This window comes from Erinaceus europaeus, chromosome 16, assembly GCF_950295315.1.
Source record: "Erinaceus europaeus chromosome 16, mEriEur2.1, whole genome shotgun sequence".
Classification (NCBI taxonomy): Eukaryota; Metazoa; Chordata; class Mammalia; order Eulipotyphla; family Erinaceidae; genus Erinaceus; species Erinaceus europaeus.
The window spans coordinates 12930467-13045973 of NC_080177.1; the positions used below are offsets into that span (position 1 = coordinate 12930467).

The 115507-nt window shown below is 42.1% G+C and overlaps 1 protein-coding gene across 3 annotated transcripts; it reads left to right on the forward strand.

Moving 5' to 3' along the window:
* The first annotated feature begins 15499 nt into the window (after positions 1 to 15499).
* GOLM2 (golgi membrane protein 2) lies at positions 15500 to 92746 on the forward strand. 3 transcript variants are annotated; one of them, XM_060174547.1, is made up of 10 exons: positions 15500 to 16126; positions 48384 to 48438; positions 49611 to 49713; positions 53066 to 53156; positions 57886 to 58030; positions 58776 to 58856; positions 62028 to 62126; positions 65076 to 65234; positions 78210 to 78377; positions 90479 to 92746. In XM_060174547.1, the coding sequence occupies exons 1-10, from the start codon at positions 15800 to 15802 to the stop codon at positions 90547 to 90549; spliced, it is 1299 nt and encodes a 432-aa protein (XP_060030530.1). In that variant the 5' UTR covers positions 15500 to 15799; the 3' UTR covers positions 90550 to 92746. The 3 variants fall into 3 exon arrangements, with proteins under 3 accessions (XP_060030530.1, XP_060030532.1, XP_060030531.1); XM_060174549.1 differs by lacking the exon at positions 78210 to 78377 and having other exon boundaries at positions 15501 to 16126; XM_060174548.1 differs by lacking the exon at positions 62028 to 62126 and having other exon boundaries at positions 15501 to 16126.
* The last annotated feature ends 22761 nt before the right edge of the window (positions 92747 to 115507 follow it).

Genomic DNA, 115507 nt, shown 5'->3' on the forward strand with positions numbered 1-115507 from the left:
TCTTTTTAATATATAGGCTGTGTAATTGATATGTGGACTCTCTCAAAAGCCTAGACCAAGTAGATCAGAAGCAACCAATAGCACAGCTATATATAAGATACTGGGTACTGTACAGCAAACCCTAACAAAAGGACTTTTCAAAGTTAACCCAATTACCAAATAATGTGATGATAACATTAACTATCCATTGTCTTTTTGAACCCTAAGACAGCAGGAACCTCACATCTCCACTATAGAGCCTCTACTTCCCCCCGTCCTGGAACCCTTGGATAGGGCCCACTTTCCCGTATGCCTCTCCCAATCCATATCAAATAATATTGCATCAGCAACCTAATCAATGCAACGATTGCCACCTCAACATGCTTCACTTCAGACTGTGTCCAGAGACTTCACGTGTGGAATGACAACCCTTCAGCTTCATTACTTGGGTGAGACCTTTCCTTTCATAGTATACTATAATTCCATCTCAGGTGGTTCACTTTCTAGCAAAGTCCCAAAACCTAGATATACACCAGTTTCTGTGAGAGAGAGCTTATGTTCACACGTATCCATAAACTACTGCAAAATATATACCTGAAAGCAGAAGTACACTAGAGTTTGCAGTGAGTACCCCCCTAACACTTCCTCTCCACTATTCCAAGCTTTGGGTCCATGATTGCTCAACAATTTGTTTGGCTTTGTATGTTAACTCTCTTTTCAGTCACCAGGTTCCAGATGCCATCAGGATGCCGGCCAGGCTTCCCTGGATTGAAGACCCCACCAATGTGCCCTGGAGCTCCGCTTCCCCAGAGACCCACCCTACTAGGGAAAGAGAGAGGCAGACTGGGAGTATGGACCAACCAGTCAACGCCCATGTTCAGCGGGGAAGCAATTACAGAAGCCAGACCTTCTACCTTCTGCAACCCTCAATGACCCTGGGTCCATGCTCCCAGAGGGATAGAGAATAGGAATGCTATCAGGGGAGGGGATGGGATATGGAGATTGGGCGGTGGGAATTGTGTGGAGTTGTACCCCTCCTACCCTATGGTTTTGTTAATTAATCCTTTCTTAAATAAAAAAGAAAAAAAAAGACTAAGAGTAAAAAAAAAATAAAATAAAAAATAAACACACAAATATGGGTGTTAAACTATATTTCTGAAGTTTATTATTATTATTGTAATAATTATTGTAGTAGTAGTAATAACTATTATTATTATTATTATTATTATTATTAGGCACTGCTCAGCTTTGGCTTTTGGCGCTGCTGGGTTAAGCCAGGGACATCTGGTACCTCAGGCATGAACATCTTTCAGAACCATTATGCTATTTCCTCATCCCCAAACCTTTCAATTTTTATAGGCCAATGTTAAATTGCTAATTAATTTAAAAAAGAGGAAGGGGCTCATGAGAAGTTCACCTGGTAGGGAGCTTGTCTTGCCACATGAACATTCCAAATTCAAGTCCCTGGCACAGTCCAATGGAGTACTTTGGCACTGCATGTGCATGTGGCATCTCTCCCCCTTTCTGTCTTTCTCTGTTTGAAAAAGTTAGCCCAGAGAAGTGAAAATGCATGTGTGTGAGGCACTGGGAGCAACAACAACAAAAATCAAACAAATTGACAGCATCTGATGATAATACATTATTCACTGAATAATGTATTCATGGAATTCACAAGCACAATTTGACATATTCAAGTTAAAGATGTACAGTCGTCTGGGAAGTGGCTCAGTGGATAAAGCATTGGACTCTTAAGCATGAGGTCCCAAGTTCAATCCCTGGAAGAACCAGAGTGATGTCTGGTCCTTTCTCTCTCTGCTTATCTTCTTCATGAGTAAATAATTTTTAAAATTTATATTATTTTTATTTTTTATATTTATTTATTTCCCCTTTTGTTGCCCTTGTTTTTTATTGTTGTAGTAGTTATTATTGTTGTCGTTATTGATGTCATCATTGTTGGATAGGACAGAGAGAAATGGAGAGAGGAGGGGAAGACAGAGAGGGAGAAAGAAAGACACCTGCAGACCTGCCTGTGAAGCGACTCCCCTGCAGGTGGGGAGCCAGGGGCTTGAACTGGGATCCTCATGCCGGTCCTTGTGTTTTGCGCCACCTGTGCTTAACCGGCTGCGCCACCACCCAATGCCCTTTTATTTTTATTAGTGACTTAATAATGATCAACAAGATAACAAGATTATGGCATAAGAGAGGTACAATTTCCTCCACCAGAGATCCATATCCCCTCCCCTCCATTGGAAGTGTCCCTATTCTTTATCCCTCTGGGAGTATGAGCCAAAGATCTTCATAGGGTACAGAAGGTGGGAGGTCTGGCTTCTGTAATTGCTTCACTGCTGGACATGGGCATTGATAGGTTGAAAATCTTTTTTTAAGTTAAAGATGCACATACCCTAACTACTGTATTTTCTGTTTTTACTACTGCAAACCATTAATCCCCCAATAAAAAATTTAAAAAGATATATGTTAGTTATAAGGTATAATTAAGTAATCAGCACATAAAGATACCATCCTGCTATTTGCACTAATTAATTTCTTACAAAATGTTCTATTACCTTAAAATTTCACCATGAATATGTAACTGTCTCAATGGGAAGAACTGAGATAAAACAAAAAGAAATAGACAATGAGGAGGTGTTCAGTGGTAGAGCCCAAGATTGGCATGTAGAGGTCCTTGGTTCAATTTCAGGCCCTTGATATGCCAAAGGTAGCCCCCCACACACACACTCTCTCATTCACATTATAACTCGCTAAATAACACTGGGTTTCTTCTTGTTGTTCACTTTTTGCAACCACGACTATCGCCAGGGCTCTGTGCCTACACGATGTCACTATCCCTGGTGACCATTTTTATTTTCTTTCTTCTTTCTTTTCCTCTTTTCTTTCTTTCTTCTTCTTTTTTTTTTTTTTTTTTTACCAGAGCACTGCTCAGCTCTAGCTTCAGGTGTATCTATCTACCTCTTTCCTCTTTCTTTCCTCCTCTCTCTCTTTTAGTTTTTTAATTTTTTTATATTGATTTTCCCTTTTGTTGCCCTTGTTATTTTTCATTGTTGTAGTTATTGTTGTTGCTCATGTCGTCGTTGTTGGATAGGACAGAGAGAAATGGGGGGACGGTGTCTACAGGCGTTCGCAATGGTGCAGCGTCTGACCTACCGGTGTAGGCTGTCCTACAACACCGCCTCCAACAAAACCAGGACAGAGAGAAATGGAGAGAGGAGGGGAAGACAGAGAGGGGGAAAGAAAGACAGACCTGCAGACCTGCTTCACTGCCTGTGAAGCGACTCCCCTACAGGTGGGGAGTCGGGGGCTCGAACCACAATCGTTACTCCGGTCCTTGCACTTTGCGCCAAGTGCGCTTAACCCACTGCGCTACAGCCCGACTACTACCCTCTCTCTCTTTTTTTCTTTCTCCCTCTTCTGTTTCTTTCCTTGTTTATTTCTGATAGTGGGTGAGAGACAGAAAAGGATAGGGACAGAGAAAAAAGAGGAGGGACACCTGCAACAGTGCTGTACTGCTAGTGAAATTTCACCTTTGCTGGGGGGTGGGGTGGGAGGACGCGGAGGGAGTGACACATGGGGTGTCCTGGAGACTCATGCAGGTCCTCATACAAGGAAAGATGTGCACTCTACCCAGTGTGCCACCAGGTGGCCTCTTCTAAATAATCCCTGTTGAGAAAAAAATAAGTAGCTATTTTTCTCAGTGATTTCAGCAATAAAGATGTTTCTGTTGGACTTGGAAGATAGCATTATGGTTATGTTAAAATATCTGTATGCCTGAGGCTCAGAGGTCCCAGACTCAATCTCTAGGACCACCATAAACCAGGGCTGAGCAATGCTCTGGTCTCACTCAATCTGTATCTTTCTCCCAATATCTTTCTCTTCTTAAAATAAATAGAATATATATTTTTTAAAAAGATGTTTTTGTTATTGTGGCCTAAAATTAACAGACTGGTTAATCAAAACAGACAAAAGCAAATCTGAATTCTTCTCATGATTGTTTAACTCAATACACTGAATCATTTCCATTTCTGTTACCATCTTTGCATTTCCTGGAAGCTAGTTTCCAAAGCCTTTTAAAATAATGTAAATGTATCTCTATCTCATTGTGTAGAACTAGTGAATCTTACTTCTTGAGAAAACGTCATTCCTTAGACACATCAATGCCATAATTACAGCACAGTTTCATTCTTTAATCTGCATTATTTTCTTTCCTCTGGACATGGTCCCCCTTTATACAAATGACTGGGTCTCATAAAAAGTATGGCAGCATCTGACAAAAATGTACGTCCATAGTTGGGACTTCAGTGGATTGACAGCATGAACCCTGTCCAAGTCCTGGCATATCTTTCAAGGATGTCTGTGGGTCTACAAATCACTCAGTCTGTTTTGACCTCAATTCTTATTTGTGAAACAAGATGGTTTCTAGGCTCTTTTCTATTAAAATGTTCCTTTCAGCTGGTGGATCTTAAACCTTGATATCCTATCTGCCTCAGAGATTTGCCTCAATTTTTTTTTTAAATTTCATTATCTTTACTTACTTATTGGATAGAGACAGCCAGAAATCAAGATGGAAGCGGGTGATAGAGAGGGAGAGACAGAGTGACACGGGCAGCCCTCCTTCAACTCTTGCAAAACTTTCCCCCTGAAGGTGGGGACCGGAGGCTTGAACCCAGGTCCTTGCACACAACCCAGGTAACATATGCACTAATAAGGTACGCCACCACCCAGCCCCCCCCACCTCAAATGTTTGGCACAAAACAAATTAAAATGTCTACTTCCCAAGACAAGAGTTCTCAGGTAACATGCCTAGACAGCATAAATCGCAATCTAGATACATGCTAAACTATTCTGATAGCACTTACTTGTCATTAAAGCATAGCCAAGTTAGATTCAGAAATCTGTATATTTAACCAATGATATAGTTGAGTCGGGCAGTAGCGCAGGGGGTTTAGCGCACGTGGCGCAAAGCGCAAGGATGGGCGTAAGAATCCCAGTTGGAGCCCCCAGCTCTCCACCTGCAGGGGGGTCGCTTCACAAGCGGTGAAGCAGGTCTGCAGGTGTCTTTCTCTCCCCCCCTCTGTCTTTCCCTCCTCTCTCCATTTCTCTCTCTCCTATCCAACAACAATGACAACAACAATAACTACAACAATAAAACAACAAGGGCAACAAAAGGGAATAAATTATAACAATTTAAAAATCTTTTTAAAATTATAGTAAGATACTTAACATGCAGCCTACCTTTCTAAACACTTAAAATGCAGATATTGTATATTTATTTTTAAAGATTATATTTGTTTATTTATTTATTTATGAGAAAGACAGGAGGAGAGAGAGAAAGAATCAGATATCACTCTGGTACATGTGGAGCCCGGGATTGAATTCAGGACCTCATCCTTGAGAGTCCAATGCTTTATCCACTGCACCTTCCAGACCACTAATAGTGTATATTTATTATGTTGCAAACCATTATCACTATTCATTATTCTAGTTCCCTTGGGAAGCATTGTTTTAAGCACATTTTCTCCAGCTGGATTAAAAGGAAAAAGTTCTTTTTCCTGCTTCAAGGACAGTGGTTTTTAAATTGAGGGGTCATTTCCCCCCTCTGGGGGCATTTGGCATTACCTGGAGATTATTTTTTGGTTGTCACAATGAGACAAGGGAATGATACTGACATCTAGTGGATACAGCTAGAAATACTGCTTAACAGAAAACTCCCCATAACAAATCATTAGCTGGCCCATGGATGGTGGAGATAGCATAATGGTTATGCAAAAGACTTTCATGTCTGAGGCATGAAAAATCCCACATTCAACCGCCATTAGCCAAGCTTCTCTGGCTCTAGCAAAAGAAATAAAAGGAATTGACTGGCTCAAAATGTCATTAGTGTCACTTTTGAGAATCCTTGCAGGTTGGTGAATAGCTCACTTTGATGGTACGTTGCTTTGCCATGTGCATGATCCAAGTTCAAGCATGGCCCCCACCACATGGAAGCGAGCCTTTGTGTTGTGGTCTCTCATTCTCTCTGCTTCTATCTTAAAAAAAAAGTGGCTAGTGGCCAGGGAGGCAGCATATTGGTTCAGTCTCTGGCATCACTGTAAACCCCAGCTGATTAGTGCTCTGGTCTCTCTATGTATCTCTCTCTCTCTCCCTCTCTCTCAAATGAAATAAAATATTTATATATATAAAAAGACTATTTGCAATTTCAGAATCTATATGGGGTTCTCAGCCTTAGCAAAAGAGAAGTGTGGTAGGTCAAGATTGGGAAAGTTCTGAAACCTAATGAAACAAAGCAAACTTTGGGCAGGTAAAGAAGAGAAATTTAATCAGAATAGTTGTGAAAATTCTCTTTCCTCCCAGTGATCTCTCACTGTCCTGCTCAACAATTTGTGATAGTGCTGATATTACAACCCTTCAGGGACTGGGAGATTTATCAATGGTACACAGATATTCTTTCAAAGACTGGGTCAGAGGCCAGGAGATAAGCTCAGTTGGTAAAGCATACACATTGCTATGTGCAAGACCCAAAGTTTGAACACCAGACAGGGGAACAACATGGAAAGCACTGGAGGAGTTTCTCAAAAGAATAAAAAATTTAAAAAACAAGCCAGAGAGGTCACATAATAGTATCATACGTGCAAGACCCTGGGTTCCCACCCTTGGGGGGACACATAAAACAATCACTATAAAGAAAAGGCCAGTCCAAAATGCAAGAGGCCTAAGCTGAAAAAGCCGGTGTTTAATTATTTCTTCCTTTGGGGTGAGTTCTTTCTATCAGGAAACCTCTCCTTGAAATTGGGTGGTAGTGCAGCAGGTATAAGTGTCTATGTTGGAGCCCCTGGCTCCCCACCTCCAGGAGGGGAGGCTGCTTCTCAAGCGGTGAAGCACGTGCAGGTGTCTTGTCTTTCTCTCTCCTTCTTTGTCTTCCCCTCCCCTCTCAATTTCTCTCTGTCCTATCCAACAACAACAGCAGTAGCAACAACAATGGAAAAAAGATGGCCTCCAGGAGCAGTGGATTTGTAGGGCAAGCACTGAACACCAGCTATAACCCTGGAGGAAAAAAAAAAAAATGAATTCACCTAACATACTAAGTGCCCTTGTATAAGGGTTGGTTAAATAAAGTGTTTTTATGTGTTTACCAAAAGTTAATATGGAGTGCTAAAATGTATTGACGTAGAATGTCGCCTGTTGTTGAGTGAATAAGACATAAAATGGTGTGAGTGATATCTCTTTTTGGTTTTCTATTGTACGCGTATATGTGAAGATTGATAAAAACCTGGAAAGGTCTATATTAAAATGTTAACAATGTTCATCTCAATGAAGAGAATTAGGGGGCAGTTTTTGCCTTTTTTCATGCTGATTATCTGCCTTTATTGTTGTTCTTAGTATATGTGACAGCATCAGCTGCCCTGTGTCCGTATTTGTCACTTACATAAGCATGCAGGTAAACTGTTCAATTCTTTCCACTTTTTTTTTATTGTCATCAGGGTTATTGTTGAGGCTCAGTGCCAGCACTATGAATCTATGAATCCACTGCTCCCAGAGGACATTTTTTTCCAGGTTTTTTTTTTCTTTCTGTTGTGTTGGGTAAGTCAGAGAGAAATTGAGAGAGGAGGGAGAGAGAGATACACGCCTACAGGCCTCCTTCATTCCTAATTCCCCCTCCTGCAGGTGGGGAGCTGGGCCTCAAACCCAGGTCCTTGCACATAGTAATATGTGTGCTTAGCCGGGTACACTACTTCCTAACCCTCATTTCCATTTCTTTTTTTTTTTTAAGATTTTATTTGTTTAGGGGAGTCGGGCGGTAGCGCAGTGGGCTAAGCACACGTGGCGCAAAGCACAAGGACCAGCAAAAGGATCCCAGTTCAAGCCCCTGGCTCCCCATCTGCAGAGGAGTCGCTTCACAGTCAGTGAAGCAGGTCTGCAGGTGTCTGTCTTTCTCTCCCCATCTTCCCCTCCTCTCTCCATTTCACTCTGTCCTATCCAACAAATGATGACATCAATTACAACAACAATAATAGTTACAATAAAACAACAAGGGCAACAAAAGGGAATTAATTAATTAATTAAAATTTATTTGTTTACTTATTAATTAGAAAGAGGGTGGGGGTAGATAGTATAATGGTTATGCAAATGGTTTCTCACACCTCAGGCTCTAAAGTCTCAGGTTCAATCCCTTACTACCACAAGCCAGAGTTGAGCAAAGCTCTGGGAAAAAAGAAAGAAAGAAAGAAAGAAAGAAAGAAAGAAAGAAAGAAAGAGAGAAAGAGAGAAAGATAGGAGTAGAAAGAGGGAACCAGACATCACTCTAGTACATGTGCTACCAGGGACTGAACTCAGGACCTCATGTTTGCGAGCCTAATCCTTTATCCACTGCACCCATCTCTGGGACCACTTCATTTCCATTTCTTCATTAAAAAGTTCAGACTTTTGAGACTGTGTGTATAGAAAGCAGGTAGAGCAAGGATGAATTAGCTACAGCTAGAAGGAATAAATCCCTTTCACTCATTCCTGAAACATAATGTATTCCAGTCATAGCACTAGATGATGGGGAAAGAGCATAATGGTTATGCAAGCAGACTTTCATGCCTGAGGCTCCAAGGCCCTAGGTTCAGTCTCCAGTAAAACCATAAGCCGGAGCCTCAGGATCTTGTTGATGACTCTTCCCCCAAACTTCCTTTATAATAGCAATGATTTCAATATTGAGTCTTACAATTCTAACAATTTCTAGATGTCACAAGAAAGAAAACTGTATACAGCAATATAGTATCGATAAGGCAGTGCTCACCAACATATTTAAAAATGCATTTGCATTTCAAAGTTGGTATCATAATGTGTTTCATAACGTGGTCTTTTGCACACTCTGGCTTCTGTCCTGTCTCCAAAACACATCAAAACAGAGTACCTGAACAGGAGCAGTAAAATAAGTCTAATCCATCATCATTAATATAGATTAGTTTGTGACACTGTTGAGAAGAAAAACAACACGCTGAAAAAGCATGTAGGTTAAACAAAAGCCTTTAATATAGAGCTCAGACACTTCACAAACAGAGATCTATAAAGGGCACTATATGATATATCACTGGATCTGCCCATAGCTGTGTCTTCTGCTTGAGTGTCAGAACAGGAGGATTTATCGTGATACCAGTAACAATATCAGCTGCACTGTATCAGGGAACCAAAATAAATAAATGCTTGGAAAATTACAGGGTGATCATTTGAAACTAGTCCTACATAAAGTCCCACTACATTAAATGGGGCCACATTTAATCGGGTCACTCTACAGAACAATGTCTAGCAGAGAAAGCCATCAAGAGCTAGATTAGATGAACTGCAGTACAGAAAATGGAAAATAGGGCAGAAATCTTGGATTTTCTGCCAACTCTGGAAAAAAAAATGCATTGCAGCAGACTGTACAGAAGCAAGACCATGTTTTTACTAGCTGCCAAGATTCTAAGTTTGGTTTTTTAAAATTCAAGAGACATAGAAGCTAAATGTTAAAGAACAAAAACTCCTATGTTTTGGAAAGATACATGAGAAGTGGTGATTAGTCAGTCAAAATTATTTATTGAATCCCTATGGTATTTCCACTGGTTCACTTAATATCTACTAGGCACTGTGGTATCAGCTAATAAAAGAGAAAATAAAAGTGATACTATCTGTCTTTCTGGGCAATCAAGACATGACAATCCGAGAGAGTTGCATAACAACATAAGACAGTCTTATACTCTATGATCATTGCCCAAATGGTCGACTTGAAGACAATATATGCACAATTCAGAAGAGAAAGAGGCAAGCTGAGTTGGAAATTAGAGGGATATCACAATGAAGATCTTGAAGAAAGCTTGGATTTGGATCCAAAGTCTACCTCTGACCACTAGAACAGAAGATACACTTAAAACAGGTGTGGCACCACCCGGTCCCAGATTAGGCAATCTTGAAATTCCCTCCCTATTCTGTAATTCATAATTCCTAGTGTATTAAAAAGTACAACTGGGTAACAGTATCCAAAAGGTGTTTCAGACAAATCAAAGAAGCAAGACAAACCAAAGAAACAAGTGAGCAGTCATTGTAGAAGGGGAGAAAGCCTAATGATGTGGAATCAAAACAAAGTGGCAGCCTATTCCGTATGCTCTGTTAATATGGTTCCACAGCAAAACGTCTACTCCAAGTACAGTAGGAGATGGCGTGTCATAGCAAAACTAGATCATATGAGATTTATGCCTGTATCATATATTGAGGACATAATGGAGACACAAGAAGACAGTGATCAGTTCTGTTCGGGAGCAGCAGTAGGGGTGAAGTGTCAGAAATTAATAAAAGCAAGCGGGGGGTGGGGGGCAGGCAGGCAGCAGTGGCATACCTGGTAGATCACACACAATTACCAGGCACAAAGCTCAAACCCCTGCCTCACCTGAAGGGGGGAAGCCTCACAAGTCAAGTAAGTCTCTAGGTGCCAGTCTATCTAGCTCTTCTTTTTGTATTATCTTTATTTATTTATCTGATAGCCATAAATCGAGAAGGAAGGGGGTGATAAAAAGGAAGAGAGACAGAAAGACCCCTACAACACTGGTTTACCACTCACAAAGCTTTCCCCCTACAGGTGAAGACTGGGGGGCTTGAACCCAGGTCCTTGCACATTGTAACATGGACATACAACCAGATGGGCCACCTCCTGACTCCTCTATCTCTATTTATTTATAATTTTTTTAAAATTTATTTTATTTTATTTATTCCCTTTTGTTGCCCTTGTTTTTATTGTTGTAGTTATTATTGTTGTTGTCATCATTGTTGGATAGGACAGAGAGAAATGGAGAGAGGAGGGGAAGAGAGAGAGGAGGAGAGAAAGACAGACACCTGCAGACCTGTTTCACCGCCTGTGAAGCGACTCCCCTGCAGGTGGGGAGCCGGGGCTCGAACCGGGATCCTTATGCCGGTCCTTGGGCTTTGCGCCACGTGCGCTTAACCCGCTGCGCTACAGCCCGACTCCCCTATTTATTTTTTTTATATTTATTTATTTACTCCCTTTTGTTGCCCTTGGTTTTTTTTTTTTTTTTCACTTTATTTTTTATTTATTTATTTTTTACATGCATAACATTCCCCAGATTCCCATTTAGCAATACAACCCCCACTATTTCATTCATCATTTTTCATGGACCTGTATTCTCCCCACCCACCCACCCACCCCAGAGTCTTTTACTTTGGTGTAATACTCCAATTCCATTTCAGGTTCGACTTGTGTTTTCTTTTCTAATCTTGTTTTTCAACTTCGGCCTGAGAGTGAGACCATCCCATATTCATCCTTCTGTTTCTGACTTATTTCACTCAACATGATTTTTTCAAGGTCCATCCAAGATCGGCTGAAAACGGTGAAGTCACCATTTTTTACAGCTGAGTAGTATTCCATTGTGTATATATACCACAACTTGCTCTGAATGACTCTGAAAATGTCCAATAGTTCTAGGTTATCTATCTCTTCATTTAGCTCCGTTATGTCTTTACTGATTTTCTTCCTGGATGATCTGTCAAGTTGAGATAGTGGGGTGTTGAAGTCCCCTACTATGATTGTGTTACTGTTAATATATTGCTGTAGCTCTTTCAGTAGAAGTTTGATGTATTTAGATGGCTTCTCATTGGGTGCATAGATATTAATAATTGTTAAGTCCTCTTGATTGACTGATCCTCTGAGCATTAAGTAGTGTCCATTCCTATCTTTTTTAATCTTATGTATTTTAAAGTCTATCATGTCAGATATGAGAATAGCTGTTCCTGCCCTTTTTTGTGGGCCATTGGCTTGAATGATAGTTTTCCATCCTTTCACTTTAAGTCTGTGTTTGTCTTGTTACGTTAGGTGAGTTTCCTGTAGACAACATATTGTTGGGTTGTGTTTTCTGATCCATCTTCCTACTCTGTGTCTTTTAATAGGTGAATTCAGGCCATTCACATTTATTGATATCAAAGATTGAAGATATTTTAACGCCATTCTTGTAGAGTTTTAGAGTGTTTTGATATATGTTCTATTTGTGGTGGTCTGGTTGTTTATAGGAAACCTTTCAGAACTTCTTTCAAGGCAGGCTTGGTGATGGTTGCTTCCTTCAACTGTTGCTTGTCTGAGAAGGTTTTGATGCTTCCATCTAGTCTGAATGACAGTCTAGCAGGATATAGTATTCTTGGCTGAAAGCCTTTCTCATTGAGCACTCGATAGATATCTTGCCATTCTCTTCTGGCCTGTAGTGTTTGTATGGAGAAGTCTGCTGCTAATCTTATGGGTTTTCCTTTGTAGGTGACTCTTTGTTTTTCTCTTGCAGCCTTGAGGATCCTTTCTTTATCCTTATTCCTTTCCAATCTAAGTATGACATGTCTTGGTGTCTTTAGGTCTGGGTTAATTCTGTTTGGGACCCTCTGGGCTTCTTGAATCTTTATGTCTTTGGTGTTGTCTAGACTAGAGAAATTTTCAGCTATTATGGCCTGGAGAACGCTTTCTTCCTCCCCTTCTCTTTCTTCCTCTGGTAAGCCAATAATGCGTATATTGTTTCTTTTGAAGTCATCCCATAGGACTCTGTTGTTGTTTTCAGCATCTCTTAATCTCTTTTTGAGATCTCTTACTTCTTCTTTAGTTGTCTCTAATTCATCCTCAATCTTGCTAATTCTGTCTTCAGCCTCATTGATTCTATTCTCTCTGCCCTCTACTGCTTTCTGGAGTTCATCTATTTTGTTGCCCTGCTCTGATACTGTTTTAGCTTGTTCAGCTAGTTGCCTTCTTAGCTCAGCAATTTCAGCTTTCAGCTCTCTAATAACCATGAGATAATTAGAATTTTCTTCCATATTCTCATTTGTTGTTCCTGCATTTCTGATTACAATTTTTTCAAATTCTTTACTCACTCCTGTTATTATTTCCTTAGCTAATGTTTGGATGTTGAACTCGTTGTTTTGTGCTTTGCCCTCTGGAGGACTTTTAGCTGGACTCTTGTCCTGGTTCGAGTTTCCATTATTTTTTCTTGTTGTTTTAACCATTTTATATAAGTTAAGAGGTTTTTCAATCCCTGAGTTGGAGTTCAGTGGTGTAAAAGCCTTTTTTTTTCCCCCTGTAGGCTATGGTAGCCTGAGGGCTTTTAAACTATCAATAGGCTTCTTGGCTTAATCAATGACTCCTGACCAAGAGATAAAGCAGGGTGTGGCAGAGGTAATCCAGTGGTTATGCAAAGAGACTTTCACAGCCCTTCAGCTATGCCACCGAGGTATAGGTCTTCTCCTGAGTTTCCCGGTTAGATCTCTGTGCCCTGGTGTCCCTCCCTGTTGCTGCTCCAGATTCTGAGGGTAGTAGCAATGGGGACTCAGAGTTGTACTTGGTGAGTCTCTGGGGACTCCTTTCCTCCCTTCAGCTGTCCCCTTGTTGGTGGAGCAGACTGGAGGTGGTGTCTCCACTGACAAACTGTCGAACTGTTAGCAGTCACTTAATCTCTCCTTAGGCCCCTCTCTCCTCTCTGTCACCAGCCACGCGTGTTTGTACTCACGGGTGATTTACTGGGTTTCTGTGGTCATTCTAGTCCTGTCTTGTTTCGGTCCGGGTGGTCTCCTTTGGTATTCCTAGTTGATCCGGGAGAGGAGAGGAGAGGAGAGAAAGCGATCTGCTGCTCGTAGCTCCGCCCTTGGTTTTTTTATTGATATTAATGTCGTTGTTGTTGGATAGGACAGAGCGAAATCGAGAGAGGAGGGGATGGGAGAGAGGGGGAGAGAAAGACAGACACCTGCAGACCTGTGGCGCCTCTGCAGGTGGGGAGCCGGGGTTCGAACCGGGATCCTTATGCCGGTCCTTGTGCTTTGCGCCACGTGCGCTTAACCCGCTGCGCTACAGCCCGACTCCCTCTATCTCTATTTCTCTTTTCCTTCTCAATTTCTCTCTGCCCTATCTTCTGAAAGAAGAGAGTGAGGAAAGGAGGGAAGGAGGAAGAAAAGAACAAAAGAGGAAAGGAAGAAAGAGAAAGAGAAAAAAAAAAAAAAAAAGCAAGGAAGGAAGGCAGGCAGGCAGGCAGGCCGGCCAGGTGGTGGCATTCCCGGCTAACTGCACACACGATAATGTGCTCCATTCAAGCCCCAGACTCCACTTGCAGAGGGAAAGCTTCAGAAGCAGTGAAGCAGGTCTGTAGGTGTCTGTCTCTCTCCCTCCCTGTCTCTCTCTTCCCTCTAAATTTCTGTCTTATCAAATAAAATAAATAAAATTGAAAATAAAATAAATTTTTAAAAAGAGAGAGAGAAATGGCCAAGAGGGGCTGATGGATTTGTAGTGCTGGCATGAACCCCCACCAATGGGGGGGGGATTTACTTCATAATTATTTACTTCATAATAACTTTTTTAATTAAGGTGTTTTTTGTTTTTTGTTTTTTTTTCAGTACAGCCCAGGAGGTGATACAGTGGATGAGGCATAGGACTCTCAAGCATGGGGTCCTGAGTTCTGTCCCTGGCATCTCAGTGCCAGAGCAGTGCTATCTATCTATATCCCTCTGTCCTCATCTCTCCCTAAGTAAAAACAAAAAACTCTAGGCTAGACCAGAATATCTATGGAGACCTGGGGTTCAAGACCCTGGTCCCCACGTGCAAGGGGGAAGCTTCATGAGCAGTGGAGGAGTGCTGCAGGTGCCTTTTTCTCCCTTTCCCACTCTCCCTCTCTATTTCTTTCTAGCACTATTAGAATTTTTTTAAATAAAAATTTTAGAAAAGTAAAAATTGACTTTCAGGAGTAGTGGAGTCACTGAACCCCAACAATAACCCGGATATATATATATATATATATATATATATATATATATATAATTTATTTATTTTAACCCCCGTGCACTGCTCAGCTCTGGTTTATGATGGTGCAAGGGATTGAACCTGGGACTTTGAAGCCTCAGGCACGAGTCTCTTTGCATAACCATTATGCTACTATCCCCACCCTATATGCATTTTTTTAAATAAAAACTCTCAGAGGTCTCAGAGTTTTACTCAGGGGTCACTGAGAAGAGAAAATTCTTAGTTGTTTATTTTTTTTATTTAATTTTATTTATTTTCCCTGGTCCTTTTGTTGTTGTCGTAGTAGTTATTATTGTTATTGATGTCCTTGTTAGATAGGGCTTTTCTCTATGTTTGGGGCACTACTGTTTGATGGAGAAAATCTACTCAAGCAAATACGAAACCTTTCTAGACGCCCCTTCTTCCCGCAGTCCCCGTTTTCCCTGCGTGGCTGTCGACGCCCCTGAAGTCCTCAAAGACAAACACTCTCACGAGCCCTTGCACCTCCGGGTCTGTACAAGCAGGTGTATGACAAGTGGACTCCGACCCAGTCCGGGAACTAAGCCCAGGTCGCCAAAACTGAGATAACCATCGCGAGACATGACTGCAAAGGGCGAGAGAAGCCCACTTTCTCGCGAGATGTGAGGGGCGACAGCGGAAACAGCGGAAACTAAGAAAGGGCCCCCAAGCGACCGGGACCCAGTGAGTGGGCGTGGTCAGGGTTAAACCCGCCCCCTTCCGGCTTCTTTTCCCCGCCCCCCTCCTGTGGTCCTGGGCCGTGGATTCCAGCCGCCGGCTTCTCCAGGTGCTGCCAGACTTGGGCGTGTCGGTGTGCAAAGCCTCGGGAACAAGCTTTGACCGGATTTGAGGAGGGGGGCGGGGAGGGAGTGCGACCCCGCCCCCTTCTCCAGTGGCCCGCGGGCGAACAGGCCGACCTCTCTCTCGGGCCGGCGGTGGGGCGGCGTAGCCGGGGCTGCTCGGCGGCGGAGGCCCGAGCCCGCAGGTGTCGGCGGCGAGGCCCCGTCCGCACAGGGTGGCTAGATGGTGGGCTTCGGGGCCAATCGGCGGGCCGGCCGCCTGCCGTCCTTCGTGCTGGTGGTGCTGCTGGTGGTGATCGTCGCCCTCGCCTTCAACTACTGGAGCATCTCCTCCCGCCACGTCCTGCTGCAGGAGGAGGTGGCCGAGCTGCAGGGCCAGGTCCAGCGCACCGAGGTGGCTCGCGGGCGCCTGGAGAAGCGCAACTCCGACCTCCTGCTCTTGGTGGACTCGCACAAGAAGCAGATCGACCAGAAGGAGGCCGACTACGACCGCCTGAGCAGCCGCCTGCAGGCCCGGGAGAGCCTGGGCAAGAGATGCGAGGATGACAAGGTAAGGACAAGCCCTCCCCTGCTCTCCCTTGCACACATCCTGGGGTAGGGATTGGGGGCGGGGGGACGGTATCTGCCCGCCAGCGGCTGCTTTGCACCTTCTGGATTGCACCCCTGCCGCCAACGACCCTGATGCTGTTAAGACTTTGATAAGTTTTGTCACTGTCGCTTCCCCCAGTCCTGGCCAAACGGAGCGGAATGTAAGTTCTGATTGTGTAGAGTGGCCTGTGTGTGGATGCCGCCTTGTCTCCAGGCTCCAGTGCTGAGCTGGCAGTAGTGATGTTACCGCTGGCCTGTGCCGCCGCCTCGCCGCGGCTGACAGATCTGGCAACTGCCAGGATGGACGTGGGTATTGTTGCCTCGTCCTTATCCCATGTACAGTGATCGACGTTAATCTATTTAAGGAATAGGACCTCCTCGGACTCCTTCCTCTAGTCATCTCACACACACACAGACACACACACTCAGTATGACTTGCCTTCACTCGAAATAAGGTGCTTGTGTTCAAGTATTGGGCCTTGGAGCCATATGTGAGCCTCATTTGTAAAGTGGGCATAGGTAATCCAAAACTCTATGCTCAATTTGAATTGTTGATGGAATTAGTCAAAAGGGTAGAACCTAAAAACATGATCTAAGCAACAAACTCTCATGTCAGTGTGCTCACAGCTCTTGCAAGGAAATAAAAATAAAACATATGAGGGGGCCGGGCGGTAGCTCAGCAGGTTAAGCGCATATGGCGCAAAGCACTAGGACTGGCTGAAGGATCCCGATTCGAGCCCCCGGCTCCTCACCTGCAGGGGCGTCGGCTCCTCATCCGCAGGGGCGTCGCTTCACAGGCAACGAAGCAGGTCTGCAGGTGTCTATTTTTCTCCCCCTCTGCCTTCCCCTCCTATCTCGATTTCTCTCTGTTATCCAACAACAAGAGCAGTAACAACAACAACGATAAACAAGGACAACAAAATAGGGAAAAAATAGCCTCCAGGAGCAGTGAATTTGTAGTGCAGGCACCGAGCCCCAGCAATAACATTGGAGGAAATAAATAAATAAATAAATAAAATGGGTTTGTTTGTTTGTTTGCTTTCAGGATTATTGCTGGAGCTCGGTGCCTGCACTATGAATTCACTGATCCTGGAGGCCATTTTTCAAATTTTATTGCCCTTGTAGTTGAATAGGACGGAGACAAACGTACGTTAAAGAGATTGGATGGTGGCAGACCTGGTTGAGCGCACATGTTAGAATGCTCAAGAACTCGGGTGCAAGCCCCCAGTCCCTAGGCAGGGGGAAAGCTTTGCCAGTGGTGAAGCAGTGTTGCAGGTGTCTCTCTGTCTCCCTCTCCATCACACCGCCCCTCTCAATTTCTGGATATCTCTACCCAATAATAAAGATAATAAAATTTTTAGAAAATTGTTTTATATGTATAAGTGTTTTAAATGTATAAGTGTTTAAGTAGCTCTTAAGGTTGGTGTTTCATGCAAGTAGAAATCAACTTTTTTTTTAGTTTTTATTATCTTTATTTGTTTGTTGGATAGAGATTCAGAAATCGCGAGGGAAGGGAGGGGTAGAGAGGGTGAGAGACAGACACCTACAGCACTGCTTCACCACTTGTGAAGCTTTCCCCCTGCAGGTGGGGACTGAGGGCTCGAACCTGGGTCCTTGTGCACTGTAACATGTGCACTCAACCAGGTGCACCGCCACCTAGCCCCAAAAATCGACTATTAAGTAGTCTTTGTTCTCACCAGCATATTGAGAACTGTGTTATCGATTTATGATTTATGTAACTTCTGTTGGTATAGGTGAGCTGTGAAACTTTCTGCGTGAGATCAAGTAGGTGTCATTCTTTTTAGACTCCTTAGATGGGAATCTTCACATTTGTGTGTGTTTATTCCTTTTTGTTGCTCTTGTTTTCTTGTTGTAGTTACTGTTGTTGTTATTGATGTCATCGTTGTTGGATAAGACAGAGAGAAATGGAGAGAGAAGGGGAAGACAGAGAGGGGGAGAGAAAGATAGACACCTGCAGACCTGCTTCACCTCCTGTGAAGCGACTCCCCTGCAGGTGGGGAGCTGGGTGTTTTCTTATTATAATAGCAAATTTTTGTTTTGTATATCAAGCCCATTTACAACATATAATTATATATTGAAATCTCCGTGAATTTTTAGCTTCTTTGCTGCCTTTAGTTTTTATCTTATTTCATGAAGATTGAGGCACTCAGGCAAATGCTCTTCACCACAACATAGGTAACCTCCAAGAAGACCAGGAGGTCAGCACACCTGGGTAGAGTAGGCAGAAATCCATGAAATTAAAATATTAAAATAAGGTCTTCAGACTCGGAATAGTTAGGCACTACCATTCATTCAGATTCTTCTCTTCAATCTGAAAGGTAATGCTTCTAGTAATTTGTACTCTGAATTCTAGTTTCTCAATCTACTCACTTGTTATATCTTTCTCAGTAGGCTTTCGCTATTACCTTCAATCAGGTGTGATGTTCCCTCTTCTGAATATTTTTATTCCATTTATGGCCATACCACCCTTAACACACCCGATCTCTTCTGAATGTTTTTATTCCTCTATATACTCCCTTTTCCTAATAAAACTTTATTTTTATTTTTTACTTTCACTGACATTGTGGTCTGTAAATGCTTTTTCTGCTTCCTCTCCCCCTACATCCTAATATTTCCTGAATATTTTATCATCCCTCACACATCCGTTTTCTAAAACTACTCTCCTGAAGGGCACAAGTGACAGTTTTCTTTCTCTTCTTTTTTTTTTTTTTTTAATATTTATTCCCTTTTGTTGCCCTTGTTGTAGTTATTGCTGTTGTTGGATAGGACAGAGAGAAATGGAGAGAAGAGGGGAAGGTAGAGGAGGGAGAGAAAGACAAACACCTGCAGACCTGCTTCACCGCCTGTGAAGGGACTCCCCTGCAAGTGGGGAGCCGGGGGCTCAAACCCGGATCTTTAAACCGGTCCTTGAGCTTTGCACCACCTGCGCTTAACCCGCTGCGCTACCACCTGACTCCCAAGTGACAGTTTTCTTAGCCGAACACCTCCATACTTATTTTTTTATCTGACCTCCTAATAATGGACTCTACTCTTAGATCTCTGCTTTTTCCTTAGTAGTTTTTCCTTTCTCTCTCTTTGTAAAATTTTTTTATGTTTATTTTCCCTTTTGTTGCCCTTTCTTTTATTATTGTTGTTATTGTTACTATTGTTGTTGTTATTGATGTCGTCGTTGTTAGATAGGACAGAGAGAAATGGGGGGGGGAGAGATGCCTGCAGACCTGCTTCACCGCCTATGAAGTGACGCCCCTGCAGGTGAGGAGCCGGGGGCTCAAACCGGGATCCTTACGCGCTTAAACTGTTGCGCTACCGCCCGACTCCCTCTCTTTTTTTAAGGAGTAGTTTTGTTTTTTTTTAATTTAATTTATTTATTTATTTATTCCCCTTTTGTTGCCCTTGTTGTTTTATTGTTGTAGTTATTATCGATGTCATCGTTGTTGGATAGGACAGAGAGAAATGGAGAGAGGAGGGGAAGACAGAGAAGGGGAGAGAAAGACAGACACCTGCAGACCTGCTTCACCGCCTGTGAAGCGACTCCCCTGCGGGTGGGGAGCCGGGGGCTCAAGCCTGGATCCTTTTGCCGGTCCTTGAGTTTGGCGCCACCTGCGCTTAACCCCGACTTTGTTTTGTTTTTTAATGAACACAGTACTGTCCTAAGAATTGTTTGTTGGTAGTCAGGAGCAAAGAGGAAAACCTCTAATGGAAGAAAATGTTAAATAGTATGATTATATATTCTTGACGTTCATAGTACTTAATGGCATATTAAGACTCTGAAAAGACCTATTAATAAGTTTATTTAATTTTGTTTAATCTTTTTCAGTTAATTTGATCATAGACTATTACTATATTCATGCCATACTTGTTATGGTGGTTGAGAAAAAAGCAAAGGGAGTGAGTGGTACGGGAGGTGGCGCAGTGGATAAAGCACTGGACTCTCAAGCATGAGGTCCTGAGTTCAATCCCCAGCAACACATGTAGCAGAATGATGTCTGGTTCTTTCTCTCTGTCTCTCCTATCTTTCTCATTAATAAATAAATATAAGGAAAAAAAAAAAAAGCAAAGGGAGTCAGGCGGTAGCACATCTGGTTAAGCGCACGTGGCAAAGCGCAAGGATGAGCGTAAGGATCCCAGTTGGAGCCCCCGGCTCCCCACCTGCAGCGGAGTCGCTTCACAGGCGGTGAAGCAGGTCTGCAGGTGTCTGTCTTTCTCTCCCCCTTTCTGTCTTCCCCTCCTCCATTTCTCTCTGTCCTATCCAACGACGACATCAACAACAACAATAATAACTACAACAATAAAACAAGAGCAACAAAAGGGAAAATAAATAAATATTAAAAAGAAAAGCACACTAGTTCAGGAAATGTCTTCGGTGCTTTTTCAGTTGAGTACAATTTATTTACATCACTGTATGTTTCAATAGTGTGTTTTTTTTTTTCCACACTTTAAAAAGGTTGTCAGAGCACACCCTCCAGCACAGCCCTGAAATCCCACCACTACAATCTGTTGGCCCCATCTACTCCTTGTGCCCCTTCCTCTTCCACTTTGTTCTGGTTATTGTGACTGTTTCTGATTTACTAGTATTCAATGCAGTGGACCCACAAATCTCTTGTCGCTTACTTGTATATCAGTTCCAGAGTTGGAGCTAGCTATTGCATTTTTTTTTTTGGAATTTTCTTATAAATATTTGTTCTTAAAGTTAATTAAAGCTCTGAACTGCTAATACAGAGGGTAGACTTGGTCTACATAGGTCTGTCTTTCAGAAATAGTTTCCTTTTACTGTTGATACTCCAGTGAAGGACATGTTAGATCAATAAACATTTTAAGCTTTGAAGGCTGCAGATAAAGGTTAGAAGTTGAACTCCAGTTCTAGATATGTGATTTTGGGGACAAGTAATTTAATGACCTCGAGCACATTTCCTCACCTGTAAAATAGAGATAACGGTGCCTACCTAGGTATTATACAGATCTGAGATCATATATACAACACAGAAGAATCAGACTTGACAAATAAATAAACAAGTAAAATTACAAAGCCTAAAGTTATATTTTCTCTTTTTTAATATATTTACTTATTACTGCGTAGAGACAGAGAAATTTGCATGGTTGGGAGGGAGACAGAGATACCTGGAGCACAGCTTCACCACTTAGAAAGCTTTCCCCCTGCAGATGGGACCAGGGGCTTGAACCTGGGTCCTTGTGCACTGTAATGTATGCACTTAACCAGAATGTGTGCATTTAACCAGGTGCCCCACGAACTGGCCCCCAAACTGTATTTACATTAGCTGATCTAAAATTTCTTTGGTTGGTGATCATGTTGGAGGAAGAAGTTGTAAGTCTGACAACTTAATGTATTTTCCGGGCCTGGGTGGTGCCACAGTGGATAAAGCATTGAACTTTCAAGCCTGAGGCCCTGAGTTCAATCTCTGGCATCTATGTACCCCCTCTTTCTCACCAAATAAACTTTTTAAAAATAATAAAATAAATAAAGTGTCTCTTCCACTTTATTTTTCTTTTTGTGGAGCTGGGGTCTTGCACGTGACTCCACACTACTTTTTTTTTCCCCCACTGAGAGGGGAAGATAGACAGAGGAAGAGACATAACAGTACCAGAGCATCCTCGGGTACCATAGCGTTTCCACATGGTGCTGCGGTTCATATCTGGGCACGCACAACTATCTCTGGAGATAAAGATACCAAATCAAGTTTGCATGGTTATCTCTGGAAATAAAGATAGCCTTTCCCCCATGCCACCATAAACCAGAGATAAGCAGTGCTCTGGTTTTATATGTATATGTATGTGTGTGTATATACATATATGTGTGTGTGTGTGTGTATATATATATATATATATATATATATATATATACTTCCATTTTACAACAAATTTGACCATGTTAATGTAATCTCTCTCTCTCTCTCTTTTTTTTTTTTTTTTTTACCAGAGCACTGTTCAGCTCTGGCTTATGGAGGTGCAGGGGATTGAACCTGGGACTTTGGAGCGTCAGGCATGAGAGTCTCTTGGCATAACCATTATGCTATCTACCCCTGCCCAATGTAATCTCTTTTAAGTAAACTATCGTTCAGATTTTTTTTTTTTTTACTATTTTTTGCCTGTCTTTGCCCTTTGACTCAGGTCTGAATACTACATTCTGTAAACTTATTATGGTAATTTTTTACTATCCTTCTCAGTAATTAGTTGAGAAAAGGAACTTGTAACCATAGTGGTGATTAATGGGGAAATTTTCCTCACTCTTGAAAGGAGTTTTACTTGTGGGGGCCAGGTGTAGCGCAGCGGGTTAAGCTCACATGGTGCAAGTGCAAGAACTGGCATAGGGATCCGGGTTTGAGCCCCGGCTCCCCACCTGCAAGGGGGTCACGTCACAAACTATGAAGCAGGTCTGCAAGTGTCTATTTTTCTCTCCCTCTCTCTGTCTTCCCCCTCTCCCGATTTCTCTCTGTCCTACCCAACAATAGCAATGGTAACAATAACAACAAGGGCAACAAAATGGGAAGTGGCCTCCAGGAGCAGTGGATTTGTGGTGCAGGCATCAAGCCCCAGCAATAACCCTGGGGGCAAAAAATGAGTCTTGTGCCATGTGGTAGTCTAGAAACCCCCAATCTAATTATGAGAAGGCATCAGAGAAAATCATATTCAGACATAGTCTACAAAACAGCTGTCCAGTATTCAAAAGACTCACACATGAAAAAATGGTATCTTCTGGGGGCTGGGCGGTAGGTAGCACAGCCAGTTAAACGCACGTTGTAAAGATCCCACCCAGTTCAAGCACCCCTGCTCCCTATCTGGGGGGGTGGGGGTGGGGCTGGGGTGGTAAAGGAAGTCTGCAGGCGTCTTTCACTCCCCTTCTGTCTTTCTGTCCTCTGTCGATTTCTCTCTGTCCTATCCAATAACAACAATAATAGTAACAGCAACGATAAACAACAAGGGCAGCAAAAGGGAAAAATTAGCCTCCAGGAGCAGTGAGTTCCTAGTGTAGGCACCGAACCCCAGCAATAACCCTGGAGACATCAAAAAAATGGTATCTCCTGCCAGATGTTGTTGCTTCTGAATGTAATATTTCAGGGCAACCAGAGTGCTAGAAGAGTTAGCTAAAGGCACTAAGAATCCTTGTTGTTGAAGTAAATCAAGTTGAGGTTTCCTTAGTTATAGTTCAACTTTTCTGTTAATGTTCGCATGCTAAGATGGCATCTGGTATGTAGGTTAAATCTTGTTTCTAAGGCAATGTGGAGAGTCACTTCTAACGTGCCTGTAGTTTTAGGAGTCCTCAAGGAACTTGATCTGAGTGTCAGCAGTAGTACATCACTCCCCTTCATGCCTCCACTCCCCACACACCCACACACATTATTCCACACTGACCCTCTTTCTGGGACCCTAGGAGGTGGTACAGTGGATAAAGCACGGTACTCTTAAAGCACTGAGTTTGAACCCTGGCATTGTGTGTGTTCTCTCTCCCTCTCTCTCTCTCTCTCTCTCTCTCTCTCTTTTTCTTTCTCCCTCCCTCTCTCCCTACTCCTTTCTCTTGTAAATAAATTAATGAATAAATAAATAATTTTTTAAGACTTTTGTCCTTGTTGAACTGTCTTAGGTAGGACATAAGTGTATAGTGTGTTGGCACGCTTCCTCAGGCTATCTTCTCATTTATGTCTTAGAAAAGATTTACAAAAATCTATGGAATGCCTGTTTCTGTAGTGTAGTGGTTATCACGCTCACCTCACAAAAATCACAGCGGGTTAAGCGCACATGGTGCAAAGCGCAAGGACCGGGGGAAGGATCCTCACCTGCAGGGGAGTCGCTTCACAAGCGGTGAAGCAGGTCTGCAGGTGTGTTTCTCTCCCCCTCTCCGTCTCCCCTCCTCTCTCCATTTCTCTCTGTCCTATCCAACAACGACATCAACAACAATAATAATAACCACAAGGCTGAAACAACAAGGACAACAGAAGGGGAAAAAAAATAGCCTCCAGGAGCAGTGGATTCAGGGTGCAGGCACTGAGCCCCAGCAATAACCCTGGAGGCAAAAGTAAATATAATAAAAAATAAAATCCTTAAAGTAATAAAATCCTTAAAGTAAATCCTTAAAGTAAAGGAAAGGAGAAAGAAAAATGCTTAATAAATGCTGTGTTAGTCATTACTTCACAGCTGCTTCCTTATTTTTATTCTTATCTCTGAGGAGGGATATTGTGTTCCTGCCTAATCTGGTCGCAGCTCCACCTTACCTGCCTCATCCTTTGCTTCTGGTCTCTCACTCCCTCACTCCCCATTCACTGGTTCATTTCTCCTTAGGTTTAGTTGACTTCTCCCATGTTTGCCTTAGTCCATGGAGCTTGCTTGCTCCTCTGTAATTTGAGGATCTCGTGGTAATCCCTACCTTTGCCTCTGCCTCACCAGTCAATCTTGCCTGCCAAGTTCTACCTGTGATTAAATTGCTAGCTCAAATTACTCATTAACCATATAGAATTTAGGCTGCCTTCCCAAACTGTACCTCTTGTTCACTATAAATAATGCTTATGCAACCATTACTAAGACTGGTCAGAAATTTTACAGTCATCGGTGTTTCTGATTCAGTGATTCAACATGCAGGAAAGTTAATCAAATTGAATTAAAACATCCCTGGGAGGGGGTCAGTAGCATAATGGTGATGCAAAGAGACTCATGTCTGAGGCTCCCAAATCCCATGTTCAATCCCCAGCACCACTATAAAACTGAGCTGAGCAGTGCACTAGTTTAAGAAAGAAAAAAAAAGAAATCACTCTGGTTGCAGAGTAGCAAACTGATTAAAGAGGAAGCAGTAACTTCCTAACTAATCTCCTTGCCCTTGTCTCTATTTCTTTCAGTCAGTTCTCCCACTTATTTAAACAAACCTGATCCGTAAACCTTACTTTCAGAGTTGGCAGCATCACTATGTTGAGTTAGAATTCTGCTCTACAATTTTTTAAAATATTTTTTAAATTATCTTTATTTATTTATTTGGATAGAGACAGCCAGAAATCAAGTGGGAAGGGGGTGATAGAGAGGGAGAGAGACACCTCAGCACTGCTTTACCACTCGTGAAGCTTTCCCCCTGCAGGTGGGGGCCAGGGATTCAAACCCAGGTCCTTGTACACTGTAACATATGTGCTCAACCAAGTGCGCCACCACCCGGCCCCATGCTCTACAGTTTTTAAGGGACTCCAGGGAGCAGCTCCAACTCCCTTTGCCTCTCACCACCTCCAAACCCAAATGGTGTTCCAGACTGGCTGTCTTGATGACTTCTTGCTCCTCCCACCTCCCTTGCTGCATTACGTTGATTTCTTTTTGCACCTGTGGTCCTGCTTCTTGTCTTTTTCCTATGGATTTGTCCTATCAGTCTTTTATTCAGCTATGTTCACCATGAAGCTCTTCCCGACTGGAGTGTTCTTTGCCTTCTTTGTACACAGTTTACACTTATTGTTTGAACCACACTCGTTCAATTTGTTCTTCATTTTTCACTACTAACTTCTTATCTTAGTCTTGTCTTCTCAGCAGAATTTTTAATTCCTTGAGGAAGGATAATATGAAATTTTCTTTCTATCTTCCTTTCTTTCTGTCTTCCTTTTTTTCCCCTCTCTTTAAAGATATATGAACCCACCATATGAAAGGACCTGGGTTCAAGTCCCTGGCCTCCTCCACCTGAGCAGTGAAGCAGTGTTGCTGGTATCTCTCCTTCTTTCTCCCTCTCTATCTCCTCCTTCCCTCTCGATTTTTCTCTTTCTTTACCAAAAAAGGAAAGAAAAGGGGGAATAGCTAGCTACAGGGAGCAATGGATTCACTGTGTAGGCACAGAACCCCAACGATAAGCCTGGTCGCAAAACAACAACGAGTATATTTATTTATAAGACAGACAGAGTGCGAGAACACCAGAGCATTATCGAATATTTCTTTCTAGGTCAGTCCATAGCGGTGATACAAAGTATTATTGTCTTTGTATGAAGAATACATTTGGATGTTGCTAAGGAAAGACAGGGAAGAGGGCCACAAGAAGATGGGAGTATTTTCAGCAAATACCGGAAACTCAGAAAGCAGAGGGTTCCGCTAGAACCTTTTTTTTTTTAATGGCATCTCTTTTTTTAAAAAAAATTATCTTTATCTATTGGATCGAGAGAGCCAGAAGTCGAGAGGGAAGGAGGTGATAGGGAGAGAGGCACCTGCAGCCCTCTTTAATCATTCACAAAGCTTTCCCCCTGCAGGTGTGGACCGGGGACTTGAACAGAATCTTTGTGCACTCAACCAGCTGCGGCACCGCCTGGCCCCCAGTTAGAGCCTTGAAGTAGAGAATGAGCCTAGAGGAAACTTTCTTTTTTAATTTGTAGCTGCTAGAATTATGAGATAATACGTTTTAGCTTGAAGACACTGAGTTTGTAGTACTTAGTTATGCTAGCCTTAGGAAACGTAATGTAAGATTCAATAGAAACTTCAGCAGATTTGTAAAATATACATAGAAATTGATAGACTAGAGGCCATGTGGTGGTACACCTGGCAGAATGCACATATGACAGTGTGCCAGGACCTGGGTTTAAGCCCTCAGCCCCCAGTCCCCATCTGCAGAGGAAAAGCTGTACAAACGGTGAAGCAAAGCGCTGGTGCCCCATCCCCTACTTCTTTCTGTCTTTATATCCAATAAATAAATAAATTGACTGGTTTTGTTTTGTTTTGTTTTGTTTTGAACTAGAGCACTCCTCAGCTCTGGCTTATGGTGGTGCTAAGGTTTAAACCTGGGGCTGCAGAGTTTCAAGGGTAAAAAGTCTTTGCATAACTACCACATTATCTCCCCAGCTCTAGGCTGATCCTAAAAATGTATATGGAAATGCAGATAATCTAGAATAGCCAAAGTGATTTATAAAAAGAATAACAAACTTTCAAGTTATATACCTTAATTTCAAGACATCAACATATTATGGGATTATTTTAAAAATCTGATATACCTGGGGGTCGGGCGGTAGCGCAGTGGGTTAAGCACACGTGGCGCAAAGCGCAAGGACCGGCATAAGGATCCCGGTTCAAGCCCCCAGCTCCCTACCTGCAGGGGAGTCGCTTCACGGGCGGTGAAGAAGGTCTGCAGGTGTCTATCTTTCTCTCCTCCTCTCTGTCTTCCCCTCCTCTCTCCATTTCTCTCTGTCCTATCCAACAACGAACAACATCAACAATGGTAGTTAATAGTAAACACAACGAGGCTACAACAACAAGGGCAACAAAAGCGGGGAGAAATGGCCTCCAAGAGCGGTGGATTCATGGTGCAGGCACTGAGCCCAGCAATAACCCTGGAGGAAAAAAAAAATCTGATATACCAGGCCCACCAACCAAGTAGCTCACTGCAGGATATCTCACTGCCCACAATTCCTGAGGGTGATGTCACTATCATCGTAAGCAATCTCCTGAAAGCAATAACAAGAGTAGGTCAGACATAGGTGTCAAACCCACATTGATCCATACAGACATGTTATGTAAATACCCCTGGACTATTTACCAACACATGATTTCTTTGTATTCTCTGCTCCTTTGCAAGCTCCATGATAGTGTAAACTGTTTCTGTCTCATCCACTTCTATTTTATGATCTCTGTGGAAGGAGGGGAGGGGAGGGAAGGGAAGGGGAGGGAGGGGAGGGGAGGGGAGGGAAGGGAAGGGAAGGGAAGGGAAGGAATACTATTTTTTATAAGAACAAGAGAAAGTGAGACAAAAGAGAAAGGTGGGTATATCCAATTAAAAAAAAAAAAGATAAACATTTTTCTTTTTTAATTTTTTATGTATTTATTTATTTATTTATTTATTTTACCAGAGCACTGCTCAGCTCTGGTTTATGGTGGTGTGGGATTGAGGGACTTTGGAGCCTCTGGCATGGATGTCTCTTTGCATAACCATTATGCTGTCTACCCCCATCCAGGATAAGCCTTTGTTAAAAAATATTTCTTAACCATATATAATGATGTAAATCTATGTTATGTCAATAAAATTATTAAGATATCATTTGAATAAAAATACAATAAAATTTAATATATTTTTCTCAATTTAATTAGTATATTGGTTATTTATAAGTGAACAACACAGAGGCCAGGCAGTTACAGACCTGGTACAGTGCACACATTATTAAAATTAATAGAAAAGCTTATTTTCCAGGCCATGTGTTTTATTTGTGATTAATAATGGTTTACAAGATTATAAATTTTTTTATAATTTATTTCTTTATTGGGGAATTAATATTTTACATTCAACAGTAAAGATTATAAAATTTTAGGTTTTGGTTCCACACCAAACCTACCACCAAGGTTTGGCATACCTTGCCAACCATAGTTCTCACAAAGTCTTAGAGATAGTTTATTTAATTCCAGTTTTTGTTTGTTTTGGCAAATTCATGAGTTTTAGTTCTCTGGATTCCACATGAGTGAAACCATTGATAGTTGTCTTTCAGCTCTTATATAATCACCTCCAGTTCCATCTGTCCCAAAGGACACAATATCCTCTTTTTGATTGCAGAGTAGTATTCTATGGAGTATCTTTCGCATAACTTCTTCAGTCATCTGTTGATGGGCTGTTTCTACTCTTTAGCTATTATGAATAGATCAGCTTTAAACATAGGGTTGCATATATCCCTAGAAAAGTCTTTTTGTTATGGGCTGGGCAGTGGCATGCATGCCCAGTTAAGCACACATAGTACTGTGTGCAAAGACCTGAGTTTGAGCCCCTGATCCCCACATTTAGTGGGGACACTTCATAAGTGGTAAAGGGAGTCTGCAGGTGTCTTTCTCTCCCCCTCTCTGTCCCCTACCCCATTCTTTCTCAATTTCTCTGTGTCCTATCAAATAGAATAGAAAAAAAGGAAAAGTGGCCACTGGGGACAATGGATTCATAGTGCTGGCACCAAGCCCCAGAAATAACCCTGGAGACAAAAAAAAAAAAAGTCTTTTTGTTTCAGTGACAGAGCTTCGTGCTTGCACAATTCTGCCACTCCCTACATTTTTATTCTTATTTTAGAAGTTAAAGAGAGGAAACAGAGAGGAGGATAAATAATTACAACACCTTTCTCCCATTCTTGGAGATGCCCCTGGTGCCAAGTTACTCCCATGTGGTGCCAGGGTTCAGACCTGGGATTTTGTACATGGTACATGCTTCTAGTCAACTATCTCGTAGCCCCTGGAAACATCTGAAAGAGAAAAAGGGGGGTCTGGCGGTAGCACAGTCGGTTAAGTGCACGTGGCGAAGTGCAAGGCTTAAGGATCCAGGTTGGAGCCCTGACTCCCCACCTGCAGGGGGAGTCGCTTCACAAGCGGTTAAGCATGTCTGTGGGTGTCTCTGTCTTCCCCTCCTCTCTCCATTTCACTCTGTCTTATCTAACAATGATGACATCAACTACAACAATAATAAAACAACAAGGGCAACAAAAGGGAAAATAAATTTAGAAAAAAAAAAGAGGAAAAAGAAGGAAGAAAGGGAGAGAAACTAATATTAAATGTAAAAATCTGTAGAACGTCTGGGAGGTGTGACTATGGAATAACTTGGACCAAATCACCTCCCCTCCCAAAACAACAAATAAATAAATACAGGAGACCCAACCAAAGTCGCAATCTACAGCTGGAAGTTCTGCAGCCTCAGGTGGGTCTCGCCTGCATTGGAGTGAAAAGGGGCGCAGGCGCAGGCCAGGTTGAGGAACAGCAAAGTCAAATCAGAGCTCTGGGCGGTGCGGGGGCTGAGCTAAACCATTTTGGCAATTTCACTAAGCTTAGCAAGCAAGTAACATTGTTCCTACTGCCCGAAGAAAAGAGACAGGGGCTTAAAACCTCTCAGTCTTTAACTGGGGGTGGGGGTGGGTTTAGCCTTCTAAATTTAAGGCAAGGATACAACATAAAACAGAACAGCATTTGTGACCACAAGACAGCCCAAAGCAACCAGTTGCCACAGATCATACAAACAAGAGAAACCTAGAGCTCACAACAGCACCACCTGCTGGCCATAACTTACCAGCACAAAAAAAGGCACATGCAGAGAAAGAAGAGCCAACTATGCCGTATTGGCCAGACAGAAACGAAACAGAGGAAATCCAAGAAATTACAGATTTAAAGACACTCTCAGAGACAGACTACACAGAACTCATTATGAGGATTCTCTAAGAATTTAAGCAAGAATTAAAATAGCATGTTACTATGGAATTAAAACACACAAGAGAGGAACTTGTAACAGAGTTCATTAAGACTTCAATTCTTGAAAGAAGAACTTCATTCAGAACTCCAAGGAGTAACAGTCACTCTAATTGCAATCCATGCCCAGGTAAAAGGCTTAGGAAGTAGATCCACACATTCAGAAGAATTAATCTCCAATCTAGAAGATATGACCAGCCCACTCTTTCAATTCAAGATGAGGGAGAGGAATGGTTCAGAAAGACTGAGGCAACTCTCCGTGAAATTGTAGACTCTATCAAAAGGTCGAATATAAAGAGTCATAGTTATATCTAAAAAAGAGAACAAGGCCAAAGGCCCAGAGTCCATTTTCAGAGCAATCTTAGCTGAGAACTTCCCTCGCTTAGGAAACCATCAGAAAGAACGTTCTCATTCAAGAGGCAGAATAATCACCCAGATTTATAAATACTAAAAGACCAACACCATCAATAACAACAATAATAACTACAAGAATAAAACAGCGAAGGCAACAAAAGGTAATAAATAAATATTTAAAAACAAAAAGAATAGGAAAGCTTCCTATGAAAGGGATGGGATATGGAACTCTGGTGGTGGGAAATGTGTGGAATTTTACCTCCTATTCTATGGTTTTGTCGATATTTTCTATTATTTTATAAATAAATTTTTAAAAAAGAAAAGAAAGGACTAGAGACAGAACCATAGAAAAAATTGCCACATATATGTAACTAGAGATAGACAGCTATAGAAGTAATAGTCAACCTGTCTCTGTAACCTTAGGAGAACTGCTGTAGTTTCCAGTGGAGGGGATGGTGACACAAAGTTTTGGTGGTGGGAATGGTGTATTATCTCATAATTTTGTAAGTCAATAATAAATCACTAATAACATTGAAAATAAAATAATAAAAATCTGCACTGGTCATGTCCTTTCTTTTGCCTCCAGGGTTATTGCTGAGGCTCGGTGACACCACTAGAGATCCACTGCTTCTAGTGCCCACCTTACTTTCTCTCTCTCTGTCTTTCAGAAGCTTTATTTTGAATATTGTTCAGCATTTAAGGATAGAGGTAATCCTACAAAGTTTTTTTTTTTTTTGCTCCTGGAGGCCATTTTTCCCTTTTTGTTGCCATCGCTATTGGATAGGACAGAGAGAAGTGGAGAGGGGAGGGGAAGACAGACAGACACCTGCAGACCTGCTTTACCACTTTTGAAGTGATGCCCCTGCAGGTCGGGTGCTAGGGGCGCAAACCAGGATCTTCAGGTCGGTCCTTGCGCGTTGCACCTATGCGCTTAACCCGCTGCGCAGCCGCCCAACCCACCCCATCTTCCTTCCTTCCTTATTGGGCAGGACAGAGAAATTGAAAGAGGAGGGAGAGGGAAAGAGTCAGACACCTGCAAACCTTCTTCACCACTTGTGAGGTGATCCCCCTGCGGGTGGAGAGCCTTTGGCTTGAACTAGGATCCTTGAGTGGGTCCTAGCGTCTTGTACTATATGCACTTAACCCAGTGCACAACACCCGGCCTCCTTCCCTTCCCTTCCCCCTTCCTTCCCTTCCCCCTCCCCTTCCCTTCCCCCTTCCCCTCCCTTCCCTTCCCCCTTCCTTCCCTTCCCCCTCCCTTCCCCCTCCCCTCCCCTTCCCTTCCCCCTTCCCTTCCCCCTCCCTTCCCCTTCCCCCTTCCCCTTCCCCCTTCCCTTCCCCCTCCCTTCCCCTTCCCCTCCCCTCCCCTTCCCTTCCATTCCCCCTCCCCTTCCCTTCCCCCTCCCTTCCCCTTCCCTTCCCCTTCCCTTCCCCCTCCCTTCCCCCTCCCTTCCCCTTCTCTTCCCCTCCCCTTCTCTTCCCTTCCCCCTCCCTTCCCCTCCCCTTCTCTTCCCTTCCCCCTCCCTTCCCCTCCCCTTCTCTTCCCTTCCCCCTCCCTTCCCCCTCCCCTCCCCTTCCCTTCCCCCTCCCTTCCCCTCCCCTTCTCTTCCCTTCCCCCTCCCTTCCCCCTCCCCTCCCCTCCCCTTCCCTTCCCCCTCCCTTCCCCCTCCCCTTCCCTTCCCCCTTCCCCCTTCCCCCTTCCCCCTTCCCCTCCCTTCGCTTCCCTTCCCTTCCCCCTTCCCTTCCCTTCCCTACCCTTCCCTCCCTTCCCCTCCCCTCCCCTTCCCTCCTCTTCTCTTCTTTTCATGGTTTGATTCCTCAGCACTACATCTGCCAGAGCGGTGTTCTGGTTCCCCCCCCTTCCTTAATAAATACAGAAATAGCAGCCTGGGAGTTTCTCAGTGGTTAGAGCTTTAGGTGGAAAAAAGAAAGGGAGAGGGAAAAAAAGGAATTCTAGTCTGTGGCATCCTTTGGTTTATGGCAACCTAAGTCCAAGTCACCCTCCTCAGTCTTACATGACTGTCTTCCCATGACTGTTTAGAAGATGCATTCTGGGGGTCGGGCGGTGGCACAGCGGGTTAAGCGCACAAAGCGCAGGGACCGGCGTAAGGATCCCGGTTCGAGCCCCGGCTCCCCACCTGCAGGGGAGTCGCTTCACAGGCGGTGAAGCAGGTCTGCAGGTGTCTGTCTTTCTCTCCCCCTCTCTGTCTTCCCCTCCTCTCTCCATTTCTCTTTGTCCTATCCAACAACGAACAACATCAACAATGGTAATAATAGTAACCACAACGAGGCTACAACAAGGGCAACAAAAGGGGGGAGAAATGGCCTCCAGGAGCGGTGGATTCATGGTGCAGGCACTGAGCCCAGCAATAACCCTGGAGGGAAAGAAAAAAAACAAAAGAAGATGCATTCTCTTCTCTTCCCTAATTTTGTTTTCATTTTAAGGATATCAGATCACCCAAATCCAGCGTGACTTTATTTTAACTTGATTACATCTGCAGTGACCCCATTTCTAAGTAAGAAAGTGGATAGGGGCATTAGAATTTCAGTGTATTTTTTATTTATTTAATTGATTTGTGAGCGGGTCATTGCTGGGACTTCACTGACTTCTTTATATGGAGAGAGATACAGAGACACCACAGCACTGAAATTTCCCCCAGTGCAACAGGGTTCAAACCATCCAGGGTTCAAACCTGGATAGTGCACACTGCAAACTATCGTACTGGCCCCAGTGGTTTTTGTTTTGTGGAGGCCATGAGGTAGAGAAAGAGTGAAATAGACCACAGCATACAAATTCCCTTCAGTGTATCAGAGAACAGGCTTGAATTTGCTTTGTTCACATGGCAAAGCAGCACACTAAGTGAGCTATTTTGCCTCCCCATCCTTGTATTTTTTTAGTGCCACAATTTAACTTTTAATACATGTCTTTTTTTCTTCTTCTTGTCTTTCGTTCTTTTTTTTCTAACCAGAGCACTGCTCAGCTCTGGTTTGTAGTGATGCAAAGGATTGAACCTGGGACTTTGGAGCCTCAGGCATTAGAGTCTCTTTGTATAACCATTATGCTATCTACTCCGCCCACTTTTAACAAATGTCTAGTAAACTGAATCTTAATAATATTGAATATTCCCATGAAGATAATGTATCCCATTTTTAGTTGTTCTTTCATTTTGTGCAATAATATTTTATAATTTTCAGTTCGTTGAGTCCTGCACAGATCTTATTACATTTATCCCAAGTATTTCATGCTAGAAAAATGGAATTTTATCTTTTTTTTTCATTTTTCACTTGCTAAATGCAGGTATGCTTTATAAGTCCAGTGCTTTATCCACTGCGCCACTTCCCAGACCACTCAAGTGTTTTGTTTTTCTAGAAATATTTCCAAGTTCACCATTTTCTATGTAAAGTTATATCAGAGGCTGCAAGTCTGTATAATAAGGTAATAAAAGATAATATGAAACAGTATTCTGCTGGAAAGGAAGAAAAAAAGTTTTGTTTTTTTTTTTTTATTTTCAGATAAGATGATTGTATATAGAGACAATATTAAGAACTCTATAAATAAAATAAAAGGGCAACTACTAATGTGTCCTGGTAGCCTATCTTTTGTAGATTCCATAGAAATAGCTAGATTTCATTGAGTCTGGAGGTAGCGCAGCGGGTTAAGCGCACGTGGCGCAAAGCGCAAGGAGCAGCCTAAGCATCCGGGTTAGAGCCTTGGATCCCCACCTGTGGGGGAGACGCTTCACAAGCTTTTTGCTTTTTATTCAATAGGACAGAGAGAGAAATTGAGAGGGTAGAGTAAATAAAAAGAGGAAGAGAAAGACACCCGCAGACCCGCTTCACTTAACCCAGTGCACCACCACCTGACCCCCCCCAGAACAGACTCTTAAATGGAGAGAATCAAAAGTAGATGTAAGGAAAATAAGTATAAGGCATTAACTAAGTAATTATTTTAATAGTGCAGATGGAAGATAGTGGAGTCTTCTGCTAACCTCAGTGTAATTCTTAGCCTGGGCAATGCCAGCCTTGGAACATGTTTGTTATACTAATGACTGGGAAATGTTAAGGACAGTTAGGCAGGAAGCCAGGATTGCTGGAATTTTTTTTTCACATTGCTGAAGAGAGTCTCAACAGTGCAGAAATGTCCTGCTCCTAATGTCAATAGCACACTCATGGAGAAACACTGGGTTTTCCAGGTACAGATATGGGGAGAAATAGAGTTAACAAACTTTTCACATTTATTTGATATGTGCTAGAAAGTCAAAGATGAATTATTTGATAATGGTTTGGGCTACCTAGCTGATGATACTTTGACCTGACAGAAAAATTTCAATTAGAATTTAGTTTTAGGGGGGTACTTTACCTTGAGTTTAGCTTAGCTCGTCTTAGATTGTGCTGAGTCCTGCATGAATAAAGAGATACTGCCTACAGCTCAAAAAAAAAAAAAAAAAAAAAAAGAATTTAGTTTTAGGGGCCAGGTGGTGGCACGCTTGGTTAAGCACACATGTGCCAGTGCTCAGGAATCTGGGTTCAATGCCTGGTTCCCCAGATGGGAAGCTTGCAAATGGGAAGCTTCACAAGTGGTGAGGCAGTGCTGTAGGTGTCTCTCTTTGCCTCTCCCCTCTCCTCTCTCAATTTCTCTATAGCTTAGCAAATATAAGAAAAATAAAATAAATTTAAAAAATATTAAAAAATCAATTTAGGGAGTCAGGCGGTAGCGCAGCGGATTAAGAGCAAAGCGCAAGGGCCGGCGGCATAAGGATCCCGGTTGGAGCCCTGGGCTCCCCACCTGCAGGGGAGTCGCTTCACAGGCGGTGAAGCAGGTCTGCAGGTGTCTGTCTTTCTCTCCCTCTCTCTGTCTTCCCCATCTCTCTCCATTTCTCTCTGTCCCTAACAACGACAACAACAATAATAACTACAACAATAAAACAAGGGCAACAAAAGGGGATAAATATTTTTTTTAAATCAGTTTAGTTTTAGGAGTGTATGGTATGTTGTTTTTGGACAAGTAGTTAGCTGGAAATATATTTTTGGAACTTTGTAGAAAGGACAGACTAGGGGGTCGGGCGGTAGCGCAGCAGGTTAAGCGCACATGGTGCAAAGTGCTAGGACCAGCATAAGGACCCCAGTTCGAGCCCCCGGGTCCCCACCTACAGGGGAGTCTCTTCACAGGCGGTGAAGCAGGTCTGCAGGTGTCTTTCTCTCCCCCTCTCTGTCTTCCCTACTCTCTGTCCTATTCAACAACAACGACATCAATAACACAATAATAATAACTACAACAACAAAACAGCAAGGGCAACAAAAGGGAAAAAAATTAAAAAGAAAAAAAAAAGGAAGGACAGACTAGACACAGATTTAAGTCTGTGATTTTTGTAGAAATTATAGGAATGGCATAGGTAGTGGATAAGCCGAGGAGTAAATACATAAGACGCATTCTTTAGCATTTAGGTCATAGCGGAAGAGGAGGAGTTTGGGAGATACTCAACTGGAAGAGCTCAGGACTTCTGTGCCTCAGGCTCCTGGTTGGTTCCCCAGTATTTCACTCTCATGTGAAATTCTTTCTCTCATGAAATTTTTTAAAGTTTTTTTTTTTTTTTAAGAGGAGAAATTTTAAATCACTGAGAAGGAATAGAGAAAGAAGAAAAAGCTAGATACTGTGATGTTATATATGTGGAAGGAAAAGAATTTTGAGGAAGAGTCAGCTTTGTTAATTACGGTAAGTATTCATTTATAATTGGCTCCCTGTAATAAGATTGTGAAACAGGGCTATATGTTATATTCTTTTTTTTTTTTTTTAGCCTCCGGGGTTATTGCTGTTGCTCAGTGCCTGCGTTATAAATCCACTGCTTCTGGCAGCCATTTAAAATTTAAAAAGATTTTTTTTTTTATATAGGACAGATAGAAATTGAGAGGAGGGGAAGATAGAGAAGGAGAAAGAAAGATTGACACCTGCACACTTGCTTTACAGCTTGTGAAGGGACCCCCCCTCCTGCAGGTGGGAAGCTGAATGAGCTGGATCCCAGATCCTTGGGCAGGTTCTTGTGCTTGGTACTACGTGCGCTTAACCCAGTGCGCCGCCACCCAGCCCCTGTCATATTCATTTTTGTATCTTTACTATTCCTGGCATAACACTACTTATTAAATGGTTTAGAATTTTTTGAGGGTAGAATCCATGTCTCTAAATCTTCATGTTTTGAGCACTGAGTTTGCACCTAGTTAAAAAATCAGTGTATGAGTGTATGGCTGTATCTAGCCATTTATATTGGATCTATTTCCACAATATAATTGCTTTCTAATTTTACATTGTGAATTACTGGACTATAGAAATCTAATCTAAAGTAAGGGTCACAGCATAATGTTTATGCAAAAGAGTCTGTGGACCCAAGGTCCCAGGTTCAATCCTTAGCACCACCGAAAGGCAGAACAGAACAGTTCTCTGATTTGAAAAAAAAAAAAAAATCTATTCTAAACTTCATAGGTACTTGGTACTATGCCATGTGGACTGAGTAAATATTTGATGATTGATTCAACAATTTGTATTGGCTCTTGAATCACAGCATGCATAATTATGTGTTAGGGCTACCCCAGATAATCTACATATCTGATTACACAGCTTTTCTGCAAGGCCTAATCAAATTATGCTGATGTAAAATGACCCAGTATAAACTTTAGCAATTTATCTTTCTGGCACACATTGGATGGATGTATCTTTTCTTTGAAGCATATGATAATACATCTAGATTTAATAATTTGTTAATTTAGAAACTCAAACTTTTTTTTTTTTTTTTTTTCACCAGAGCACTGTTCACCTCTGGCTTATGGTGGTATAGGGGATTGAACCTGGGACTCTGGAGCCTCAGGCATGAGAGTCTGCTTGCATAACCATTATGCTATCTACCATCCACCCTGAAACTCATTTTTTTTTTCTGGTTCCATTTAGCATTTAGTTGAAGAGAAGATGACTTTGAAATTAACTTAATTTATAATTGGAGTATTATAAAAAAAACTGAATTCATGGGAGTCAGGTGGTAGCACAGCGGGTTAAGCGCAGGTGGCCCAAAGCTCAAGGACCGGTGTAAGGATCCCTGTTCGAGCCCCCGGCTCCCCACCTGGAGGGGAGTCACTTTACAAGCGGTGAAGCAGGTCTGCAGGTGTCTATCTTTCTCTCCGCCTCTCTGTCTTCCCCTCTTCTCTCCATTTCTCTCTGTCCTATCCAACAACAATGACAACAATAATAATAATAATAATAACTACAACAATAAAACAACAAGGGCAACAAAAAGGAATAAATAAATATTTTTTAAAAACTGAATTCATTTATATTGTATTTCACCAAAGGCTTACTGGATGAGTAGTATTCATACTAGCTTTTGCAAAAGGGACAAGCTTTGTGGCCTGGATAGGGAGGTAGTATCATTCAGATCTGTAAATCTGCCTGCCTTGGAGCAGTGAAATAAATTTCTTTTCTTTCTTTCTTTTTTTCTTTTTTTACCAGAGCATTGTTCAGCTCTGGCTTATGGTGGTGCGGGGATTGAACCTAGGACTTTGGAGCCTCAGCCATGAGAGTCTGCTTGCATAATCATTAGGCTATCTACCCTCCGCCCTGAAGTCAATTTCTCTCCCCTGAAATAAACACTCTTTTTGAGCACTACTTAGCTCTGGCTTATGGTGGTTCTGAGGACTGAACCTGAGGCCTTCAGTACTTCAAGCCTGAAAATCTTTTTTGCATAATCATTATGCTACCTCCACAGCCCATAAATCTTTATTATTTTTTTTTCAGTCCCTTTTGCAAAAGCCTGTCTTTGACTTTTTTTACTCATTGAACATCAAGCACCCTGTTTGCAATAAGACTTCCAGCTTCATAGAATGGAAACTAACTTGAAAAAAGTTCACGAACGTAAGATGAGGACTTCTACTGATAAAGGGTTGTATTAGCTTCTGAGGAATGCCATTTCTTAATATTTGGGAGAGTTGAGTAATCACCATGTGCCAGGGCTACAAAGATAAGATTCAGTACGAGTTCTCAAGGAACTCTAAAGGGGGTGGGGGATGCCTGTAGATAAGTAGTCATTAATGTGTGGTTAACACAACTATTTACAAAGTGATGTGAGAGCACAAAGAATGATTCATTACTGCATCAGGAAGTCAGGAAAGAAAAACTTGAAAGAAATCAGTAAAGAAAAAAGTGACGTTGTCTTAATGACTGAGGAGTATTTCCCCAAACTTAGGAGAAGTATGGAAGGACCCTAATAAATAAATGAAGGCAGAGGAGCTTAAAAGTTATGTTGTTGCCGGGGCTCTGTTCTGTCACTACAAATCCACTGCTCCCTGCGACCTTTTTTTTTTTTTATTATTATTCCTATTTTATTTGGTAGGACAAAGAAATTGAGAAGGGGAAGACCTGCTTCATCGCTTATGAGGTAACTCCCCTGCAGATCAAACTCTTGGCATAACAGTGTGTGCGCTCTACCTGGTGCACTAAGGCCCAGTCCCCACACAGTTAAATAAGGAAGTGTAATGTAAGGTTCTGTTGTGGTGAGAACAAAGAGATTCGTAGCTGCAGTTACTTCTGGAAAAATCAGGAGACTACGGACTGACTACCATCAAGTTGTTTGTTTTTTTGGTGCTACCAGAGCTATACCACTCTGGGTTAACTTTTTCATATAGAAGGAGAAAGACATCCCACAAACACCTGAAACTTCCCACAGTGCCCTGAGAGCAGGGAGCACTGGGTAACCTGCAGAGGACAAAGCAAGAGTACTCACAGGTGAGCTTCTGTCACAGGGTGGACCAGGCAAGGTTCTTGTTTCTTCACTGGGCTTCATTGCTCCAAGCAGACTTTTTGTTAGATAGAAAGAGATGGAAGGAGAAGGGAAAAGATACTACAGCATGAAAGCTTCCAGTGTGATAGTATAACAAAGCAAAAGAGGATTTTAAAAAATTGTTAGGGAGAACATCAAAACAGAAAATGCTAAGTGGCCCCCACACCTATGGACATCTAATCTTTGACAAAGGGGCTCAGACTATTCAATGCGGAAAGCAGAGTCTCTTCAACACATGGTGTTGGAAACAATGAGTTGAAACATGCAGAAGAATGAAACTGAACCACTGTATTTCACCAAATACAAAAGTAAATTCCAAGTGGATCATGGACTTGGATGTTAGACCACAAACTATCAGATACTTAGAAGAAAATATTGGCAGAACTCTTTTCCACATAAATTATAAAGACATCCTCAATGAAACGAATCCAATTACAAAGAAGACTAAGGCAAGTATAAACCTATGGGACTACATCAAATTAAAAAGCTTCTTCACAGCAAAAGAAACCACTACCCAAACCAAGAGACCCCTCACAGAATGAGAGAAGATCTTTACATGCCATACATCAGACAAGAGTTTAGTAATCAACATATATAAAGAGCTTGCCAGACTCAACAACAAGACAACAAATAACCCCATCCAAAAGTGGGGGGAGGACATGAACAGAATATTCACCACAGAAGAGATCCAAAAGGCTGAGAAACACATGAAAAAATGCTCCAAGTCTCTGATTGTCAGAGAAATGCAAATAAAGACAACAATGAGATACCACTTCACTCCTGTGAGAATGCCATACATCAGAAAAGGTAACAGCAGCAAATGCTGGAGAGGGTGTGGGGTCAAAGGAACCCTCCTACACTGCTGGTGGGAATGTAAATTGGTCCGACCTCTGTGGAGAACAGTCTGGAGAACTCTCAGAAGGCTAGAAATGGACCTACCCTATGATCCTGCAATTCCTCTCCTGGGGATATATCCTAAGGAACCCAACACATCCATCCAAAAAGATCTGTGTACACATATGTTCTTGGCAACACAATTTGTAATAGCCAAAACCTGGAAGCAACCCAGGTGTCCAACAACAGATGAGTGGCTGAGCAAATTGTGGTATATATACACAGTGGAATACTACTCAGCTGTAAAAAATGGTGACTTCACCGTTTTCAGCCGATCTTGGATGGACCTTGAAAAAATCATGTTGAGTGAAATAAGTCAGAAACAGAAGGATGAATACGGGATGATCTCACTCTCAGGCCGAAGTTGAAAAACAAGATTAGAAAAGAAAACACAAGTCGAACCTGAAATGGAATTGGAGTATTACACCAAAGTAAAAGACTCTGGGGTGGGTGGGTGGGTGGGGAGAATACAGGTCCATGAAAAATGATGAATTAAGTAGTGGGGGTTGTATTGTTAAATGGGAATCTGGGGAATGTTATGCATGTAAAAAAAAAAAAAAGTAGAAACGCAAAGCAGAAAAAAAAAAAAGAAACAGAAGGATGAATATGGGATGATCTCACTCTCAGGCAGAAGCTGAAAAACAAGATCAGAAAAAAAAAAACACAAGTAGAACCTGAAATGGAGTTGGCGATACGCACCAAAGTAAAAGACTCTGGGGTGGGTGGTGGGGAGAATACAGGTCCAAGAAGGATTCAGAGGACCTAGTGGGGGTTGTATTGTTATATGGGAAACTGGGGAATGTTATGCATGTACAAAATTGTATTTACTGTTGAATGTAAAACATTAATTCCCCAATAAAAAAAAAGAGAGAGAAAAAAAGAAAATGCTAAGTGTTGACGAGGATGTGGAGAATCGGGAGTCCCAACGGTGGGACTGCAGACTAGTGCAGCTATAATGGAAAACATAAAAAGTCCATAAATAAAAATGGAAATACATTATGATCCAGTGAAGTGATTGGTGAGGAGGGAAAAACGACACCTAGCAGATGATCTCACTCATTTGTGGAGTCTATAAAGAGTTGAAACACATGAATATGAAGGAAAAAAGTTGCCAAATTGTCTCTAAGACTTAGTGAGCACTATGGTGGTTATAATTTGTTGGAAGGGTGAGGGAAGAAACAGAACTCTGGTGGTGGGTGTGGTGTGGCACTATACAGAGAAGGTGCATGGCTGAGAAAGATGTGGTACATAGACATAGTGGAATACTACTTAGCTGTTAAAAATTATGAATTCACCTTCTTCACCTCATCTTGAATGGAGCTTAAAGTAATGGTAAGTGAGATAAGCAAAAAGAGAAGAGTGAATACAGGTTGATCTCACACATAGGCACAAGGAGAAACAAGAACAGAAAGGGGAAACACAGTACAACTTGGACTGGGGTTGGTGTATTGTAACAAAGCAAAGGACACTGGGAAAGGATGGGAGGGTGGGGGTGGGGGTGGGGCTGGGGTTCGTTGTGGTTCTAGTACATGGTGGTGGTGGAAAAGAACCTAAGTTGGGGGGTGAGAGTGTTTTGCAGATACCTATCATGGTGAGATGATTTGGGGTATGGCGTCCCCACATCACATTTCAAGACCCTGGCCCCACCCGCAGTGGGTAAGCTTCACAAGTAGTGGAGCAGCGCTGCAAGTGTCTCCCTCTCCCGCTCTCTCTGTATCTTTGTCTGTGACCTCTATAAAAGTAGGTAAATGGCCACTGGGAGCAGTAGAGTCATGCAAGTACTAAGCCCCTGCAATAACCCTGGTAGCAAAAATAAAATAGTATAATCGGGGGTCTGGCGGTAGCGCAGTGGGTTGAGCGCACATGGCGCAAAGTGCAAGGACCTGCGTGAGAATCCCAGTTAGAGCCCCCGGCTCCCCACCTGCAGGGGGGTCTCTTCACAGGCAGTGAAGCAGGTCTGCAGGTGTCTGGCTTTCTCTTCCCCTTTGTCTCCCCTCCTCTCTCGAATTCTCTCTGACCTACCCAACAGCAATAACAACAATAATAATAATGATAACAATAAGGGTTAACAACAAGGGCAACAAAAAAATGGGAAAGGTGGCTTCCAAAAGCAGTGGATTTGTAGTGCAGGCACTGAGGCCCAGCGATAACCCTGAAGGCAAATAATAAATTAAAAAAAAAAAAAAGAAAGAAAATAGTATAATCAACTGAAGTAACTTAAATAGGAAGTAAGCTGAATTCTATCTAGGTTTTATGTTAGAAGAGTTTTTTATTAAAAGGAAATTGGTCTGGTAGCCTAAGCTGGGAACAAATTAATTATATTCTCTTAAACCCACTCTAATCAGGCTTTTGCCTCTACCACACACCACATGTCCTCTGTCAAGGTACCAGTGATTTCAGGGTTGCTAAATTCAGTGGTTAATTCTCAATAATTATTTCACTTCATCTGTGAACAGCATGCAACACTGCTGATTGCTCCTTCTTCCTCCTTGAAATACTTTCTTCATTTTGACTTTCAGGAAATCTAATTTTCTCTCTGTATTACTAATTATGCCTTCTCATTCTTCCCACCTCTTCTGTTACACTTCTCAGAACATCTTTTTTTTTATTTTGTTTTTTTATTTCTTTATTGGGGAATTAATGTTTTACATTCAACAGTAAGTACAATAGTTTGTACATGCATAACATTCCCCAGTTTCCCATATAACAATACAACCCCCACTAGGTCCTCTGAATCCTTCTTGGACCTGTATTCTCCCCACCCACCCACCCCCAGAGTCTTTTACTTTGGTGCGTATGATACGCCAATTCCATTTCTGGTTCTACTTGTTTTTTGTTTTTTTTTTCTGATCTTGTTTTTCAACTTCGGCCTGAGAGTGAGATCATCCCATATTCATCCTTCCATTTCTGACTTATTTCACTTAACATGAAAGACAGAGCGTCTGATCATGTCGGAATTATGGGAGACAGTGAATTTAAGGAAAATTCTATCTATAAAATTAGTAGTAGGGGCCAGGAGATGACTTGCCCAGTAAGCAAACACTCTACCATGCACAAGGCCCTAGGGCCAAGCCGCCAGCACACACACCTGTACGGGGCAGGCTCATGAGCAGTGGACCGGTAGTACGGTGCTTGTTGTCTCTCTATGTCTCTTTCTCTCTCCCCCTCTATCTTTCTTTAATATATATATATATTTACTAGTGAAGTGAGAGAAAGAGAACTAGAGCATCTCTCTGGTATGTGTATTCCTGGGAATTGAACTCAGGACTTCATGCTCGAAGAGCCAATGCTTTATCTACTGCCCCACTCTCCCCTTCTATCTAAAGAAAAGAGAAAGAAAAAGTCAGCCAGGAGCAGAGGAATTGTGCACGCACTGAGCCCCAGCTGTAACCCTGGAGGCAAAAAAAAAAAAAGTGGCAGGAAAATAAAGCTTAATTTTTAAGTATTGGAGAAAAAAGGGTTAAAGGCGAGGACGAATAACTAGGGATGAATAAAGGAAGGAGCTACAGGCAGACATCAGAAGATATACTTTGTGGTCCGTGAGGTGGCGCAGTGGATAAAGCATCGGACTCTCAAGCATGAGGTCCTGGGTTCAACCCCCAGCAGCACATGTACCAGAGTGATGTCTGGTTCCTTCTCTCCTCCTATCTTTATCATGAATAAATAAATAAAATCTTTAAAAAATAAAAAAAAGAAGATATACTTTACAGAAGAAAAACAAAGATATGCCTCAGAGGGGGAAAAAAGGTCTCAGGAAAGTTAGTAAACACATTTTAAGAGACTAACATTGAGAAGGCAGGGTTAGGCAGTGGCACACCTGTTAAGCTCATATATCACCTTACCAAGGACTTAGGTTCGAGCCCCTACTCCCCACCTGCAGCAGGGGACACTTCACCAGTGGTGAAGCAGACCTGCAGGTGCCTCTCCTCTCTCCATTTCTATCTCCCCTTCACCTCTCAGTTTATCTCTGTCCTGTCAAATAAGATAAAAAGGTTTGCAGGTGTGTCTCTCTCTGCCTTCCCCTTCCCTCTCAACTTCAGTCTCTATCCAAAATTAATTACTTAAAAAAAAAGAAAGAAAGAAAAGAAATGGAAGAAGGTGACACTTTTATATTTTCTTCAGTACTAGAGATGAACTCAGGGTCTCTTTTTTAATCTTTTATTTATTTATTCCCTTTTGTTGCCCTTGTTGTTTTTTATTGTTGTGGTAGTTATTATGATGTCATTGTTGTTGGATAGGACAGAGAGAAATGGAGAGAGGAGGGGAAGACAGAGAGAGAGGGGGAGAGAAAGATAGATACCTGCAGACCTGCATCACAGCCTGTGAAACGACTCCCCTGCAGGTGGGGAGCAGGGGGCTGGAACTGGGATCCTTACACTGGTCCTTGCACCTCATGCCAGGTGAGCTGCTTAACCAGCTGCACTACCGCCCGACTCCACATGCATCACCACTGAGTCACCTCCTTGTCCCAGATTTTTTCCTATTTTTTCAAAATGAGAGCAACAGGGATGGGGAGTGGCACACCTAGTTGAGCACACATGTTATGGGAAGCAAGTGTCTCAAATCCTGGAAAGTGTTAGCAGTAATTGGAAGATAAATTAATTCTTATTAGAACATAAGGAAATTAAAACAACGAGGAGGAATAATCAGAAGGTTAGCCAACTTTTATTTTCATGGTGTTGAGTTCGTCGTACTAAAACATAAAGAATCTCCAAGGAAGGGTTAAAGCCAGAGGAATCAAAGCACTAAAGACTTCTGTATGCAGAAAGAAAAGAAAAGAAAAACATAAAAGGAAAGAAAAACAAAAATAAATGGGAGTAAATATTAAAAATCAGAAACCAAATGGGAGAGATCTTTATAAGCAGACTCAAGATAGTAGAATATATAAGAATTACTTTATTTTTTAAAACTTTTTATTTTATTTTATTTTATTTACTTTATTTTTGAGAGAGATGCAGAGAGAGACATACACAGAGAAACGCCAGAGCACTGCTCAGCTCTGGCTTATGGTGGTGCGGGGGATTGAACCTGGGACTTAGGAGCCTCAGGCATGAGAATCTGTTTGCATAACCATTATGCTATCTTCCCTGCCCTTAAGAATTGTTTTACATCCTTACATTTTACAAAGACACAAGGGATTGTCTTGATAAAAGCGTGTTCAGATTTCCCCAAAAGGACAACATTAATTTTTTTTTTAATTCTTTATCCAGTTGTTTTAGGAGTTAGCTAAGACATTTGATGGTGGGTATGTGTGAGGAGAGAAGAGAGATATGATGCCTGTAATATTTCAGTGTCAGAGAAGATGAGCATGTGACCTAAGAAGTGGTTCAGTGGCTAGAGTAAATGATTTGAGATCCAAAGAGTTTGATCTCTAGCATTACATGTGCCTGAGTGATGCTCTGTTGTTAGTAAATAAATAAATCTTTTAAAAAATTAAACAAGCAATATGAGCAGTTAATTTAGTAGCAGAAATCTAAATTCTACAAGTGAGCAATGCACAAATTGCTGTAGAGGAAAGAGAACTTTTGGGTTTAATGGTTTGCTAGATAGGCTTTGTGACATCTTTAAGCAAATCCTTGGCACCTTTGTTCAAAGACATGGAAGGTGAGATAACTAGCACAATGAAACCAGTGTTAATAAATAGGAAGTGAGAGAAACTGAAAACTGGCTGATAATATTAAACACAGTATGATTTTTGTGAGAATGCTGCTGGAAAGACTGACCGAAATAATAGCGAACAGGAGATGCCAGAGGAACAACATACTGTGAAAGGAGATATGAGACGCTTACTGAAAATCCTTACACGGCAAAGAAATGATGTGGAAAATAAATGCATTATACTTGGATTAAGAAAAGGCTTATGTAAGGATCCTGGTTCGAGCCCCCAACTCCCCACCTGCAGGGGAGTCACTTCACAGGCGGTGAAGCAGGTCTGCAGGTGTCTCTCTCTCCCCCTCTCTGTCTTTCCCTCCTTTCTCCATTCCTCTCTGTCCTATCTAACAACAAAGACATCAACAACAACAATAATAACTACAACAACAATGAAAAACATCAAGGGCAACAAAAAGGGAAAATAAATAAATATAAGTAAAAAAGGCTTATGGGGGAAGTGAGAGGTAGTCCTGTGGGTTAAGCATACATGGTGCAAAGCGCAAGGACTGACACAAGGATGCCAGTTCGAGCTCCCAGCTCCCCACCTGTAGGGGGTGGCTTCACAAGCAGTGAAGCAGGCATGCAGGGGTCTATCCTTCTCTTCCCTTCTCTGTATCCAGGAGCAGTGGATTCATGGCACAGAGACCGAGCCCCAATGATAACCCTGGAAGCAGAAAAAAAAAAAAAAAAAAAAAAAAGCTCTATGATTTCTCTTTTTTATGCCCTGTAAAATAGATTTTTCCAGAGCGGCCTTTGAAATTTGACTTTACATATGAGCCATCAGGACCAATGTCTATGATTCTCCAAGATTTGGGTAGAAAATTAAAATTATAAGAATAAAGCAGTACAGGGGCTGGGTAGTGGCGCACCTGGTTCAGTGCATGTTACAGTGCCCAAGGACACAGGTTCAAGCCCCTGGTCCCTTCCTGCTGGGAGAAAGCTTCACAAGTGGTGAAGCAGGCCTGCAGGTGTCTTTCTCTGTCTCTCTCTATGTCTGTCACCCCCTTCCCTCTCAATTTCTGGCTGTCTCTATCCAATAAATAAATAATAAAAAACAATTTATTATTATTTTTTAATATTTATTCCCTTTTGTTGCCCTTGTTTTATTGTTGTAGTTATTGTTGTTATTGATGTCGTTGTTGGAGAGGACAGAGAGAAATAGAGAGAGGAGGGGAAGACAGAGAGGAGGAAAGAAAGATAAGACACCTGCAGACCTGCTTCACCACCTGTGAAGCGACTCCCCTGCAGGTGGGGAGCTGGGGACTCGAACCGGCATTCTTCCTCCAGTCCTTGCACTTTGCGCCACCTGCGCTTAACCCGCTGCGCTACCACCTGACTCCCAGTGGTATGGTTTCCATGACTTTAATTACCATTCGTATGCTGAGGACCCAAGAAATGACCAACTACCTGTGAAAATATCTTCTTGGAAATAAACATCTTAAATTAAGAGCATAATGCTTATACAAGGAGACTCGTGCCTGAGGCTCCAAAGTCCCAGGTTCAATCCCCTGCACCACCATAAGGGAAAGATGGGGTGTGGGGGGGTGTACCTGCAAACCTGTTGCTTCGCCGCTTGTGATGCGACCCCCTGCAGTGAGGAACCAGGGTCTGGAACCGGGATTCTTACGCTTGGTACTTACTATGTGTGCTTAACCCAGTGCGCTCCCACCCGGCCCCCTCCATATTATTTTCCTTTAGAGACTGGACATCATATACATCCTTGCCAGCACTTGCCGTTTGAAGTATGATATTCTCATAGGTATGAGGTAATATCTCATCTGGATTTGTATTTCTTTACTATTACTATTACTACTAGATAGGACAGCTAGAAGGAAAGGGGAGATAGAGGAAGAGATAGACACCTGCAGACCTGCCTTACCATTTGTGAAGTGTCCCCCTGCAGTTGGGGAGTAGGGGCTCAAACCCAGATCCTTGTGCTTGGTGATATGTACAGTCAGCCAGGTGCACACTACCCAGTCCCTTAGATTTGCGTTTCTTTGATCTAAGGTGCATTGACCATTTTTGTTGTATTATAGTTATGCGTCACATACGTGCCAGCACATCTTGTCTGCCAAAGAATTATTTCCTAATATAGAATCAGAAGTTCATTATCATAAAAACATTTTCTTTTGAAAAATGTTATTAAGCAAGTTTAACTCAAATTTTTAAAATATATTTTATTGGAGGATTAATGGTTTACAGTAGATAGAGTTTTGATACATATATATGTACTTTTGGATTCATTTTTACAGTATTGTCAAAATAATAAAGTAAGTATGAGTGAAACTAATTTTTTAGTAAAATGAAAACTTAATGTTTTTTCAGATTAAACTGCAGAACAATATATCATATCAGATGGCAAATATCCATCATTTGAAAGGTAAGAAATTGGGGGTGGAGTACAAGGGTAGATAGCATAATGTTTATGCAAAGAGACTCTCATGCCTGAGGCTCCAAAGTCCCAGGTTCAATCCCCTACACCACCATAAGCCAAACCTGAGCAGTGCTCTAGTAAAATATAAACAAATAAATATATAAACTTGCACACACACACAAACACGAAGGATAAAGGGAGAAAACCAGAAAATCCTCAGATAAAACGGCTTTGATTTGAACTTTTTTTTAAAAGCTTTTTTTTCTCCCCCTTTTGCTACCCTTATTGTTTTTATTGTTTTGTTGTTATAGATGTTGTCGTTGTTGGATAGGACAGAGAGAAATGGAGAGAGGAGGGGAAGACAGAGAGGGAGAGAGAAAGATAGACACCTGCAGACCTGCTTCACCGCCTATGAAGTGACTCCCCTGCAGGTGGGGAGCCGGGGGCTCGAACCGTGGTCCTTACAGTGGTTCTTGTGCTTCCCGCCATATGTGCTTAACCCACTGTGCTACAGCCCAACCCCCTGATTTGAACTTTTAACTGTATAACTTTAAGTCTTAGTGAATTTACTGAAGTTTAGACTAAACATTGAAAGTCCTCAGTGCAACTTTTGTGCCATGGGAACCACTTCTACTGAAACAAACACCTTCAGATTTGTAGAAAATTCAGATTTTAGTATTGTCATTGAAGCTAATAGCATACACAATGGATTTAATACATATTCGGCCTTTAAATAACTTTATAGTAGTTAATGTTTTCTTTCTTCCTTTCATTTTATGTATTTATTTTTTTATTTACTCATTATTGGTTAGAGGCCGAGAGAAATTGAGAGGGAAGGGGGGAGACAGAGAGGGAGAGAGACAGAGAGACACCTGCAGCCCTGCGTCACTACTTGTGAAGCTCTCCCCCTGCAGGTGGGGACCAGGGGCTTAAACCTGGGTTCTTATGCACTGTAATGTGAGTGCTTAACCAGGTCTGCCACCGCCTTGTCCCCTGTTCATTTGTTTTGTTTTGTTTTTAAGAGAGAGAGGGTAAAAGCAGAGGACAAAGAGCCATGAGCGCTTAACCCTCTGTGCTACTGCTGGACCCCCATAAATAGTTTTGTAAGGTTCTCTACCTTCTTAATAGTAAGCACTAAAGTCAACTTTATTCTTCTGATTCTTGTCTTGTGTGCACAGAACAGCTTGCTGAGCTTCGTCAGGAGTTCCTTCGACAAGAAGACCAGCTTCAGGACTCTAGGAAGAACAACACTTACCTTGTGAAGAGATTAGAATATGAGAGGTGGGTGAGATGCTACATATAGCAAATATTTACGAATCTAGAATAGTTTTCAACATTTGGACAATTCATTTTGCTCATTCTGGTCCCTGTTTTTCTTTCATTTTCTTGAGTCTCTTAAATTCCCATTCTATGGTAGTTATTTTATATCTTTTTAAAATCTATATTCTTGTTTATACGTGTTAAACATCATGAAACTATTGCACCAAAGTAAAAGTCTCTGGAGTAGGTGGCAGGGAGAGTACAGGCCCTGGAAAAGGATGACAGAAGACCTAGTGGGGGTTGTACTGATATGTGGAAAACTGAGAAATGTTATGCATGTATAAACTATCATATTCACAGTCAAATGTAAAACATTAATCCCCCAATAAAGGAAAAAATAAATTAGAAATAAACATCATGAAAGTCTTAAAGCATATGTTGAATCTGCCCGCAAGCTGAACTCATTATGAGACAGAAGATCTCATTGAGATTTCATTGAATTAGGTTTGGCAAATACTGAAAATAGATCATGTGGTTCATTCTCTCTCTCTGTCTCCCTCCCTCCCTTCTTCCCTTCTTCTCTCCCTCTCCCACTCCCCCTCTCTCTTCTTCTTTCCCTCTCTCTGTTTCTCGCCATAATTTTTATTTTTGGGGAGGCCAGGGACACAGAACTTTGGTGGTGGAACTATACCCTGTAACCCTACAGCCTTGTTTGTACTGTTTTACTGATTTGTATTGCTCCTATCACACATATGAAAGATTTTTTTTCTAAATTAATTGTGTCAATTTATATGTTAAGTGTCTCAATAGCCTTACCAACATTTACTTTTATAACTTTTAACTTAGTTTAGGATTGAGTTAATAATATATGTACATATAGGAAGTTTAATTTGAATTTTAAATGGTAAAAGGTAACATTTCTTTTCTTTTTTTTTTTTTTTTTGCCTCCAGGGTTATTACTGAGGCTCAGCGCCTACACCATGAATCCATTGCTCCTGGAGGCCATTTTTTTTCCCTTTTTGTTGCCCTTATTGTTGTAGCCTTGTGGTTATTATTATTGTTGATGATGCTGTTCGTTGTTGGATAGAACAGAGAGAAATGGAGAAAGGAGGGGGTAACTGAGAGGGGGAGAGAAAGACAGACACCTGCAGACCTGCTTCACCGCCTGTGAAGTGACTCCCCTGCAGGTGGGGAGCCGGGGCCTCAAACTGGGATCCTTCGGCTGGTCCTTGCAAAAGGTAACATTTCTAAACTCTTTTCCATGAAGGGTCTGTTTGTATCCTTTGGCTACTTGCCCAGTGGAGAACCACAATCTTACCTATTTTTTGTTCCTTTACATTTTTCTTCTGATGACTTCTGTTTCCCCCCCCCCCTTAATTTTACTGGGTGGTTAAATCATTTACATAGCACAGCCTCTCATTTCCCCTTGACTGGTATCTAGAAGACAGCAGTGTCTCTTCATCCTGTCCTTTTCTCTCCTCCAGAGTCCTTTGCTTTGGTGTAATATGCCACACCCAGTGCAAATTTCACCTTATGTCCTCCCTTATTGTCCTTTATTCTTTTTTTTTTAATATTTATTTTATTTATTTATTCCCTTTTGTTGCCCTTGTTGTTTTATTGTTGTAGTTATTATTGTTGTTGTCATTGTTGGATAGGACAGAGAGAAATGGAGAGAGGAGGGGAAGACAGAGAGGAGGAGAGAAAGATAGACACCTGCAGACCTGCTTCACCGCCTGTGAAGCGACTCCCCTGCAGGTGGGGAGCCGGGGTTCGAACCGGGATCCTTATGCCGGTCCTTGTGCTTTGTGCCACCTGCGCTTAACCCGCCGCTACAGCCCGACTCCCTGTCCTTTATTCTTAAATTCCACCTCTAAGTGAGGTCATTCAGTATTGGTCTTTCTCTTTCTTTCTGGCTTGTCTACAGCATAATATTCCAGTGTGTGTGTGTGTGTGTGTGTGTGTGTGTGTGTGTGTGTGTGTGTGTGTGTGTGTGTGTGTATACCACAACTTTCTTAGCCATCTGTTGTTTGGCATCTGGGTTGCTTTCAAGTTTGGGCTGTTACAAACTCTGCTACTATGAACACTAGTATTCTGCCTTCTTTATAATTTTCTTCTATTCCATGTGGTTTTGTCTTTTTACTATAGAAATTACTATTGGGTGAATTATTTGCTGCCACTCCTTATTAACTAAAATTGTGGCATATTCATGTATCACATATATTAATAGTTCTTTTCTGCTGTTTTTCTTTTCTGTGACTTAAGTTGGCTTTGACAATTTTTTCTTCATAAATGTAGTTTATAAAAATAATAGGAGGGAGTTGGACGATAGCACAACGGGTTATGTGCAGGTGGCACGAAACACAAGGACCGGTGTAACGGTCTCAGTTCAAGCCCCCAGCTCCCCACCAGCGGGGGGAGTCGCTTCACAGGTGGTGAAGCAGGTCTGCAGGTGTCTGTCTTTCTCTCCCCCTCCCTGACTTCCCCTCCTCTCTCCATTTCTGTCTGTCCTATCCAACAACGACATCAGTGACAACGATGGTGATAACCATAACAACAATAAAACAACAAGGGCAACAAAAGGGGGGAAATAGCCTCTAAGAGCAGTGGACTCATGGTGTAGGCAGTGAGCCCTAGCAATAACCCTGGAGGCAGTAATAATAATAATAGGAAAGTTGGGGGGGAGCACAACCAGAAGATAACTCGCTGGGTAGAATTCATGCCTTGCAATATGTGAAGTTCTGAGTTTGAACCCAGATACCACATGAGAGTACCATGGACATGATTCATGGGTCGTAGGATGGTGCTGTGGTCTCTCTCCCCCACAGACCCAATCTCTTTTTTTCCCTTTCTTCTCTTCCTCTGCCCACCCACTCCTCTCTAAGTAGCAGAAGGGGATGGGGCTAGGAGACTGGGCCTGGGAGGCTCTAAGTTTCCATGGCACCATATAAAACAAAACAAAACAAAACAAAACACAGGTGGGAGGTGGTGTAGTGGGTAAAGCATTGGACTCTGAAGCATGAAGTCACAAGTTCAATCCCCAGCAGCACATGTACCAGACTGCTGTCTGGTTCTTTCTCTCCTCCTATCTTTCCCATAAATAAGTAGAATATTTTTTCAAAATTAAACAAACAAACAAAAAACAAGGAAAAAGTGTTTTCGTCTTTCTAATTTTTATTAGCTTTATCTTCCATTCAGTGTTCAAATATCTTAAGGATTTGACTGTAGCCGATTTTTATACCTGCTCTTTGTCCTTCTCTGCCCACTCTCCTGCTAACGGAATGCTTTATCCTTTATAAATATATGTCAACTTCTAAACAGCTTTGACAATCCAATTCAAGATAATATAACCTAAAAGAATAATTTTGTAATTTAGCTTTCAGTGTGGACAACAGATCAAGGAATTAAGAACCCAGCATGAAGAAAATATTAAAAAGTTAGCAGATCAGTTTTTGCAAGAACAAAAGGTAAATTTTTAAACTCGTTTAAATCAAAATATTTTCTTGTTATACATCTTGTAATTTGGAAATTAAAAATGTATTTTTCTCATAAAAGTTTATATTTTTAGTATCTTAGACTGTCTAATTGTACACATTACTTGTAGTGACTTCATTGTGGAGTAAATTTGGCTTTGGATAAATTGTAACTTCAACTAAAACTAATTTTGTCGCCAGGAATATAATACAATGTTTACACAATAGACTTTCATGCTTGAGGCTCCAAGGTCCCAGGTTCAGTTCTCAGCACCATCATGAACCAGAGCTGAGCGATGCTCTTCAAAATTTTAAGAACTAATTTTGAACTAAATATTTTTTTATATACTATAAAGATAATTTTTGCTGTCATTTTATTTCTTAGATTTTAAAGTGAATAGTATTTTCCTGAAAAACAGCTATTTTATGCTTTTAAGAATTAGAAGAAAATGTGAATTTTTTAAAAATTCTTTTTATTCTTTCTTTATTTTTTGGATGGAAACAGCCTGAAATCAAGAAGGAAGGGAGAGATAAAGAGGGAGAGAGACAGAGAGACACCTGCAGCACTGCTTCACCACTTGTGAAGCTTTCCCCCTGCAGGTGAGGACCGGAGGCTTGAACCTGGGTCCTTGCGCACTGTAACGTACGCTCAGCCAGATGTGCCACAATGCAGACCTGAAAACTGCGAAGTTTTTCTTTAATTATTAGTCTTTATTATCTTGAATTCCTTTATTTTCTAATTTTTTTTATATTTATTCCCTTTGTTACCCTTGTTGTTTTACTGTAGTTATTATTGTTGTTGTTGATGTTGTCGTTGCTGGATAGGACAGAGAGAAATGGAGAGAGGCGGGGAAGACAGAGAGGGGGAGAGAAAGATAGACACCTGCAGACCTGCTTCACCGCCTGTGAAGCGACTCCCCTGCAGGTGGGGAGCCGGGGGCTCGAACCGGGATCGTTACGCCGGTCCTTTCACTTTGTGCCACATGCGCTTAACCCACTGCGCTACCGCCCGACTCCCCTTGAATTCCTTTCTTAAGGAAAAAAAAATAAATTAAGGAACCACTCATCACCATAACTAATTTTGATTAAATATAAATTGGTGGCAAGTTCATTTATTAATTTGTCCAGTTTTCACTGACATGTTATACAGTTCCTGTTAGAAATGAAGGGATTTAGTTTAAAGATTGTCGTTAGGAGGTGATCCATTTTCTATATCCTGTAATCTCATCAGATTAGTTGTGCTTTGTATAAAGTCTTGTGATTTAAGGTAATTACAGATTGAAAGTGAAAAGTGTGTATTTGGTTTTTCGTACCTATCCCCTTAAAAGAACTAAAAGTTAACTGACTTTATTTCTCTAGCAGTTACACTGTTTGACAACATGACATATTTTTTCCTTTTCTTCTTTCTTTTCTTTTTTTTAAATTTATTTTTCCTTTTGTTGCCCTTGTTTTTTATTGTTGTTGTAGTTATTATTGTTGATGTCATCGTTGTTGGATAGGACAGAGAGAAATGGGAGAGAGGAGGGGAAGACAGAGAGGGGAGAGAAAGATAGACACCTGCAGACCTGCTTCACCGCCTGTGAAGCGACTTCCCTGCAGGTGGGGAGTCTGGGGCTCAAACCGGGATCCTTAGTCCTTGCGCTTCGCACTACACGCGCTTAACATGCTGCGCTACCGCCCGACTCCCTCTTTTTCTTTCTTTCTTTCTTTCTTTTTTTTTTTTTTAATCTACAAAGTGGAACAGCTACTGCCTGCCTGCAGTCTACTTTAAAGTAAGGATAGATTGCTTAAAGAAGGCAGGCCTGAATAAACCACCACAGTGGCAAACTGGCATTGAGTACCTCCAGAAGGCATTTCTGAGACAAAGAGCAATTAGTAGAGAAACAGAATAGAACACAGAAGAAAGAGGGAAAGATGGTAGTTGTGTTATTCCAAGCCCAGTATATAAATAACAGGATTAATTTGCTATTTTAGGTTCTTTCAAGGTCCACTGATGTTAAGTATTTTCCCCTTTTCCAAGCAAGCTTAGTTCTTAGTCCTTTCTCTCAGGCTATATTTGTATTGTTAATTAGCTAATGTCCTCCTGAATTTTTCTTTGCCCTTATCTGACCCAAAGTGGAATAGGACCAGAGATGCTTACTGACCTTTGCCTTTCTAGGATAATACACTGACACTTCACCTCATATTACCATGATCCCTATAACAGTCTGGTCATGTGAAATTTGAGTTGTTTTTCATAGGAACAAATCCAATATTAGTTATATTAAATAAGCATGATTTGTATTTAGAGCATTTTTTAAAAGTAATAAATCTTAGAAATTATCTTATGTTAAGTGAAATAAGTCAGAAACAGAAAGATGAATGTGGGACGATCTCACTCTCAGGCAGAAGTTGAAAAACAAGATCAGAAAAGAAAACACAAGTAGAACCTGAAATGGAATTGGCATATCGCACCGAAGTAAAAGACTCTGGGGTGGGTGGGTGGGGAGAATACAGGTCCATGAAGGATGATAGAGGACATAGTGGGGGTTGTATTGTTATATGGGAAACTGGGGAATGTTATGCATTTACAAACTATTGTATTTACCTTTGAATGTAAAACATTAATTCCCCAATAAAGAAATAAAAAAAAGAAATTATCTTAAAGGATCATAAAATTAGTCCAACCTACTACTGCCTGTTTCCATACTGTTCATGAGAAAAAACTTTTCTCCATTTTTTTCTCCATTCTCAAATATTGCAGATTCTCTTTCTCTCCCTCTCTAGCTCCACCTTCCCTCTCTATTTCTCTCTGATATCAAATTTAAAAAAATTAAAAAAAAAAAAAAAGAAAGAAAACATGACTGCCAGGAACCATCATGTAGGCACTGAGTCCCAGCAATAACTCTGGTGGCAATAAAATAAAATTTAAAAAAACAGTGCATCAAAGCAACAGCCTCTTTTAAGGACAAACTATTCTAAATGAGCATTTTCAACAGTAGCTTATTGAATTTTAATGTTATTTCATCTTGGCTTTTGTGTCATCTATAAAATAGTAGAGTAGTATAGAAGTAGTCTTACAATGCAGCACTATAGTGAAAATGCGCAGTGATTCAGGATGAATACCCAAGGATGGAAATCCTCATGGATTTTCTTACCATTGGCCTTCATATTAGCATGTTTAAAATTTTCATTTTATTATTTCCTTCATCCATAGTTATGCTCTCAGAATTAGTTATAGTTTACCAAGTTTCCAGAAAATGTGGGAGTAAGGTAGTGAGTTTGATTCCCTTTTCTCCAGTTCTCCAGCTTATTGACTTGGTCATGCTAATAATAATAATTGTTGTTGTTGTTGTTGTTGTTATTATTATTACCACCACCAGGGCTATCACTAGGGTTCAGTGCCTGCACAATGAATCCACCACTCCTAGCAGGCATTTTTTCCCCTTTATCTTATAGAGCAGAAAGAATTTGAGAGGGTGTGGAGAGACAGGAAGGGAAAGAAACAGAGACCCATGCAGTACTTGCTTCAACACTTCTGAGGCATCCACCCCCCCTAGGTGACTTTTTTTTTTTTCCCTCCAGGGTTATCACTGGGGCTTGGTGTCTGTACAACGAATCCACTACTCCTGGAGGCTATTTTTTCCCCTTTGTTGCCCTTATATCATTGTTGTTGTTAGTACTGTCATTGTTGTTGGATAGGACAGAGAGAAATCTGAGAGGAGGGGAAGACAGATACCAGCAGACCTGCTTCACCGCTTGTGAAGTTACCCCTCCTGCAGCTGGGGAGCTGGGGGCTCAAACCCGGATCCTTACGTGCGTCCTTGCACTTTGCATCATGTGCGTTTAACCCGCTGGGGTACTTCCCAGACCCCCCACCTAATTTCTAGTGAACTCAACAATGTATGCCACCATCTAACCTCAAGCTATTACACCTCCATTATATTTTATGTTTTCCCAAACTCTTTGTTTATCTCTATAGAATATAGATAGAAAGCAATTCATAAACTATGAAGCATGGCACAATCGTTTCTTATTGATTTTATCTGCCAGATACACTGGAATACCAACACCCAGATTGTCAAAGCACTCTCTTATTGTGACAAATTCTTAAGATTTGGATCTTGATTTATATTCCTTGTAGATTATTTTAGTATTGTTGTTTCTATTAACATTACCATTAAGTATATAGCATAGTACTTTAAGGTTGACAAAGCATTTGAATTTTTTAAAATCTTTATCTATTGGATAGAAACAGAAATCAAGAGGGAAGGGGAGATAAAAAGGAAAAGAGAGAAAAAAAAACAAAAACAAGGAAAAGAGACAGACACCTGCAACACTGCTTCACCACTTGCAAAGCTTTCCCCTAGCAGGTGGGGACCAGGAGCTCAAACCCAGGTCTTTGAACTGAAAAATGTTTACTGTTTTTGTTTTTTTAATTTATTCCCTTTTGTTGTCCTTGTTTTATTGTTGTAGTTATTATTGTTGTTACTGATGTCATTGTTGTTAGATAGGACAGAGAGAAATGGAGAGAGGAGGGGAAGTCAGAGAAGAGGAGAGAAGACAGACACCTGCAGACCTGCTTCACCACCTGTGATGGGACACCCCTGCAGGTGGGGAGCCCGGGGCTGGAACCAGGATCCTTACTCGGGTCCTTGCGCTTCACACCACGTTCGCTTAACCCGCTGCACTACCGCCCAACTCCCAAAAAATATTTACTGTTTACCAAATCTTTCTCTAACAGCTAATGATCCAAAAAGTCCAGTCCAAAAGTGAAAATGAACTGGGTATAAATAATAATGCAATACCGAAAAATACTCCACATGCCGCTGAGAAGGCTGCAGCTGAGAACGAAGAGCCCTCGAGCAATCGTGTTCCACTTGGGAAAGGTATCACTATTGTTTTGTTATGTTTAAATAAGATATGGCATTTTCTTCTCATGTTAAGCAAATATTACCAATCATTAGGTGTTGGTATGCATGAGACCCCTTCTGTTTCATTTGGTTTAAATCCCCCCTGCTTAACACTATTCTATTTACATAACCACTTCATTCTATTTATATAACCGCTGTTAACAAGCACTTCCCTCCAGGGCATTGGTTCAATCCCCACTGTTTCATGATATGTTTTTGCTCCACCCCCCCTCCTTGTCACACTCTGATTGTCACCAGTCACTTTTCTCTCCACCCTCTCTATGTCACACCCTGTTTGCACCCTACTTGGCAAGTATATATAAAGACAGCATTGTGAGTTTTAGAGTACTTTACTTTGAGTTTAACTTAGCTTATCTTAGATTGTGCTGTGTCCTGCATGAATAAAGAGATACTGCCTACAGCTCAACTATGAGTCCCTGGTCGTCTGTTACCCGCCCGTGAAGCTAGCCCGGCGAAAACAACCTAACCCGTCGAAAACGACAATTAGGAACATTGTTTGATTTCAATTCAGCATGATTAGGTGTCTGTGTTGCTTCAAATACGAGTTTTTTGATAAAAGAGAAAAAAAATAATTTGTCTTAGACCAAGGCAAGATATAATATAGTGTGTAATCATAGCCTATCAGTTTAGAAACTCGTTCCTTCCAGTTATTCTCAGCTTAAGAAAAAATATGGAATGTTATCTTTTGTTACTTGGGCAGACCAAACCAAACGAGATGGCGATGCAGGAATGCCTGGAATAGAAGAAAATGACCTTGCAAAAGCGGAAGACCTTCCCGCGGGTAAGTAAAGAATACTATAGACTTGGGGCTGGGTGGTGGCGCACCTGGCTGAGCACACATGTTGCAACGAGCAAGGACCCAGGTTCGGGCCCCCAGTCCCCACCTGCATGGGGAAAGTTTTGCAAGTGGTGAAGCAGGGCTGCAGGTGTCTCTCTGTCTCTCATCGTCTCGTTCACCCCCTTTCCTCTCAATTCCTGGCTGTCTCTATCCAATTAATAAAGAAAAGAAAAGGATACTATTGGCTTTATGTGAAGTTATCACATTATTTTCCATGTGACCACATGTCTTTTGAGTAATATTTGGGAAAAGTCACAGATAACTGAATAATTGTTATTTCCTAATAATTAAATACCTGCTAACTACCATAATTTGTGTCTTTTTTTTTTTTTTTATCACCACCAGGGTTGTTGCTGGGGCTTGGTACCTTCACAATGGGTACCCGGCTCTTGGAGGCCAAATTTTTTTCTTTTTCTTTACTTTCTTTAAATCATTTTTTAAAAATAGGCCAGTGAGAGACTGAGAAGGGAACATGAGTGGTAGTGGGGAATGTGCAGCTCTGCTTTACCACTCCAGAAGCTTCCTGCCTTGCAGGTGGGGAGTGGGGGCTCAAACCCAGGTCCTATGTATGATAACATGTGCTTTCAACTGGGTGCGCCACCACCCAGCCCCTTCACAATGTATTTTAGATAACCTTTTATGAAAAATTTTGTTAGAATGTATATAGTGAGATGGGGGACTTACATAATGGTTATGCAAGTAGACTCACGCTTGATTCACTACCTGACTAATCCACTGCTTTTCCTTTTTTTTTTTTTTTCTCCTGGTTTTCCTTTTCTTTCTTTCTTTCTTTTTTTTTTCCTGGCCACTATATTCATTGTATATCTTTATCTTTCCTTTCTTTCTTCCTTTTTTTGACTCTAGGGTTATTGCTGGGGCTCCGTGCCTGCTTTAGGACGAATCCACTGCTCCTGGAGGCTATTTTTCCCATTTTGTTGTCCTTGTTATTGCCCTTGTAGTTGTTATAGCTATTGTTGTTGGATAGGACAGAGAGAAATCGAGAGAAGGGAAGACAGAGAGGAGGAGAGACATATAGACACCTGCAGAGCTGCTTCACCGCTTGGAAGCACTCAAACCGGAATCCTTACTCAGGTCCTTGCACTTTGTGCCATGTGTGCTTAACACGCTGCCCACCCCCCCCTTTTTTTTTTTTTTTTTTGCTTCCATGCACGCACTATGAATCCAATGCTCCTGGAGGCCATTTTTCCCATTTTATTGCCCTTGTTGTAATTATTGCTGTTATTATTATTACTGTTGTTGGATAGGACGGAGAGAAAACAAGAGAGGAAGACAGAGACCTGCTTCACCGCTTTAATGGTGAGCCGGGGGCTCGAACTGCATCCTTAAGCCAGTCCTTGCACTTTGTGCCATGTGTACTTAACCCACTGCGCTTGCCTTTTTTTTTTTTTTTGGTGTTTATATTTCTTAGTTATTAAATATACCACTTCCTAAGGATTCCAATTTATTGTGTATAGAGACAGAGTGAAGTTGAGAAGGAAAGTCAGGAGGAGAGACGCCTGCAGCCAGCACTGCTTCACCACTTGCAAAGTTTTCCTCCTGCAGGCTGGGGGGCCAGAGGTTCAAACCCCGAGTCCTTGTGCATTTTGACACGTGTGCTCAGCCAGGTGTGCCACCACCTGACCCTCCTTATTTACTTTTTTTTAAATACTGATTTATTCCCTTTTGTTGCCCTTGTTTTTTATTGTTGTAGTTGTTATTGTTGTCGTTGTTGGATAGGACAGAGAGAAATTGAGAGAGGAGGAGAGAAAGACCCCTGCAGACCTTCTTCACCGCTTGTGAAGCGACGCCCCTGTAGGTGGGGAGCCGGGGGCTTGAACTGGGATTCTTATGCTGGCCGTTGGCGCTTTGCACCTCGTGCACTTAACTCGCTGCACTACTGCCCAACGTCCCCTTATTTACTTTTTAAGCGACACCAAAGTTTTTCAATAATAAACTAAGATTTCTGGTGTATAGAAACATCCTATTCAGGAGATTGGAAGTTGGCGCACTGGATTAAGCGTACATAGTAGGAAGCGCAAGGACCAGCTGAAGGATCCCAGTTTTTTGTTTTTTTTAATATTTAATATTTATTTTATTTATTTATTCCCTTTTGTTGCCCTTGTTGTTTTATTGATGTAGTTATTATTGTTGTTGTCATTGTTGGATAGGACAGAGAGAAATGGAGAGAGGAGGGGAAGACAGAGAGGGAGAGAGAAAGATAGACACCTGCAGACCTGCTTCACCACCTGTGAAACGACTCCCCTGCAGGTGGGGAGCCGGGGGTTCGAACCGGGATCCTTATGCCGGTCCTTATGCTTTGCGCCACCTGCGCTTAACCCGCTGCGCTACAGCCCGACTCCCCAAAGGATCCCAGTTTTAACCTCCAGCTCCCCACCTGCAGGGGGACAGATTCACAAGTGGTGAAGCAGGTCTGCAGGTGTCTGTCTTATCATTACTACTCTAAATGTGTAGAGTCTCATTTTAATTTCTCATTGATCCATTATCATAATTTATTTCTTGGATACCAGGAAATTCCAGAGTTAGAGTGAATGCAAAAGAGCTTAGAAATACTATGTATACTGTGGGAATAGATAGAACAATGATTATGCAAAGAGAGTCTCATGCCTGAGGCTACAAAGTCCTAGATTCAATCCCCTGCACTACCATAAGCCAGAGCTGTTTACTCTTTAAAAGTAAAATCTCAATTTGTTGCATGTCATATTTATTCTTAATTTTAAATGTGACCAATTTAGATTAGCATAGTGTCATTGCTTCTCTTAATCTATAAACGTTAATTTTTATGTATACTGTCTCTATAGAAAGGTCTCACTGTTGAAATGATCTTATACATTGAATGTTTGTAGAGTTCCAGTTATGTGCCAGGCATGACTTTAGGTGTTGGGGATATAGTGGTAAACAAGACAGAGGCCCAGCTATTCTAGAAACCATGTTCTGCTCAGATTTATTGATCATCAAAATAGACTCATTAAAAACATTAATTAAATAATATAGCCACCAATAAGGATTACAATTTAGAATAGACATCGTAGAATTAGAGCAATGTCCATAACAGTAGAAATAATAATCTGGATTTTTTTTTTTTTTTTTTTTTAGTTTTAAAGAAACCACCTATTTCTGTTTCTCAGTATGAAAGTCTTCAAGCAATTTCCCATCTTCCAACTGGACAACTTCTCCCCTTAAATTTGGTTCCAGGTATAAAGTATTATTCTTAAAGTTTAATTTGGGAGTTGGTTGGTAGTGCAGCTGATTAAGCGCACATGACGCAAAACGCAAGAACCGCCTTAAGGATACCGGTTCAAGCCCCCAGCTCCCCACCTGTAGGGGAGTCGCTTCACAGGCGGTGAAGCACTGCAGGTGTCTTTCTCTCCCCCCTCTGTCTTCCCCTCCTCTCTCTATTTCTCTCTTTCCTATCCAACAACGACGACATCAATAACAACAATAATAACTACAACAAAAAAAAAACAAAGGCAATAAAAGGGAAAAATAAAATATGAAAATTTTTTTTAAGTCTAATTTAAAAACTACTTAATTGGGGGGTCAGGCAGTATCACAGCATGTTAAGCGCAAGTGGTGCAAAGCACGAGGACCGGCAGAAGGATCCCGGTTCGAGCCCCCGGCTTCCCACCTAAAGGGGAGTTGCTTCATGGGCGGTGAAGCAGGTCTGTAGGTATCATTCTCTCCCCCTCTCTGTCTTCCCCTCTTCTCTCTATTTCTCTCTGGCCTATCCAACAACAAACAACACCAACAATAACAATAATAACTATAACAAGGCTACAACAACAAGGGCAACAAAAGGGGGGAGGAATGGCCTCCAGGAGCAGTGGATTCATGGTGCAGGCAATAACCAGCAATAACCCTGGAAGCAAAAAAAAACTTAATTATGTGTTCTTATATGGTGAATAGAGTATTATTTAGCAGCATAGTAAAGTTCATTCTTCCAGTTAATTTTACATAGTTTTCAATGACTGAATAGAAATAGGGAGACATGATCATTTAAAACTGCACCCTGGGGCTAAGTGGTGACTCACCCTGTAGTCAAGGACCAGGGCTCAGTCCCCTGGTCTATACCTGCGGGGCAGGGAGGGGTAAATGGATCTTCATGAGTGTTGGAACAGTGCTGCAGGTGTCTCAACTTCTCTCTCCCTTTCTATCTCTGCCTCTCACCCTCTATCAAAGAAAAAAGGGAAGGAAAATGACTGCAGGAAATGGTGGAACCGTGCAGGCACTGCACCCCAGTGATAACCCTGGGGGCAAAAAAATAAAATAAATATTTCTAAATGTTTCAACATTTTATTATTGATTTAACACTGGTGCGCAAAATTGTAAGACTTCCTCGGTAGTCTCTGCAAAATTTCCTCACTTTAATAATGTACTACTTTGCCAAGTTCACAATTTGGATTTGAACCCAACCTCATTTAAGGCATCTTTACTGCTGTGATTTCTTTCCCCTCTCTGCCTCTCTGTCTCCATATGGAAAAGTCAGCCTGGAGCAGCGAAACCACAAAGACAACCAAAAATTTTTTTTAAAACATGGATATAATTTCACTGCTATATTTGTGTATATAACTCACTGGACCTCCCACCAAAGGTCTTGTGCTCCCCTACCTTTCCCTCTGATAGTTACCAGTGTTGTTTACAAAGTCTTGGAAACCGGAAGTCGGGTGGTGGCGCAGTGGGTTAAGCGCAAATGTCGCAAAGCGCAAGGACCGGTATAAGAATCCCAGTTCAAACCCCCCCCCCCACAGGGGAGTCACTTCACTAGCGGTGAAGCAGGTCTGCAGGTGTCTGTCTTTCTCTCCCCCTCTCTGTCTTCTCCTCCTTTCTCCATTTCTCTCGGTCCTGTCCAACAACAACAACGAAACAAGGGCAACAAAAGGGAATAAATAAATAAATATTTTTAAAAAACAAAGTCTGAAAGACCTTTCAATGTACATGAAGTTATGATTTCATTTTTTGATAGCATATAATTTTTTGTAGAAGAACCTTTTGTAAATTATTAAATCCACCTATGTTAAACTCCCTACTTCATACTTATGCACATATCTGTTTTCAGTGAAGTATTACTATATTTTACAGAAATGTTATCCTAAAATAAGAACTAATTTGATTAAAATTAATCATAATAAGAATCTAAAGCAAGGCTTTGATGAAGAGAAAAAGGGGTAGAAAAAAGAAAGTTAAATTCAGGAGCTATGACTTAAAAATTAAGTAGTGGGACCAGGTGGTAGTGCACCCAGTTGAGTGCAAGTATTACAATGAGCAAGAAACCAGGTTCAAGCCCCCAGTCCCCACCTGCATTAGGAAAGCTTTGCAATTAGTGAAGCACTACTGCAGGTGTCTCTCTCCTTCTCTGCCTCTTCTTTCCCTCTCAATTTCTCTCTGTCTCTACCAAATAAATAAAAAACAAATAAAATTTTCATTAAGTATAGTGAAAGTCATTGTGTTAGCAAAAATTATTTAGAGATCAGTAATTCTAAAAAGCTTTACTGAAGAGAGAGACAGGATAGGAGTTTGGATCAACCTGCCAATGCCCATGTTCAGTGCGGAAGCAGTTACAGAAGCCAGACCTCCCACCTTCTACACCCCATAACTATCCTGGCTTCATACTCCCAGAGGGATAAAGAATAGGAAAGCTTTCAAGGGAGGGAATGGGATATGGAATCCTGGTGGTAGGAATTGTATCCCTCTTATCATATGGTCTTGTCAATATTAGCATTTTATAAATTTATATATATATATATATATATATATGAGTCAGGCAGTAGCACAGTGCGTTAAGCGCACTTGGCACGAAGCACAAGGACCGGCATAAGGATCCCGGTTCGAGCCCCTGGCTCACCACCTGCAAGGGAGTCACTTCACAAGTAGTGAAGCAGGTCTGCAGGTGTCTTTCTCTCCCCTGTATGTCTTCCCCTCCTCTCCCCATTTCTCTCTGTGTCCTATCCAACAACGATGACAACAACAACAGCAATAATAACTGCAACAATAAAAAACAACAAGGGCAACAAAAGGGAAAATAAATAAATATTTTAAAAAATTAATTTAAAAAATATATGTATATGCATGCTTTATTCGAGTTTGCAGACTCCTAGCAGCAATTTAGGATTTGGAGGGCCTTAACTTGATGTTTTTATGCCATAGACTCTCATGGAAACCCTGGTACTTCGAAACAGAATCCTTCCAATCCTCGTCAACATTTAATTCCAGGCTCAAATCTGGAGACTGAACCAAGGCTTCAAATGGACAAACTAAAGCAAGATGCCAAGGATAAAGGCGGTGATTTCCCTAAATTGAAGCAAAGTAAGAATCAGTTGGTGAATATTATGCTGAAAAGATTTCTTTAAATAATGTTTGTTTACAAAGCTCAACTGAGGTCCTCACTATAGCCTCTAGCATATGCATTTGTTGTGAGGTTTTAAGTACATGTAAGAACAAAGAGTGATGATGGCAAGATTTAGGAGTTAGGAAAAGCGGGTTAAGTGATCTCGGAGGTGGCGCAGTGCACATCGTGCTGAACTCTAAAGCATAAGGTCCCGAGTTTCCTCCCCAGCATCGCATGTTCCTGAGATAAGCTCTAGTTCTGTCTCTCTCCGCCTCCCCTTTCATTGATAAATAAATAAACCTTAAAAAAGAGAAGCTGGTTGTAAATGGGCTGAGATAATTTAAAGAAAACTTTTTTTTAATTGCTTTATTGGGAAATTAATGTTTTACATTCAACAGTAAATACAATAGTTTGTGCATGCGTAACATTTCTCAGTTTTCCATATAACAATACAACCCCCACTAGGTTCTCTGTCATCCTTCTTGGACCTGTACTCTCCACCCCCACCCATCCCAGAGTCTTTTACTTTGGTGCAATACACCAATTCCAGTTCAGGTTCTAATTGTATTTTAAGGAAAACTTTTTAAAGCTTCTCCTGTTTGCCAGTGTTAAATAATAAATTTCAGGTGAGTAGATTTTCTTAAAATGCTATTATTAGTTTCCTGACTATGAATTTCCCTAGATAAGTGAGAAAAAATATTTTGTTAGGCTAGGACATAGGGAATCTAGATAGTTTTAAAAGTTAAATTCTGAAAGAAACATAGACCATGGGGACTGCTATAGGAGACTGGTTTCTTTTTCATTTTCTGTTTCCTCTGTTGGGAGTTTACTTCGTTTTGCTGTTAGAGAGAAATAAAAGAAACTGTTAGGAGAAAAATAAAAGAAACTGTTAGGAGAAAAATAAAAGAAACTGATGAAATACAGAATACTCTATAACAATTTTTGACTGTTTAACTGTTTCATAGATACTGATTTTTTTCTAAATGGATAATGCTTATTAATCTGTGGAACTAATGCTAGACTTTCATTAGAAGAGTTCTAGTAGAGAGAATTGGAAGCAGAACAGTAGCTTTTAGTTTGTCCACCTTAAACTGTACCTTCACTTCTGCTTTTCAAGGCTTCTTCATTTCTTCAGCTTCTAAAAAGACAGGCTGTTGAAAAGTCCACTTACTTTGCTTTTTATGGTAACTTCAATGGCAACAACTGTGAAGAGCAGTATTTAGGCAGTTATTTATACACAAGTAACGTGTGTAGCAAGAACTGCATAATGGGCCATTTTCAATGCTTTCAAGATAGTTTTGTTGATCACAGGGCAGTTGTTCCTATTCTGCATCTATATACACTTTCTTCTTGCATGCATCCAATTGACTTTCTTCCTTCATATTTTAATATGTCTGTAGATTTTGACTCCAAAGGACTATATGAAAAATGCTTTATCTACTAGACTGTGACTGACATTTAAACTATATAATAAAGATATTTTCTTAAGTCTTTTTGGGAGATGTGTCTATAAAGTTTTATCTCAACAAAAAGAGACTTAAGAGCAAATCGAAATAACTCTTAATTACCTAAAGTTTTCTTCTAAACTTATAATTTGTACCATTTATTGTTGTTGTTGTTTTACCTGTATTGGGGGAGCAGGGGAATGGGAACCATCCAAATTTATGCCCCAACAACAGACAGCATCAACATGTAAAACATTCATAAGGCATTAATTGCTTAACATTATCAAGCTTAACAGTGAGGAAAGCACTGCTGTGACTTTTTTAATTGTTTAAAAGATTTTATTTATTTATTAATGAGAAAGATAGGAGGAGAGAGAAAGAGCCAGACATCACTCTGGTACATATACTGCCAGGGATTGAACTCGGGACCTCATGCTTGAGAGTCCAGTGCTTTATCCACTGCGCCACCTCCTGGACCACTGATGTGACCTTTGTAACGATATTCACTTCACAAATATACTTACCTGTATTTATTTTTCTTAATTTTATTTATCATTGGATAGAGATTGAGAGAGGAAAGGGAGAGAGAGAGATACTGAGAGACCTGCAGCTCTACTTCACCACTCCTGAAGTTTTCCCTCTGCAGGTGGGGACCAGTGGCTTGAACCTGGGTCCTTTCGCACTGTAGTGCATGGGCTTAACCAGGTGCACCACCACCTGGCCCCACCTGTATTTCTTTAACTTATCTTTCATCAAGAATGTTATGGGGATGGGGATAGGGATGGTCTGGGCAGTGACACACTGGGTTAAATGCACATTAGCACAAGGACCGGCACAAGGATCCAGGCTCAGCCCCCTGGCTGCTCCCCACCTGCAGGGTGGTCGCTTCCCAAGTGGTGGAGCTGGTCTACAGCTGTCTTTCTCTCTCCCTCTCTATCTTCCCCTCCTCTCTCAATTTCTGTCCTGCACCAGGAGCAGTGGATTCGTAGTGCCGGCACTGAGCCCCAATGATAACTCTGGAGGCCAAAAAAAAAAAAAAAAAGGATTGGGCGCGGGGGGTATAGACCCCAGATACTGAGCAGTGCTGATTAGTGTTTGTGTGTCTGAAGCCCCGTGTTTCATCCCCAGCATCACATATGCCAGAGCTGAATGTGCTGTGCTCTCTCTCTCATAGAATCTATAAATAGGGAGTTGGGCGGTAGCGCAGCGGGTTAAGTGCACATGGAGTGAAGCACAAGGACCAGAGTAAGGATCTTGGTTGGAGCCCCCCCCCCTCCCCACCTGCAGGGGAGTCGCTTCACAAGCGGCGAAGCAGGTCTGCAGGTGTCTATATTTCTCTTCCCCTCTCTGTCTTCCCCTCCACTCTCCATTTCTCTCTGTCCTATCCAACAACGACGACATCAATAACAACAATAATAACCACAACAAGGATAAAACTACAAGGGGAACAAAAGGGGGGGGGGGGAGTCTCCAGGAGCAGTGAATTCATGGTGTAGGCACCGAGCCCCAACAATAACCCTGGAGGCAAAAAAAAACAAAACAAAACTATAACTAAATGAACATTTAAGAAAATGAAAGAATGTGATTAAAAGTAATTTTAGGAAATAATTTCTATAGCTTGTTTTTAAAAGAAATTATTTAGCTTTTAACTTTTTTTTTAATCCCCTGAGGGGAAGTTTTTTTTTTTTTATTTAAGAAAGGATTAATTAACAAAACCATAGGGTAGGAGGGGTACAACTCCACACAATTCCCACCGCCCAATCTCCATATCCCACCCCCTCCCCCCGATAGCTTTCCCATTCTACATCCCTCTGGGAGCATGGACCCAGGGTCATTGTGGGTTGCAGAAGGTAGAAGGTCTGGCTTCTGTAATTGCTTCCCCACTGAACATGGGCGTTGACTGGTCGGTCTATACTCCCAGTCTGCCTCTCTCTTTCCCTAGTAGGGTGGGTCTCTGGGGAAGCGGAGCTCCAGGACACATTGGTGGGGTCTTCAATCCAGGGAAGTCTGGCCGGCATCCTGTTGACACCTGGAACCTGGTGACTGAAAAGAGAGTTAACATACAAAGCCAAACAAATTGTTGAGCAATCATGGACCCAAAGCTTGGAAAAATGGAGAGGAAGTATTAGGGAGGTACTCACTGCAAACTCTAGTGTACTTCTGCTTTCTTACTTTGGTGCCATACTCCAAACTCAGTAGCTTTTAACTCTTAAGCGATGTTTAAGTCAATGCCTACTCCATTTTGTGAGTTTCTTTTCTTACATACATTTTAACCAGTCATAGTCACAATAGTTATCTTTTTTTTCTCTTCTTTTTTTTTTTAGTGGAGTGAGAGGGGTCAGTCAATGTGTTACAAAGGCACAACCTTTCATCTCCCCTTGATAAGTGTCTAGGAGACACTTGCTCCACCATTGTATACCAAGACCACTATGTCCCTTCATCCAGTCTCTTTCCCTCCTTCCCCAGAATCGCAGTGTCTTTCTTTCTTTCACCCTCTCTTTCTTTTTCTTTTTTTTCGCTCCAGGATTATTGCTGGGGCTTGCTGCCTGTACTGCAAACCCACTGCTCCTGGAGGCCATTTTTCATTTTTATTGGATAGGACAGAGAGACATTGAGAGAGGAGTGGGAAAATGGAGGGGGAGAGAGACAGAGAAACACCTGCAGACCTGCTTCCCCGCTTGTGAGATGACCCTCCTGCAGGTGGGGAACCGGAGGCTCGAACCTGTATCCTTCCTCAGGGCCTGTGCCTCATACTATGTGAGCTTAACCTAGTGCGCTACCGCCTGATCTCTCCTCCCCATAGTTGTCTTTTTATTTCCCTTTTGTTGCCCTTGGTTTTTTTTGGTTGTTGTTTTTATTTTTGTTGTTATTGATGTTGTTGTTGTTGGATAGGACAGAGAGAAATGGAGAGAGGAGGGGAAGACAGAAAGGGGGAGAGAAAGACAGACACCTGCAGACCTGTTTCATTGATTTATGAAGCTATCCCCTAGCAAGTGGGGAGCCCCGGGGGCTTGAACTGGGATCCTTACACCACCTGTCCTGTGCTTAACCCACTGTGCTACCGCCCAAATCCCTGTTATTTCTTTAATGTATAATTTCGGGGGTGGGTGGGAGGGAGGTATCACACCTGGAAGAAAGAGTCCCTTTTTATTATGTACACAACCTAGGTTTGAACCTGCCTCCACAGAACTGAAGGAAGCTTCAGGAAGCTGTGGTATATTTCCCTCTCTCCCTTTGTTTCTCTTAATTTGAAAAAGCCAGTTCAGAGCACTGAAGCCCCAGTGACAACAATAATAAAAAGTATAGTCCCCAAGGTAGAATTAATCCATCAAAGTGCTTGGCTCACTTTATAGTAATTTCCACTACATCTTGTGAAATTACTTTTTTTTTTTTTTTGCCTCCAGGGTTAGCACTGGGCTCGGTGCCTGCACCACCCATGAATCCACTGCTCCTAGAGGCTATTTTTTTCCCTTTGGTTGCCCTTGTTTTTTGTTTTGTTTGTCTTTAATATTTATTTATTCCCTTTAGTTGCCCTTGTTGTTTTATTGTTGTAGTTATTGTTGTCGTCGTTGTTGGCTAGGACAGAGAGAAATGGAGAGAGGAGGGGAAGACAGAGAGGGGGAGAGAAAGACAGACACCTGCAGACCTGCTTCACCGCCAGTGAATTCACTCCCCTGCAGGTGGGGAGCGGGGGCTCCAACTCCTTAAAAGCCGGTTCTTGAGCTTTGCCAAGTGAGCTTAACCTGCTGCGTGTTGCTCTACGCCTACTCCACCCACTCACCCCACCACGCATGAAATTGTTTTTCTTCCTCCCTCCCTTCCTTCCTTCCTGTCTTCCATTTTTTATATGTGACATTGTTTTCTGTAGCAGTTTCACAGTCTCACTGGAGATGTTTTAATTTATATTCCTATGGCTAGGTCATATATTCTTGCTGTTTCTCTTCTACTACTACTACTACTACTACTACTACTACTACTACTACTACTACTTCTTCTCCTTCTTCTTCTTCTTCTTCTTCTTCTTCTTCTTCTTCTTCTTCTTCTTCTTCTCCTTCTCCTGCTCCTCCTCTTCCTCCTTTTCCTTCTTTTCTCTCTCTCTCTCTCTCTCTCTCTCTCTCTCTTTTGTTGCCACCAGGGTTATTGCTGGGGCTTGGTACCTACAAAACAAACGCACTGCACCTGACAGTCATTTCTTTTCTTACTGTTCTGCACAGAGGCAGAGGAAAGTTGAGAGGGAAGGGGGAGAAAGAGACACCTGCCATTTTGCTTCGCCACACCTGGAGCTCCCCTCATGCAGGTGGGGACTGGGGGCTTGAGCCCCAGCACTTGAGCAGGATTATGCGTATGCTCTGCTGGTGCAACACTGTCTGGCCCCTCTTTCTTTCTTTCTTTCTTTCTTTCTTTCTTTCTTTCTTTCTTTCTTTCTTTCTTTTTTATTTTAATCAGAGCGCTGCTCAACGAGGGCTTTTGGCGGTTTGGGGGATTGAACCTGGGACTTGACTCAGGCATGAACCTCTTTGCATAACTATTATGCTCTCCCCCACCCTTACATGTACTTTCTAACTCCCTTATAAGACAATTAGAATATAGTGATTACTCAGACACCTGTCTAAGTATTTACTTTCTAGTGATTTGTCTGCTTTCTTATTAGTAATTCAGTATTAACTTACAAAATCATGACATAACGGGCCTAACTCCACACCGTTCCCACCACCAGAGTGCTGCGTCCTCATCCCCTCCACTGGAAACTGCAGTAGTTCTCCCAAGGTTACAGACATGGGCTATTATTATTATTTCTTTTTTTTTTTTTTATGTGTGTGTGAAGCCAGGATCTCCATGATACAATGTGACTCATCTAAGGTCACACAACCAAATGCTAGCTCCAACCATTTTTAAAATATATATATTTATTTATTACTGGACAGAGACAGAGAGAACTAGAGCGGGGAAGGGGAGATAAGGAGACAGACAGAGACACCTGCAGCCCTGCTTCACCGCTTGTGAAGCTTCCCCCCTGCAGATGGGGACCAGGGGCTTGAACCTGGGTCCTTGTGCACTGTAAATGTGAGTACTTAACCAGTTATTTCTATAACTGTCTATATTTTTATATATTTGCCCTTTTTTTTTTTCTATAGTCCTGAATTTTCTTCCTTTCTAAATCATACCTACACTTACTGCTACTTCTGAATGTCCTTCCTTTTTTCCTCTTCTCTCTAGGTCTTGATGGAATTGGAGGTCAGAGCCCTCTGGTTATCTTCCATTAACATTTGTTCCAGTGGATTGGGGGGGGGGGTACAGACCAGAATTCTTTATTGGGTACAGAAGGTTGGAGTTCTGCCTCTGTAATTGCTTCTGTGCTGGACATGGACGTTGGCAGGTTGATCCACAAGCCAGCCTGTTTCTGTCTTTCCCTAGTGGGGCAGGGCTCTGGAGATATGAGGTCCTGGGGCACATTGGTGGGTGAGGTTGTCTGCCCAGGGAAGTCAGGATAGAATCCTAGTAGCATCCCAATTTGGCGGGGTTTTATTTTCCCTTTAATTCTGTGCGAGTGAATCCGGGGCCTTATGTGTGCTCTATACCAGAGCCACCTCCCTGCCCCATTTTTTTTTTTGCAATGATAGAAAGAGTGAAAGAAAGAGACCAGCGAGTTGGGTGGTAGCACAGCAAGTTAAGCGCAGCGACACAAAGCGCCAGGACTGGAGTAAGGATCCCGGTTCAAGCCCCGGCACTTACTTGCAGGGGAATCGCTTCACAAGCAGTGAAGCAGGTCTGCAGGTGTCTATCTTTCTTTCCCCCTCTCTGTCTTCCCCTCCTCTCTCCATTTCTCTCTGTCCTATCCAACAACAACAACGACAATAACTACAACAATAAAACAAGGGCCAAAAAAAGGGAATAAATAAATAAATAAACATTCAAAAAGGAAAAAGAAAAAGAGACCAAAACATTATTCCACCTTCTGTGAATTTCTGCTTATGTTTATCTTCGTTGCTATCTCATCATGAGAGAAGTGCCTTACACATGTAAGGTATGTGATAATTGAGGTACTTCCCTAGCCCCATATTTCCTTTTTATGTGAGAAACTTTACTTACTTCTTTTTAAGTAATTAATTTGTTGATTCGTTGATGGATGAGATAGAGAAAAAGAATTAGAACATCATGGTGGCACATGGTATGCCAGGGATCAAACTGGGCCCCTTAAGCGTTAGAGTTCAGCACTTTAGGCTACTTTTTTTTTTTTTCAGGAAATAGTCTGCATTAGCTATTTTGTTGTTGTTGTTTTGTTTTTGTTTTTGCCTCCAGGGTTATCACTGGGGCTCAGTGCCTACACTATGAATCTCAGTGCTCCAGGCAGCTTTTTTTTTATTTTCATTTTATTGGATAGGACAGAAAGAAATTGATCACTTAGCATGAGAACTTTGGAGATTAGTCCAATAGTTTTGTATCAACATTTTATAAATTATTCAAATACTTTTTATAAAATAATTTTCCCATAGTTCCTCTCTTATTGCCTCTCCTGACATAAATACTCTGTTATGTTTTAACATTTCAAAGATTGTAAAGGATTGTTTTAATTTAAAAAACTTCTAGGGATCTGATAGGTGGTTCCACAGTAAAGAGTGCTTACTTTAAATGCATGGGACCCTGGGTTTAACTCCTGGTACCACAGAAAATGGTAGAGAAGTAATCTGGTCTTTCTCAATAAAGGGGAAAAAAAAAAATCTAAAACAAAGAATTTTTAAATCGTGGTAAAGTATCTATAAAATTCATCTAAGTGTACAGTCCAGTGTCATATATTACATTCAGTATGTTTTGTAGGACTCCAGATAAAATTCACATGGTAGCAGGTATGTGGTTTGCCATGTGCATAGCCCAGGCTCAAGCCCCAGGCACACCACATGGGAATGAATACCGTGCTTTGGGGGCCGTTTCAGTGCTGTCTCTCCCTCTGTCGTTGTCTTTCTAGCTGAAAAAAAATTTTACTTAGAGTGGTGATTGTGCACACATCAGGCCTGAACATTGATAGGAAGACAGGAAGGAAGGAAGGAGAGAAAAAAAAAAGAAGTAATTATTGCACAATCATCATAATTAACAAGTTCCAGAGCATTTTCACTGTCCCCAGAAGAAAACACTGTATCCATTAACCACTCACTCCCCATCCTCTTCCACCTGCAGTCCTTGGCAGTAATGAATCTGCTTTCTGATTCTATAGAATCACATATTCTGGGTAGTATGTAACATTTGTATCTAAGTTCTTGAACTATTGCCATCTTAGTGAGTATGAAGTAGTTTGTCATGGTGATTCTCACCTCACCAGTCAATCATTTAGTAACTAACAGTGATATTGAACTTCGTTTCATGTACTTGCTACGTATACTTTTATCTCCTTTGCAATAATAATGTCTATTCATATCTCTTACCCATTCTTAAACGGGCTCTATGTCTTTGTAGTTGAGTTTTAATTGTTCTTCATATATTCTAGATACTAGTTCCTCATCATATGTGTGATTTGCAAATATGTTTTTTGACTCTATGGATTGTTTCTTCATTGCTTTATTATGTCCTTGATTCACAAAAACTTTCCATTTAGATTAAGCCCAATTAATCTGTTTCTTTCATCATACTCTTGGTTTCACAACAAGGAAACCATTGCCAAACTGAAGGCTATGCTTACATCCCCTTTATGTTTTCTGAAAGTTTAACAGATTTTGACTTTTGTGTGTAGGTAGGTTTTGTTGTGTTTTGTTTTGTTTTTTTCTGATCCGTTTAAAATTGATTTTGCCTATGGTGTGAGGGAAGGGCCTTACTTCATTCTTTCATATGTGGATAATAGTTGTCTCAGGACCTTTTGTTGAAAAGATCCTCCTTTCCTCATTGAACAAATTGAGTATCTTTGTCAAAAGTCAATTGACTGTCCGGGAAATTGTGAGAAGCCTCACAAAGCACCCTGCATTCCTGATACTATGGCCTATCTACATTATCATTGTTTTGCCTGAAAGATGCCCACCCATTCCATTCCTTTGATCTATCTTTCTTCTACCCTCAAGACCCTCCCTGCCTGCAGGGTAGTATTAATCCTACCAGTTAAAACCCTTGCAGCAGTTGATAAGGAAGTTTCTACCTTCCCAGCCCCCTTTTGCCTTTCTCTGCCCCTTTACTAGCCATTTCCATTTCCGACTTGCCACTTCTGGGTCTGCCTTTTAAAAGCCTTGGCTCTCTGATCAATAAAGATACTGCATTGCCTCATGCCACATGTTTGGTTCCTGAGTCATCTCCCTCACGTCGCTGAGTGAGTAGCAGCCCAGGCTGGCTCTGGTGGCGTTCTCTCTAACCCAGAGAGTACGCACCCAGGAAGAGGCACGCCCACACTAGCCCGGCATTCCCCCCTTTCTTTTTACCTAATGGCCATAATATCAGGAATGTGGGGTGCTTTGTGAGGCAGGGAGTCTGATAAGACGAGGCACACCTTTGGGGTTACTACTGTCCCTCCTTGCTCAACCTCTCAGTAGAGAGAGAGACTGACAGGATAGACGCACTCCTCAGGTCAAGCCCTGCCAGGCTCTACCACATCCTCACAATTGCCCGACAATTGACTACAGGTGTATGTATGGGTTTATTCTGGACTCGTAATATAGTTCCATTGAGACCAAATGATAGCATCACACTGCTTTAACCACTGTTACTTTGCAGTATGTTTGGAAATTGGAAAGTGTGAGTCCTCTGGCTTTGTTGTTCTTTGTAAGATTGTTTGACTATTTGGGTTTCTTATAATTCTATGTGCACTTTAGGGTGTGCTTGTTTCCCACTAAAATGTAGATTATTTGGAGAAATAATGTCATCTGAACAATATCAAGTCCTCTAAAACCTAAGAGTTGATTCTCTGTTCATTTAAGGCAGCTTTGTTTTGCAAAGTTTTGTAGTTTTCACCCTGTGCCCCTAAGGATCATATTCTTATCCTTCTCCTTTCCTTCCTTCCTTCCTCCCTCCCTTCCTCCCTCCCTCCCTTCCTTCCTCCCTCCCTTCCTTCTTTCCTTCCTCCCTTCCTTCTTTCTTTCCTTCCTTTCTGATTATTTATAGAACCAAGGCCTTACACTTGTAGGATTTCACCACTATGGGCCTCTTTTTTACTCAGAGAGTGTACATATTACAGTGTGTAAAGACCCTGGTTCAAGTCCCTGGTCCCTGCCTGCAGGGGCTAAGTCTCACAAGTGGTGAAGCAGGGTTGCAGCTGTCTTTCTCTCTCTTCCCCTTTCCTTTGAATTTTTCTGTCTGTATCTAAAATTAATGATATTTTTATAAATCATTTTATTATCAATAAATTACTGTTATTTATATTTTAACAATTGGAATAAAATTTAATTTTATACTAAGACTTAGTGTCAAAGCAGATTTTAAATTGTGTATGCCCTTCAACAGCTCAGCTGGTAGAATGTAGGACTGTAGACAGAACACGAGTAGAATATAGATTGTATTATCAGATTTCAGTGGCCATTTTTATTTTCAATGATTAGTTGTTGATCTTTCTTTCTTTTTAAAGATTTTATTAGAGGGTCAGTGGTAGTGCAGCGGGTTAAGTGCAGGTGGTGCAAAGCACAAGGACCAGCGTAAGGATCCCAGTTCAGGCCCCTGGCTCCCCACCTGCCTGGGGGTCACTTCACAGGCAATGAAGCAGGTCTGCAGGTGTCTTTCTCTCCCCCTCTCTGTCTTCCCTTCCTCTCCATTTTTCTCTATCCTATCCAATAACAACAGCATCAGTAACAATAATAACAACAAGAGCAACAAGGGCAACAAAAATGGGGGAAAAATAGCCTCCAGGAGCAGTGGATTCTCAGTGCTGGCACCGAGTCCCAGCAATAACCCCGGAGACATAAATAAATAAATAAATAAATAAATAAATAAATAAATAAAAATATTTTATTAATGAGAAAGTAGAAGGAGAGAGAAAAAAAAAACAGACATCACTCTAGTACATGTGCTGCCGGGGATTGAACTCAGGACCTCACGCTTGAGAGTCCAACGCTTTATCCACTGTGCTACCTCCCAGACCACTTGAATTATTTTCTACTATAGATGATGATGTCTATTGCTCTTCTTTTTGATTTCTAATTGTTAGAGTTGTGTGCAATAAAATGGCCACATGTGGTCTTGAGCTCTTGAGCTTTTTTACCATTGACTTTCAAAAATCTGGTTTAGGAAACAGAAAAAAAAAAAACCGATTACTTGGGATATTTTTCTTTTATAAATATTTATTTATTTATTACTGGATAGAGACAGAGAGAAAAATGAAACGGGAGAGAGACAGAGCCACCTGCAGCCCTGCTTCACCACCCCTGAAGCTTCCCCTCTTCAGGTAGGGACCAGGACCTTGAACCTGTGTCTTTATGCACTGTAATGTGAGCCCCTAACCAGGTGCACCACTGTCTGACCCCTACTTGTGATATTTTTCAAAACACGTTCCACTAGAGATTCTGATCATTTATTCTCTGTCATCCCGCCTTGGGAATCATTCTTACTGAAGGAACATCAGGTAGCCCTTAGATGTGTTGGCCTTTCTTAGTATCCAAAAAGGAACAAACCTGCCCAGTACTTGTTTACCTTTACAGGTTCTCAACTTTATTCATAGTAAATGATACTTCTTGGGGCTGGGCAGTCAGGGCGCACCTGGTTGAGCACACATACTACAATGTGCAAGGACCCAGGTTCAAGTCTCCCATTCTCATCTGCAGGGGAAAGCTTCACAAGTGAAGCAGGGCTGCAGATGTCTCCCTGTCTCTCTTCTCCTCCCCTCTCAATTTCTGTCTCTATTCAATAAATAATAATAACAAATAAATACGTAAAGAATGTGGCATTTCAGTGGTCCAGGAGGTGGTAAAGTGGATGGAGCATTAGACTTTCAAGCATGAGGTCCTGAGTTCAATCTCAGGCAGCACATGTACCAGTGATGTCTGGTTCTTTCTCTCTTCTCCTCTTTATTTTTTTCATAAATGAATAAAATCTTAAAAAAAAAATAATGTGGTATTTCATAAAGTAGTAAATAACTACAGAATTCAAATGTGTATTTTATCAAGTGATGAAATCACTTATATTAAATATGTAAAACTAGGCAACACCTATACTAAGAAGCTGTTGTTTTCAGGAATACAATCCTGAAAATGTTAAGTAACAAATCGTAAAATTAACACAAAAGAGAAATTCTCAAGTAAAAGTTATTTTCAGGATGGGGGAGATAGCATAATGATTATGCAGACTCTCGTGCCTGAGGCTCTGAGCTCCCAGGTCCAGTCCCTATACCACCATAAGCCGGAGCTGAGCTGTGCTCTGGTAAAACAAACGAACAAACAAAAATAGTTATTTTTAATCTCTATTCTTTTTTCCTTTTGTCTCAAAAACTTATAATCAGTACCCTGAAAGTTGCCACATTTCACTTATCTACTTTCTGATCTGCCTCCCGTTATAGGTCCCTTCTTTTCTTCTCTTTACTCTTGAATTAATCCTCTACCTACTTCACAGGCCGATTCTTTGATGAGAATGAATCCCCTGTTGATCCGCAACATGGCTCTAAACTGGCGGATTATAATGGGGATGATGGTAACGTAGGTGAGTATGAGGCAGACAAGCAGGCTGAGCTGGCTTACAATGAGGAAGAAGATGGTGATGGTGGAGAGGAAGACATCCAAGGTGAGCGTGGGCCTGGCCTCCATGCTGTGACCGTGAAACCCACCTCTAAAGCTCTTTGGTTGAATTTGTGTAGAATATCTTCCACATAGTCATGCAATTCTAATTCATAGAGGTTCTGTGCAGTTTTTAAATTTGATTTTGAAACCATTTTATAATAGGGACATTTGTAGACCTGTAAGATAATTATTTCCATTTAGTTACTATATGTGTCCTTTATAATTACAATTTGTAACTCAGAATCTTCAGGGATTTTAGAATTCAATTAAAATGACTATAGATTTTGCCTAAAGCAAATACTTTCAGAAAATAATTCTTTTCTTATTTCTTATCTGAAAACATTTAATTATTCTTGATACAAATGTTGACCAGACAGCCTTTTTGTAAAAAGGAAGTCACTAAGGAAATGGTGTCCTCCAAATAAAAAGAAAATTACCTCACTGAAAGCTTTTATTAGGTAATATCTTATATTTCTTCATTTACAAGCTATGATAGGAAAACTGTTTTTGCAGTTTTTCCTAAGAGGCTTAAAACTTATATTTAGCAATAGTTTTGCGAAGATTTGTCTGTTCTATGTTTAATACACAGATTCAACACATTTTTCCTCATTAACTAAGTTACTTCTGAAAGTTCAAAGTCTTACCTATGTGCATGCAGCCCTGTCCCTGCATGCTATGAGAGTGTGTTGCTTTATTGCAATTGTAGGTCTGTTTCTGTCTTGTGTTTATCATTCAGTACTACTTGTGGAACTTTTTGTCTGTTCTGATTATGAAATTTGATATATTAGATCAATAATATGATGCATGCAATATGTTTCAATGTTATTTCTTGACTTTTTCTAGAGTAAGTTTTTTTTTTTTTACATTTATACAAGAATGGAAAAGTCACTTGTCCTAAAATGCTATGTAGTTAATAGGAAGAAGAGGAACTATAAACTCTTGACTTTTACCTTGGCATTATTTTAATAGTGTATTTTAGATTAGAAAGAATGATTTTATGAAAGAATAATTATTGGCAATAGAAAGCAAATAAGTATTAGGATTTATATAAGGGTATGTTAATGAGAGCTCTCAAATAAGTTTTTACAGTGCTAATGAGTAAATTACACTCACCTTTTCTTTTCTTTTTTATTTTATTTTATTATGTATGAGATAGAGACAGAGAGAAATTGAGAGGGAAGGGGAAGAAAAAAGGACACCTTCAGCATTACTTCACCATTCATGAAGCTTCCCCCCTGCAAGTGGGGACTGGGGTCTTGAACCTGGGTCTTTGTGTATTCTAACATGTTAACATGTTCACTCAACCGGGTGTACCCCTACTCACCTTTTCTATATCCATTTTTCATAAGGTTTAACTTTTTACTCACTACTTTTGTGATTTATTTGGATTATATTTATTTGCAATTAATTTTAGTGTGAATATATATATATATCATCAGCTAGGTTTTAAGCACTTCGGGTAATGAGAATTCTCATTTATTTTGCCTCTAATTTGTATTCTGTTCTACCTTCGTAATTACTTGCTGCACATGACATGTAGTACAGTAGTGCCCTTGGTAAATGTTAAAATACAGTTTTATGTTTTTCTCACTGAGCTTTCATTTTATTAGCTGTGAATAGGATTATAATTGTCTTACAAACTTGCTTGGTCTTTATTTTATTTCCTTTTTTTGTTGCCCTTATTGTTTTATTGTTGTAGTTATTATTGTTGTTATTGATATCGTGGTTGTTGGATAAGATAGAGAGAAATGGAGAGAGGAGGGGAAGACAGAGAGGGGGAGAGAAAGACAGACACCCGCAGACCTGCTTCACCGCCTGTGAAGCAACTCCCCTGCAGGTGGGGATCCTTAGACCCGTCCTTGCGCTTTGCGCCGCGTGGGCTTAACCCGCTGTGCTACTGCTTGACTCCCCCTTGGTCTTTATTTTATTTCACAAAAGTAAGCGTGTTTATGTGCCTGAGAAAGAGAAGCATCAAATATATGTGATATCAAATTGAACCTGCAGCCTCAAGCATGCAAGTTCTTTTTTTTTTAACATTTATTTATTTATTCCCATTTGGTGCCCTTGTTGTTTTATTGTTGTAGTTGTTGTTGATGTCATCATTGTTGGATAGGACAGAGAGAAATGGAGAGAGGAGGGGAAGACAGAGAAGGGGAGAGAAAGATAGACACCTACAGACCTGCTTCACCGCTTGTGAAGTGACGCCCCTGCAGGGGAGGAGCCGGGGGCTCGAACCTTACACCGGTCCTTCTTCTTCTAGCGTTTGCCACACCGGTCCTTGTGCTTTGCACCACCTGCGCTTAACCCACTGCTCTACCGCCCGACTCCCAAGCATGCAAGCTCTGTGCTCCACCCCTCTGAATCATTTAAGCATAGTCTCGTTTTCTCTCATAGGGCTTCTTTCCACTTGTTGGATAATTCCTTTTTTTTTTTTATTTATTTATTGGGAGATTAATGGTTTACAGTCAACAGTAATATAATCCTTTTTATTAGTGATTTATTTTCTACTTTTTACTTTTCATTTATTTCACCACTACTGATTTAATATTAGTTTACAAAATTACAAGATAAAAGGGAAATAATTCTACATCATTCCCTTCATCAGAGTTCTGTGTCCCCATTCCCTCCATTGGAAACTGAAGTGGTTCTCCCAAAGTCACAGATATGGGTTGACTATTATTTCTATAATCATCTGTCTTATCTATCTGTCTATCTGCCCATTTTTTATGGTCCTGCCATCTTTTTCTTTTAAATAAAAAATTTTTTCATTATTTTTATTTATTCGATAGAGACCGTCAGAAATCAAGAGAGAAAGGGGAGACAGAGAGTGGGAGAGAGAGGCACCTGCAGCCCTCCCTGCTTTACCACTTGAAAAGCTTTCCCCTGCAGGTGGCCCCTGCCTTCTTTCCCAAGTCTCACCTACACCTGTTGCTGCTCCCAGGTGTCTTGCCTTTTTTCCTCTTCTCTCTGGATGGAATCGAGCTTCAGAGCACTAACATTTACCCCTCTCTGGGAGTATGAACCAAAATTCTTTTTGGGGTGCAGCTGGTGGAAGTTCTGGCTTCTATAATTGCTTCTCCACTGGACATGGGTGTTGGCAAGTTGATTCATACCTCCAAGCCTGTTTCTGTCTTTCCCTAGTGGGGTAGGGCTCTGGAGAGGTGAGGTCATCATCCACCCAGGGAGTTGAGGGTGGAATCATAGTAGCATCTGCCACTTGGTTTCTGAAAGGCAGTTAAGATATGAAGCAGGAGGGAGTCGGGCGGTAGCGCAGCAGGTTAAGCGCACGTGGCGCAAAGCTCAAAGACCGATGTAAGGATCCATGAAGCAGGAAAAAATCTACCTGTGAAAAATGATAAATTAGATAATTGTTACCTTGACATTAATAAAAGTAGATTTACGGGAGTCGGGCAGTAGCGCAGTGGGTTAAGTGCATGTGGCGCAAAGCGCAAGGACCGGCGTAAGGATCCCGGTTCGAACCCCGGCTCCCCACCTGCAGGGGAGTCGCTTCACAGGCGGTGAAGCAGGTCTGCAGGTGTCTATCTTTCTCTCCTCCTCTCTGTCTTCCCCTCCTCTCTCCATTTCTCTCTGACCTATCCAACAACGACAACAACAATAATAACTACAACAATAAAAAAACAGCAAGGGCAACAAAAGGGAATAAATAAAATAAAATAAATATTTTAAAAAATTAAAAAAAAAAAGACTAGGAAGTAGGGAGTTGGGTGGTAGTGCAGCCGGTTGAGAGCACGTGGCGCAAAGCACAAGGACCTGAGTAAGGATCCCGGTTTAAGCCCCTGGCTCCCCACCTGCAGGGGAGTCGCTTCACAGGCGGTGAAGCAGGTCTGCAGGTGTCTTTCTCTCCCCCTCTGTCTTCCATCCCTCTCGCCATTTCTCTCTGTCCTACCCAACAACATCAGTAACTAAAACAGTAAAACAACAAGGGCAACAAAAGGGAATAAATAAATATTTTAAAAAGAAACTAAGAAGTATTTTAGGTATATTCCTTTTTTTAATTTTTTATCTATCTTTATTTATTTATTGGATAGATTTAGCCAGAAATTGAGAGGAAGGGGGAGATAGAGAGGGTGAAAGGCAGAGAGACACCTGCAGCAGAGCTCCACCACCTATGAAACTTCCCCCTACAGATGGGGATCAGAGGCTTGAATCTGGGTCCTTGTGCATTGTAACTTGCACTCAACCAGGTGTGCCACCACCCAGTCCTTATTTTAAGTATATTCCTAAGGGTCCATGACTTTAATAATTTTTGTGTGAACTTCATAGTTAACATGGAGGTGGACTAAGAATATTGTCTGGGGTGGCCTGGGAGGTGGCACAGTGGATAAAGCACTAGATTCTCAACCATGAGGTCCCGAGTTCAATCCCCAGCAGCACATGTACCAGAGTGATGTCTGGTTCTTTCTCTCTCTCCACCTTCTCATGAATAAATAAATAAATACATTCTTTAAAAAAAAAAAAAAAGAATATTGTCTGGGAAGCTGGGAAGATGTAGTCAGATTTAAGAATAGAACTCGAAAACTGGATTAAGGCAGAGGGTATTTCCCAATCTTGAAGAGAAAATGTAAGTGCAAGTAACTGTTTACTACATCAGTCTGACCCAAGGCCCATGTATATTCACATTTAGCACAAGAGCCTGTCTGTACAACCTCCAAGTCCCTGTCAGACTGAGCTCACAGTCCATGGTCACAACTGGGAACATTCTAGTCTGCACTCATATCAGGACCAGTCTTCCTGGAGTGGCAGAGCAGGCTGACCCAGCCACCCTTCGGAAAAGTGGGGCAGTCATTACCATTGCTACTTTATTTCTTTCTTTTATTTTTATTATTGGATAGGGACAGAGAGAAATTGAGAGGGATGGAGGTGGTGGCGCACCTGGTTGAGCGCAAGCATTACAGTGCACAAGGACCCATGTTTGAGCCCCTGGTCCCCACTTGCAGGGGGGGAGCTTTACAAGTAGTGAAGCTGTGTTGCAAATGTCTATCGCTCTCCCTCTCTATCACCCCCTTCCCTCTTGGTTTCTGGCTGTCTCTATCAAATAAAATAAAGACAATAAAAAATTATAAATTTTTATTATTTTTATTTATGTATTGGATAAAGACAGTAAGAAATCAAGAGGGAAGGGAGGGATAGATTGGGTGAGAGACAGAAAGACACCTGCAGCCCTGCTTCACCACTTGTGAAGCTTTTCCCGTGTAGGTGGGGACCAAGGCCCAAACCTGGGTCATTGCGCACTTGTGCACTGTAACCTGTGCGCTCAACCAGGTGCGCCACCACCTGGCCCCATAAAAATTTTTTTTAAAAAAAAGAGAGAGGGGAGGAGGAGATAGAGAGGGAGCCGACAGAGAGACACCTGCAGCCCTGCTTCAACACTCATGAAGCTTTTCCCCTGCAGGTGAGGACCAGGGCCTTGAAACTGCATCCTTGTGCACAGTAATGTGTACACTTAACCATGTGCACCCCTTTCTGGCCCTATTTTTCTTTTGACTATCTTTTTATTTTTCCCCTCCAGGGTTATCACCGGGGCTCGGTGCCTGCGCCACAAATCCACTGTTCCTGGAGGCCATTTTTCCCATTTTGTTGCCCTTGTTGTTGTTTTTTTATCATTATTATGGTTATTATCGTTGTTGTTATTGATGTCGTCATTGTTGGCTAGGACAGAGAGAAATGCAGAAAGGAGGGGAAGACAGGGAGGGGGAGGGAAAGCTAGACACCTACAGACCTGCTTCACTGCTTGTGAAGTGACCCCCTGTAGGTGGGGAGCCGGGGACTCGAACTGGGATCCTTAAGCCAGTCCTTGCGCTTTGCACCACATGCACTTAACCCATTGTGCTACCACCTGGCCCTCTTTTTGTATTACCTTTATTTATTTATTGAAGACAGCCAGAAATTGAGAGGGAAGGGGATGAAAGAGAGGGAGAGAGACAGACACCTGCAGCCCTGCTTCACCACTCACAAAGCTTTCCCCTGCAGGTGGAGACTAGGGCTTGGAATCTGGGTCTCTGCACACTGTAACATGTGCGCTTAACCAAGTACACCACCACTTGCGCCTCCTGCCCCCCCCCACTTGCTACTTTATAGTGAGGGCATGGTTCTGGAGAGGCGGTTAAAAGGGCTTATGATGTTTCTGATGGAAGTGACCAGTGGTGCTGGAGAGAATGGTCTATTAGGGCTCTAGGGATAATTATTTTTTTTAATTTTTTCCCCTTTTTGTTGCCCTTGTTATTTATTATCGTTGTTGTTATTATTGTTGTTATTGTTGTCGTCATTGTTGGATAGGACAGAGAGAAATGGAGAGAGGGGGGGAGAAAGATAGACACCTGCAGACCTGCTTCACCGCTTGTGAAGGGAACCTCCTGCATGTGGGGAGCCGGGGGATTCGAACCGGGATCTTTACGCGGTCCTTGCGCTTTGAGCTACATGTGCTTAACCCGCTGCGCCACCACCCGGCTCCCTGGATAATTATTTTATTAGAGCAATTCATCTCAACCATAACTGAAACTTTTATTTTCCTCTTGGCTGTCTTAAAATTGCTGGCTTTTATCACAGAATGTCAGGGTTCTTTTGTGGGTTTTATTCCTAGTCGATAGAGTTGTCTCTAGTGTCTTCTCTCTTTCCTATACCCTTCTTCCTCCTCTAATCCCAATTCTCATTGTCAGTCCTACTCTACGTCCCCATTACCCTCATATTGTCCTGTGTTTCCTTTCATGAGAAAATAAATCCACTGATGCTAAGGAATATAAGGAAACACCGTGAGATGATGTCCTTAGTGAAGTAGAGATGGGAATGTTAAATTTGTGGGTTTCCTCATTGGCAAGTACATCTAACTTTAGTTGGTGGCTGTCCTTTAATATTGGGGTTGGCAAGATGTTAGCCACAATAAAATAAAATAGAAAACAGAGTAACTGATAAGCAAACTGCCTCATCAGAAGGAACAGAAAGATGCTAAAACATCAACACCAGCAAAGAAAGAGACTAAGTTTGAGTGAACCAACTGAAAAGGAATATTGGGCACCCAAATGGTTCTAAACATGTTTTCAGAGCTTCTTTAATTGCAGTAACTGCCTGAAAAGTGAAAATGAGATTATGGCTGTTACCCAGTTTACCAGTAAGTTGAATTTCAAATGTGTATTATTGTTAGAAGTTTTGGAATTTAAAAGCATTGCTTCAGAGTTCAAATGTAGAAATAATGATTGGGTTTCCAGGACAGTTTACACTTGTAGCCCAAGCAGCAGTCAGTTGAAGAGAGAGAGAGAGAGAGAGAGAGAGAGAGAAAGAGAGAGAGAGAGAGAGAGTGTTGAGAGCGGGGTCAGCCTAAGTGTTAGGAAACCAGCTGTGTATTGCTTTTAAGTCACTTAAACTCTCTGGACCACATTTTCTTCATCTGTAGTGAGAAAGTGTTAATTCTAAAATTCTGTGGTGATACTCACAGTGTAATCACTATATATAACACAAGTATTATGGGAAATTATGTCTCGGATTTTAGCAGACCTCTAACACATCTTCCCCCAGATCCGAGGAAGAAAGTGAAAACTTTACTGCTGCCACTGAGACTCTATAACCAGAGGCAGCAGAAACTGAAGAGCAAACAACGAAGATTCAGGCAGTAGCGGCTCCCTGTTCTGTTTGCTTCTAGGAGGATTATCTCAAACTGCCGGGATTAGAGACTGTAGCTACAGGACCAAAGTGCTGGTGTCAGCTAAGGATGCTCTGGCTTTGCTTTATGGAATTCTGGACTAGGAAATGGAGGCTTTGGCAGGATCTCAGACAATAGGAAGCAAAAGGGTTCCAGCTTTATGTGTCTAATACTATTTTGTATATATTGATCATTTGGGCTGGTGCTAACTGTAGAATTTTTTCTTGTAGGATCCGAAACCGAATTTTCATATATTTATAGTCATTGTTCATTATTTATTTGTTTATGTTTTTCTTATTGCCACCAGGGTTATTGCTAGGGTTCAGAGCCAACATGACAAATACACTTCCCACTGTGGCCATTTTTTCCTTTCCTTCCCCCCCCCTTCATTTATTTGGTAGGACAGAGAGAAATTGAGAGGGATAGGGGATACTGAGAGGAAGAGAGAGACATCCTCAGCCCTGCATAACCACTCGAACCGTACCCACTTCAAGTGGGTTTGGGAGCTTAAACCTGGGTCCTTGGGCACGGTAATGTGTATGCTCAACGAGGTGAGCCACCACCCAGCCCCAACCCTGGTTTTTTATTTTTAAATTCTGGTTTCCTGCAACAGCCTAAACACTTTGTCCTGACTTCTTTTAGGTGCTTAAAAGAGAACTACTTAAACTCTGATTATCAAACTTGTGTGTAATTTGTTTATTTATTTATTTATTTATGCAAGACCAGAAATTGAACTCAGTACCTTATGTACATGAGTCCAGTACCTTATCCTTTGTGCCACCTTCCAAGCAGCAGATTAAAATATTTTTCTTTTCTCTCAACCATAGCTCTGCCTAGCTCTTAATCTCTGGATGTGGTGATGCTGAGGATCCAACCTGGGGCCTTAAAGCCTCAAGAATGAAAACCCTTTTGCATAGCCACTGTGCTGTCTCCTCACTCATTTTGCATTCTTGTTCTACTTATTTTTAATATCCTGAGCAATGTCATTTCAAAAACTATAGTGTGTACCAAAATTGGGAAATAAATGGAAAGATTGCTATTAACAGATAAACTGACAGTAATGTGAACTAACAGCCAGAGGATTGTAAGACTTTGTCAGTAGTCAAATAAATTAAACTCCAGAGCACTATATGTGGTTGGTTTTGTTTTGCCAGAGTACTATGGTGATACTTTTTTTAAAAGATTTTATTTATTTATTAATGAGAAAGATAAGAGGGGAAGAGAGAGAAAGAAGGAGCCAAACATCACTCTGGTATATGTGCTGCCGGGGATTGAAGTCAGAACCTCATGCTTGAGAGTCCAGTGCTTTATCCACTGCACTACCTCCCAGACCACGTGGTGGTACTTTTTGTATAACCATTATGCTATCTCCCCAGTGTATGATATCCTTTAATATAGCTACTCGAAGTCAGTTGGAGGATCTTTACTAACAATGTTATATAATCATTTTATCATTTCTTGTTAGAAAGAAGATTAAGAGAAAAAGAAGTTTATTTTGCAGCCTGGGAGGTAGCACAGTAGAAAAAATATTGGACTCTCAGAGACCACGTGGTGGCGCGCCTGGTTGAGCACACATGTTACAGTGCAAGGACCTGGGTTCCAGCCCCTGGTCCCCACCTGCAGGGGGAAGCTTTGCAAATGGTGAGGCAGTGCTACAGGTGTCTCTCTGTCTCTTTTCTTCTCTGTCTCCCCCTTACCTCTCAATTTCTGTCTGTCTCTATTCAATAAATATAATTTAAAAATAAACATTGGACTCTCAAGCAAGAGGTCCCAAGTTCAGTCCCTGGCATTACATGTCCTAGAGTAATGCTCTGGTATCTTCTCTCTCTTTCTCTTTCACTACAAATAAATGTCTTAAGTTTTGGGTTTTTGTTTGTTTGTTGCTAGAAACAAAGAGGTCAAGAGAGTGAAACAAACCACAGCACAGAAGTTTTCTTCAATATGGTGGGGACTAGGCTTGAACCTGAGTGGCACATCTGACAAAACAGTGCTATTCAAGTGAGCTGGCCCAAAAGTTTTAAATTTTGATTTGTATACTCTAGGGAGTTACTGGTAAGCTCTTTGCAGAGAAGCAAAGAAATGAAATAAAATGCTAAATGTTGGGATTATAAGTAATTTACATTTCTAATTTTTACATGACTTTGGACTAATTTAAATTTTTTATTATCTTTATTTATTGGATAGAGATAATCAAATTGAGAGATACAGGGGAAGTAGAGGAAGAGAGACACCTGCAGCACTGCCTCACCACTTGCAAAGCTTTCCCCTTGCAGGTGGGGACTGGTGCCTTGAACCCAGGTCCTTGCACACTGTAACACGTATGCTCAACCAGGTGCGCCATCACCCAGCCCCCAGATTATTTTAGAATTAGAAAATATAATTTGGTTTTCAAAGGTATGAAAAAATAAATAGAATAAGAACTAACTTTTTTTCTTTCTTTTTTAAATTTTTTATTTATAAAAAGGAAACATTGACAAAACCATAGGATAAGAGGGGTACAACTTCACACAATTCCCACCACCAGACCTCCGTATCCCATCCCCTCCCCTGATAGCTTTCCTATTCTTTATCCCTCTGGGAGTATGGACCCAAGATCATTGTGGGATGCAGAAGGTTGAAGGTCTGGCTTCTGTAATTGCTTCCCCGATGAATATGGGCATTGACAGGTCAATCCATACTCCCAGCCTGCTTCTCTCTTTCCCTAGTGTGGAAGAGCTCTGGGGAAGCAGAGCTCCAAGGCACATTGGTGGGGTTGTCTGTCCAGGGAAGTCTGGTCACATCCTGCTAGCATCTGGAACCTGGTGGCGGAAAAGAGAGTTGACATACAAAGCCTAACAAACTGTTGAACAATCATGGACCTAAAGGCTGGAATAGTGGAAATGAAGTGTTGTGGGGTGCTCCATTTTGTAGATAGCTAGTAGTTATATTTTAGTTATATTTCAAAGGGCCTGTAGCTATACTAGTGGGTGTTTGTTTGTTTGTTTGTGGTTTTTTTTTTTTTTTTTTTGCCTGAGCCTGAAATCTGATATGCAAGTGGATCCTAATTATTGTCTGGGGAGATGATATCATGGTTGGAAAAGGACCAGAAAGCTGGATCAGGGAAGAGAGTATCTTCCTAATATGGGAAAGGGGTGTAAATATTGTTGACTGTAAACCCCATCACTTTGATGAGATCTGGGGCCCATAATTAGCTTAGGAGCTTGTGTGACCTCTGCATCCCTCTAGATCTGAGCTCACATTCTGTGGTCATGAGTAGGAGCATTCTATGCTACCCCAATATCAACCCATCTTCCTCAGGTGTAGTATAGAGTATGTTGTCCATCCTCCCTTCCGAGGATAGAACATTCTCTACCATTGTTGATCCAGGTTGAGGGCAAGGTCCTATGGGGGCCCACAAGGGGGTCTATTTTGTTGTTCCTGATAGAAATGACCGATAACAATGGAGAGAGGGATTTATTTGAGGTCTAGGCCCATCATGTCTGTTTGGGAATCTCAGGACTCCCCGATTAGGGCCCTAGCTGGTAGAATGGCCTGATAGTGACTAAAGAGTCATTGTTAAAGTATGCCAGTCTCTTGCCCTTATTCAGCTTTTGCAGTCCTTGCTCTGCTAAGGTTAGCTTTGGAGTGAGTGAGAGAACTGTAATAGGAAGTAGGTGAGGAGGGTATCTAAGTCTAAGTGGACACTATTTCATTATGAACTTTATACTGACTCACTACAGACTATTGTGTATTTTTGCTTTCAGGTATATATTTTGCCCTAATTTATGGATACCTGTGAACATATGCTCTATCTTATGGGACCTGGCCTATATCTAGGTTTTGGGACTTTGTTAGGAAGTGAACCTTCTGGAATGAAATTAGAGACTACGATGAAAGGAAAGGTCTCACCCGAGTAATGAGGGTGAAGAGTTGGTATTCCATACCTGGTGTCTCTGTACACAGTCTGAAGAACTAACCTTTTTTTTAAAAGTCTTTTTTTTATTAACAAGAAAGATAGGAAGAGAGAAAGAACCAGACATCACTCTGGTACATGCGCGGCCAGGGATTGAACTCAGGACTTCATGCTTGAGAGCCAGTGCTTTATCCACTGCGCCACCTCCTGGACCACAACATTTGTCTATATAGGAATCATGTATTTATGTGAAAAAAAAAGGAAGAAGAAAAAAGAAAAAGGAAACTTGTTAGTGTGAGTCCCTAAAGTTCTGCTAACCACACCTGCCTAACCGTCACTCCTCCCCTTCATGCCTTTCTGTCACCTACAGATTTGTTAAAATTAATTAATCTTTGCAAATAATTGGAGTTTTCACTCTTTAGCCAAGTAACTAAGAAGAAATTTGCAGGAGGTATGCAATAACAAAACAGAAATATACCTTAAGTCTGAGGGGGAATATGAGGCACTGGAGTTCTGCAAGTGATTTTAAGTTCTTGACACATAATTGTTTTCCTTACAGATGATGAAGAAAGGGAACTTCAGATGGATCCTGCAGATTATGGAAAGCAACGTTTCAGTGATGTCCTTTAAGCCCTAAAGGAAACCATCAAAATACCTAAAGTGCTGTAAAATGGAATCATTTCTACTTTGTCATTTTTGACTTTTGTTGTAAAGATCACTTGTAAAGATACATCAAGATAGATTTAAAGAAAAAAAAATTAATGAAGGAATGTGCCCATGTACATATGTTAACTTTTTCATATTGTATTATCAAAGAAGAGATTTTTTTGGTTATGATACAGAGTTGAGCCAAAAACAAAGTAAGCAAAACTGTAGTCTTTGCATTTAAAGAAAACGAATGTATATTTTACATTTTCGGAGCCTAATTCTTTCCAAAATGAACCAATAGGAAGTAAGTGGTTATAGAGTTTATATGTTGCACATAGAATAATCACAGAACAGTTGCTTCACTGAAGACAATTTTATACACTGATATACTCTTGATAGCCCAACAGGTGTTCTGCTTTATCTACCCCTCATCTCATGCTTTTCAAGGAGTCACACTTAAAATAGTTACATAAAAGGGAGGAACCTGGAAGCCAAACACGGGGCAGCATGTATGCAAAATCATTTTCCTGCTTTCATTCTACATGATGGCTCACGTCTTGGCAAGTAAGCTTAGGACTGATAGAAGATGAGATAACATTCATGAGTCACATCATACTTAATGAAATTGTGAAATGCATGTTTCATTTTCAATTTTTTTTAACGTAATACCAGTCCTGTATAACTATATCCAGAACTGGCTAAAGTTTTATATTTCCAGGTCAAGTTGATTAAAATATTCGTGATATAAAATCCAGACTCTGAAAGAGGCTAGGTAAATTTTGAAATAAATCTGCATCAGCGTTTCAAAGCACCTCTGGTAGTTTTAATGACCTTGTTTGACTAGACATTTTCCAAAGTACTAAATGAGGGCTTTTAATAGGTTTTTTAAATTGATGCACAGATAAATCCGAAGTGTGGTGAAGCCTACAGCCATTTTATTAGGATATCTTAAAAATTTGTAATAAAGATGAAAAACCTTTGTAATTAATATGTTAGTTAAGAACCCACAAACCTCATATTTGCCACTTGTTTTATTTGAAACACATTTGTCTATTTTGGCACTATTCTATAAAGTGCATAAACCAGCTGATCTTTGTGTTCTGATACAGAATATCTGAAAAATCTTGTCCCCCTTTGTCAAAACAAAACATTTTGATCAGTAATGTGGGAGGTGGCCCAGGAGGTGGTAGGTACACTGATTAAGGTGTTGGACTCTTGAGTATGATATCCCAAGTCAGATCCCCAGCCTCACATGTGCCAAATGCCAAATGATGCTGTGGTTATCTCTCTCCTGCTCTCTGTCTCTCTCTCTTCCCCTTACCCCACCTCTCTCTCATTTATGAATAACTAATTTTTTAAAAAATATTTTTTATCATAAAGAGAAATGTAAGGGTATTCACTTTTTTCAGAAGGGGTGTTAATTGCATGTAAACATAAAATGTTTTCATTTTTCTTCCTATACTCAGGTTCTAGTCAAAATTCTAGCCAAAAAACACCTATAGAGGTAAAAATAAATGTTGCTCACTTTCTGAGGTGCAAAAAATTCTTAGACATCAGTTTGAGATTATTTTATAACTAGGAAGGAAAAAATGTACTAAAACTAAAAAATGTCTTCTATCAGATCAAAGTTCATGCCTCAGCTGTCAGTAGAATCAGGACTACAGTAAGTGTGTAAGACAGTTCACAGAATTTGAAAACTGGAATTAAAGGTAATTGTTATACCTTCTGGGTATTAGGTTAGAAAGGTGAGCTGAAAAGATATTCCTAGTAATACTCTACATTTCATACTGTAAAATCTTTACAAATGAAAAACCATGAATTTGTATGCCTTAGTTCCTTTGCCATAAAAACAGTCATTTGATTATGTGGTAGTTATTACTTACACAGCAAAATTTCTTCAATTAGCTGTCTAGACATTTTATAAACTGAGAAATCTTGGACCAATTGATAATACTTCTGACTGTATTAACATTTTAGTGTTATAAAATACTATGTGAATCTTTAAAATTTGACATTCTACAGTTGGTATTAGACATGCTGGTTTTTAATGCTTTACTTCTGCCTTAAGATTTAGGTTTTTAAAATGTATTTTTTTCCCTGAATTAAGTGTTAATTTGATGGGAATTCTGCTTTTAAAATCATCACTTACTGGGTTCTAATAAATTAAAAATCAAACTTGTTTCACTATGTTGCTGATTCTGATATATGCATCACTCATGATGAGAATAGTTATTTCAACACAAAAATTTAAGAGAAGCTAAAATTCATTTGAGGCTAAACTAGAATGGTAGATGCCTTGTTATTATTTGTATAGTCACTAGGACTTCACTGCTCCACGACAACTTTTTTTTTTTCAATTTCTTGTATTTATTATTGGATTGAGACAGAGAAATTGAGAGGAGGAGAGAGAGAAACACTGCTTCACCACTCATAACGCTTTCACCCTGCAGGTGGGGCCAGAGGCTTGAACCTTGGTCCTTTTGCATTGTAATGTGTGCACTTAACCAGGTGTACCACTGCCTGGACCCTCAGACCAACTTTTTCAAATATAGAGACAGAAAGACACAACACCAAAGCTTTCTTTAATGTGGGGGCTAGACTCAAACCTGGTTCTTATGTTTCTGATAAAGTAAGTAAGTACACTGTTCAAGTGAGCTATGATAGTGGCCCTTTAAATTTTCTGCGTGTGTGTGTGTGTGTGTGTGTGTGTGTGTGTGTGTGTGTGTGTGTGTGTGTGTGTGTTGTTACCAGAGCACTGCTCAGCTCTGGTTTATGGTGGTGCAGGGGACTGAATTTGGGACTTTGGAGCCTCAGGCATGAGAGTCTCTTTGCATAACCATTGTGCTATCCATCCCCGCCCTATGTGTGTTTTTTGTATCACCAGAATTTCACAGAGGCTTTATGCCTACATGATTCCACCACTCAAGCAGACTCTTTTTTCCTTTCTTCTTTTTAAGTTTTCAGGTTTAGGGTGATAGAGGAGGAACCATACAGCACTACTACTACTGTTATTGTTGTTGTTTTGAGAGACACCAGAGCACTGCTCCACTCTGATAAATGACAGTGTCAGAGTTCAACCTGAGCCTTATGAACCTCAGGCATATAAGGTCTGTGCACTGACTATAAGCTATCTGATCCTTTAATATTTTTTTATTTTTATTTTTTTTAATTTATATTTATTTCCCCTTTTGTTACCCTTGTGTTTTGTTGTTGTAGTTATTATTATTGTTGTTACTGATGTCATCATTGTTAGATGGGACAGAGAGAAGTGGAGAGAGATGGGGAAGACAGAGGGGGAAAGACACCTGCAGACCTGCTTCACTGCTTATGAAGCGACTCCCCTACAGATGGGGAGCTGGGGACTCGAACTAGGAACCTTAAGCAGATTCTTGCGCTTTGCGCCACCTGTGCTTAGCCTACTGTGCTACCACCCAACTTCCAATCTTTTTTATTAATGATTTAATAATGATTGACAAGATTGTAGGATAAGGATAAGAGGGGTACTTTTTTTTTGCCTCCATGGTTATCACTCGGGCTTGGTGCCTGCACTGCACTACAACAAATCCACTGCTCCTGTGGCCTTTTCTCTCTCTCTCTCTCTCTCTTCTCTTTTTTTTTTGGATAGGACAGAGAGAAGGAGAGGGGAGGGGAAGGGAGAGAGGCAGAGAGACACCTACAGGACTGCTTTGCAGCTTGTGAAGTGACCCCCTGCAGGTGAGGAGCAGCAGGGGGGCTAGAACCTGGATCCTTGTGCTGAGTACTATGTGCGCTTAACCCGGTTCACAACCACCCAGCCCCCAGGGGTGAAATTCCATACAGTGCCCACCACCAGAGTTTTGTATCCCATCTCCATTAGGAGGTTCCTTTTGTGGTCCGGGAGGGTGCGGTAGATAAAGCATTGGACTCTCAAGCATGAGGTCCTGAGTTCAATCCCCGGCAGCACATGTACCAGAGTGATGTCTGTTTTTTTCTCTCCTCCTATCTTTCTAATAAATAAATAAAATCTTAAAAAAAAAAAAAAGAAAGAAAGAAAAAAGAAGGTTCCTTTTTATAGAGAGAGGAATTGAGAGGGGAGGGGAGGGGAGAGATAGAGAAGAGATACCTGCAGTTTCGCCACTCGTTAAGCTTTGTCCCTGCAGGAGGGACCAGGGGCTCAAACCCGGGGTTCTTGTGCACTTTAATGTGCACTCAACCAGGTGCGCCACCACCCGGCCCCCGAAAGGTTCCCTATTCTTTATCCCTCTGGAGGTATGGACCAAAGATATTTATAGAGCGCAGAAGGTAGGTCTGGCTACTGTAATTGCTTCTCCACGGGACATGGGCAGGTTGGGTTAGGGCCCTGGGGAGATGGGGTTCCAGGACACTTTGATGAGTTCACCTGCCCAGGGTAGTCATGGTAGCATCTGCAACTCGGTGTCTGAAAAGCAGGACAAAATGTTTAATAATCAGGAACATAAAGGTAAAAATAGAGCAGATAGAGCTAAGGGTCTTCATGTAAGAAGAAGCTAAGAAGTCTATTTTAGGTATATTCCAAGGAGGGTTATACGTTAGTAATTTTTGCCTGAGTGTGATAGCTAAAATGCAGGTGGGCTAAAAGTATTGTCTGGGAAGATAGTGTTAGAGTTGAGAATAGGACTGGAAAGCAGGATCAGGGCAGGAGAGTAGCTCCCAAATGTGGGAAAAGTTTATAAATACTGTAACTGTAAACTATAAAAACTGTAACTGTAAACTCCATCGATCTGGCGTAGGGCCAATGTCTTCATATTTAGCACAGGAGCCTGTGTCACCTCTGCATCTAGGGACCAGATGGTCATGCACCTGGTTAAGCAGACATACTGCTACTCGGAAGGACTCTTGAGAGGACCTGAGCTTTCTCTCTCACATTAATAAATAAATAATTTTTTAAAAATAAAGGAGGGCAGAGGGCTGGGGAGATAGCGTAAGAGTTATGCAAAAAAAAAAGAAATAGTGAGTTGGGCAGTACCTGGGAGTCAAGTGATAGCGCAGCGGGTTAAGCGCACGTGGCGCAAAGCACAAGGACCAGCTAAGGATCCCAGTTTCAGCTCCAGGCTCCCCACCTGCAGGGGAGTCACTTCACAGGCGGTAAAGCAGGTCTGCAGGTGTCTGTCTTTCTCTCCCCTTCTCTGTCTTCTCCTCTCTCCATTTCTCTCTGTCCTATTCAACAACAACAACAATAATAACTACAACAATAAAACAACAAGAGCAACAAAAGGGAATAAATAAATATTTAAATAATAATAATTCAATGATTAACTTTAGAGCATAGAATTTCCATTGCCTGAGGTCCTAGAGGCCTCAAATTCAGACCCCAACACTGCCATATACCAGAGCAGATCTCTGCTTTGGTGTCTGTTGTCTATCAGTCATCTATCATTTATCTTTTGTAAAGAATATATGTGGGCTGGCGGTGGTGCCCCTGCTGGAATGCACCCATTACCTGAGTTTAAGATCCCATCCCTACCTGTGGTGGTGGGGGTGGGGAGTTTCACAGTGGAGCAGGGCTGTCAATCTCTCTCTCTCTCTCATCTCTAGAAAAAAGAAAGAAAGAGGAAGGAAGGGAGGAAAGGAAGGAGGGATAAAGGAAGGAAAGAGGGAAGGATGGAGGGAATTTAGTCACCTGAAGTGAGTTGTCATGCAGGCATTGAGCCCCAGCAATAACTTTAGTGGCAAGTAAATAAAGTAAAAATTTTAAATATATATTATGGGAGGGAGTCGGGCAATAGCGCAGGTGGCGCCAATGCAAGGACTGGCGTAAGGATCCCGGTTCGAGCCCCTGGCTCCCCACCTGCAGGGGAGTTGCTTCACAGTGAAGCAGGTCTGTAGGTGTTTGTCTTTCTCTCCCCCTCTCTGTCTTCCCCTCCTCTCTCCATTTCTCTCTGTCCTATCCAACCACAACGGCATCAATAACCACAACAAGGTTAAACAACATGGGCAACAAAAGGGAAAAAAATAAATATAAAATATAGGTATATTATGGGAGTGGGGGCGGGGGGCTATATACCCACTTGAGTCCACCCATTACAGTGAGCAAGGACCCAAGTTCAAGCCTCCACTCTCCACCTGCAGGGGAAAGCTTCACGAGTGATGAAGCAATGCTGTAGGTGCCTCTCTGTCCCTCTCCCTCTCTCTCTCCTCTCTCTCTCTCTCTCTCTCAAAACTGTATTTAGTTATTGGATAGAGACAGAAATCAAGAGGGAGGAAGGAGATAGAAAGGAAGAGAGACAGAGAAACATCTGCACTGCTTCACCACTCGCAAAGCTTTTCCCTTGCAGGTGGGGACCGTGGCCTCCGACCCTGGTCATTCTGCATTGTAACATGTGCGCTCAGCCAGGTGCACCACCACCCGGCCCTTCTCTCGCCTTCTCTATCTCTCCTCCCCCTCTCAACTTATCTCTGTCCTATCAAGTATAAAAAGAAAGAAAGAAAGGAAGGAAGAAAGAAAAGGTGAGAGATGGCCATTGGAAAATGGTGGATTTGTCATTACACCAAAAGCCACAGTGATAACCCTGGTAGCAATGAAAAAGAAAAGGGAAAAAAAATTGGCCCCAGTAGTTGATAAGACAGATCACATTTCTGTGCTCACTGACTATCTTGCATATTCTTAGTGAACCTATATTTAAAGTATATTAATACAAGGAAACACATTAGTAGCCTCACAGGTACCACAGTGGATACCACAATGGAAGCTCAAGCTTGTGGTCCTGAGTTCAATCCCCAACATCACAAGTGTCAGAGTGATGCTCTTGTTATTTGTGTCCTCCTATCTGTCAAAAATAAGTCTTTAAAAAACAGCTTTGTAATTAGCGAACACTTTATTATTTTTATTTATTTATTTTATTAAAATTCGAGTTTTAAAAATAATTATTTACTACCAGGTAGAAACAGAAAGAAATTGACAGAAGAGGGGGGGAAGAGACAGAGGGGCCAGGTGGTGGTTCACCTAGTTGAGTGCACATGTTACAACACAAGGACCGGATCTGAGCTCCAGTCCCCACCTATAGGGGAAAAGCTTTTCAAGTGATGAAGCAGTGCTGCAGGTATCTCTCTTTCTCTCTTCTTCTCTATCTCCCCCTTCCCTCTTAATTTCTGATAGTCTATATCCAATAAATAAAGATAATAAAAAATTAAATGAAGAAAAGAGAGATACCTACAGCCCTACTTCACCATTTGTGAAGTTCCCCTCACAGGTGGGAATTATTTGTTTGTTTTACCAGCTCAGCTCAGCTTACTGTGGTGAGGTATTGAACTGGGGACTTTGGAACCTCAGACACAAGTTTCTTTACATAACCATTATGCTATCTACCACTGCCCAACACTTTTTTTTTCAAGAGACAGAGAGAACACGAGAGAGACTGAGAAGAGAACTACCACACCATTGATGCACCACTCATGAAGTTTCCTCTATGCAGATGGCTCCTTTGTGGTAGTCAGGGACTCGAATCTTGGTCCTCTCACAGGGCAAAGGGTGTGCTTCTCCAGTGAGCTATGTCCTAGCCTCATCTAATTCTATCCAAAAGATTCTTCTCACTGATGGCCAGGAGATAGCTTACCCTCACTGGTGGCCAGGAGATAGCTTACCCTGTAGAGAGCACACTCTAACATTTGCATAGACCTTTGATTCAATCTCCTGGGGACCTCATGGGAGCACCACGCAAAAGGGAAGCTTCATAGAGCAAGGTAGTGTGGTAGTTTTCTTCTCTGTGTCTGACTCTCACACTCTTGTCTGAAAGAAGAACAGGGGAAAAGTCCACCAAGAACAGTGAAATTGCACTGGTGCAAAGCCCCAGTGAAACTCTGGTGGTAAAAAACAAAGAATTCTAGGAGTTGGGAAGTAGTGCAGCAGGCTAAGTGCCTGTGGCGCGAAGTGCAAGGACCAGCATAAGGATCCTGGTTCGAGCCCCCAGCACAGCACCTACAGGGGAGTTGCTTCATAGGCGTTGAAGCAGGTCTGCAGGTGTCTTTCTTTCTCCCTCTCTGTCTTCCCCTCCTCTCCATTTCTCTCTGTCCTATCCAACAATGACAACATCAAAAACAACAATAATTACTACAACAAGAAAACAACAAGGGCAACAAACGGGAATAAATAAATATTTAAAAAAATAAAAACAAAAGATTCTCTTCACTAAGAGTTACAAATAAAACTTCAACCACTTAATTCCAGAAAAAAAAAAAAAAAGAGAGAGAGAGAGAAAGAGAGAGAGTAGTGGGTGACCTAATGGTCTGAATCGCAGAGAGGATCGAATCTCCTGGATTTGAGAATAATTGCAACAAGGACTTGATTGAGGCCACACTTGTTGCATCAACTCCCATTTCTACTTGTAACCTTGATTCTCTCAAATCAGTCCCTCAAAATTCTGACCAAGGTTCCCTCCCAGCAGATCTTATTTTCTTGGTTGTGTCATCTGAGAGGATCTGTTCCCTCTCCCTTAGTTCTTTTCAATATATCTGAGTGTAGGCTTCAGTTGCTGGCTATGATTAACTTGGTTAGTTTTTCTTCACGAGCAGCACCTGAAAAACTGGACAAGATACACTGTCCCTAGGCAACACAAGTTTCTGAAAAGAGCAAAGTTAAGTAGGTCCCCCCCATAATTACACCACACTTCCTTGGTAGTTGGATTCTATGGCGTGACTCGTCAAATAAATGTGACAAACTACAATGGTGGCCCAAGGAAACCATGTGGCAATCCCCACAAAGAACTGAGGCAGAACCACTAGAAAATTTTACATTATATTGGTGGCGCATTTATTTATTTATTTATTTATTTATTTATTTATTTATTTATTTATTTTTTCCTCCAGGGTTATCGCTGGGGCTCGGTGCCTGCTTTAGGACGCATCCACTTCTCCTGGAGGCCATTTTTTTCCCATTTTTGTTGCCGTTGTTGTTGTTGTTGCTGTTGTTGAATAGGACAGAGAGAAATCGAGAGAGGTAGGGGAGAGAAAGTTAAGACAAGGCCTGCTACAACGCTTGTGAAGCGACCCGCCGCATGCAGGTGGGGAGCTGGGGGGCTTGAATCGGAATCCTTACGCTGGTCCTTGCACTTTGCGTCATGTGCGCTCAACCCGCTGCGCTACCGCTAGGCCTGCCTCCCATAGGTGGCGTTTTGGGAAAAAAAAAGTTATATTTAACCAAAATATTCAAGCTATTACCATTTTAACATATAATGGATATATATTCATTACATATGTATATATATATTCTAACTTGATTATTTTATTTATTTTATTTCACCAATGCAAAGCTCAGCTCTAATGGAGGTGTGGGAAATTAAACCTGTGGTTATTTATAGTCACCTAGTACTATGCTTATCTCACTCCCAAGATACTTGCTTCAAGTATTGTAGTAAAATATACGTTACAGGGCCCGGCGGCGGTGCATCCAGATGAGTGCATACATGACAATCTCAAGAACCTGAGTTCAAGCCCCTGCTCCCTACCTGAAGGCAAGATGTGACACAATGAGGTCTGCAGGTGTCTATCTTTCTCTGTCTCCCTCTGCCCCCCATTTCTCTGTCTTGTTAAATAAAATAGAAATTAAAAAATTGGGGGAATGGCCTCCATAGCAGTAGGTTTGTAGTACAAATCTACCTGCTTTAAAGTTCAGCACCGAGCCCCAGCGATAACCCCAGTGAAATAAGAAAAGAAAATAAACAAGGGGATGGGGCATGGCACTCTGGTGGGAACTGTGTGGAACTGTACCCCTATTATCTTACATTCTTATTAATCATTATTAAATCACTAATAAAAAAAGAAAACAAAATACACATAACATTTATCTCTACATTTACATTTATACTGTACAACTGAGTGCCCAAGGATCTCGGTTCAAGCCCCTGGTCCACACCTGCAGGGGAAATTTTATGAATGGTGAAGAAGTGCTGCGGGCATCTCACCCCCTTCTTCTCTATCTCCCCTTTCCCTCTCAATTTTTCTCTGTTGTTATCCAAAATAAATACATCATATTAAATTAAAATAAAGTGTTGGTATGAGACCCCTTCTGCTTCATTTGGTTTAAATCCCCCCTGCTTAACACTATTCTATTTCATTCTATTTACACAACCACTGTTAACAAGCACCACCCCCCCTCCAGGGCATTGGTGGTTCAGTGATAGGATTCTCGCCTGCTCCGCCCCCTCATCACACTCTGATTTTCACCAGTCACTTTTCTCTCCACCCTCTCTATGTCACATCCTGTTTCCACCCTACTTGGCAAGTATATATAAAGACAGCATTGTGAGTTTTAGGGTACTTTACCTTGAGTTTAGCTTAGCTCATCTTAGATTGTGCTGCGTCCTGCATGAATAAAGAGATACTGCCTACAGCTCAACCATGAGTCCCTGGTCGTCTGTTACTCGCCCGTGAAGCCAGCCCGGCGAAAACAACATAACCCATCGAAAACTACAATGAAGAAATAAAAGGTAAGACTAAGGGACTGGGTTGTACCTGCCTGGTTAAGTGTACATTACCATGCACAAGGACCTGGGTTCAAGCTTCCAGTCCTCACCTGCAGGAGGAAAAGTTTAACTACAAGTGAAACACTGCTGCAGGTCTCTCTCTCTCTCTCCCCCCCAACAATTTTTTTGTCCTATAAAAAAGGGGGAGAGGAATGGCCAGATTCATTGCATAGATATCAGGCCCCAGCTATAATAACCCTGTTGGCAATAAAAATATAAAGTGGGAGGTGGTTTACAACTGAGAGGTCAGGGAGATAGTTCAGTGAGAGAACACATGCTTTGTGTATATGAGATCCTAGGTTCAATCCTCAGCACCAAAAACAAAGGGTAAAACTGAGTAACATTGTGTATATAGAAGGATACAGTTCATGGAAAGAACATCATCTGAAAGTCAGCAAAGGAGCTCTGACAAGAACCCAACCATGCTGGCATTCTGATCTTGGACTTCCCAACCTCCAGAACACAGAGAAATAAAATGGTACTGCAGAACAAGAATAAAAACCCTCAAAAACAAAAAGAAAATCTTGTGGTATGGGAGATGATACAGTGGGTAAGAGATTGGACCCTCAAGCATGAGGTCCTGAGTTTAATTCCTGGCAGCACATGTACCAGAGTGGTTGGTCTGATTCTTTCTCTCTCAGTCCTCCTCCTATATTTCTTATTAATAAGTAAAAAGCTTTTCAGAAAGAAAGGAAGAAAAGACATCTTGACATTACACACATTCATAATGTTGTACAGCCATCCTCACCACTACCTAGTTACAGAAATTCAGCGGGGGCAGGGGTAGATAGCATAATAGTTATGCAAAGAGACTCTCATATCTGAGGCTTCAGAGTCCCAGGTTCAATGCCCCACACTACCATAAGCCAGAGCTGAGCAGTGCTCTGTAAAAAAAAAAATTATCAGCCAAATGGAAGCTATACAAGTATCAATTTTTATTTCAGTTTTAAATTTAGAATTAAATAAAATATAAAATTAAGTTCCGTAGTCATACAAGCCACGTGTCTTTTATCTTTCCCAAGCTGTGTGTGTGTCTCTGTGGTTAATAGTGTTTCACAAGATAATCAGTTTACAGGGGCAGGGAAGAAAATAATGCTTATGCAAAAAAAAAGTTTTTCCAAGGCTCCAAAGTCCCAGGTTCAACCCTCTGGCACCATATAAACCAGAGCTCTGGTTAAAATAAAATAAATACAGGGTAGAGTTAGTTCCACACGGCACACACCACCAAAGCCCTGTGCCCCCACCTTCCCAAAATAACTAACAGTGTTCTCACAAAATCGTAGAGACTGTTTACTTCTTTGTTGTTTTTGCAAGTTCATGTGTTTCAGTTCTCTAGATTCCACATATAAGTGAAACCATCACGAGATTGTCTTTCACCTCTTATTTCACTAAGCATAATTACCACCAGTTCCATCAATTTGTCCCACATGACACAGTATCATTAGTATTCGATGGAGTATATTTCTTACAACTTTTTTTTTTTTTTTTGTCTCCAGGGTTATTGCTGGGGCTTGGTGCCTGCACTATAAATCCACTGCTCCTGGAAGCTACTTTTCTTCCCCTTTGGCTGCCCTTGTAGTTTAATCGTTGTTGTGGCTATTATTGTTGTTGTTATTGCTGTCATCATTGTTGGGTAGGACAAAGAGAAATGGAGAGAGGAGGGGAAGACAGAGAGGGGGAGAGAAAGATAGACACCTGTAGATCTGCCTTACCACAGGTGAAGCGCACCGCCCGCCCCCGCAGGTGGAGAGCCAGGGGCTGGAACCCGGATCCTTGTGCAGGTCCTTGCACTTCGCACCATGTGCGCTTAACCCCCTGCGCTACAGCCCGACACCCTCTTACAACTTTTTTTGTCCAGTCATCTGTCAGTGAGCATTTAGGATGCTTCTTTTCTTTAGCTATCATGAATAGTGCACCTAATGAACATAGGGATATACGTCTCTGCAAATATAGTGTTTTCATGTCCTTTGGATAAATGCCTAAGGGTGGCATTACTAGATCATAAGGCATTTTCCTTTTTTTAAGGACTCTCCATAGTTTTCTTTTTTCTTTTTTTCCTCCAGGGTTGTTGCTGGGCTCGGTGCCTGCACCATGAATCCACCGCTCCTGGAGGCCATTTTTCCCCCTTTTTGTTGCCCTAGTTGTTGCAGCCTCGTTGCGGTTATTATTGCCATTGTTGACGTTGCTTTGTTGTTGGATAGGACAGAGAGAAATGGAGAGAGGAGGGGAAGACAGAGAGGGGGAGAGAAAGATAGACACCTGCAGACCTGCTGCACCGCCTGTGAAGCGACTCCCCTGCAGGTGGGGAGCCGGGGGCTCGAACCGGGATCCCTAAGCCGGACCCTGCGCTTTGCACCACGTGCGCTTAACCCACTGCGCCACCGCCGACCCCTCTCCATAGTTTTCTTTCTTTTTTTTAAATTTGTTTATTGGATAGAGACAGTCAGAAATCCAGAGGGAAAGGAGGGATAGAGAGGGTGAGAGATAGAGAGACACCTGTAGCCCTGCTTCACCACTTGCAAAGCTTTCCCCCTGCAGGTGGGGACTGGGGGCTTGAACCTAGGTCCTTGCACACTGTAACATGTGTGCTCAACCAGGTGCGCCACCACCTGGCCCCCTCCATAGTTTTCTGAAGGAGCTGCAGTAGTTTGCACTTCTACCAACAGTGTATCAGTATTTTCTTGTCTACACAATCTCTCAACACCTATAATTTCCTGTTTTGTCGATAAGGTCATTCTCACAGATGAATCTCAGTGAAGTTTTAATTTGCATTTATCTGATAATAACTGAATTGGTCGGTTTCTTCATATGTCTGTAGACCACATGTATCTCTTTAGAAAACTGCAGGTTGTCTAGGCCATACCACCCTGAACACCCCATCTCAGAAGAAAACTTTGGGGCCCAGGCAGTGGTGCACCTGGTTAAGCAACGCATTACAGTACGCACCAGGTTCAAGCACCTAGTCCCACGTGCAAGGGGAAGCTTCACGAGTCTGAAGCAGGGCTACAGGTGTCTCTCTGTCTCTCTCCCTCTCTAGTTCCCCCCCCAATTTCTCCTTGTCTCTAATAAATAAATTAAAAATTAAAAAAAAAATTGTTGGACAGGGTGGTGGTGCACCTGGTTAAGGGCACATAATACTAAGCCTGAGGACCCATGCAAGGATCTGGGTTAGAGCCCTAGACTCCCCACCTGCCTGGGGGACACTCCACAAGTGGTGAAGCAGGTCAGCGTGTGTCTTTCTCCCTTACCCTCCTCACCCCCCAGGGTTATCACTGCGGCTTGGTGCCTGAACTCTGAATCCACTGCTCCTGGAGGCCATCTTTTCCCCATTGTTGCATAGGACAGAGAGAAGTTGAGAGAGGAGAAGACATAGAGGGAAAAGAAAGATAGACACTTACAGACACCTGCTTCACTGCTTGTGAAGCGACACCCCCACCCCACCCCCGCAGGTGGGGAGGCTGGGACTTGAACCAGGATCCTTGCACAGGCCCTTGCGTTTAGCACTAAGTGTATTTAACCCGGTGTGCTACCTACCACCCGCCCTCCTCTCTCTCTTCCTTTCTATCTCCCCATCCTCTCTCAATTTCTTTGTCCTATCCAATAAAATGGAAAAATGGCCACCAGGAGCAGTGGATTCGTAGTGCCAGCACCGAGCCCCAGAGATAACCTTGAACAAGAAAGAAGGAAGGAAGGAAAGAAGGAGAGCCAGGGGCTTGAACCTGGATCCTTGCACTGGTCCTTGACCTTCATATTATGTGCACTTAACTGGGTGCACCACCACTAGGCCACCTGATTCTTTTTTACCTCCAGGGTTATTGCTGGGGCTCAGTGCCTGCACAAGGAATCCACTGCTCCTGTGGCCTTTTTTTTTTTTTTTCGATAGAACAAAGAGAAGTTGAGAGGGGAGGGGAAGATAGAGAGGGGGACAGTAAGATAGACACCTGCAAACCTGCTTCACCGCTTGGGAAGCGACCCCCCCCCCCCCCCCCCCGCTGGTGGGGAGCCAGGAGCTCAAACCTGGATCCTTGAGTGGGTCCTTGCGCTTTGTACTATGAGCGCTTAACCTAGTGCGCCAGGGGCCCCACCCCCTGATTTATTTTATTTTATTTTATTTTATTTTATTTTATTTGCTTCCAGGGTTATTGCTGGGGCTCGGTGCCTGCACCATGAATCCACTGCTCCTGGAGGCCATTTTTCCCCCTTTTGTTGCCCTTGTTGTTGTAGCCTTGTTGTGGTTATTATTGTTATTGTTGATGTCATTCGTTGTTGAATAGGACAGAGAGAAATGGAGAGAGGAGGGGAAGACAGAGAGGGGGAAAGAAAGACAGACACCTGCAGACCACCTGTGAAGCGACTCCCCTGCAGGTGAGGAGCCCGGGGCTCAAACCCGGATCCTTACGCCGCTGGTCCTTGTGCTTTGCTCCACATGTGCTTAACCTGCTGCTCTACCGCCCGACTCCCTATTTTATTTTATTTTATTTTATTTATTTTTTCAAGAGCACTGCTCAGCTCTGGCTTATGGTGGTGCAGGGGATTGAATCTGGGACTTTGGAGCCTCAGGCATGAGAGTCTGTTTGCATAACCATTATGCTATCTCCTCTGCCCCCCCCCCCATTTTTTTATAGAAATTGGTATCAGTAGCTTGTTGGATGTGTGATGTGCCAGTTGTGTGTGTGTACACTCTAGGCTGATTTTTTTTCAGATAGAGACAGGGAGGGAAAGACACTTCTTCTAGCGTTTGCCCTTCTTCCGTAGCCAGTCAACAGCGTCAGGTCGAGCCTGATGTCAAGTTTCGAGACCTCCTTTGAATCTGGAGAGGTGGCAGTCGTTGACTATGTGGGTCATAGTCTGTCTGGAGCCGCAGGGGCAGTTCGGGTCGTCTCTGGCTCCCCAGCGATGGAACATAGTGGCGCACCGGCCATGGCCTGTTCGATAGCGATTGAGGAGGGCCCGATCATAACGTGCTAGGTCAGAGCCGGGTTGACGCTTGCAGGGGTCTGTGATGAGGTGTTTGTTCTTGACCTCAGCTGACTGCCAGCTCTGTTTCCAAGAGACTGGAACAGAGAAGTTCAGTGTAGGCGTAGGGGACCAGATTGGGTGACGAGACGTAAAGTGTTGGACAGGGTGGGCGAAGATATCCGCGTATATTGGCAGGTCCGGTCGAGCATAGACGTGGGAAATGAACTTAGATGATGCCGCATCCCGACGAATATCTGGTGGGGCGATGTTGCTAAGAACTGGCAGCCATGGAACCGGGGTGGAACGGATGGTTCCAGAAATTATCCTCATGGAGGAATATAATTTGGAATCGACCAAGTGGACATGGGGGCTACGGAACCATACTGGGCACAGTATTCTGCAGTGGAATAGCATAATGCCAGAGAGGATGATCGTAGTGTGGAAGCGCTCGCGCCCCATGAGGAGCTGGCCAGTCTTGCAATGATGTGATTCCTCGCGCCCACCTTTGCTGCAGTTTTTATGAGATGTTGGTGAAATGACAGAGTGTGATAGAGAGTAACGCCAAGATAGACTGGCTGGGAAAGACACTAAAACACTAGAATAGTGTGGTTGGGCTCAGGCTCACAGCTGGGCTGCATGCATGTATGCTCCTAGGTAAGCACGCTTGTCAACGCCCACTAGTTTTTTGTTTTTTTTTGCTTACCTTTTTTATATTATTTTGTTGCCCTTGTTGTTTTATTGTTATTGATGTTGTCATTGTTGGATAGGACAGAGAGAAATGGAGAGAGGAGGGGAAGACAGAGAGAGAAAGAGAAAGATAGACAAACACCTGCAGACCTGCTTCACCACCTGTGAAGCAACTCCTCTGCAGGTGGGGAGCCGGGGACTTGAACCCGGATCCTTAAGCCAGTCCTTGCGCTTTGCACCACCTGCACTTAACCCGCTGCACTAGTGCCCAACTCCTGCTTACCTTTTTTTCTATATCTAAGTATGTCTCCAATATTCTTTTAAAATTTCACTTACTCTTTTGTTACTAAGGTTAATGGTGTGGCTTCAGGCCCACATAATCACATTGCTCCCAGTGGACTGAAAAAATCATTGATTTCCGGAGTGGGCGATAGCACAGCAGGTTAAGCGCACGTGGCGCAAACCACAAGGGCCATCTTAAGGATCCGGGTTCCAGCTCCCGGCTCCTTACCTGTAGGGGAGTCGCTTCACAGGTGGTGAAGCAGGTCTGCAGGTGTGTTTCTCTTCCCCATCTCTGTCCATTTCTCTCTGCCCTATCTAACAACAATGACATCAATAATACCAATAATAATAACTATAACAATTAAAAAAACAGGGGCAAAAAAGGGAAAAATAAATAAATATACAAAAAGAAATAAAGGTAAAAAATCATTGACTTCCTAATTATTGAGAGACTATCAGATCTTCACTCTGGAACATGTAATACTGCAAATCAAACTTAGAACCGTATATTTGAAAGCCCAAGGCTCTAAGCAGTGTGGTACCTCCTAAGTTACTTCTTTTAAAAATATTTATTTGGGAGTTGGGTGGTAGCGCAGTGGGTTAAGCGCACATGGCGTGAAGGTCAAGGACCCGTAGAAGGATCCGGTTCGAGTTTTTGGCTCCCTACCTGCAGGGGAGTCGCTTCACAAGCGGTGAAGCAGGTCTGCAGGTGTCTATCTTTCTCTCCCCTCTCTGTCTTCCCCTCCTCTCTCCATTTTTCTCTGTCCTATCCAATAACAACGACATCATAACAACAACAATAAAACAAGGACAATAAAAGGAAATAAATAAGTAAATATAAAAAATTTAAAAAATATATTAAAATATTTATTTACTGGGGGTCAGGCAGTAGTACAGCAGGTTAAGCGCATATGGTGCGAAGCCAAGGACCAGCTTTGGAGCCCGGGGACTCCCCACCTGCAAGAGGGTCGACCTACAAGCGGTGAAGCAGGTCTGCAAGTGTCTATCCTTCTCTTCCCCTCTCTGTCTTCCCCTCCTCTCTTGATTCCTCTCTGTCCTATCCAACATCAACAACAGCAATGACAACAATAACAATAAAGGCGGCAACAAAATGGGGAAAATTGCCTCCAGGAGCAGTTGATTCCTAACGCAGGCACTGAGCCCAGCAATAACCCTGGAGGCAAAAAAAAAAGTTATTTACTGAATAGAGTCAGAGAGAAATGGAGATGGGAGGAGACAGACACCTGCAACACTGTTTCATGGCTCATGTGACTTTCCTCCTGAAGGTAGGGGCTGAGGACTTGAATCCGGGTCCTTGTGTATGGTCCAGGATCTCTCCTTTCTTTTTTTTTAAAAATATTTATTATTTATTCCCTTTTGTTGCTCTTATTGTTTTATTGTTGTTGTTATGATTGATGTCGTTGTTGGATAGGACAGAGAGAAATGGAGAGAGGAGGGGAAGACAGGAAGACAGACACCTGCAGACCTGCATCACAGTCTGTGAAGCGACTCCCCTACAGGTAAGGAGCCGGGAGCTGGAACCCGGATCCTTAAGATGGCCCTTGTGGTTTGCGCCACGTGCGTTTAGCCCGCTGCTACCACCAGACTCTCTCTCTTTTTTCTTTTTTCTTTTTTTTTTTTCTTTTTTTCAATATTTATTTCTTTCCCCTTTTGTTGCCCTTGTTTTATTGTTGTAGTTATTATTGTTGTTGTTGTATTTGGGTAGGACAGAGAGAAATGGAGAGAGGAGGGGAAGACAGAGAGGAGGAGAGAAAGATAGACACCTGCAGACCTGCTTCACCGCCTGTGAAGCGACTCCCCTGCAGGTGGGGAGCCAGGGGCTCCAACCAGGATCCTTATGCAGGTCCCTGCGCTTTGCGCCATATGCGCTTAACCCGCTGCGCTACCGCCTGACTCCTTCCCTCTCTTTTTTCTTAAAGACAGGAGAGAGAGAGAGAGAGAAGGAGAGAGAGAGAGAGAAGGAGAGGGAAAGAGAGAGAGAGATTAAGAGAGACTACTCCACTGACTGAAGTTTCCCAGGTGCTGAGGCCCCAGGAGGCGGAAGCCCAGGTCTCCCTCCCCCTCCAGGTATTCCTGAATATCAGGTGTGCATTGTACCGGGTGAACTTTCTTCCAGCTCCTAAAGTGCATGTATTTCTTTTTTCAGGTTGTCAATTGCATTTTATGTGAGACTGCAGTTTTTGAAAACGTTATTGAGTTAAATTTGAAAAACAGGAAAATCGAAGAGAATCAGGTGTGGTCCTGGGGGTGGTGCAGTGGATAAAGCATTGGACTCTCAAGCATGAGGTCCTGAGTTTGATCCCCAGCAACACATGTACCAGTGTGATGTCTAACACTCTGTCTATCAAGTACATAAATATAATTTTAAAAATTCACCAAAGCCTTTCCACACATTTTAAAAGTTATTTCACTGGGGTCGGGCAGTAGCGCATTGGGCTAAGTGTACATAGTTCAAAGCTCAAGAACCCGTCTAAGAATTCTGGTTCCGGCTCTGACTCTCCACCTGCAGGGGAGTCGCTTCACAAGCAGAGAAGCGGGTCTGCAGGTGTCTATCTTTCTCTTCCCCTCTGTCTCCCCCTCTCCTTAACTTCTCTCTTTCCTATTCAACAATAGTAGCAACAATAACAGCAGTAACAATAACAACCGGAAAAAGATGGCCTCCAGGAGCAGGCACTGAGCCCCAGCGATAACCCTGGAGGCAAAAAAAAGAAGTTGTTTCACTTGGTCACTGCCTATAGGTCAATTTAACTATAGTGAATAGATGCATACTAACAAGATAAAATGTAACTGCACAATTCTTTTTTTTTTTTCCTCCTCCAGGGTTATTGTTGGGCTCGGTGCCTGCACCATGAATCCACCGCTCCTGGAGGCCATTTTTTCCCCCTTTTGTTGCCCTTGTTGTAGCTTCGTTGTGGTTATTATTATTGCCCTTGTTGACGCAATTTGTTGTTGGGTAGGACAGAGAGAAATGCAGAGAAGAGGGGAAGACAGAGAAGGGGAGAGAAAGATAGACACCTGCAGACCTGCTTCACCACCTGTGAAGCGACTCCCCTGCAGATGGGGAGCCGGGGGCTCGAACCGGGATCCTCACGCCGGTCCCTGCGCTTTGCGCCACATGCGCTTAACTCACTGCGCCACCGCCCGACCCCGTAACTGCACAATTCTATGGTCATGTTTAATTTGTACCTTATAGTTTAACATTCAATAAGATTGAATATCATCAACCTATGAAACTGACATTAATGCAGTCACCAGGTTCCCACCAGGCTTTTGCATGAATTGCACTTATTGGTTTCAATAATTTTTAAAAATACTCTAATATTTTAAATAAAAGGCAAAATGGAAATATCATAATTCCTCCTCTTGATTGAATTCATATTTAAGCCTTCTCCTTATTCTAAAATCTTGGACAGGGTATTATTAGAGCTTAATGACATTAACTACTACTGCTTAGGAGCAAGGAAAGCACCTTGCTAAGTGCTTTCCATAAATAACCTCATTTGATCATCACAACAATCCACTTACATGTAGAAAAGAGGCTACTAGAAAGAGATCACTGGCTGTAAATATGTAAGGTGCAAAACAGTTTAATACAGCTAACCTTCGTGGAACATGGTATTAAAATGTAAAACTGCAAGCATATACAGGCTTACCACCTTACATTTATAAGATATTTTTATTTTATTTTATTTTTTACCGGAGTCTGTTTGCATAACCATTATGCTATCTACCCCTGCCCACATTTATAAGATCTTATAGGAACTGGCCCATATATTTTTCTTTGACTTTTTTTTTTTTTTTTTTTTTTACCAGAGCACTGTTCAGCTCTGGTTTATGGTTCTTCTTCTAGCGTTTGCCCTTCTTCCATAGCCAGTCAACAGCGTCAGGTTGAGCCTGATGTAAAGTTTCGAGACCTCCTTTGCATCTGGAGAGGTGGCAGTCGTTGACTATGTGGGTCATAGTCTGTCTGGAGCCGCAGGGGCAGTTCGGGTCGTCTCTGGCTCCCCAGCGATGGAACATAGCGGCGCACTGGCCATGGCCTATTCGATAGCGATTGAGGAGGGTTTATGGTGGTTTATGGTGGTGCAAGGGATTGAACCTGGGACTTCGGAGCCTCAGGCATGAGAGTCTCTTTGCATAACCATTATGCTATTTCCCCTGCCCACCAGCTACCTTTCTTTTTTTTTTTTTAATTTATTCCCTTTTGTTGCCCTTGTTTTATTGTTGCAGTTATTATTGATGTCGTTGTTGGATAGGACAGAGAGAAATCGAGAGGAGGGGAAGACAGAGAGGGGGAGAGAAAGACAGACACCTGCAGACCAGCTTCACCGCCTGTGAAAGGACGCCCCTACAGGTGGGGAGCCAAGCCGGGGGCTTGAACCGGGTTCCTTACGCCAGTCCTTGCACTTTGCGCCACGTGCGCTTAACTCCCCCAGCTACCTTTCTTCACATCTGACAGTAATAGCATTGTCATAGGAGACAGGAGGTATGGTGCAATATGCAGAATGAGGATTTGAATCCTAATTGCATATTTTACTAGCAGATTGTGATTGTCTTTGAATCACATCTGGTTTCCCCCATTTCTTTACATTTCACTTTCTTCATTTGAAGAGGAAAATAATCACCTTCCTACCCTTCTTGCAATGTGTCTGGGGAAACCAAAATGTGCTTTTTAAAAACTTTTTAAGTATCTTTATTTAATGGGTAGAGATAACCAGAAATTGAGAGGAACGAAGAGATAGGAGAGAGAGAGAGAGAGACTTGCAATCCTGCCTTACCACTTATGAAGCTTTCCCCCTGCAGGTGAGGGCCAAGGGCTTTAACCTCAGGGGTCCTTGCTTATTGCAACATGCGCGCTCAACCAGGTACGTCAACACCCAGCCCCTAAATGTGCTTTGTAAATGACATTTTAAGTTCTAGGAGAGTAAGGATCTGAAATAATTATCACTTGGGACACTTTAATTTCTTTCTTTTTTAAAAAAGATTTTATTAGAAAGATAGGAGAGAAAGGACCAGTCATCACTCTGGTACATGTGCTGCTGGGGATTGAACTCAGGACCTCATGCTTGAGAGTCCAGTGCTTTATCCACTGCGCCACCTCCTGGACCATGTGACACTTTAATCTCTATTCTTTTCTTTTTAAAAATAATTTATATTTACTTATTGGCTAGACATATCCAGAAATTGAGAGGGAAGCGGGTGATACACAGGGAGAGACACAGAGAGACACTTGCAGCACTACTTCACCACTCATGAAATTTTCCCTCTGCAGGTGGGGCCGGGGGCTTGAACCTGGGTCCTTGTGCACTGTAGCACGTGCGATTACCAGGTATGCTACTGCCTGACCTCCCTTTAAAATTTTTTTTTTAATATTTATTCCCTTTTAATGTTCTTGTTGTTTTATTGTTGTAGTTATTATTGTCGTTGTTATTGATGCCATTGTTATTGGAACCTGGATCTTTATGCTGGTCCTTGTGCTTAGCGCCACCTGCGCTTAACCCGCTGCACTACTGCCTGACTCCCTAAAATTTTTTTTAATATTATTTTGTTGCCCTTGTTTTATTATTGATGTTGTTGTTGTTAGGACAGAGAGAAATAGAGAGAGAAGGGGAAGACAAAGAGGGGGAAAGACACCTACAGACCTGCTTCACCACTTGTGAAGTGACTCCCCTGCTGGTAGTGGGGGGGGGGGATTGAACCGGGATCCTTACACTGGGCCTTGCACTTTGCTCCACTTGTGCTTAAGCCACTGCACTACCGCCCTTTTTTTTTTTTTTAAGTAATTAATTTTGGATAGAGACAGAAGTTGAGAGGGAAGGGGGAGGTAGAGAGAAACACACCTGCAAACCTTTTTATCTTATTTGACAGGACAGAAAGAAACTGAGAGGTGAAGGGGAGATAGAAATGGAGAGAGGAGAGGCACCTGCAGGTCTGCTTCACCACTGGTGAAGTGTCCCCTGCTGCAGGTGGGGAGTAGGGGCTCGAACCTAAGTCCTTGGTAAGGTGATATATGAGCTTAACAGGTGTGCCACTGCCTAACCCTGCCTTCTCAACGTTAGTCTCTTAAAATGTGTTTACTAACTTTCCTGAGACCTTTTTTCTCCTCTGAGGCATCTTTTTTGTTTTTCTTCTGTAAAGTACATCTTCTGATGTCTGCCTGTAGCTCCTTCCTTTATTCATCCCTAGTTACTCGTCCTCATCTTTAACCCTTTTTTCTCCAATACTTAAAAATTAAGCTTTATTTTCCTGCCACTTTTTTTTTTTCTTCTAGGGTTATAGCTGGGGTTCAGTGCGTGCACAATTTCTCTGCTCCTGGCTGACTTTTTCTTTCTCTTTTCTTTAGATAGAAGGGGAGAGTGGGGCAGTAGATAAAGCATTGGCTCCTCGAGCATGAAGTCCTGAGTTCAATTCCCAGCAATGTACATGCCAGAGATGCTCTAGTTCTCTTTCTCTCACTTCACTATTAAATATATATATTAAAGAAAGAGGGGGAGAGAGAAAGAGACATAAAGGACAAACACCCCAATACCATTCCACTGCTCATGAGCCTGCCCTGTACAGGTGGAGCTCCCTGTGTGTGCTGGCGGCTTGGCCCTAGGGCCTTGTGCATGGTAGAGTGTTTGCTTACTGGGAAGTCATCTCCTGGCCCCTACTATTAAATTTCAAACCAGGCTTGAACCTAGGTTCTTGCACATTGTAACATGTGCACTCAACCAGGTGTGCCACCACTCCTGGAACCCTTTTTTTTAATATTTTTTAATATTTGCACAGCCAGGAGGTGGCTCAGATAGTAGAATGCATTCATTGTACCAGCCAAGCCAGATTTGGTGCCTAGCATTAAAGAGAGAGAGAAAGGGAGTCAGGGGGTAGGGTAGTTTATATGCTGTCACTTTTTCTTCCTTCCTTTCTTTCTGCCTCCAGGATTATTGCTGGGGCTTAGTGCCTGCACCATGAATCCACTACTCCTGGAGGCCATTTTTTCCCCTTTTGTTGTCCTTGTTGCAGCCTTGTTGTGGTTGTCATTTGTTGTTGGATAGGACAGAGAAAAATGGAGAGAGGAGGGGAAGACAGAGAGGGGGAGAGAAAGATGGACACCAGCAGACCTGCTTCACCATTTGTGAAGCGACTCCCCTGCAGGTGGGGAGCCAGGAGCTCAAACCGGGATCCTTCTGCCAGTCCTCGGGCTTTGCGTCATGTGCCCTTAACCCGCTGCGCTACCGCCCTGCTCCTTCTGCTGTCACTTTTCTTTTTTTTTTTACACCAGAACACCGCTCAGTTCTGGCTTATGGTGGTGCTGGGGATTGACCCTCGGGCCTCAGAGCCTCACAGGCTTGAAAGGCTTTTGCATAACCTTTATGCTGTCTCCTCAGCCCCTGCTGTCACTTTCTGAGACAGGCTCACCATGGATAACCGGGAATTGTTGATTTCCAACTAATTTCTCGGGATAAGTTGTACGTGCTGAATGCCATAGGGGTCCTCAGTGTCTCCTTCAGAGAGCGTCCTTGCACTAGAAAGCTTCGGGAGGCAAACGAACGTGTTCTTGCTCTGCGAGCACCTGTAGCACGAGCAGCTTTCAGAAGACAACCAGAGGACCTAGCTGGGGCTGTACTGCTATGTGGGAAACTGAGAAATGTTACGTACAAACTATTACATTTACTGTCGAATGTAAAACATTAATCCCCCAATAATTAAAAAAAAAAACAGTGACTTAAAAAGACGACAACCAGATCCACAAGGGCTCTCTGCTCACCTGTCACACTTGATGTCTCACCACCAGAAGCGCCACCCACCCCAACATTTCTCATCACGATCGCGATGGGGAACTTGTCCCGCTGTCGTCGCCTTGGCACTGATTCTTCTCTGATGCCAACTCTTTCCTCTTTCACAAGTCATCTCAAGAAAAGTCTTCCCAGACCCCAGCACCTCTCATTTGCACTCAACGATTCCCCTCAAAAGAAGTGTGTCCCATCTTTTTTTTTTTTTTTTTTTAAGTGTGTTGACTTGTCTTTCCCAGTAAACCGAATTCTGGGCAGGGCAGGGCAGGGTCGGTCGGTCTGTCTGTTCGCTGTCGCCTCGCTGCCACCCAGTACCCACCCCCCTGACCCCCCAAAAAAATCCTACAGGCTGAGATATTTCAACACCTGTTTCTTGACTGATGGATAACGGGGAAGCGTGTTCCCGGAGTGGTTTTTTTTTTTTTTTTTTTTTTTTTAATTTGGTCAGCAGGAAACGCTCTCCCCACGACTAGTCGGACCGGACGTCCCGGATGGATGGATGGACGGACGCACGGACGGACACGCGCTCACCCCGCCAGCCGACCGTCCTTGGCCCCGGGCCCGCAGGTGGGAGGGAGCCCCTGCGCCTCCATCATCTTCACCTCGCGGCTCAAACCGCCGCCGACTCGGTGCGGAGGCGCAGGGCCGGGGTGGTGGGAGGGTGTGTGGACAGGACAGACAGACAGATCCTCGAGCCCCGACTGACGGCCGTGCACAGGGGGGTCACCGGCACCGCAAGCA

Excerpts from the sequence above, each read along its gene's own strand:
- GOLM2 (XM_060174547.1), top strand. The coding sequence starts at position 15,800 with ATGGTGGGCTTCGGGGCCAATCGGCGGGCCGGCCGCCTGCCGTCCTTC. Across the intron at positions 53,157-57,885 it reads AGTTTTTGCAAGAACAAAAG|CTAATGATCCAAAAAGTCCA; the intron begins GTAAATTTTTAA and ends TTTCTCTAACAG. Across the intron at positions 58,031-58,775 it reads TCGTGTTCCACTTGGGAAAG|ACCAAACCAAACGAGATGGC; the intron begins GTATCACTATTG and ends TTACTTGGGCAG.